General features: G+C 46.0%; 10 protein-coding genes, 1 long non-coding RNA gene and 1 other non-coding gene across 18 annotated transcripts; 4 read left to right on the top strand and 8 right to left on the bottom strand.

Moving 5' to 3' along the window:
- Positions 1–10,860: 10,860 nt before the first annotated feature.
- On the bottom strand, positions 10,861–10,934 carry TRNAV-CAC (transfer RNA valine (anticodon CAC)). The gene has a single exon. It is a non-coding gene; the product is annotated as a tRNA-Val (tRNA).
- Positions 10,935–11,399: 465 nt separating this feature from the next.
- On the bottom strand, positions 11,400–12,907 carry LOC133913231 (uncharacterized). The gene is made up of 3 exons (XM_062356318.1): positions 12,610–12,907; positions 12,452–12,498; positions 11,400–11,721 (listed from the first exon to the last, which is right to left on the bottom strand). The coding sequence occupies exons 1-3, from the start codon at positions 12,815–12,817 to the stop codon at positions 11,587–11,589; spliced, it is 390 nt and encodes a 129-aa protein (XP_062212302.1). The 5' UTR covers positions 12,818–12,907; the 3' UTR covers positions 11,400–11,586.
- A 1,471-nt stretch (positions 12,908–14,378) lies between these two features.
- LOC133913230 (glycosyltransferase BC10-like) lies at positions 14,379–17,810 on the bottom strand. Its single transcript, XM_062356317.1, has 2 exons — positions 16,981–17,810; positions 14,379–15,314 (listed from the first exon to the last, which is right to left on the bottom strand). Exons 1-2 carry the CDS (start codon positions 17,503–17,505, stop codon positions 14,673–14,675), a joined length of 1,167 nt encoding a protein of 388 aa, XP_062212301.1. The 5' UTR covers positions 17,506–17,810; the 3' UTR covers positions 14,379–14,672.
- Positions 17,811–24,652: 6,842 nt separating this feature from the next.
- Positions 24,653–33,081, top strand: LOC133913229 (calcium-transporting ATPase 3, endoplasmic reticulum-type-like). The gene is made up of 4 exons (XM_062356316.1): positions 24,653–24,694; positions 24,812–24,862; positions 24,977–25,010; positions 32,706–33,081. Exons 1-4 carry the CDS (start codon positions 24,662–24,664, stop codon positions 32,840–32,842), a joined length of 255 nt encoding a protein of 84 aa, XP_062212300.1. The 5' UTR covers positions 24,653–24,661; the 3' UTR covers positions 32,843–33,081.
- On the top strand, positions 25,624–27,162 carry LOC133911229 (uncharacterized). The gene is made up of 2 exons (XR_009908627.1): positions 25,624–26,916; positions 27,005–27,162. It is a non-coding gene; the product is annotated as an uncharacterized LOC133911229 (long non-coding RNA).
- On the bottom strand, positions 27,931–31,416 carry LOC133913228 (serine carboxypeptidase-like 7). Of its 3 annotated transcripts, none has more exons than XM_062356312.1 (14): positions 31,137–31,415; positions 30,901–31,046; positions 30,429–30,505; positions 30,221–30,343; positions 30,014–30,116; positions 29,827–29,864; positions 29,634–29,735; positions 29,417–29,497; positions 29,206–29,337; positions 29,026–29,097; positions 28,749–28,873; positions 28,531–28,644; positions 28,216–28,261; positions 27,931–28,091 (listed from the first exon to the last, which is right to left on the bottom strand). In XM_062356312.1, exons 1-14 carry the CDS (start codon positions 31,322–31,324, stop codon positions 28,008–28,010), a joined length of 1,431 nt encoding a protein of 476 aa, XP_062212296.1. In that variant the 5' UTR covers positions 31,325–31,415; the 3' UTR covers positions 27,931–28,007. The 3 variants fall into 3 exon arrangements, with proteins under 3 accessions (XP_062212296.1, XP_062212299.1, XP_062212297.1); XM_062356315.1 differs by having other exon boundaries at positions 28,076–28,091; positions 28,505–28,644; XM_062356313.1 differs by lacking the exon at positions 27,931–28,091 and having other exon boundaries at positions 28,499–28,644; positions 31,137–31,416.
- A 25,260-nt stretch (positions 33,082–58,341) lies between the features above and the next one.
- Positions 58,342–59,260, bottom strand: LOC133911228 (uncharacterized). The gene has a single exon (XM_062353435.1). It carries the CDS (start codon positions 59,187–59,189, stop codon positions 58,755–58,757), a length of 435 nt encoding a protein of 144 aa, XP_062209419.1. The 5' UTR covers positions 59,190–59,260; the 3' UTR covers positions 58,342–58,754.
- Positions 59,261–63,108: 3,848 nt separating this feature from the next.
- LOC133913227 (lecithin-cholesterol acyltransferase-like 1) lies at positions 63,109–64,863 on the top strand. The gene is made up of 2 exons (XM_062356311.1): positions 63,109–63,662; positions 63,758–64,863. Exons 1-2 carry the CDS (start codon positions 63,244–63,246, stop codon positions 64,668–64,670), a joined length of 1,332 nt encoding a protein of 443 aa, XP_062212295.1. The 5' UTR covers positions 63,109–63,243; the 3' UTR covers positions 64,671–64,863.
- Positions 64,864–77,578: 12,715 nt separating this feature from the next.
- LOC133913224 (uncharacterized) lies at positions 77,579–88,031 on the top strand. The gene is made up of 3 exons (XM_062356307.1): positions 77,579–78,632; positions 85,183–85,370; positions 87,254–88,031. Exons 1-3 carry the CDS (start codon positions 77,726–77,728, stop codon positions 87,671–87,673), a joined length of 1,515 nt encoding a protein of 504 aa, XP_062212291.1. The 5' UTR covers positions 77,579–77,725; the 3' UTR covers positions 87,674–88,031.
- A 23-nt stretch (positions 88,032–88,054) lies between these two features.
- LOC133913225 (ACT domain-containing protein ACR3-like) lies at positions 88,055–90,795 on the bottom strand. 3 transcript variants are annotated; one of them, XM_062356309.1, is made up of 7 exons: positions 90,587–90,795; positions 90,144–90,318; positions 90,018–90,063; positions 89,813–89,927; positions 88,934–89,676; positions 88,718–88,822; positions 88,055–88,625 (listed from the first exon to the last, which is right to left on the bottom strand). In XM_062356309.1, the coding sequence occupies exons 2-7, from the start codon at positions 90,212–90,214 to the stop codon at positions 88,242–88,244; spliced, it is 1,464 nt and encodes a 487-aa protein (XP_062212293.1). In that variant the 5' UTR covers positions 90,215–90,318; positions 90,587–90,795; the 3' UTR covers positions 88,055–88,241. The 3 variants fall into 3 exon arrangements, with proteins under 3 accessions (XP_062212293.1, XP_062212292.1, XP_062212294.1); XM_062356308.1 differs by lacking the exon at positions 90,587–90,795 and adding an exon at positions 90,418–90,570; XM_062356310.1 differs by lacking the exon at positions 90,587–90,795 and adding an exon at positions 90,440–90,559.
- Positions 90,796–97,456: 6,661 nt separating this feature from the next.
- LOC133913223 (uncharacterized) lies at positions 97,457–100,474 on the bottom strand. 2 transcript variants are annotated; one of them, XM_062356305.1, is made up of 8 exons: positions 100,173–100,474; positions 99,891–99,964; positions 99,278–99,420; positions 99,145–99,191; positions 98,963–99,071; positions 98,707–98,768; positions 98,177–98,291; positions 97,457–97,753 (listed from the first exon to the last, which is right to left on the bottom strand). In XM_062356305.1, the coding sequence occupies exons 1-8, from the start codon at positions 100,440–100,442 to the stop codon at positions 97,593–97,595; spliced, it is 981 nt and encodes a 326-aa protein (XP_062212289.1). In that variant the 5' UTR covers positions 100,443–100,474; the 3' UTR covers positions 97,457–97,592. The 2 variants fall into 2 exon arrangements, with proteins under 2 accessions (XP_062212289.1, XP_062212290.1); XM_062356306.1 differs by having other exon boundaries at positions 100,266–100,474.
- A 13,236-nt stretch (positions 100,475–113,710) lies between these two features.
- Positions 113,711–117,562, bottom strand: LOC133913222 (growth-regulating factor 6-like). Of its 2 annotated transcripts, none has more exons than XM_062356303.1 (4): positions 116,992–117,562; positions 115,831–116,046; positions 115,323–115,692; positions 113,711–114,858 (listed from the first exon to the last, which is right to left on the bottom strand). In XM_062356303.1, the coding sequence occupies exons 1-4, from the start codon at positions 117,332–117,334 to the stop codon at positions 114,039–114,041; spliced, it is 1,749 nt and encodes a 582-aa protein (XP_062212287.1). In that variant the 5' UTR covers positions 117,335–117,562; the 3' UTR covers positions 113,711–114,038. The 2 variants fall into 2 exon arrangements, with proteins under 2 accessions (XP_062212287.1, XP_062212288.1); XM_062356304.1 differs by lacking the exon at positions 116,992–117,562 and adding an exon at positions 116,245–116,979.
- Between the last annotated feature and the right edge of the window lie 13,229 nt (positions 117,563–130,791).

Raw genomic sequence — 130,791 nt, 5'->3', positions numbered from 1 at the left:
ATTTTTTTAAGACCACAAAATATTTATTTTGAGTTTTTCTCCCTCATTCTTCTTCCTCTCGTTGTCCGTTGGGCATCGCGGCCGTAGCTTTGGTACCGCGGAATGGGGACGTGAGAGAGGCTGCGGGGTGGGTGGTATTTACGAGTGCGTGCCATCGGTCCGGCCAGCCTGGCAGTTGGGGTAGTCGTGCGACGGGGCTTCGGGCGGAGACGCGGAGCTCCCCACGTCACGTTTTTTTACTGTTGCAGCGGCGGCGATGGCTTAAACTCGTTCGATTTGAAGTTCTGCAATCGCTTTGACAGCTTCTGTTGGACAATTGGTGCTCAAAACTTCGTGTCTTTTCAAAGTTCAAAACAGCACGAGTGCTCCTGACGACGAAGTCATTGTTTCTTGCAAACATCTTCTGTGATTCCAGCAATCCAGCACTTAAAATGATGTTAGACCATCCAGCCATTTCCTTCACTTCCCAATCCAAAATCTTTTTCTAAAAGAATTTTCTTTCTAGATTCGTTTCTTTCAGTTTTTTCACTCTAACAATTTTTTTTTCTCATTCCCTTTCTCGACTGACTTTCAATATTCTATTATTTTCTCATAACTACAATAACACATACAATACAACTTTAATATATACTACGTATATATTGTACATATATTTTTTTACGGACAGAAGAACGATCGTGGCGCCTCCAACCTAAACTTTTTCCACCATCACTCTATGTACCACTATCTTCTCTATTTCGTTGTTTTCCTAAATCCAAAGAGCAGAGCTGCACACACGCTACCCATTTCATAGCGGCAACCAATAATAAACCAGCAATGTGTACATGTGTTTTGTACATAAACGATCTTATTTTCGAACTCATTTCGCAAATCAATGCACAGGTACAATGTCTTTGAAAATTATTACACATAGGTAGGCACTACAAAGAGTTCTTGCAAACTCCGCAAAAGCACCTTGCAAAGATGTAATCAACGAGCATCTATGGATTCTATTATACAGCACTCCATGACGCTAGGATCTCTTTCTGTAGTACTCTCTTAGGGGACCACTAACACTATCCAAGTCGACCTTCATTATACGTTTGTTCTAATCATTTACTCGGACGGATGCCTACAGATGCATGACCGAAATCTGCTCCTTCTTCAACTACACCATAACCTACTTTGTTTCACTGATCTAAGCAAGGTGAGTCGCATACATCCCACCCTACACGGTAGGTAAAAATGTATTGGAAGCTGATTTTCAAGCACGGGCCACTTTAGCTGCCTCCTTTCTAATGGGCCTAGGAAGCTCAATAGATGTGTTCGATGATGCGTCGTTCGGCACTTCATTGCACGCTGCAGGGCTCGATTGTGCATTGACTCCCTCTTGCATCTTGTGCGACTTCACGGACTCATGCGAGTGCCACTTGGGGCAGTTTGCAAGCATGACCCAGCAGTGTGCGTAAGTAAACGGCTTCCCCTCAATCCCCTTATGCGTTGTGCAAGCCCACGCCATATGTGAATCAAGAAAACCATGAGAGAGCTATGTACCGAGGAGTTAAGAAAACTATTTGCAACATTTGTATCTACCATACTCATGCAAAGAAACACAAATGACACCCATGTACCAATTTTTAGGTACAATTTCAACATCTATAGAACAAAATTATCATGAAGATAATGGGCAGGTTCAGTTAACGCAAGGTCATGCTTCTAATGGCATTCATTCTTAAAGGTGTTAGGGTGATGATCTACAGTATGAGTCTAGGAGAAAGAATTCTACTGTGAAGGGCTCTCGTATACAAAAGGTTATAACCGTTTGTATTCTGGTGACAAAAATAGCTATCATACAGACGGCTCTCCAATGCAACCTGGAAAGGCTACTCTTGATCCAAAGACAATAGTCTTGGGTACTAAAGGTGATTCGATTATTTATGAAAATAAGAAAAGCACATCTTCCCTATAAGATAGAAATGGATCAACTCATTACCCTCCGTATGAAAATCCTCAACTAGTTTAGCCATGTGCAAAAGAGAAATCATATAGCAAGAGTAACATGCAAGATATGTAGAAGGCTAAAGCCCAGATGGCCTCACCTCCAAAAAGAAAGTAAAGTGGAGTTCCATTCCACTCCATTAAAATGTAATGTGATAAAATTGACACCATAGTTAAGGCGGGGCAACGTTGAAAATGGAGGGCAACACAACATTACAAAACAAGCAAATTCTAATCCTGCTGATACTTCTAGTACAGCTAGGAAGAATGGTACTTAAGTTGCATATGTTCTGAAAGAAGCCTGAGATTTAAAGCACAAGGTCGATACTTCAGTTGCTTACCTTAGTTTATCTCTACACCCAATATCTACAGGACAAAATTTCCTTAAGAAAGCACAATTTCAATCCTAGTTGTCTATGGTAGAAGGAGCAGGTAAGCAGCAAGTCACGCCAGATTTAAGAGCAGATAAGTATTTGTGAGTTTCATGTATTAGTTACCTTGAGACAAGCAAAGTTTAATTGAAAAATATATACCTTGTCACGCTCGTTGGTCCCGTTAGGATTGAGCTGATCCACTTTCCTCACCTACACCGCAAGCTTACTAATTGCGTCTGTGATGAGCTTCATGTGGTTGATCAAAGCCTTGTCGACCTAAGCATCATAATCAGCTTCCTATGTTGAAGTACTTGGCAATCATGTCCCAGTAAGCCTCCTTGGTTTGATCAGTTCCAAGATCATATCTCAAGTTTAACCGTGCAGATACAAGCAACTCATCCTCCTCGTTTGTCCACTTTGTTTGCCCCGCCTTCGGGTCCACCTTCTTCTTCCTCTTTGATGTGGTCACCTTCTTCGTTCTTGTGCCCTCGCTACCAAAGCTGAACTGGCCGAGCTCCTAATCGGTTGCGAGGTGCAATCCTGGAGTGTCTGCAAGCAGGAAGTGGCCCATCTCCACTGTTGGTTGAACAGTAGAGGTTCCCCACTGCATCAGCAGCCCCAACCATGACATCTGTTGCACTCCGTCCTAAAGAAAACTCTCGTGAAACGGATCCATAGAGCAACTGCACATCACAAGAAAAGAAACATGAGCATGCATACTATTGCTCTCAAGGTATGTACTCATAATAGATTTTTTGCATACTGCTACATCACAAGTTATAGTTCAACTATCAGGCTCCAACCAAATTAGAAGAATCCAACTGAAAAGTAACACAATTTGCTCCTAATTGCATTGCAAATCCATTTCAATCAGCACCCAAGTGCATTGTATAGGCATCATGAAGCAAGCAGCTCTACAAAATTATACTTCAACGATCACACATCAACCTATCATACCAAATAAAAGTAACACACCTTCAAGCCAGTTCTGATTCTCAGAGTTCAATAGGCATAGTAAGCTGAAATAGTAAGCCAAATAAGCCAGCAAGCGTTGACGTTTGACACTCACATATCTAGCAAAACAGATCTCTAAGAGTAACTTAAAAAGAAGAATAAACGCAAGCTAAGGCAAGAAAACAAATTTGTCAATACCACATTTGCTAAGCCCCACAACTTGGGCCCTCTTTAGTTATGCACCGCATTTACTATGACATACTACATTATGCGCATAAGATTTATTATTTATTCCACACATTCCTGACAAAATGAGCCCTTCTTTTTAATGTCAGTTCACCAGAACTTACAATGTAGTAAGGTGGCAACAACAACAAAAAGCATTTAGTCCTAAAATGTGAGGTAGAGATGAACAAGAGCCACAAGAACCAAAACAAGATCTAAAATGTGAGGATCTGTCTCTTTCTTTTTTTCTCCTTTATACAACAATTCTAGTTCAATTTTGTGACATTTCCAGTCGTTTACTTGTGTTTAAATTTGCATAACCAACTATGACATAGGGAAATTATTGGCATCGTTAAAAGGAATATGAATATCTTACCATATGCAAATGGGTAGTTACACACACAAATAAACAAAGAATAGCGTATGAAAGTGCAAATACCCAAGACATATCAATGATAGTGATCTTTCTTTATCCAGGGAGGAGGATTACCAGCTTCCACACAATATATGAATAAAGAATAATACGGTTCAAAGCAAACTACAGAGGCACCTACGGCCAAGTCTTGTAAACTCACATTTGTTTTTTTGCCTCCCTCCCCTTTAGGTCCTATGATTTAACCATTAAGTATATTATGAGCATATTGCAATGATTCTAGCTAGGATCAGATACATCCTTTTCTCACAATTTTGACAAATAATGAAGTGAATGAGTTCTTGTGCATCTATATCTATTTGAGAAATTATTCATCACCGCAAACATGCCAAATAACCACAAACTGGTAACTTGATATATAGCACCATGCTTCATAGTTCATACATTGTAATCCTAATTCCTTGCAATCTAAAACTTGTCTTCCCTACATAAACTAAAATAGCATACAACTATCTCAACCATGGCATTGATACATTGAACATCCGGAGGCCTTGCAGGGTTCAAATTATAGCTGAACTCCCAAATTATCAAAAGGCATGTTGTCCAATATTCAACATCATATCACACTACTAATTAACAAACACCCGACCCGACTATAGCCTCCACGAACGATCGGATTGAATGGACAAGCCTTCATCCATATTAGCACACAGTTCATCATCCGAATTCTAATCAATGGGAAGGACGTCGTCGTCATTAATATCCTTCGATCAAGCTTCCTCTTCAATGGCTACGTTGCTATTGTCGACCAAACCAACTTGGTTGGGCACGACACCGTCGCGCATAGCATCCTCAACTTGGAATACTAGCTACTCTAAGTCCGCTACAATGGAGTCGACCTCAAGAGGGGTTCTGTTGAACTCCACAATAGCAGGGGTGCTATCCGAACTCATGTTGTCGTTGGCCACCTTCTTTAACGCGGATGCCGCCTCCTGCACATGGTCCTACAGGTTTGACACAAGAGTGGTAAGCGCGGCAGCGTCCATCTACAACCACGGAGGAGGGAGTCCATAAGCACGCAAGTCGCTGAAAGCCCTGTAGAAGCCGACATTGCACTGCGATGATGCAGATCCAGGCGCGCGGGCCACCCTACCATCCTTACCCGAGACGACCGACCAAACTGAGACGACGCCTGAGGTCAGCGGTCCCCTCCCCTCGCCCACCCCCACCCACTAGTGGCGCCGTCCGACGCAACGGTAGAACACCTCCACAATCCGAACCTATGTTCCTCCCCTTACTCCGCACGACAACCCACCGCCCCTTCTTCAACCCATTAACGATTTAACTCGCAAAAATCTCATATTCGAATGAGTTTTGAGACAAATTTGTACCTCCCGTCGCCGCTCGTCGTCGCCGCAGCGCCGCATCTAGTCAAGTCGCCCCTTCCCTCCACTCCAACATGTGGATTTATCCTCTGGGAGCTCGTCACCATCGCCACCAACATTTCACCGCCCTCCTCACGCGCGCTGCCGTCACCGCCTCTCGCTTCTGCCTCTTCTACTCGAGCGCAACCTCCACCCACTTCCCCGCTCGATATCTCCGTGAAAGGATAGGAGAGAGGTTCCCTGGGGTGTTGGAGCTCGACGGCTCGTGACGGGAGGCCATTGGAGCTCGCGTGCGGTCCCCATCACGTTATTTTTTCCATTGTGAGGAAAATAGGAACCGTGACGGAAATGGATTGAAGATGATCTTAAATATTATTCTGAGAAAAGCAACTAGCCTACACAAAATATCGAGGCAGTCGTAAACTTGTAAGGAGTTCTCCATTAACAACTACTCTTGCCAATGCTAGTGTACCAGCGTGCTTTGCTTGAGGATTTTCTCTGCCCTCAATTGCACGTCCCATTAAGCAGCCGAAGCGGCAACAATGCCATGCCACGCCACGCCTTTCCCCACCGTCGGCTGATCGGTGTGCGTGACGCCCACGAGGCAACGACTCGGCCGTTGGCTTAAGAGTGTGTTTGGTTGATTGCACGTCTGCCCGTCCTGGATCAGTTAGTCTAGCTTCGAAGCATGCGTCTGTTTTATTTGCTGAACCGGACCAGATCGTCCTACATGGATTCATCCAGATTCTTGGAATATTCAACCGTTTTGCTGGATGGGCCAATGCAGCGAAATCTGCCGCACGGCTTCGTCCAAGACGGAACAACACCCAAGTGAACAATTGCCGAAATTTCCTAAATCAAAATAATGGTCTTCTATTGCTCTAAAAATTCTAAATTTTTTACGTGTTCCATAATGTGATGGACTAATTTTTAAAATCATTTCTAGCACTAGATTATATGGTGAAAAAAAATCCTTTATAATAATTCCTTTATATGTTTTTTATTATTTCATGTGATAATAACAAATAAAAATATATTATTTCTATAAAAATAATTAATTATACAATGGCTTTTAACAACTAAATATGTTCTTGTACCATATCATATATCTATGAGAAATTGACCAAATAATATCCTAATTAATCACTAAGTTAATTATTTACATAATCACGACTTCAACGATTAACCAGAATATCATCCCGATAATCCTGATACGTGTTTTGTGCTGAAGATCGGAATACATGTCTTACCAATATTTAACATCACAATATGACTTAATAAAGAGCGAGTAATTAAGCTTATATTACAAGTTCTTAAGCATTTACAAATTCTTACAATTTACAGCAAAAGAGCTACAATGATACTAAAACTAATCAACCCCTAGATAAATAAAACTATGTAGCGAAAGCTAAAGCTATAAACAACAAAATGAGAATGAAGTCATATGTACTTAGGCTCCATCACAAAAGCACGATCTCCGATTAGTTACCTACTCATGCCCGCCACTCACATCGACGGGCGTGACATAGCCAAAGACCAACTACTTCACGCCGATATCACCTGAAAGAGCAGCGTGAGTACAAAGATACTCGCAAGACTTAATTCGTAATGAGTACTTATAGATAACTTGACTCTAAGGATTATGCATTTAGATGTTAGCAAGAAATCGGCCACATAGTTAAGTAGATTTATATACGAAAGCAGTTTGACATAAATATGTGAGCAACTATACTATACTAAAAGTATCATTCTACCATGTAACCAACATCATGAACATGTAAGTAATTGGAATCATATTAGCATAATTAAATAGAACCATCTTAACCATACCAATCCATAATTGTGACTCTACGGCTGACGTGGATGGACAAAAATATGCTCATGACTGAGAGCATGATAATTCGAATTGATTTTACACCTTGCAGGGGATACTCCTTTACCCACACGCCCTGGGTCCATCCTCTTAGCCTCCAAGGTAACTTTTCTCGTACCCAAAATTACCCACTCGCATATGTCTCTATGGCACTGGGGTTACCACGAGTGTATCTTGGATACCTCCGGCTCCCCGTCACATTGCTTCTCCTCGTTCTTTTTTCATACGCGTCATAGGGCCGTAAGACAAGCATCAACATGGTGTATGATACTAGGCTTACCTTACCATTAGATCAGCATGTTGTGAGTACAGAAAGTGCTAAAGCCAACGACACTGATGGATGATGCTTAACCGATGCAAACGGTCTATGGCATTTGGGTTCCTTTTCCGACATAACTCTAGCACCGTCCACATCTCATCTTATCCTCACACTCAATCATCCCGACATCTTAGTCATGTCCTTTGTGAATAAGTAAGTAAGCCCTAAGCTCGTGAACGGGGATTGAACCATCGCTCGACTTCTACCAAAAGAACTATACATTTCTAAGCATTTCGAGCTACTCTTAAGTTAGATACCGATAATATTATCAAGGCTATAAATATATAGATTACCAACAATACAAGGAAAAGATAATGCATCAATATAGTTTCTACCCGTATCAACACGGCACTCGACTCATTCCCATGCAAATATACATAAAATATAGTTTATCACAATAGACACATATTGATCTAAAATACTAAGAAGAGTATGCTTATATGCTTGCATTACTGCTCTAGCTCTAGTGACTGCTTAATGCTACCCACACAACACTCGCAGAATTCTAGTAGATTAGCGTCACCTTCGCCCATGTTCATGTCACTCTCTGGTTATTTGTTTACTAAAGAAGCATGCAATGATGAGCATGAATGATGTGTAATAATATATACTACAATATGCATAACAACATGTTAAGAGTGTGAGAAATGTGAAAGAATAACAAACTTTGCGACCTAAACCACATCGTAAAACTAACAGGAGGTCAGAGATTCCGAGTTAAAATCGGAACATCCGGGTTCTGGAACCTCTAGGGTGTACTCCGAACAGAGGTTCTCGGTTAGCTTTTTTTGGATTAACTCGAAAGTTCTGGCTAAGTTCAGAACCTCCGGGTTAGACCGGAATGTCTGGGTGAGGCTCCAAGCAAGTGTGCTTGGTTAAAAGCACCACGAAATACCCGGACCCTCCGGGTTTAACCCGGAATATCCGGGTTGGACAGACTTGAACTTCTCAATGACTTTACTCTATCGATTTGATTGGCATGCTAAATCTATCCTACATAGACATACATACATACTATACAAAGGTTTCTAGACCCAAAATGCACCCTAAACCTTAACGAATTTCGAGTAAAAAAAATGGGGTTTTTCCTGGTCTACCTGGAACCTCCGAGTTTAACCTGGACTATCCGGGTTATTGCAAAGAAATCTTTTCGTGGGAAAAAATGGTCGATCCTATTTGCGAGCTTTCTTGATCCAAAGAGAGAAGGTTTTGCAGTAGTTCATAGGGTATAGACCTCACTCACTAACTAGCAACTCGATTTCCTAGCTCAAAACTTATCCAAAATCCTCAAATTCATCCAAGGTTCAAGAACATGAGGCGCTTCACAACTTTGCAACCGAAGCTACAAACTCGGATTTCAACCAATCAAATTGCGTATCTTACAATGAGAGCCTAGAAGACTCCCCTAGTATGCTTTGCCGAGGTCGGTGACCGTTGGTGGAAGGTGAAAAGGCTCAGAAAGAGGAAGAACGCTGGTACTCCTGATGCTTCAATCAAAAACACCAAATGATATCAAAACCAGTTCGAATCCTTCGGAAAAATGAAAATGAATTAGATGGATGAGGAGCTTAGGAGCTAAGAAACACATGAGTACCACATGCATAGCTCGATTTGGCTTCTAGAAGGCGGATTCGAGAAAGAAAGAGAGAGAGCGCTTGAGGGGAGGGAGAGGTGAGCTGCTCCCTTGCCTTGGCCGGTTGGAGAGAGTGTGAGGGAGAGAGAGGGAGCAGGTGGGGCTGTTGTCCAAGGAAGAGAGGGAGTGGTTGTCCACCAATGGCCACCTCATATGCTAGAGAAAGAAGTCTGTTTTAACTATTAATTCTATTCTTTTCTCTTCCAAATTATTTTCTCTTAACCGATTCACTCTAAACGAAATGCTCTAGTGTTCCAAAACAAAAAAATACACAAAATTAAACATAATGGTTATGAAGTATGGTTATGCTTAATTATGTGATTACAGTTTTAGGACGTGACCATATCCAACCAAACACATTCTCATACCATTCCATATATATAACCAAATAACATATATGTACCACTTTATTCAACTTCATTCAACCAACCAAATACTACCTTACTCCCTTCCACCCTCCCACAAACGAATCGAGCCAATGATGCAAACAACTAGTGCTGAATGGTTGTTCGTATAGGAGGAACCTGATCCATGGAAGACACATAACTTTAAATAAAAGCGTGTTTGCTTGTCCATATATATTATTATAGTCTGATTCAGTGGATGTAAATGTACGCATATAATATGGCTCGGGAGGAAAGCCCAATCTAAGTTTCCCTCCACAGTCTCATGCAGACGATCCTATTTATCACTGTCACGAAATCATCTTAATATAAGCTTTAGATTCGATCAATCTCAACTTTTACATCAACTCATACAGATTCAGATTCGATCAATCAAATAGAAATTCGATTTTATCTATCTAGACAAATACAACTAATAAAATATTTTTTTTATAAATATTAGTTCCCTTAGATTGTTTTTTCCTCATCCACGATATAAAATTTATGATAACCAATTACTCCGAGATGATGGATGACCTGATCAGAAAGAATGACAGATAATTAAAAAGAAATTTTATGAGATTTGATCTTTCATATAGATCCGCGCATAGACATGCACGCACGCGCCGTGTAATTGCACCTGCACGGAGCGGATAAGTATCTCACCGAGATCCTACGCACGCACGTGGCCTTATAAAATTTCTTTCACAGATGACTGGGTTGGTTGCATCACGGAGCAAGGCACAAACGCAGTTGCGGGCCACCTAACCTAACCAGGCCTAATCTAATGCAACAACTGCCCCCCTTTTGCGTGGTCAAATCCACTGCTGCCAGGTGACGCAGGGACCTACGCCGGCCGCCGTCGCAGCCGTCACCAGCAAGCGCCGAGCAATAGGAGCCCGAGGCGGGGGCTCGCTCCAAGTTGCAAGCGTTTTTCTACAGTCCGCGGGGTGATCTCTGCGCGTGGCAACTGGCAAGTAAAAAACGGCAGTGGGGGTCTGGATCGGTGCTCGGCTCACGTGGCCCACTGGAGTACACGAGAGAGCGAAAGTCAAAGTGTTAGGCGCCCTAGATTGGCCAACCGGTGGATACCGTGGTCTGACGGGTGACGTGTGGTTGAAGATGAAGGTTGGGGTCTGAGGCAGGATGCTTGTTCAATGTTGTGGATTTTTTTGGGTTTTGATCAAGTAACCAGCTACCATATGCTGCTGCTGTTGTAATGGGTAGTGACATCGCAGGCATTTGTTTAAGCCAGACGGGAAAGGATACATTTTTCACCAGAAGAGAAATTGTACTTTGGAAATGGCAGATCTGATCAAGCAAGCAACGTTTGCTTATAGCCAAAAAAAAAAGAAAAAATGTCATGTCTGAGCCCAGGTTCGAACTGGGGACCTTTAGTGTGTGAGACTAACGTGATAACCAACTACACCACCCAGACGTTTTGCTTCAACGATTTGCCGAAAGTATTAAAACATATATTAGTACACTAATTAACTATTTCCACCTGTTTTACGTCTATCACACCTCGTATGGGTGATGCTTGCGCTCTAATCAGCATGGAAAACAGCTTTCGGGCAGAACATCAAAAAAGGCTTCGATGGACGGGTTTCCTCGAGACAATGTTCTGTTTGGTAGTTGTGGGTAGTGGGTTAAATTTTTTTTACTATTAAAAAAATATGTAGGGATTCTCGTACTAAATGGAACGTCATGCTTTTAGTCATGTAGACTATCTTTAAACTTCGCAGAAATTATTCACCTTATATCATTTAATCTATACTATTTCACTCGTATGTGTTTCGCTCTTATTCTGCTCCCATGTTTCGTCGCTGGCTTGCGCGCTCGCTTGTCCAACGCGTTACATGTAATGCACGTCGGCCGTCTCTCGCAGATTGACACCCGCACATAGCAAGCCCAATAACTATAAAAGAAAAAAGACGCTAATTTTTAAGAAAGCATGCATCCTTAATTGGGAACAAACATACAACTTTCGAACCAGACGTGCTTCTTACAAAGCGCCATAGCTAAAGCAAGAACTGGAACAAGCGAAAAACCCTGACAGAATTTTGGCACACATTTCTCCAGATCATGAACTACTTGTTCTTGTCAAGCCACTCGAGGATTCTTTTCTCCGACTCCGTGCGCTCGTCCTCTTTCTTCTCTCTGGCGGGGCCTTCTATGAGCCCGAAGTAGTCCCTGTAATTTCTCTTGTAGTAATCATCCAGCCTCTAGAACATGAGAAAACAGAAGAATATGATCAGTAGCAGTGTTACATACCGACACCATTCGCAGTTGATTTTTCTAATGGCAGCTCGCCTTTATAATTACCAACTTCTGAATTATTATGGGAGGGCGTGGTTCGAAAAAAATACTGTGGGTGTGACTTTGGAACCTCGACTTGTTTGAGAATTGTAAAGGAGCTGCATATGAAACTTCATTTCTAGAACGAGGATTTAGCTAAAGTTAGCAAGTTAAGGCCCCTTTGGAACACAGGAATTTCATAGGAATTTCACATGAATCAGTTCAATTGCTGCATTCCCGCAGGAATTGGGGAAAAAATCTGCATTCCAAAGGGGGCCTAATAGTCATTCTAATATGTAAGGTACTATACAACTGTAGCTTCGACCTGCAACTAGCACAAAGGTTCCCTTCCTTTTTAAGTCATGAGACATTTACTTCAGAACCAATGAACTACCATTCAGTATTCAGTAGGAAATATAAAACGAGCCTAAATTACAGTATAAGCCTAACTTTCCCCGAAGCTCATCATTTGGACTACTTTACTTCAGCACTCATGTTCCTAGACTAAAAATTTATGCTAATATTTCTGGTTTTCATCGGTCACCCTCGAAAAGTCTCCTTGGTTACTCGGGACCTGTGGAATGATTTAGCCATTTTTCTCAATCAATTGGCAATGTTGGCATACTAAGGAAAAAGAATTGAAAGAAGGCCGCACACCTCCTTGTCATTCTTTTCTTTGTTCTCCTTTGATTTCTTCCGATACTCTGCGTACACGAAGGAAGAAGCTAAATTATCGATATGTCCAAGACAGATAACAGATCATCCGTTAATGTCACTAGCTCGAACCCAGAAAGTCTGATCAAATTCGCACTCACCTTGCAGTAGAGCCTTTCTTGATTCACTGCCGTCTGGTATGGCTGCAGTGGATATCAGCAGAGTGAGAAGGCACCTCCTGTTAACTCCATTCCTCTGGGCCAAGGTGACCACTTGCTGGAGATGCGTTGCCGCCGACTGATGAAAGGATGAAGCTGCAGAGATCGGCCTCCTGATCGGATTCATCAGTTTCCCTTGGGGCTGAGCCATTGGACAGTGTTACTCAATGCTAAGCTGCGATCCTTGATATGTGGAAGTCCTGAGAGGGACGAAGGCCACAGGTTTTTCTGGATGGAAACAGACAGGGAGAACATCTCTAGTACAGTTTGGGTTATGGGCCAAGTTCAGGTTCAGGCTGCCTGGCACATCATTAGTCGTTCCATTTACATCATCTGCAATTTATTTTTGGCTCAGCCTTTGAAAGAGCACGTTAAGCTTTGCCCTTTGCTCAGTTTCTTTTTTAGTAAAAAAGTTCTCAGTAAGACCTTCCAATAATCTAAAAAAATACAGGGTACTAATCCAAGAGAAAAGTTCTCCTGTGATCCATTGTCGGTTCAGTGTACAAAACAATACAAGTCCGTGTAAAATAATCAAGTGGAGGTGGGCCGCGTTCATGTCGTCCCTCAGGATAAGCCCATAGTTCCACACATGTAATCCAACAATGATCTAATTTAGATTTTTTTTAACAAAAAATATTTAGATTTCAGGTTGGATGAAGTCGTGAACAGCTGAGAAGGATGGATGCTTGCCCTGGTTCATTGATTAGCAGAATTTAATTATTGAGAGCATCGTTGACTAAAGTAGTTGACTAACTATAATAGCGTTTCTAACCATTCAAGTCACCTAGTTATAAGGGATGTCATATTAGATTTTGATCTACGTAAAAGAGAAAACGAATGAAGAGAGAAACTAGCTATTAACTAATAGTCAGTCTATAACACTCTCTAAAGACGTATGCAGACTTTAATACACCATATTACATGTGAATTCTAATAAATTTAAAGATTCATGTGTTATCTATATGCGACATGGACAACTTTCGTACTTAGTAGTTGACTATATTATCGAAGATGCTCTAAAGTGAGATTTAAGTCTTCTTTTACCTTTGGTGGAAAAGTCCGATAGAAAGTGTCATTTAAGAAGTTTTACAGCTGTCTTGTCACTTCCACTCCTATTACTCTAGGTGTTTGCATGCGTTCACTTACCCTCAAACCTAGAAAGTCGGATTAAATTCGTGCATATCTTGCTCCGATTTCTTAATCCACTGTTGTCAGGTATGGATGCAGTGGAGGTCATCATACCGAGAAGTCACCTCCATCTAACTCCATTCCTCTGCTCAAAGACGAGTAGTGGACCACTTGCTGGAGATGATCTGTTGTTGACTAGTAATACAAGTGAATACTTAATAGATGATTTTGAAGTATTATTTAATTTATTTTTAAAATTTAAGTAGGTGGAAGTGAATCTGTAGTTTAATTGAGTTTTGGATCGAGCTAATAAAAAAAATACTATCCCTACCGCTGACAGGGATCAGCCTTCTGATTGGATCCATTGGTTTCCCCTGGGATTGAGACACGGGGCTAGGTTGCCATACTTGAGAAGTCCCGAGAGGGATGCAGGCCACGGGTTCTTTTCCGGATGGAAACGGAGAGACCATCTCTGGTACAGGCGTGCAGCTTGGGTTTTGGCCCAGGTTCAGGTTCAAACACGTCATAGTATCATACGTCGTTCCATTTACATCATCTGCGCTCTATTTTTGGTTCAGACTTGCTTGTGGCACGCCAATTTGTTTGTTGCTCATTATCTTTTTGTTCAAAATTTCACAATAATACCTTCCAATAAAGTAAAGAGAAAATACAGCTTAGTAATCCAAGAGAAAAGTTCTCTTGTGATCCATTGTCAGTTTACTGTACAAAGCAATACAAGTTTGCGAATAATAATCAAGCGGAGGTGGGTCGTCGTGCATGTTTTCATCCATCAAGATAAGCCCATACCTCCACGCATGTATGCCTACCTACAATGATCTAATATCAAAACTACAGGTGGCACCTGTTAAAGCATTACATCAATCAAAACCGAGCACAGTGGGCGCTAGCTCTAACAATGGCTCCAATGCACTTGGAGAAAACTTCCGCGCAAACAAGAAGCACATTGTCGCGTTCTGGTTATTGTATAGACAAGTTCGTCCCTCTCGAACTCTCCTTAGGAATTCCTCCGTGATATCGCCCCTGCCAAAAGTGGCTGGATGTGCACCGCCTCTTGACCAATCCACCCAGGTAACACTCCTGTTCGCCAGGCTGTGCGGAGCTTCGATCGTGAGCATTGTAGGGAAATAGTGCTCATCAACATAACAATGAGGTCTGCAAAACTCCTTGAATTTTGGGTAATAGACTATGTCCTTGACAATTGCAATGGCAAGTTCTCTGTCTACTTCAAACCATTGTGAGCCTTTGCGCCATTGTTCAAGTTCAACCTCAGGGGTCATGTTCCAGTTGTACCGCCCGCGTCCATATGGGCCAGGATCATCAAACACCATGACAAAGCTTTGGCTCGAATTTTGGAAGTACTGGTATGTTGTGTTGAAGTCAAATATAGGAATGCAGGACTCAGACACAAGCACAAACCATTCGTTGGATATATCCAGCAAAGCGTTGGCAAGTAGACGTCTCTCAGCATCACACATGGTCATTTGACCCCATTCTGCAACCTGTGATCAGCACACAAATCAAGCAAATATGTCAGGGCATCTCAATACCAGAGACAAGCAACAGAAATTACTCATCCAATTGACCAAACAATACTACGCACCACTATGTTGTATATATTGGTTTACATCATCTACCATCATAGTACTCGGATAACAATCAGTCAATATGTCATGGATCAGGGCCCGTTGGGCCCATTTGGCTGGCCCAACCCAGAGGCGATGGCAGCCAGGGCTAGGGCCACCGCCAGGGAGGGAGCGCATGCCCTAGGGCAGGCCACCACCTTCCTTTCGTCGTCAAGCCGGAGTTGTCGGCAAGATATCTTATTAAAGGAATTAGAGATAAGGTTGTTTAGAAAATTTTAGTTTGTTTAGGTAGGGTGGATCATATCTATAAGATTCCATCCTTACGAATTACTTGGGTTTGAAGTAACTTGTTACTTGTCTCTCCATATGACGAGAGGAGCTGTACCCTTTGGATCAATTAAGAAAAGGAGATTTTCCTCTCCCTCCCTCCAGTGCACTGTTGCCACCTCTCTCTACCCTAGCCGCCACCCTGCTGCCCAGCAGCCGCCACCACCATCTCCAAGCCGGTGACCAAGACGAGTCACTGGCATCGTCCCCGTCTTCCCACCCGGTCCTCCCACCTGATTCCACTACGAGCTTCGCCATCCCCTTCCCACTAATCAATGCCCATCACACAATAACTGTGAAGCCTGCAAGAAACATCTATAGGCATGGTTTTCACACAGTTCAATTAAGGTATGTGCTCCCAATTGTTCATCTGAAAAACCTCCAGAATATGACCGCCATGAGTCCATGACCAAACCCTATAGTCACAACAATGGTCGGTCTTCCCAAAAAACCAAAACCATAACCTTATCAACGGTAAACAAATGATCACTGTAGTCAATGTTTCAGCATGAGTTCTTGTTCATCTTACTTTGATCAATTTCAACTTCAACACAAATGTGCTGTGAAATAGAAAAGGCAATAAAAATTTTGGACTACTTGAGCTTTTGTAAGTTGTAAATGCATACTAAGCTGGAAACAGTTGTCGCTTGATAGTAGGTCTGGTAATATGAGAGGCAGTGCTGCGGATCAGATTTATATCACGTCTCAATGGAGGGTAACTGGCAGTGATATTACAGACACACAGCATAAAATTCAACCTTGTGGGATCGAGAACAGGTTCATAAAAGGCATGTACCAGGAACTTCACTTGTCACAACATACGTGTGAATTTGATCATCTTCTTTCAGTTCAATTCGATTATCTAAACCAGCACCCAACATTTGCAGTGACCCGGGGCTTGGTTAACACACAAGGATGAAACTACAACTCTACGGGATTCCTAGGTGCATTACTCACGGCTTCCTTACTTGCAGTAAGTACCACCACGTTCAGTATATTAAAGCTATTTCTCAAAATAACTGTTCCTTATGATTTCATTAAAGCTACTGATACTTAGGTATTCAGTTACCAACTTGTAAGATCACGTGCAAAATCGTTGAGGAACAGTACAGCAAAGCTCAGTGTACAATTTTAGCACTAAATTGGAGTTTCTTTTTGCTGCCAATCCGTCTAGATCAGCATAAGTTACCAAAGCTACCTACCACGGTTCTACGAACTGGCTGAGCGAAGCAAAGCAAGAGGGAGGCGAGCTAACCTTACTGGGGATTTGGCGTTTGTAGAAGACGGATTCGGAGGTGAAGTTGGCGCGGTAGGATGGAAGCGCGTGCACGTAGATGGAGTAGCGCCCCTCGTGCCCACGGAAGAAACGCTCCCACAGCGGCGCCAGCGGCAACGGGCCGCGCGTGAGGAACATGAAGGCCAATTTGGGCACGCGCCGGAACGGGTACCCACGCACCCGCGGCGCGAAGGACGCACGCCAGAGCAGCTCCTCGTCCGTCATCGGGTGCTCCACGCGTGTTGGAGGCCGCGTCCACCGCTCCAGCCCCTCGGGCTCCTCCTCCGCGGCGGAGGCCCCCAGGCACGGCCGGAACAGCGAGGGCGCGACCGCCGCCACTGCGTGCCGCGCCATGTACATGCCGGCCGCGGACAGCCCCACGCCCAGCAGCAGGAACCCCAGGAACACCTTGAGCATCCCCGTCGGGAACACCCTGCCCTGCCCCTGCGCCCCCGCCTGCCTCGCCTCCTTCACGTCCTCCATGGACGCGACCCGCGCCTGCATCGTGGCGGCTGCGATTTGCGACTAGGATCTCGCCTTGGTGGAATCTCCCAGATGTGAGCTCGAGCCTAGCATATCTCCAGCACGAGGCCGGATCGAGCGCGCCAAGTCGAGGGGCGGCACGTACCAGATCTGGGGGTCGGGCCGGGCTGGCCGGCGGTGGTTGGGGTGGTGCGAACCGGAAGCGGGCGGTTGCGGTGGTGGTGGGTGGGGTTGGAGTGGGACGGGTAGCGTCACGGGCTCGTGCTCCCCAGCAGCAGAGGAGGCGCAGTCGGATGGACAGCTGGACCCGGTTTGCAAAAGGCGTGAAGGGGCTACAGGTTGTCAGGCTCGCGTGTGGGGGGCGGTGTCTGTGGATCAAGTTCGTGGAGGCCTCGTGGCACGGCGATTTCGGTAGACTTCAGGTTCGGTGAAGAGCTGACATTGATGCTTTGCCCTCGATCTTTGCCTCCCGCGGATGTGGGCCGTGGTTTGCGGCTCCGGTGGTGCTGGCTCGTACGGCGAGCCTAATATGTCCCAACCGAATACATCTATTGCAGAAGTCCAATTTTTCAATCTCGAGTTTGATCTTGGTTTAAGCAACCAAGTACAGTTGCAAAAGTCTACAATTTTGAACTACAAAACATTTAAAGTACAGCCCGTCAAACTCCAATGTTTCAGTCTCGAGTATGATCTCGGTTTAAGTTGGTCAACTGAGTACATCTATTGCAAAGTCTAATCTCTCGATCTCGTTTATTTTTATCACAGTTCAATTTTTAATCCGAAACTATGAATCCGTCCCCCTACAATTTTGAACTTACAAAATATTCTGAAGTGGCCAAACATATAGTGGCTTTCGATGACAATTGGTGTTGAAATAAGCTCAAAACTGCCCTTTCTGGTGACAAATCATCATGGAACTCAACCAAATTCACTCTAATTTGTATAAATGTGTAAAGTGGGCATACTACTGGATAGTATATAATGTTGCAAATTGGAAGGTTTTCACGATTCAAGTTGGAAAACAAACCAAGATAACAACTCAAGCTTGAAAAATGATTTTTTATGTCATTTCTTATTTCTAAATTTCAAGGTTAATTAGATTCATGCCATTAATATTTTGCTCGTTTTAAAAAAAATACTATCGGAGGGTTAACTCCTGTCGCAGGGATCCTGAGGGACCCCTTTTTAGAGATTCGGTCAGAGGATGATTCTGAATAAGTTTCCTGGAGAAATAAATAGATATGAATGCGATGGCTGGTGGGGTGGAATGATCTAATGCAGAAAAGAGTAAATGCACTAGAGGTTTAGATAGGTTCGGACCCCACGGAGGCGTAACACCCTACTCTTGTGTGGATGCTATAAATGTCTTGAGAATGTCTCTCAGGAATGTGCTAGTTACAAGAATATCTGTCTATCCTAGAGCCTGGGGCTCCTTGTTCTTCGGCTTCTATGCTCGTACAAAGGTGTTCTTCGATCTGTGTGTATCTGTTGGCTTTGGGTGCTCTTGGACTTCTCGATCTTCTCTACTTCCTTAACTTCTTCAACTGTACAAAGTTTGCCGGGCTTTTTTAGCTTGTCTTTGTCCGTGCTACCGGGCGCTTTAAATACCCGTCGGCAGTGGCGTACCTCGAATGGGAGGGCACGAGTTTCAAGGCACCATAAATGGAAAGGGCGTCATCATAGCCTCTATGCGAAGTGACGGGGGGATTGAAAAAGCGCCTGCGCCTGGTCATCAGTCGTCATGATGGCACTGGCAACGGGCGCCGTGGAGAGGGCCCACCGGGCAGCCGCAGAGCGGCCCGGCGTGCCCGTCTTGTCTTGTTCTCCTGCCACAGCAGCGCAGCAGACGGAACGCCTCGGGCCTTGCGACGTTATCCCGATGCGCGCCGGATGGCACGGGATGTGACCCGTGCATTTAATGTCCCCACGCCCTTCTGCCAGAACATGGCAGGAACTGACACCGAGCGTGGCGGGAGCAGTTGGAGGTGACAGGCCACGCGCGCTCTTAAATGCGACCTCGGGCCTTTCACCGGCTGACACCTCATCGCTGGACCCCTGTGGAGGCCACTGACGGAGGAGGGGCTTCCTGGCTCGTCGGGGAACCGAGTGCTCGGGGGTCACTATTCACCTCCCCGAGCACTCTCTCCCGAGAACGCCCTTCCTTGGTCCTCGGGGAACCGAGTGTTCGAGGGCCACTGTTCATCTCCCCGAGCACTCTCTCACGGTCATGCTTGTATGGATCCTTGGGGAACCGAGTGCTCGGGGGCCGCGGCTCGCAGCCCCGAGCACTCTCTCCCGGAACTTTCTTCAGTGGGTCCTCGGGGTACTCGAGTGCCCGGGGGGCTACTGCTCGCAGCCCCGAGCACACCCCTCCCGGTACTTGGTTCTCCTGGTCGTCGGGGGACTTGGGTGCTCGGGGGTCACCGTTTACCTCCCCGAGCACTTTCTTCCTGGTCACCTTAGTCTTCGCAGATCATCGGGGAACCCGAGCACTCGGGGACTACTGACTGTGGCCCCGAACGCCCTCTCCCGGGACTTAGTCTTTTTTACCTTGCAAAGGTGACCCCGCGGGATGGTGCCACGTGGCGGGTTGCTGGCCTGACCTCGGGATTTGGAGATCCCTGGTTCCTGATTCACCGACAAATACCACTACAAATATTGAAATCAGGACGATGTCATTGTATTAGGTTCAAAACATGCCATTATATAAAAATTTAGACAACATTACTCTCATCTTCTTCTCGAGCACACCATCTCCCCAATCCTTTTCCCATCCTCCATGGTCACCACCAGCTGTGCTCCTTCTCCGGCAACCCCATTCACTCCACTCCTTTGGTCGAACGCTTGTCAACCAGATCCGGTAAGGGATCGACAAATCTATAGAGGTGCAGGGCAAGGGAGTCATCGAGGGACTTGAATAAATCGGTCATGTCCGGGAGCCGCGAGGCGTTGTCGGTGCGAGCCTTGAAGGCAGTTGTGCCCGTGAGTAGCGAGACCTCATCAGCGTTACACCAGAGCTTCTTGGCGGTAGCGTGGTCCCTATTGCGGTCGTTGAGGGACAGGGAGGTTGGCGCCACAGCTACGGCCGATGCCATGGTCATGATGGGAGGGGCATGACTAAGCCATGCTCTTGGACAACAAATGACGACGGTAGCGGGTTCATCCATGGTATGTGGGGACGGTGGAGGCAGAGCAAGAGCGCAAGCGGTCAGATGAGTCAAAGCTGAGCTTCTATGGCTCGTCTGCAGCTAGGTTAGCGTTGGAGTCACCGTTGTGAAGCATTGTTGTTGTTACGCGCGACGTGGTGGGTGGATTGATGTGGGCTACCGCGGCAACTGCGGGAGACATGGGATGAGGAGTTGAAAAGAAAAGGAGAACAAGAAAGATGGATATGTTGAAGATGATGGCATTTATGTCCAATACGTGCAAAATAGTAAACCGGTGGCATGTTTTGAACCATATGCAAATTATAACGGCACATGTCAGATTTCAATCTTTGTAGTAGCATTTTTCAAAACTGGAAAAATTGTAATGGCATGAGTATAGTTAACTCAAATTTCAAGAGGTAAATCCTAGGAGTCGTATTTTGCATACAAAAATAGTTCATATCCAGTTTTGTTTTATGAAGCGCATGAAAGTGAAGTCAAAGTTTGTCGTGCTAAGATAGAGCTTAACAAAATTAGCTACCCATGTTTTAGTTAAGAAACTTGGTGACTAAATAACACAACTGATTTTTTCAAGAGAAACATTTTTGAGGAGGAGAGTGGATGAACACAAGGGAAGATTTAACTACCTTAGTCTCACAATTAACAATTGTAATAACTTTGTTTGGGAGGAGAGCTGACGAGCATCCAGATAGATTCAACTACCCAAATCTTAGGATAATGGACAATGAAGCATTGGTTATTTGCATGTGTTGATCAAAGGATTTAGGTGAGAAGAGATGAAGGGACATTTGCAAATATGTAGGGAGGGTTATACTGGTAGAAGGAGATGACATGGTTTTTGTGGGAGGTGAAAGAAACTTCGCATCAAGACATGTTGTAATTTTTGGAAGAGGCACACTTACCTAAATCTCAATTATGGTGTTGTTAACCTAAAGAACTAGAGTGAAAATAACGCATATAATGAAATTGTTTTTACTGACATCCTTTGGCATTGATATAGGAGAAGACACACACACACACACACACACACACACACACACACACACACACACACACACACACACACATATATATATATAAGTATCTAGGCATCTCTTACCATGGTAACTTGCAAACACTATAAGTATCTAGGCCTCTAATTCGAGTTTTGATGGTTAATGGCAACACGATCATCGTGGCTAACGTATTTGACATATGATTATTGAAAGTTAGGTCATGATGATGATTCTTGGGTATTCTTAACCTCCAGTCAAAAGATATGCACGAAGATTAATGACTATTTAGTCCTAAATGTCATAATGAGTTGGGTTGACACTTAGAGTAGATAAGTTTATTGTTTTTCCTTTAGCCGTACTATTAAGAGGTTTAAGAATAGTAGTTTGAGCTAAAAAGATAGATGTGATGCACACTAGTTAAATCTAACGCTAGATAGCTCAGATGAAGCCTAAGAAAGCAAAGATAGAGGATGAAACAAAGTTTGTATTGAATTGAAGAAGACCAATTTTTTATGCATCAGATAATTACATCGGAGTGAATTTACATAGAGGTATTTTTTAGTGAATTTTTGAAGTTGTAAACACTGGATAGTCCGATTGGTTCATCAGAGTATTGTACACTAGATGATCTCTCTGGTGATCATCAGAGATTCACCAAAGTAAGTTTGTAGAAGAGGGCTTCAAAGGCTATGCACACCAGATATTTCAATATTGGCACTCAAATCTCACTTGATCAATCGGTGAGTGTTGTCATAAAGTAACATCTAGTTTATGAAGGTCCAATGCTTCTAAACACGTGATCATCCAATGAAGGCAATTTTTCTGGCTCGAGGGGCAACGACTAGTTTATGGTGGTTGACTATAAATACACCCCCATTGTGTCATGAAGACTCTTTTAGCTGATGGTTGAGCTCATTTACATCCTTAGAGAGTCCAAAGAAAGGAAAACACTTGAGTAATTTACAAGTTTCTTAATTGTAAGATTAATGACATCATTAGTGTTACGAGAGTAGATTTAGTGTGCACCCACCTATCTTTTTGGCTTAGATTAGGTCAAGTGACGTTCTTAGCTTGTTACCATTGGTAATTGGCATTATCTAGATAGCTTGGTAGCAATTGGTCTTAGTGAGCTTTATGGTGAACCGATTGTTGAAGCCTTAAGATGAAGATGTGCCAGTTTGGAATCCACCGATCCAGAGTAGAAAACTACTACTACTAGACATCACTTTTCCCCTTATGCGGGATCAAGAGGGAGGTATACCTTTACGCGGATGCTCCAACGAGTACTAAAGAGAGTGTCAACTACTCGATACCTCAAGAAAAAAAATCGAGTCTCCCTATCCCTCGCTCTCTTTACAATTTGAGCAATTTGCTTCTAGCATTTTATTTTCACAATTTACATTCTTGCAATTTTCTTTAGTAGGATTATCATGCCGAGTAGAGATAGAACTTGGTTGAGTTTCTCTGTGCATAGGATAGTTCACCTATAAACTAGTACATATCTAGGTTAAGGTTGTTTAATTTCATTGCAATAGTCTCTATAATAGAAAAAGTTTTAGAATCTAATTCACTCCTCTTTGGTATCTTGATCCTTTAGAAGACATAACATTGTTAAGCCATGTTAGCGCCCATCCTAGCTCTCGGTCTTATCCACTGCTACAGTAGTTCCTAGGTGACTCTGAAATCTGGCATCATTCTCGTCCAACCCCTACCTCTGGCTTGCCTCTCCGGCATCGGATGTGTGGGGATATCAACGGATCGACGCCGGATGTAGTTTGTAGGGTAGTTTACTAGTTGGTTTCGGTGTAGTTTTGGTAGCTTTGGTTTGCCTCGGTGGTACCGTCAGCGATGACTCCATGCGAGCTTTTGTTTCTGTTGGCTTTTTCCGGTGATGTTGCCCTCTCCGTCGTAATCCCTAGGGAGAGCCATGGCAGGTTGGTTCGCTTTTGTGTTTGTGTATGTGTGATATGTATTCCGTGTCTCATCGGTATCTTTGGCGACACCATCTCTAGTGATGTCGAGGTGAGGTTAGTCTTGCTGTTTCTTGCGATTGGGATGGAACTTCACATTTCCCCATATTCGTGTTTTGTTTTCTAGGTCGGCGATTTGGTCATCGGTGCTAGCATTTGCTTCTGGGTGGCCCGCTTTTGTGTTTCCATGGCGTGCTACTGCAGATCATTGTCTTCCATGCTGCACCTGGTAAGATGGTGTCCGAGGCACATTCAGTGGTTCATATGTGTCATGGAGTGTCCATGGCGTTGGATCATGCGGCTTCTACCAATGTTTGGAGCCCTTGTTAGCTCAACAGTGGAGCTGGTTCGGTCCGGTGATCTTGTTCGGCAGCGCCAAGCAGAGAAGTCCTCATTCGGGATGGAGGAGACCTAGAAGGACTTCAATATTATTTTATTTTTCCTCAGGGTCTTTGTTATAGTATAAGGATATAATGTGCTTCCTTTTTAATGTAGTTTCATCTTTCCAAAAAAAATGAACACATAACATTGTTTGAATTTTACTCTGCGGAAAACTAGAAACAGGAAACGTCATATACCACCAAAAGTACAAGAGTTTTAAGTTTGCACGATCTTAATTAAAATTCAGACCAACTTCTGCGATGCAAAACAATCATCCAGGCACGTAAATTTTTACAAGGTTTTACATTTGCTCGAGATGATCTGTTGTGATTAAACACAAAAGTCATCATGATTTGCTGAAGCCCGGAAGGTGGGCAGTAATTTGCACCCCGGTAAATCCACTTGCCTCTCACTTCGCCTGCGGTCGCGCCGCACCAGCTGCGCCCGATCCGCACCAAAAGGTTAACGAGAGCAAACGCGACCGCTACCGCCGAGCAAAACCCCACCGGTCTAGGGACCCCGGTGCGGGCGTGACCGTTGCTAGACACCGCACCCAAACGGCTCAAACCCGATCACTTATCCTCCCTCCATCGCACCGCCTCTCCCGCTCGCCCCGGCCTTCTCTCTGACAGGGCTCTTCACTCCTCGACGTCCCCGGAGGCCCATGGAGGACGCCTACGCCAAGTCCGTCGCCGAGGTAACGAGCGCCACCCGACTCTGCCTCCTTCCTCCCCTCGCGTAGTCGCGTGTCCATTTGATCCCTACGCGCCGCCGCCGCCGCCGCTCACGGATCCGGTCGCCTCGCCTCTCGCAGGTGCTTCAGGCGTTCGGCGTGGATCGCACCAAGGGCCTCTCGGACTCGCAGGTACTGATCTGAAGTGTTTTGCTATGTGAATTTCGGTTCGGTTCGTGTACGGGTAATGGGGTTGGGTTGGGTTGGGTTAGGTTGGGCTGATTTGGTTTTGGTTTCTGTGCTCAGGTGGAGCAGCACACGAGGCTCTACGGCAAAAACGGTGAGGCATTTCGGCTTTTTCTATGCGTATAGATTATTCGTTTTCTTCTTGTAGGATTGACTGGTTGCAGCATCAGACATAAAAAATTGTACAGTATGGCCATACTTGTACAGCCTGAGTGTCAATATGTTTACAGTTTCACGATTTTGGTGAAGTCATGTCTCATAGAAAATTTGAAATGTTATACATTGTATTTAGGAACTGATTTGGGAGAGACTTTTTTAGGCGAAAGAGTGTTTGTTCTCGATAAACTGCTTTGCATGAACCGAAATGCAACCTCCCCGTGTTCATCCAAATGATGAGTTTTGTAATTTCCGCAAAGCAACCAGTTATAAACTTTGTTTTTTGTAGCAGCTGTGGTTCATTGCTAGCTAGTACTGTAGTAACTAGTGTCTAACATCATCTAAACTCAGATAATTTTAGATAAGAAAAACTAGTTCCCTGAACCTTGCTCAGCGAAGGATCCTTTTGTAATTAAACTGTTCTACCATTTCACACCTTATCAAATGTTTGGATAAGTTTGTCATTAAAAAATTATTTGGGAAGTAGTGTCCCAGCTCACAAGCATTAGTGTTCTAATAGCTGAGACATGACTTCACCAGCTGAGACAATAATAAAGGCTTTGCTGTTGTATCCCCACTGCAAAAAGCACCAAAGTAACATGAAGAAACTTAATTAAACAAGTCTCTAGGAGGGGCAGAGGGCGAATCTTCCACCTAATTTGTATCCATACTCATCCAAAAAGTCTTATGTCTTTTAAGAAATTTTAGTTGGGATGGGACACGGTCCACCCTGGCCTTGAGGAATCTCTGCTGGCTGTTTGATTATCATGCGTAATTTGAAATGTGCTTGTCGGTGCTGTTTGCAGTGGGGATACAGCAACAATAATAAAGGCTTTGCTGTTGTATCTCCACTGCAAAAAGCACCAAAGTAACATGAAGAAACTTAATTAAACAAGTCTCTAGGAGGGGCAGAGGGCGAATCTTCCACCTAATTTGTATCCATACTCACTCAAGAAGTATTATGTCTTTAAGAAGTTTTATTTGGGACAGGACACGGTCCACCCTGGCCTTGAGGAATCTCTGCTGGCTGTTTGATTATCATGCGTAATTTGAAATGTTTCATGCTGTGTCTGCGTATCATTTGGCAACTCCAATCCAGAAAAATGTACCTTAGCTGATGACTTGCTGTAGCTAGCTTTTTGCATCTGGCATGGAGATCTTCTGGAAGTTCACTAGATATTCTACGATTGCGGCCTTTGTCCTTTTCTTTGCCTCGTGGGCAGCTCTGAAGTTCACAATACTAATAAGATTTCGCTTTAGGAGGATTCTATGGCCAAATTAAAAATCATTGGAAAAGAAAGGTAGAAAACAAGATATAACCATCTGTTTACACTCTTTATGTCACAATCGTGTGACTTCCGCTGTTTTTTTTTTTGCCTTTTATTTTTTAAAAAATTTCCCATACATTATGCAATGGTTGCATGGTTGCATACATGTACAAGTACCTTCCTGCTTTTGTCATCTTTTAATCACATGCCTGTATATGTACAAGGCACGTCTATCAGTTGTGGGAAACATGTCTTCTGAACTTGATTTTAATTAAGACTAACTTTTGTTTGGACCTCGAAGGTCACCCTTATTATTGTACAGCTTACATCTTTCATCTTTGATTCTCTCAAATTTTTTTCTCTTTTCTATTTGCTCTTTGAACTAACAATTTTGTATACCCTTCAGTATTCATCTTTTGACATGGAACTTCTTACCCAGGTGCTCCCTTTTGGAAGTTAGTTTTGAAGCAGTTTGACGATTTGCTTGTCAAAATATTGATAGCAGCTGCTGTGATCTCCTTCCTTTTGGCTCGGATGAATGGTGAAACTGGATTATCAGCATTTTTGGAACCATCTGTAAGTTGTCAAGTTTGGTGGATATATACCACTGGTTGAGAATGACTTGCAGGTAATAAATGATTTGGTGCTTCGATTTTCACTGTAGGTCATATTTATGATACTGGCAGCAAATGCAGCTGTGGGTGTGATCACTGAAACAAATGCTGAAAAAGCTCCTGAGGTATTCGCACTGCGTACATCCCCTGTTACAACCCGAAACGCCATGAGTTATAACTTGTTAGGTACAAATACATAATTGCAACACGAGAAGCTGACACTGTGAGTTACAACTTGTTATTCGCACTACGCACATTCCTCAGTTACAACCCGAAACACTTAAGTTACAACTTGTTAGATAGACCAGTTACAACTTCACGTTCAGAAATACTTAAAGTTACAACTTGTTATTCGCACTGCGCACATCCCCTAGTTACAACCCGAAACACTGTGAGTTACAACTTATGAGGTGTATGCAGACATGAACTACAGTAAATATACATGCAGAATATACATACAGTATATATATATATATGTATGTATATATGTATATATATATATATGTGTGTGCGTGCGTGCGGGCGCGTGTGTATATATATATATATATATATATATATATATATATATATATATATATATATATATATATATAGGACACCTATTCTATACTCCTAGGAGTATGTACTCCCACATGCAATATACCACCTAAACAAACACTTTATACTCTTTTATCATTTTTAGTATACTCTAATACTAATTCTAAGATACTCCAATATGAGTTGTATGAAAAAAAATTCAATGTTAGCCTTTCATTTTTGCTATATACTCTTTTTTATACATAAAAGAAGTATATACGCAAATTAAGATAAAAATCATGGAATTTCATAAAAAATTTCGTGGGATTTATATTGTAGTATCTTATAATTACTAATGAAGTATATTTAAAGTGATAAAGAAGTATAACTCATGTGTAAAAATGGTATATGAGAGGTGGGAGTACATACACCCAGGAGTACATACTAGTTTTCCTATATATATATATATATATATATATATATAATCTCTTGCGTTCTGAACTCGAATTCCACGATCCACGTTCTGAGTGAGGCACATCAGAGGGGCATATTGTCCAGCCACCTTTTAGCCATAGCAAAGCATTGTTCAGGCCGGTTTTCTGGAGCAGCATGCCAACCACCCTGCATAGGCAACCAACGAGGGCCTTGTTACCAATGCCAAGTTCATATGATTCATCCATCCGGATCTATAAATCAACAAGGCGGACGACAGACCCAAGAAAAGTGAGATGAAAACGAGACAAACCTTTATTGTCGCGAAGGTCAGGTTGTTGGTGTACGTGATCGTGAATCTGCGGAAAAGACATCGTGCATTGTTCATCAGATCAAGCAAAACTGCGACGAAAAACTGCGAAGTGCAAGATCTATTCCCATTCTTTTTTTTTCTTGTTTCCATTATTTCTTTCCATCTCCATATTTGGTCTAAAAAGATTTGGCAACACGCATATAATTTCACCCATATTAAAAATTGATTAATAGATGATGATGCAAACGATTGATTGAGAGAGAAATAGAGAGAGAGAGAAGACCATAACACTAGAAAAAAAGGAGACGACTTAACCCTGCAGCCTGGCCATCAAGGTGCCACGCCCTCCAATCATCAACTATGGACAAGTTGAAGGATCTTATCCATGCATGTGTGCCAGAAAATGGTATGATAAGATCATGGTCTCCACTGCACTCAGAGGAATTAATTTTAACTAAGGACGGTCACGGAGGAAAAGATTCAAACAACATAAAAATAAGGAATGATCATACTGAGCTGATGATGATTTTCACCTGTATACAAGAGCGCGGTAACCCCTGGAGGTAAGGTTGAAATGGTATTTTATGCTGCTTGGAAGATCAAACGCGTAAGGAAGATCTGCATAACGTTTGCACCTGATCCATTCTGTCACCGTTCCCTGTTAATGCTATCCCTTTGTCATTAGAAATTTAATCCAAAGCAATTCAGAAACTATTTAGCAGCTAAAAGCGAACTAGATTCCTTAGTATTGCAGCATATATTCATGCATAATTTGTGGAGGCCCAAAACCAAAAGGTAAAGAAGTTGTACCTCCTTGATCCCAAGAGCAGCTTGAGTGGCATTGTTGTTTGCCCAAAAGTAAGACAGGTAAAGGCGGTATGTCTATGTCGGTAGTCATTGGTAATGAACAACTGAAATGTTAGGAACTTTTGTCGCATTTGATTTAAATTTGCGTGAAATTGGTCATCCAAAGGATAAAGGATGACTTACAAAACAACTAAAAGGAGGTTCCTCAGGCGGGTCACCCAGCCAATAGTGCTCCTCTGGTCGAGACTTTCTTCTTATATCATCACCAGGGCATATTGCTCCCAATATGTTTGAACTAGAAACTTCTGACGTGAGCTGTGAAAATGTAAGGAATGATGTTGCAGTCAAATGATAGCAGCAAGTCTAGACAATTAGGACAGTAGATGAAACTTACATTGTTAATAGTTCGCACCACGTCAGCACAGAGTTTGTTCGTCGGGGACGCGTAATCTCCTTTACAGTTTTTCACGGCAGCCTTTGGCAAATAAAAGGGGAGAAAAAAGAGTAAGTGTTGCATAAGTGTAATAATAAGTGTTGCGTAAGTGTTGTTACAGAATTAAGCTACTAGTGTGCTATACTTTTCCAAACAATATAAGAAGGAATAAGAGTACCTCGTACAACTGATTCGATATTATTCCAAATGAATGAGCGTAAGGAATTCTAGAATTGTCATCAATTTTGTCTCCTGTCAATGGGTTGCCAACCAGATAACCCTGCATGAAGAAACAAAGAACAGAGGAACATGACTTCACATGGCGTATACTCACTTTTTGTCGGTTTATTCGTACGATAGAAATTACATGCCTTGAGATTAATAAGTGGATGTTGCATTCCTTCAGTTCCTGGAGTATAGCACAATCAGCATTAACGAATCACAAGGGTAATTAGGACCGAGAGTTCTCTTCAGGAAATGGATGTCTCAAAGAAGAAAAAAAACAATAATAATACACAATTAAGTGAGTCCTCCAAGGTCACAATACTCAAGAATTACCTTCGGAAATGTATTGCGCAATAAGAGGAACCACCTTTCCAGCATAGGAATCTCCACCAATGTAGAAAGGATTTAAAAGATATCGTGGGTGATCGTCAAACCACTGTATAAACAGAAACAGCAGAAAGACGATGATCAACTAATCACTCGATAGGCACATTTTTCTTCAATAGAAGTGTACTCTATGTTCGTTGCGCGTGTCTCAACCTTTCTCAGAAATGTCACGACTTGCATAGACGATGAGATATCTCCAATATCATAACCTTTTGGATCGGGCGCGTATGAAAAACCGGAACCAACAGGCGAGTCCACGAAGAGAATGCTTGCCATCTGATAATTCACGGTCGATCAGAGATTCACCAAATAGCATCGAGAAAGAGTGTAAGGTCGATGGTACAAAGTATCTCATCCTCACCTGTGTCCAAGAATTCGGACTACAGACCAACTGCGGCAATGTGCCGTCATAAGGTTTGACAACGAACTGCACAGGACCTACAAATATGTATGGAAAATTTAGGTTCATGTCCTCCCTTCAATTACCATTACAACTTTTGCCACCGTTTTTGTAATTATTCGATCCATGTTACTGGTTTCGAAAACTTGTTCGATCCCCTACTACTAATTGACATGATTAGATAAAAAACTTGTTCAGTTCTTACCATCAATTCGGTCCAACTAGTGACATGAGTCTTCTAAGTTTTAAAATCAGTAGTACGATTCTAAATATTACAAAAGTGATGATAAGTGTTGAAACGGTAATTGATGCGATGGCAAAAACCTAAACTTTCCAATATGAATACATGAGCACCATCCATACTAACATTAGTTTCGTTCTAACCTCTCGCGATTCCAAACTACAAAGTCAGCGTGGCAGAGTCCATACGAACCTATTTCATAGACGAGGCCGTTGAAGGCCGAGCACCGGGGCCCGCCGGAGAGCCAGAGGATCACAGCGTCCGTGCGCGGGCTCCGCTCCGACTCGACGAAGTAGTAGAACAGCTCCGTCCCGGTCTCCTCCTCCACGCCCACGTACCTGCACGGCTGCACGTGAGCATAGCGTCATCGAAGCAAGGGCCTGCATGCACCGAAGCTGCAGAGCATGAGCATGCTGGTTCTTGGTTACCCGGTCTCCATGTAGAAGGGCAGAGGGCCATCGAATCCCGGCAGGTGGGTGACCACCGTCGACGACGCCGAGCGGGAGAGCGGCAGCGGCAGCAGGAGGAGGAGAAGGAGAAGGCAAGCAACGATCAGGTGCAGCGGCAGAGGGAGGTGGCAGTGTCCAGCATGGATCCAAAGAAGCTTGAAGGCCATTTTTTCCCCTCTCTACCCGATCCTCTTCTTCACTTTCGATGCCGAAGATTCGCTCCGCTATGCAGCCTAGTGGGAGAAAGACCTGTTCGCGTTTCGGCTTTTCTATGCGTATAGATTATTCGTTTTCTTCTGGTAGGATTGACCGGTTGCAGCATCAGACATAAAATATTGTACACTATGGCCATACTTGTACAGCCTGAGTGTCAATATGTTTACAGTTTCACGATTTTGTCATGTCTAATAGAAAATTTGAAATGTTATACATTGTATTTAGGAACTGATTTGGGGGAGACTTTTTTAGGCGAAAGAGTGTTTGTTCTCGATAAACTGCTTTGCATGAACCGAAATGCAACCTCCCCGTGTTCATCCAAATGATGAGTTTTGTAATTCCCGCAAAGCAACCAGTTATAAACTTTGTTTTTTGTAGCAGCTGTGGTTCATTGCTAGCTAGTACTATAGTAACTAGTGTCTAACATCATCTAAACTCAGATAATTTTAGATAAGACAAACTAGTTCCCTGAACCTTGCTCAGCGAAGGATCCTTTTGTAATTAAGCTGTTCTACCATTTCACACCTTATCAAATGTTTGGATAAGTTTGTCATTAAAAAATTATTTGGGAAGTAGTGTCCCAGCTCACAAGCATTAGTGTTCTAATAGCTGAATCAAACAAGGATATAATTGTTAAGGGGCATTAGGAAATATTAGGAAATAAGCCATCAGCGGAAGCAACGGATGAATCTATCGAGATGATACGCACAATCACAGACGATAACAGAGGCACGATATTTGTTAACGAGGTTCAACCGAAGCCTACATCCACAGGGTATGACTACGGACGCTCCTCCCCAATTAGCAACACCGGCCGCTTCCTGGGGTCCCCGCAAACTTGCTGCCCCCTGCGAACCTGTCGCTATATCGTCATCATGGTTACAAACAGTGGCTCTCCTCTCATATTTATAAGAAGGCCTGGAGACAGGAGTCCTACTAGGATTTCACTAGAATCCTACTAGAATTCCACCATATACCGCTAATACAACTCTAAACACTATACGTAACTAACTCCGTATAATTATTCAACACATATCCAACAGAAAAACACCTTGGAATGGGTCAAAATTTTATGCCATGGGTCACTCTAGAATGCTGATGTAACTAAATTATAGCTTTTGCTTTCAATCTAGCTGGAGTCCCCTGCTAGTTTATCAGTTCAAAGTTTCAATTGGAGTGATTATTCCTCCACAGAAAGCATCCATGTTTTGGGCCGTGGTGTGTTTATGTATATTTATTTTTGCACTGCATTATTCAAAGTTGTGATTCTTAACATCTTTCTGATGCCTATCTGATTTGTCTTCATTGTTTTCATGCATGGATTATCTCCAGTGCTCCCCCAAGAAGAAAGTAAGCTATCACTCCAAGTTCCCTTGCAGCACATTACATATTACCTGTGTGCTTCATTTTCAATAGTGTTCATCATAAGATCAAGTTGGTATCGCGTATTCCCATATTTTGTTTTTTAGGACCCAATGGTGGGTTTGACTCCATCTGAATTTTTACTCTCAATCAATATTCCCATATTTTTGTTGCCATCAGAACACAGAACTGCTAATGAGCTTCTCTACCAAGAATCCAAATATGTACCATTTTCTATCATCTGTGAAAGCATGACATTAACTCTAATTTTGCACTGCAGTTGTGTAGTCCACACACATTGTATTCTGCAAAATTACTTAAATAAATAAGTTCCTTTCTGTCGCTTGTCGGTTGTTGTATCCCCACTGCAAACAGCACCAAAGTAACATGAAGAAACTTAATTAAACAAGTCTCTAGGAGGGGCAGAGGGCGAATCTTCCACCTAATTTGTATCCATACTCACTCAAGAAGTATTATGTCTTTAAGAAATTTTAGTTGGGATGGGACACGGTCCACCCTGGCCTTGAGGAATCTCTGCTGGCTGTTTGATTATCATGCGTAATTTGAAATGTTTCATGCTGTGTCTGCGTATCATTTGGGAGCTAAAAACTGAAAGTTGCTGTTTGACATAATTCTGCTGATTCTAGCTGGAAAGCTGCTCTGGTAGCTCTGCCAAACAGAGACTTATTATCCAGCCACCTTTTCGCCATGGCAAAGCATTTTTCAGGCCGGTTTTCTGGAGCAGTATGCTGACCACCCTACATTCATAGGCAACCAATCAGGGTCTTGTTACCAATGGCACGTAAATTTGATTCATCTATCCCAATATATAAATGAACAAGGTGGGTAGATCCAAGGAACGGGAGATGAAAACGAGACAAACCTTTACTGTCGCAAAGGTCAGATTGTTCGCATACGTGATCGTGAATCTGGAGAAAGAACAATGTGCATTGTCCATCAGATCAGTAGAACTACGACAACGCTGGAAAGCAATGGACTAAGCTCTATTAAAGCCGAACCATTTACAAGAGAATCCGCGGCGAAGCTAAGGCAGCGCATCCAGTGACCGTTGCACGGCCAGCAAAACCAAATCGAAGAACGACACAAAGTGAAAGTGAACTAGCAGCAGATAGCACTGGCTCCGGAACGCAAGTTTCTTTGTTCGATTTCTTCTATGATTTTTTAGAGACTTTTATGTGAAGTGTATGATTAGTCCAGCCCGGCACGGCGACACTCCACATTTGTCATAACTGGATCCTACCTACACGATGGTCCTTGCACAGTAGGAGTTATCACCAGCAGTGTCAGCGAATCCAACTTCTAGTGGTCCGGACAGAGTCTAGCGGGTTGGAGGCCATGGATAATGTCAGCGATCCAGTTTTTAGTTGGGCCGGGCGTCACGCTAGGCCGAATCGTGTTGAAACCATATCAACCGAAGCAAACATGCCTACAGAAGCTTAACGAACCCAGTTGCGAGTCGCCTGTCTCGGCAGCTTTGATCCCTTGCGAGACGTGGCACTTGATCGCTTGCTTATTTGGTACCGTGCTCCGGCTGTTTTCCGGCACGTCAAACGCAGCTACGCAGACATCCCATTGCCGAGCGTGTACAGAAACGGATGGTCTCGCGTACCGAGTCAAAGGATAAGTCGGCGAGGGTGGCCGCAGGTTTCTGCCGCCCATTATTCAACGAGGACGGTCAAGAAAGACGTGATTTTTTCTTCAAGATGGCGTCGACATGCTCGCGGCTAAAGAACGACGGCTCCCGTATCTGCGTTCTCCGTATCCTCAACTGCCATCGCAGTCGGTACAGCGTGTTGTATGTTCGCCGCCGATGGCGGTTGTATGTTCTTGATTCGTATGTTTTATAATTCTTTTAAATATATGATATATTTTTTGTCACCAATGTGCTATCGGAAGCATAAACAACGTAAGAGAGAAAGATTTAGTGCACTGTGACTCCACGAATGAAATACGACCTATTGTTTCTATTCAAAATCATTACATATGTTTTTGTGCAAAAAATTCGTAACTTTGAAAAAAACAAGACTAAAGAAGATCATCTAGCAGTGGAAACTCTCCACATTGATGATCTAGATGCAAGTGAATTTAAGATTATCATATATGTACGTATATGTGAATTTTATGTATCTACAAATAAGAAGAATACCTTACAAAAATTCAGCTCAAGATCGGAAACGAAAATCACCATCGAAAAAGTAAAACCGGCAACTAAAACAATTGAACCAATAGGGAGACTAGAAGAAGATGAAAATAACACTTGCAAGAAAATAAATTTCATTAAGCTCATAGATCAACCCTATTTTAGACAGAATACAAAGTATTTTCTCTCATAAGAGCTCTAGCTTATTACAAAGGCTAAGCCTATCATTTTCTCTCTTTCAAAACCTATCACTAGGCTCTCAAATAGCTGATTCAAGACTTCTCTATAGTTATATCCCTTTATTTATAGACATAGAGAGGTACCTTAGCTTTTAAGTTTCTTTGTTCCCAAAATATCCTTAGCTTTAAATGACCTCCTACCTACCTTGGGGATTTTTTATCCAAATTTTTCTTCATCCATCGAATAGCCACAACTTCTTTACAACTTAGCTTTGCCTCGACGCAAGCTTCGCGGTAATGCCACGTGACCCTCCAGACCTCCCGCGGTTTTAAGGCCAAACTGCGAAACCCTAGCACACTTCTCAAAGTATGACTTACCGTCTTGCTTACACATTAAGCAAGCGCTCCGATATTGACGTGTGTACTCCGCCTTGCGATTCGGACTGTCGGCAAATCTCTCCCACTTCCGATCCTTTGGCTCGCCTTGTCACTTGCACCGACATCCCCTTCGCTTGACTTGGTCAATACACCGTCTTTATCCATCTTCCATGCTCTGCTTGACCTCCACGTATACCGCTAGGAGCACCTTTGACTCCGCTCGACCTCCTTGATCATTTGGCACCAAGCACCTCGCTTGACCCTAATCACCCGCCGTCGACCACAAAGTTGCATCCGTCACATACATACCATAAGACAAACAAACATATTTCTCCAAACTATCTTCAGATCATCTTATGTTAGCTCAATATCAAAATCTTCAATTGAAATCTAATTCAATTCAGAGCACATCACAACAATTTTCTGAACACCGTATGTTTTGGTGTTCAGACCACCGACAACTCGAGTTGGTCATGAACAAGAACAAGTATCCAAAAAAACATTCTAACCAAGTTAAAGACAAATCAACCATTGTCAATGCTTCATTACATAAAAACCAAAGCACTTCTCTACTTGGTTTCTTAATCTCCCCTTTGATGAGTCTGCATCCAAAAAGCCACGAAGAGAAAGCGAAGATTTTACACAAAACCAAAGGCTATACTCGAGAGTATATTTGAGATACCTCATAATGCGTTTTACCGCTTGGCGGTGAGATGTCCTCGGTGAAGCCTGAAAGCGAGCGCACAAGCAGACAGCGAAGTGGATATTAGGTCTCGGCGCCGTCAGGTACAGGAGGGAGCCAATCATGCTCATGTACTCTCTCTGGTCCACCTCCTCGCCATCTTCATCCGGATCAAGTATGGTTGAGGTAGCCATCGGTGTCATCAAGAGCTTCACGTCGCTCATGTTGAACTTCTTTAGCAAATTCTTAGTGTACTTCGCCTGGTGAACGAAAGTACCTTGCTTGCATTGCTTGATTTGCAGTCTAAGGAAGAAGTTAAGCTCGCCCATTATCGACATCTCAAACTCCTTACTCATAATTTCTGCAAATTTGACTATAAGAGCATGAGAAGAGCCACCAAATATGATATCATCCACATAAATCTGAATAAGTAGAAAATCATTGTCATGTCTGAGAGTAAATAAATTTTTATCAACAGACCCCATCACATACCCATGCCCTAGCTAGAAAGACTTAAGCCTATCATACCAAGTTCTATATGCTTACTTAAGTCCATACAAAGCTTTCTAAAGTTTGTATACTCTATGAGAGTATTTGGGGTGTTCAAATTCTAAGGGTTGCTTGATATAGACCTCTTCCTCTATGAAACTATTAAGGAAAGCACTTTTGACATCCATTTGTTACAACTTAAAACCGTGGTATGCCGCAAATGCTAGGAGGATCCTAATGGCTTCTAGTCTAGCTATCGGAGAAAAGGTCTCTCCAAAGTCTATCCCCTCAACATGAGTGAAACCCTGAGCCACTAGTCTACCTTTATTTCTCACTACATATCCATCCCCCTGTTTGCTTTTGAAAACCCATTTGGTTCCTATGGTGTTGACATTTGGAGGTGGCTCTACTAGGACCAAAACTTGTTTCCTCTCAAAGTTTTCAAGCTCTTTATGTATGATATTGACCCAACTCAAATTAAATAAAGTATGCCCAACATTATGGAGCTCAAAAGAAGCAACGAATACAGAATCAGTAAAGTGAGCATGAGAAGCAGTTTTGGACTTTGTTATCCTCTCACCAAGGTCACCAATTATCAACTGTAGGGGATGTCACCGCTAAATGTGTTGAGGAGCCTCACGCTGTGAGATGATCTCCCCCTCAAACACTGTTGGTGTAGGTTCGAAAGCAGCTGAAGTGAAAGTAGAGGTTGTAGGACCCTCTGCCGGTGTAGAAGAGGCAAAGAACAGCTCAGAAGCGAGTGCAATAGTAGAAAGTAGTGGATCATTCTCGTCATCCCAAAGAGCTGAAATATCACCATCTGCAAAGATGCTTTCTCTCATCTCTTGATCACCTACACATTCAAAGACAGGACTTAGATAAAAGGTTGATTCATCAAAGATCACATCACATGACTCTATGATGGTGTTAGTGTAAAGATTAAAAATCCTGTAAGAATGACCATAAAGAGAATACCCCTAGAAAATATCATCGAAAGAATAATACTCGAACTTGTCAAGATTGCCACGCTTTATGATGAAGCACCGACAACCGAAAACTCTTAAATCTGAAACTTTTGGCTTTCTCCTAAAATGCAACTCATAAGAAGTCAAATTCAAGATCGAGCGTAAGAAAATCCGATTAGAGATGTAGCACGTTGTGCTAATGTCTTTAGCCCAAAACTTCCTAGGAGTCCTATGCTCATCAAGCATCGTCCTAGCCAGCTCCACCAAAGTGCGATTCCTCCTCTCAACCACGCCATTCTACTGAGGAACATGTGGGGCAGAAAATTGATGCTCAATACCATGCTCAAGACAGAAAGCATCAAAGAGATAATTCTTGAACTCAGTGCCATTATCACTATAAATTGCTTTCAATGCACCAGTGAGTTTCTTGAACAATCTCAAAGCCAAGCTATGAAAGTGTAACAACACTTCATCTTTGCTCATAAGAAAGAAGACCCAAGAGTAGCGAGAGAAATCATCAACAATGATAAGAACATCCAACAATGTCTATATAGAGAAGTTCTCCCGGTCGTTCAATCATCACTGGATTGACTAGTGGGTGAGGAGTGACAACCATCTTGCCATGCCACAATGAGCACAAACAAGATTCTTCTCAAACTTGAGCTTGAGCAATCCTTGAATCAAGCCTAGGGCACTTAAACGAGTAAGCAGATCAAAGCTCATGTGCCATAGTCTCCTATGCCACATCCAAAGCTCAGAAGAAGGTTAAACAAGTAAACACCGAGAAGAACTGAGAGACTCAGAAAAATCAGCTCCAAAAATCCTCCCAGCTCTGGAAATCTTGCAAATCAAAGCGCCAGAAGAATCAAGAACACAAGAAGTATCATGTTTGAAACGCACTTCCAAGTCCTCATCTAACAACTAAGATACAGAGAGAAGATTGTATCCCAGATGCTCCACCAAGGCCACATCCTTGAGAGTAAAACTCTCATTCACTCTTACCATACATTTGGCCTTCACTCTTCCTATCCGATCACCCCCGAATGTGATGTACTTGTTCTACTTCATCAAGGTAAGGCTGGAGAATCATGATGCATCTCCGGTCATATAGTGCGAATAACCAAAGTCAATGAGCCACTTATTCTCCAGGCCTCGACCTGCACCTACATCAAGTAAGACAAGCTCAAGTACTCAGTGCTGGGGTGAGTAAGAAACTTTATGTGAATCCAGCACCGAGACACTTGAGGAGCAGAGGTAAAAGCGAATATATTTAGATCAACACTAGCACGTTGGGGGCGAGAACCACGATGAGGAAAACGTGGTCCGCCAAAGTTCTAGGACTCAAAGCCTCTTACACGTGGACCAAAATCATATGAGTCATGATAAAATCCACGTCGGGCAATACCTCTAGGAGAAAACCGAGGAGCGTCAAAGACTAATTAGTGAGAGCGAAGAAAAGGCTCATGTATAACAACATAAGGGAGGTACATGTCCCAGTGCTATACTCCCACTCACGCCGATTATCTCTCCTATAGCGAAAGCAAAACCCAACTAAGTAACCCTATCTCTGGCAGTGGTGCAGTGGTAGCGTATCTCGAGAACTCGACTGCCGGCCACTCTAGCCTCTCACAGGGCCTATCATCTTACGGTGTGGAGCTCTCTTGGATTGTGGTGTTGACTTTTTCTTTGTGGATTGAGGAATGAGTTTCTTGATGAGTCGTGGTATAGTATTGATTTTGGACTTCTCAGCTTCTAGGATAGTAGGTGTGGTGAAAATAGTCTTATTATCCCCATTGTAAGTAACCCTCTCAAAAGTCAAACCAAGAGTCAAATCCGCCTTATCGGCACACATCTTGATCTTGGCCAAGATCAAATTCATTTTGCCCTTGCCTTTTGAGTATTTCTTCACTAGAGAAAGGAGATACTCATTCTCGGCTAAAAGCTTCTCAACTTGGCCTCTAACCCAACTAAGTTTATCTTGAAAGATGATACAGATGGAACAATTTAGCTGCACATCCTTCAAACTCCCAACACTTTTCAATCTAGATTCCAACTCCTTGATGCACACTGCTTTTAGTTCAACATCCTTTGCAAGCAAAAAGCAATTCATGCAGGCACCTAAAATAGTGAATCTAGACTCCTCCTCACAGAGCTTCTTCTTAGCAGTCTCAAACCGACTAGCAACTTGAGCATTCAAAACTTGAAACTCGACAAGTTCTGTCATAACCCCCAAACAGCTCTCACATTCCTCATCATCACGCCTAGACCTAAGGAATGCAAGCTCAGAAGAAACTAACTCATACTTAGACCTAAGCTCCTTTAACTCACGCACAACTTTCTTGATTAACCTATCCTGGCTAACAAGAGTATCATTCAATGTATCAACTTGGATAGAAAGCTGGTCGTAGGAAGGTAATACCTCGGAGGGATCAAGCTCAAAGTCGCTGTCGTCCGCCATGAAGTAAAAGCCAGTGAAGTCTTTGTTCTTGCCCTTGTTCTTCACACACAGTTCATCCTCCTCCGAGATCTCCTCCTCGCTAGATGAGGTGTCGATGTCACTAAGAGCCGCCACGAATGCCCTATAAACTGCCTTAACTGCCTTCTTGGCTATCTTATCGAGGTTCTTCTTGAAGAAGGACATCTTGTTCTTCTTCTTGTGATTGTCGTACTCGTGGTCGTTATGTTCATTATTCTTGAGTTTGGGACAACCCGTCTTGAAGTGAGTGGTGTCATCACACTCAAAGTAGGCACGGGAACCATCCCTCCTCCGATCTCGACAGTTGTTGTAGAAGTGGGTGAACTTTTTCACAATCAGTGTAAGATCTTCATCATCAAGCACATCCATCTGCTCCTCTGTGATAGAGACCAAAGAAGACAGCACAAAACCACTAGATAAAGAGTTAGCATAAAGAACACCAGCTCCAGTTTGATTGCCACCACTAGATCTGAAAACCAACGTTATATTCTAAGACATGAGGTTTTTGAGACTAATCCAAGCTACCATGGCTATCTCAGTGGATTTGAGCTTGCTGAAGAGTTCATCATAAATTAACATGTCGTAACTTAATAACTTTTTAATACTCGAGGTCTTCACTTCTCATATGCTATGATCCAGAGCATAGAGAAGCTTGATCGCCCTCTCGTGATCAGAATAGGGCAGAACACTAGTTGTTCAAATATTGCTAACAATCCCATCAAAACGAGTAAACATCACATCCAAAGACTCTTCGGGGCCTTACACAAACGTTTGATATTCTTAATTGTATGTGCTCTAGCATCTGACCTTAATTTAATTAGTGACTTTATTAAAGACACTCAAAGTAGTCTAGATCTTCTGGGCAGTACGGATGTGCTGAACCTAGTCAAACTCATTCTGACATAGGCTTATGAACAAAATATTTCTGACCTTGTTGTTAACCTCATATTGTTCGATTTGAACATGAGTCGTGCGAGCAGCAGAGATCTCGTAGTTGGAATCAACTATCACCTAAATTGCACTTTCTTGACTTAAGAGACAAGCCTGCATACGCACCTTCTAGTACGAAAAATCATAACTACAAATAACAAAATCTTCCCAATTCTCTATATGTCGTCTAAGAATCACAAAGCCGATTAAAGTCAATAAGTGATCAAACCTCGCACTGATACTAATTGTAGGACTAAGAACGGTGACTAGAGGGGGGGGGGGTGAATAAGTGCCTTATAAATTTCTTGCGAAATAGATAGCATACTTCTTGTTCATCTAACGCACCTAAAAAATGCACTAACGGAAGCATAAACAACACAAGAGAGAAAGATTTAGTGCACCATGACTCCACAGATGAAATACAAACCATTGGTTCCATTCATGATCATTCCATGTGTCTTTGTGCACAAAAGCTCGTAACTTTGAAAAGAAACAAGACCAAAGAAGATCATTGACAATGGGAACTCTTCACGTTGATGATCTAGAGGTAAGTTAATTCAAGACCTATCACATATATATATGTACATGTGAATTTTATGCTTCTAGTAACAAGAAGAATACCTTGCCAAGGTGAAATTTTTTTACCTCAAGATCGAAAACGAAAATCACCATAAAAAAGTAGAACCTGCAACCAAAACAACTGAACCAATAGAGAGACTAGAAGGAGATGAACAAGGACACTTGCGGGAAAATAAACTTCATTAAGCTCAGAGGTCAGCCCTATTTTAGGTAGAATATAAAGTATTTTATCTCAAAAAAACTCTAACCTATTACAAAGACTAAGCCTATCCTCTCCTCTCCTCCAAAAGCTATCACTAGACTCTTAAATGGCTGGCTCAAAGCTCCTGTATAGCTCTACCCCTCTATTTATAGACCTAGAGAGATGCCTTAGTCTTTAAATTTCCTTATTCCCAAAATACTCCTAGCTTTTAATGGCATCCTACCTACCATCGGAGCATTTTGGTCCAAAATTTTCTCGATCCATCAAATGGTCACGGCTTCTTCACGATTTAGCTTCATCTCGATGCAAGCTTCGCGATGATCCCACGTGACCCTCCAGACCTCCCGTGGTTTTGAGGCCAAACCGCGAAACTCTAGCACACTTCTCAAAGTGTGACTCACCGTCTTGCTTACACCTTAAGCAACCGCTCTGATGTTGATGTGTGTACTTTGTCTTGCGATCCTGATCGTTGGCAAGTCTCTTCCGCTCCCGATCCCTCAGACCGCCTTATCACTTGCAGCGGCGTTCCCTTCACTTGACTTGATCAACACACCGTCTCCATCTTTCTTCCATACTTTGCTTGACCTCCACGTGTATCGCTAGGATCACTCTTGATTCTGCTTGGCCTCCTTGATCGTCTGGCACTAAGCACCCACTTGGCCCTGATCACCTGTCATCGATCGCCAAGTTGTATCCGTCACCTACACACCATAAGACAAGCAAACATATTTCTCCAAACCATCTCCAAATCATCTTATGTTAGCTCAATATCAAAATCTTCAATTAAAATCCAATTCAATTCAGAGCACATCGCAACACTTTTCTGAACACCGGATGTTCCGGTCTGAACACCAGAACATTCAGTGTGTTCACTGTTCTCAACCCGAAGCACCACTCACCGGAACATTCGGTCTAGTTCACAGACAACACACTAAAACTTCCGGTGTGAAAGTTTCCAATTTTTCTCCAAAATATTTCTTCTCTACAAGAAAAACTCCGGTAATCCCCTCCAGTGTAGCCATCACACTCACCAGACCTTCCGGTGTATTAACCTCCAATTTTGCTTAAAAAATTGCTCTCTCTATGAAATAATCTGGCGAGTATGCACTGCCCACACCAGAACTTCTGATGAACACTGGAATACACTAGAACTTCCGATGTGTGTAATTTTTCTACGAACAGAGAAGAATTTGCTAATTCCCAATACCACCAACTCGAGTTAGTCATGAACAAGAACAAGCATCCATAAAAACATGCTAACCAAGTTCAAGGCAAATCAACCTTTGTCAATGCCTCTTCACATTAAAACCAAGGCACTTCTCCACTTAGTTTCTCATGATCAAATTTAAGTGACCGCCGATTGCGGCTGTATATCTGTATCCGTTGGGGAGGGGCTCCCCCCCTCCACAACATCTATGCATCATTTAGATCATCTCTAAGAGATACCCTAAATGACTCACTATAGCTAAATATAGGGATTTTGATCCTAAAACACATCTCCAACAGCTTCTCAATATCACTTTTAATATTTATCAAACTCCAAAATCACCCATCCTGCTATCTATTTCTAGGCAGTGTCCCCTGGCTCTCAAAAAGCTCGAGCGCTCTCGGGCCCACCCCTCGTCCATCGTGAACCGCTGTTTCTTCCCGACGACGTGCTTCTGCCTGTCGCGTTTCTAGTCAGCCCGGCCTGATGGGGCTCCTTTCTCGCGCCTCTGCTTTGGATCCGTCTCCGGCTCTGTCGGTGTATCAGGAACCGGGGGTCCCTGAGTCCCGAGGCCCGGTCAGCCATCCGCCACATGGCGCCATTCCACGAGGTCCCTCCTGAGGGACGAGAAAAGCTCAAGTTCCGGGAGAAGGTGCTCGAGGTCACAGTCAGTGGTTCCCGAGCATCCCAGTTCCCCGATGATCCACGGAGTCTAAGTACCGGGAAGAAAGTGCTCGGGGAGGTATCTGGTCACCCCCGAGCACCCTAGTCCCCTGATGATCAGGAAAGTTGAGTTCCGGGAGAGAGTGCTCGGGGCTGCGGGCAGTGGCCCCCGAGCACTCAGTTCCCCGAGGATCCATACAAAGAGTGCTCGGGAGAAAGTGCTCGGGGCTGTGGCATCCCCCGAGCACCCGATTCCCCGAAGGTCTATGTAAGAATGCTCGGGAGAGAGTGCTCGGGGCTGCACGTGGCAGCCCCCAAGCACCCGGTTCCCCGAAGGTCCATGCAAGAGCACCCGGTGCCCCGAGGACAAGGATAGACATTCTCGGGAGAGAGTGCTCGGGGATGTGAACAGTACCCCCCGAGCACTCGGTACCCCGACGACTCAGAAAGGCCCCTGAGGGGCCTGTCGATGAGGTGTCCACCTGTCAGAGGTCCGAGGCCGCATTTAATGAGCGTGCGTGACCTGACACATCCAACTGCTCCCGTCGCAGCGTCAGTTCCTGCCATGTTTTGGCAGAGAGGCGTGGGGTCATTAATTGCACGGGTCCCGTCCCGTATCATCTGGCTTGTCTCGGGATAACATCGCGAGAACCAAGGCGTTCCGTCTGCCGCCCTGCTGTGGCAGAGGAACAAGACAGGGCGGGCACGCAGGGCTGCTCTGAGGCTGCCCGGTGGGCCCTCTCCACGGCGCCCGTTGCCAGGGCGTTTACGGTGACAGGTGACCGGGCGTGCGGCGTTTTTTCCACCCCCGGTCACTTCACTCAGAAGAAATGATGACGCCTTTTCCAGTCATGGCGTCTTGGAACTTGTGCCCCCCTTCTTCCCGTTCGGGGCATGACTCGGCCGGCAGGTACTAAAAAGAGCCGGCGGCACAGAAGAGAAGCAAGGAGGATAGACGAAGAATAGGACCAATCCAAGCAATCGAATAGACGAACAAGAGATCGCAAGCACCCAAGAACCAAGAACCGACGCAAGGCACAGTCGCTGCTGAAGAAGAAGGAGCCTGAAGCTCTTAGTTAGGCCAGTGTTCTTGTAACCAGCAACATCCTTGAGGGACTTCCTCAGGACAGTTATTGCATCCATACAGGAGTAGGGTATTACGCCCTCGCGCGGCCCGAACCTGTCTAAATTCCGGTGCATTTACTTCTTCTTGCACTAGGTCATCATCCCCCACCACCGGTCGTTGCATTTACATTCACTTCCATTTATTTCTCCGACGAACTTATTCAGGATCATCCCCCCGGCCGAATCTCTAAAAAGGGGTCTCTCGGGATCCTTGCGACAGGAGTTAATCCTCCGATAGCTAGCGCGCCAGGTAGGGGGAACATCCCTGAATCTGTTTGTTTGTTTTCTTCCAAAGAAAAAATGGCCGGTGGACACCGCCCCCAGCGTTCTGGCTCCAGTTCCAGTGAGGAAATGCAGCCCCTCGCACAGGAGACCCCAGCCGCTGCTGCGTCCCAACAGCAGCCGCGTTCTGCACGTGCGGCGTTCCCCTCCCAAGGGGACCAAGGCGCTGGGCCCATCAAGGCCACCGCCGCCGGTGCACCATCCGACCCCCAGCTGGTGGTCGAAACTCCGGCCGCCAGGTCCACCTCTAGACAGCGCCGGGTGCCTCTCCGGCGTAGGCTCGCTTTCAGCGAGGCTGGCCCCGAGAGCGCGCTGCTTGCGGCGCACGCTCTCCTCAGGCATCCGCCTGTTCAGGCTACGCCGGAAACCCCGGAGGGCCGCTGGATCCAAGAAGTCGCTGCCCTGGTCGGCACTGCTCACCGCTAGGTGCTGGCTGAGAGTTCTCGCGCCACCACCCAGCGTGGTGCCGCCAGAACCGGCCCATCAACGGGCAACGTTCGCATAGGCCGGGGGGCCTCCAGGCGGAGCGCCACCCCCCTGGCCGCGTCCGAAGCCCAGGACCTCCGCCGTCTCAACGAGCGGAGGGGCCACGAAGATGCACGTGTCACTCTCGAGCGCCAGCGGGAGACCCGGTAGGAGGCCGAGGCTGAGGACCAGGCTTCCTCTTTTCCGGCCCACGATCGCCAGGACTCCCCGGCTCGCCGGCGTTCGCCGCCAAGGAACGCCATCCGCGCCACAGGGTACGGCACCGGCTGCCGTGCCTTCACCAACGAGCTTTGTCGGGTCAAATGGCCCTCCAAGTTCCACCCTGAGCTGCCGAAGAAGTACGACGGGTCCATCGACCCCGTTGAGTTCCTCCAAATATACACTACGGCCGTCCAGGCGGCCGGTGGCAGAGAAAAGGTGATGGCAAATTATTTCCATGTTGCCTTGAGGGGCTCTGCCTGTTCTTGGCTCATGAACTTACCCCCAGGATCTATTAGCTCCTGGGATGACCTCTGCCACCAGTTTGTGGCTAATTTTCAGGGCACGTTCACGCGCCCCAGCTTGGAGTGCGACCTCCATGCCGTCAAGCAGCAGGAGGGGGAGACGCTGCGGCGCTTCATTCAACGTTTCGGCCAGGTCCGCAACACCATCCCGTGGATAGCCCCCCACACTGTCATCGTCGCCTTCCGGCAGGGTGTCCGCGACGAGCGGATGCTCGAGAAGCTAGGTACGCACGAAATCAAAACCACTGCAGAACTCTTCGCACTGGCCGACAAGTGCGCCAAGGCGGCGGAGGCCCGGGCTTGGCATGCTCCGCGCCCCGAGTGCCCCGCCGCCGACCAACCAAGTTCTTCCCGCTCTGACAGGCGGGAAAAGAAAAAGAGAAGAAAGCGCGAAGCCGCTCCTGTCAAACCGGCCCAGGGCCCCGCCCACAGGCCGGCCCAAGAGCCTGACCGCCGGCAAGAACGCCGGGCGGCCGCTGACAAACGGCTTGCGCCCGCGAGGGCCCCGACCAGGGCCCCTCCTAGGGCTCTGGCTCCCGCAAGGGCCCCGGCACCTGCAAGGGCACCAGCTCCCGCAAGAGCCCCGGCACCCGCCCGGGCTCCTGCTCCAGCGAGGGCTCCCGCTGCCGCGGGGCCCGAGCCAGGCAAATGGTGCCCCATACACCAGACCAGATGGCATGATCTCACGGAGTGTCGTACGGTCAAAGGCCTCGTCGAGCAGCGCCAGAGGGAGCGCGATGAGTCCCGCGGGGGAGGCGATACTGAGGCCGCCCCCGGCGACGCCGAGCTCGGCTTCCAGGAACCCGAGCATACCGTCACCTTCATCGACGGATGCGCTTACACGCCTTCCTCGCGGCATGGAATCAAGACTATGCGGCACGAGGTGTGCTCGGCAACCCAGGGCGAGGAGGCCGCCAGGCCCCTGAGGTGGTCGGACGCTCCGATCACGTTCAGTATAGCCGATCACCCCTCTAGTACTGCAGGCATGGCGCGACTACCCTTGGTGGTGTCCCTCACCATCTGCAATATCAAGGTCGGCAGAATGCTGATTGATGGGGGTGCAGGCCTCAACCTCCTATCCAAGGAGGCCTTCGAGAAGCTGCAGGTGCCTTCCCGGCGCCTAAAGCCGTCGCTTCCATTCTGCGGAGTGACACCAGGGCACTCCCTGCTCCTCGGGCAGGTCGAGCTACCCGTAACCTTCGGGAGTCGGGACAACTTCCACACGCCAAATTCATGATGGCTGTGCACTATGCGTATCTCACGGTCAAGATGCCGGGCCTAGCCGATCCCATCTCCGTGACTGCCGACTCTGGCGGCGACGTCTCCTGCGCCGAGCAGTCGTACATGGCTTTGGTCTCAGCCCAGGCCGAGGTCGAAGGCTGCCCAGGGGGCCCGGGACCCTCTTCATCCAAACCCCGACTCGCCGCCGACGCCTCTGTTCCTACGAAGGAGGTCGTGGTGGGTGAAGACGCTTCCCAGGTCGTCCGAATCAGCGGTGACCTGGGCGGCAAATAGGAAAGCGCGCTCGTCACCTTCCTCCGGGCTAACGCCGACGTGTTTGCATGGAAACCATCAGACATGCCCAGGATCCCTAGGGAGGTGATTGAGCACCACTTGGCTGTGACTCCGGACGCACGCCCGGTGAAGCAAAAAGTCTGGCGGCAGGCGCCTGAGCGCCAGGAATTCATCCGGGAGCAGGTCAGCAAGCTCCTCGATGCCGGGTTTATCCGAGAAGTCCTCCACCCCGAGTGGCTGGCGAATCCAGTTATCGTCCCGAAGGCCAACGTCAAGCTCCGCATGTGCGTGGACTACACCGACCTAAACAAGGCTTGCCCCAAAGATCCTTTTCCCTTGCCCCGCATAGATCAGATTGTAGATGCAACCGCGGGATGTGATCTTCTGTGTTTTTAGATGCAAACTCTGGGTATCACCAGATTCGCATGGCCGTAGAGGATGAAGAAAAAACTGCTTTTACCACCCCGGTGGGGACTTATTGTTATATGTCAATGCCTTTTGTTTTGCGCAACGCTGGGTCTTCTTTCCAGCGCGCTATTCGCATCACCCTTGATTCGCAGGTTGGCCGCAACGTCGAGGCCTACATCGACGATCTCGTGGTCAAGTCCCGAGACCACGCCTCCCTGCTCGATGACCTTGCCGAGACTTTCAATAGTTTCCACACTACCCACCTAAAGCTCAACCCCGAGAAGTGTGTCTTCGGGGTACCCGTGGGCAAGCTCCTCGGTTTCTTGGTTTCAAGCCGAGGAATCGAGGCCAATCCAGAGAAGATCCGGGCCATCGAGCAGATGCGACCCTCGGCTCGACTCAAAGAGGTCCAGTGTCTCGCCGGCTGCATGGCGGCCATCGGGCGCTTCATCTCCAAACTTGGAGAGCGGGGGTTCCCCCTCTTCAAGCTCCTGAAGAAGACCGGTCATTTCGACTGGACGCCAGAGGCCGAGCAGGCCTTCCGCGATCTGAAGAAGTACCTCACCTCACCACCCGTGCTGGTGGCTCCATCCGAAGGCGAGCTGCTACTACTCTACGTATCGGCCACTCCTCAGGTCGTAAGCATGGTGCTAGTGGTGGAGCACGACGAGTGCGTGGGGCCAGGTGCTGGGTCCCAGCTCCCGGCCGCCCCCGGGCACTCCCCCGTCCTCGCGGCTCCCCCCGAGCAGGGGGTCGAACCCGAGCACTCGGCTCCCCCCGAACAGGGGGTCAAGCCCGAGCTCTCGGTTCCTCCCGGCCAGAGAGTAGAGCCCGAGCACCCGGTCAGCCCCGACCACGCCGTCGAGCCTGGGGCTGCGACAGCCCCTCGGGTGAGGACGCGATCCGGGCCCGCCGGGTACAGTGACCGGTGTACTTCGTCAGTGAAGTCCTCCGGGAGGCCAAAACAAGGTACCCCCGGCTCAGAAGCTGCTCTACGTCGTGCTCATCGCTTCCCGGAAGCTGCGCCACTACTTCCAGGCGCACAAGGTCTCGGTGGTTACCACGTATCCACTGGAACCCATCCTCCGGAACCGAGAAGGCATCGGGCGTGTTGTCAAGTGGGCAGTGGAGCTGGCGAAATTTGACCTGCACTTTGTCAGTCGCCAGGCGATCAAAAGCCAGGCACTCTCTGACTTTGTGGCAGAGTGGACGCCCGTCCCCGAGGTCGTCCCAGAAGAGTTTTCTGCATATCCCGGGCACGATGCGCCCGGGTACTGGATCATGCACTTCGACGGTTCCCTCTCGCTGAAAGGCGCGGGGGCCGGAGTGGTTCTCACCTCCCCAACGGGTGAAGAACTCCAGTACGTCGTGCAGCTGCAGTTCCGCGCGTCCAACAACATGGCGGAATATGAGGGCCTCATCGCCGGCCTCCGAGCCGCGGTGGGCCTCGGGATTCATCGCCTCCTGGTCAAGGGAGATTCCCAGCTGGTGATCAACCAAGTATCCAAAGAGTACCAGTGCACAAATCCTCAAATGGCGGCGTACGTGGCGGTAGTCAGGAAGCTGGAGAGGCGCTTCGACGGCCTGGAGTTGCGGTACATCCCTCGTCGCGACAATGCTCTGGTCGACGACCTCTCCCACCTGGCCTCCTCCCATGCGCGCATCCCTGCCGGAGTCTTTGAAGAAAGACTCACACGGCCTTCCGTCCTGCCTGCAGAACAGGACAAAGGGGAAACCTTGAACTCAATTCATGGGACCCCGGCAGCGCCCTCAGTGGGAAGCCCCATCAGGGTGCCGCCATCCGGCGAGTGTGCTGCACTTGCTGAATGTTCTCAAGATGCCTCGTGGATGGATGACATCCGAAGGTACTTGAAAGAAAAGTTCCTCTCCGGGGATGAGGCGTCTGCCGAAAGAGTTGCTCGACAGTCCAAACGCTATGTCATAGTAGATGTGGATCTCTACCGGCGTAGCGCGGGCGGTATTCTTCTGAAATACATCTCCCGGGAAGAAGGCGGCGAGCTTCTCGCTGAGATCCACGAGGGCGAGTGCGGTGGCCATGCATCGTTCCACACACTGGTCGGGAAGGCCTTCCGGCAAGATTTCTACTGGCCTACAGCCCTCCAGGATGCTTCCGAGCTAGTTCGGCTACAGAGCGTGCCAGTTCCACGCAAAGCAGATTCACCAGCCAGCTCAGGCTCTTCACACCATCCCCCTGTCATGGCCTTTCGCGGTCTGGGGGCTGGACATTTTGGGTCCATTCCCCGAGCAATCGGGGGCTATGAGTACCTCTACGTCGCCATCGACAAATTCACCAAGTGGCCGGAGGTGGTCCCAGTCATCAAGGTGACCAAGAACATGGCGCTCCAGTTTATCCGCGGCATCACCAGTCGCTTTGGTGTCCCGAACCGGATCATCACCGACAACGGCTCCCAGTTCACAAGTGCCCTGTTCCGGGACTACTGCAAAGATCTCGGTATCAAGCTCTGCTTTGCCTCTGTCGCTCATCCTCGGAGTAACGGGCAAGTTGAGCGCGCCAACACGGAGTTACTGAAGGGCCTCAAAACCCGAACCTATGATGTGCTCGCGAAGCATGGGAAGGGATGGGTCGACGAGCTGCCCGCCATGCTATGGGCCAATCGGACCATGCCAAGCCGCGCTACCGGGGAGACTCCTTTCTTCCTCGTGTATGGCGCCGAGGCAGTCCTCCCCTCCGAGCTCACTCTAGGCTCCCCTCGGGTGCATGCATACTCTGAGGGTGAGCAAGAGCAGCAGAGGCGCGACGACGTCGACTACCTGGAAGAGCGTCGGTGGCGCACCGTCGTCCGAGCAGCCCGCTACCAGCAAAGCCTGCGGCGCTATCACCGGCTCCACATCCGGGCACGGTCTTTTGAGGTGTGGGATCTAGTTCTCCGACGCGTCCAGTCTCGCGAAGGAAAGAATAAGCTGTCCCCTATGTGGGAAGGTCCCTTCACCGTGATCGGGGTCCCGCGAGAAGGTTCCTTCAGGTTGGCAGCAGAAGATGGGCAGCCACTTCCCAACCCGTGGAACATCGAGCACCTGCGCAATTTCTACCCGTAGATGGGCATGCTCGCGGCTCAGCTCAACCAGGCTGGGGGCTCCCCCCCCCCCCCCCGCCCAAGTTGATCGGGGGCTACCACTAGCTGGGTAAGTCACCCAACCTTGTAAAAAAATTGTTAATTCAGTACGAATATTAATGTGTAATCGTGTGTCAATTTCATTTTTTCTGGATTTCATATGTTTAATCTGTCTGGTGAGATGCTCGATTGTGCGAGAAAAGTTCGCTCTCTCATTTTCCCCGCTGATAAAAGAATCACGATCGGTATGCGTGCGGGCAGCTGCCGCTAACTTACGTATGATGTGGTAGGCTGTGGTGTTCGGTGTCGTGGCAGGCCCCCGGGCACTATCGAGTCCCTGGGCGCCCTGGGTAATCCTATCGCTCGAGCTGCTCGAGTAGTCCGGAGCCTAGGCCCCAGGGATGGGCTGTCGGTGCTCGGTCTGGTCTGTCATACTCAGGCGCCACTGAACCATAGGACCTCTGGGTTATGCCTCGGCCTACTCTTGTCCACCGGTCTGGGTATTCGAGAGGTCACGGGTCGAAAACGAGAGCAGTTTATAACAAGTACCGCACTAACAAAGAGCACCAAACAAGGATTTTCTCCATTCTCTCTTAAGTCACAGATCGACAATCAAAACAAAGGCAGCTCGACTGCGAGGGCCTTGATGCCTAGGTCGCTGCTCGGCCCCAAGGGTCCTCAGGTGGTCCTACTACTCAAGCATGAGTGGTCGAGATTACCTGACCCCAGGCTCCTCGCGCGCCCCTTGATGCTCGGGCGCCCCGGCTGAGGGAACCAAGTCCCCGGGCACCCCGAGCTCGGAGCGCACGCCCCTCCTGGATCGGTTGGCCGAAAGGCCGAAAGTTGTCCGGTGAGTGGTTAAATTCAGACGAATTTACGTTCAATAATATTTTATTCCCGAGTCGTCCTCGGGGGGCCCTCGTATTCTAATCTACCCGGTGAGATGGTCTCCTCGCGCACAAAACCCTACCGTGTGTCCACTTTTTCCTAGAACGACAGAACGGTCCGTAGAAAGGTGTACCGTACGTGCGATAATGTTTGACCGAAGTCTTTCATGGTGGTCGCGGTGTTCGGTCCGCTTTTAAGGGCCCCGAGCACTACCGAGTCCCTGGGCGCCCTGGGTAATCCTATCGCTTGAGCCGCTCGAGTAGTCCGGAGCCTAGGCCTCAGGGGCGGGCTGTCGGTGCTCGGTTCGGTCCGTCCTAAGCCCGGGCACCACCGAACCATGGGGACTCTTGGTCACATTTCTGCCCGCGCGTGTCTCCGGTCTGCTGACTGAGTGGTCGCAAGGTGGAAAAGTGTTCAGCGGTCATGGCGTGCTCCGTGCTGGATCGACCTATCTCCCGAGCAAGGAAGTTCGTGTCTTTGTCTTTTGACTTAGCCGGTGTGGACTCGCGAGGGCTCAGGGGCTGAACGCACCGAGAAGGACGGTCGGGACGACATCGTTCTTGGGGAAGGAAAGGTCGGATCAAACCGACTAAGTACTCCTCGGGGCATCAAGGCAAAACATCAGAAAAAAGCGCTAAGTACTCGAGAATACCGGAGTTGCGAGCCCAAAGAAAAGCTTCCATTATATTTACAAAGGGAATACAAGCATTTCTAAGGGATCACTCCCATATTTACATCAAGTCAAAGAAAAATGAAAGAAGAAAAAACTACAAAAAGCCTAATCGGTGGCGGAGTCGGCGTCGGAGTCGGAATCGTCACGGCCACCCCCGGGGGCTGGCGGCGGCGGCACTTCCCGCCTGAAGCCGGCCGCCACCTCGGCAGCGGTGCTCCGAACAGCTTCCCGGGCGGCCTCTCCCTTGGCTTCAACTATTCCTTCCCGAGCTGGCTCCAGCGGGAAGTTCGAGTCTCTGCTCCGGTAGCAGGCCAGGACATGCTCGGCAGACCTCGAGGCGCTGGCAGACCTGCTGGAATCCCAGGACGAATCGGCCGGGACCGTCGCCCTTCGACACCACGACGAGTCGCCCAAGGCCGGCCCTCGCCACGGACCGTCGCATCCGCCGGAGTGTGTCCTCCAGCATATGCTGCAGGCTGGCCCGTGCGACAAAGGTGGCCTCGAGTTTCTCCTTCGCGATCCACAGCTGCTCCTCGAGCCCCTAGCCCCCGGCCGCGCCAGAAGAGCCGGTGTCGGGTGCATGGCCGGCGGCCTGCTTCACCTGCGCCGCCAGCTCGGACAGAGCCCGCTCGCGGGCAGTCAGCTCTGCCTCATGCTTGGCAATCTGGCCGCCGCCTCGGCAGCCTCAGACTCCCGGCGGGTCAACAAATCCTCCCGGGCACCCAAGTCAGCCGCCGTGATCTCGGTGTCGACCTCCCGGATGGAGACATCCTCCTCCCAGCGTCGGAGATCCCCTTCGGCGTTCTGGAGCTCCTCTGCCCAACGCTGGAAATCGGCGCGCGTCCGGTCGGCCTCACCTTCTCGACGGGTTAGGTTAGCCTGGAGGGCCTCCGCCGCCCTCTCGCGGCTCGCGACCGCCTCCTCCCGCTCCTGCACCTGCCTCTCCCTAGCAAGGGCCTCGCAGCCTGCTGCCACGACGCCTCAGCCAGGCGGGCGGCGTCTTCTTGCTCCCGCGCAACTTCTGCGCGGGCGTTCTCCAAAACTTCATGCTCCCGCGCGACTTCCGCGCGAGTATCCTCCAAAAACTTCCGCTCCGTGAGGCAGGACTCGAAGGAGCACCAGGCAGTCGTGAGCTGCGCCCTCTCCGTGTCCAGCCTGGCGCGCTCCACCTCGAGCTGCGCCACCTCCACGTCCACCACCGTGCCCAGCCGCTCGACCGCCACCCAGACGCTCTCGATCGCGACCGGGAGGGGGTCGGCAGGCTGGCCGGGCGCTAGGTTCCCCGCGAGCCTCCTCCGGGGGGTTCGGGGTCCCCGAAGGTTGCAACGCCATCATCCGCCCCCGGGCTCGGCACGCCCGGGGTAGGTTCGACCGGCGCCGGGCGCTCGGGCGACGGCTGCGTCCCTGCCTCAGCCGCCGCGTCCGCTGGCCCCGACACGACCGCCGCTTCCGCCGTCCCCACCTCGACCGCCGCGTCTGCTGGCCCCATCACGGCCACCGCTTCCGCTGTCCCCGCCTCGGTCGTCGCGTCCGCTGGTCCCGTCACGGCCGCCGCTTCCGCCATCCCCGCCTCCATCGCCGCGTCTGCCTGCCCTGGCTCCGCCGGCCGGCTTGGCTCGAGTGCTGGCGCCGGCGCCGGCGCTTCTTGAACCTCGGCGGCGCCCATAGGCGGCCTGCATGAGAAAGAAGAAGATCAAAACCGAAGCTTGATTCGGGCGAAGCGCGCCCAAGAAAGAACGAACGATGAAACTTACGCGGTCGTAGTCCCCCGGTACTGCCATTTAGCCACCGGGATCCTGAACTCCGGGCCCGATGGCACCGATTCGGAGTTCTCCCTCCTCCTCTTCCGCTGGGGGCTCGGCGGGACCGCCGCGTGGTCTCCGGGCGCTAGGTCAGGCCCCATCCGAACGAGGCGCGGTTCCAGAACCGGAAACGCCGCCGCTGCCGATGGCGACGGCGGGGACTCCGCCACGAGAATGTAAAGCCGGGGGCGCTTCCCCCGGTCCTCCGGCGCCACCGCCGCTTCGCTGTTGGCGGTGCCTCCTCCTCCAGTGCGATGGCTGCTGCCCGCAACGGCCCCGCTGCTGCCCTACGGCTCGCCGCTCGTGGCGCCCGGGCCACCGTCCCGCACCGGACTGCTCGCGGCCCCCCCGCTGGCCGCCTCATCCAGCCCGGGGAGCTCGGGGGCCTCAGGGCTCTGGCTCCTCGGCCGGTCGACGAGCCCCTGGGCGTCGAATTCTGGCAGCTCCGCCTGGATCGCCGCGCGCTCGGGGTTGACGCAGAGTGCCATTTCTCGCCACGGGAGCTCCGCCCGGCTCATGTCCTCCACGCCGGTCACCACCCGGAGCATGGCCTTCAGCTCCGCCGGGCCCAGGTCCCAGCTTGCGCCGATTTGGGTCCGAGTGATGTCTTCAGGCCCGGTGTAGAGCCAGCAGGGCCGGGCCCGCTCCCGCAGGGGCGCCAGGCGGCGGCGCAGGAAGTCCGCTACCACCATCACCGAGGTCAGCCCGGCATCGCGCAGGAACCTGATGCGCTCGAAGACCAGTTCCAACCTCGCGTCCTCCGACGGCGGCACCTCCCATGTCGATTTCTGGGGCTCCGCCGCCACCTCCGGCAAGGCGAGACGGTCATGGGGGTCGACGTCGATGAAGAACCAGTCCCGCCGCCACTCCTCCCATTTTCTTCGTAGCACCTGGGGGATGTACCGCTCCCCCATGCCGTCCCGCAGTCGAAGATTGCAGCAGCCCGCGACGTCTGCCGTGGAGTACCCTCTCTTCTTCCCGGCCGGTCGCAGGACGAAGAAATGTCAAAGAAGCGTCACTGACGGCGCTACTCCCACGAACATCTCGCAGAAGTGCGCAAACACCACCAAGACGACGACCGAGTTGGGGCTCAGGTGCACCAACTGGACGCCGTAGGTGTCGAGGACTTGGAGAAAGAATGTCAAAAACGGCGGCACCAGTCCCGCCGCCACGAAGGATGTGAACAATACTATGCGCCCGGGGTGGGTCATCGCCGGCGGGAAGCTCGCCAGCGTCACCACCGAGGCCCCCTGCTGGCCCTCGGGGACCAACAGCTTCCTGACCTTCTCCGCCGCCTCCTCATTCCTCAAGCGAGACTCCGGCAGTACGCTGTCCGGAGTCCTGTCGCGGCGGCTTCCCCTAGCTCTCGGCATCTCGTCGGAGGGGGAGGTTGTCTGGGTGGTGGAGAGAAAGAAGAGCTCTGATCGCCTAAGGGATTCTAAGGGCTCAGGAGCGCGAAGGAAGCAAGAGCAGGATCGCAAGACGGCATAAAGAGGGGGGCGGATCGCTCCCCTCCCCCTTTTATACCTCAGAGAGTTCAAACGGCTCCTGCCACGGTGCACTCGTCGGGACGGTTTCCTCGATCGACGCAACTGCCAGGCGAATCTCCTACTGGTCATGCGGTGTCAGCGGCTGCCAGGCGTATTTCCCTCGATCTGCGCAGCAATCGCGCGTGCCGCTCATCCCGTTGGCATGCCCGTCAGGAGTTGTGTGGACGCGCGTCCATTCGTCTCCCCGTTGGGCCGTACCAAAGGCCTGAATCGAGGTGACTACCATCTGGAAGCTTGCCAAGTGGCGTCCGCGCCGGCTTCGGCATCGTTCGCGACGAAGGGCCCATCCGCAGTCTCCGTGCCATCGCCTGCCAATGGGCCCGGGGGCTAGTGTCGGTGTATCAGGAACCGGAGGTCCCTGAGTCCCGAGGCCCGGCCAGCCATCCGCCACATGGCGCCATTTCACGAGGTCCCTCCTGAGGGATGAGAAAAGCTCAAGTCCCGGGAGAAGGTGCTCGGGGTCACAGTCAGTGGTTCCCAAGCACCCCAGTTCTCCGATGATCCACGGAGTCTAAGTACCGGGAAGAAAGTGCTCGAGGAGGTATCTGGTCACCCCCGAGCACCCTAGTCCCCCGATGATCAGGAAAGTTGAGTTCCGGGAGAGAGTGCTCGGGGCTGTGGGCGGCGGCCCCCGAGCACTCGGTTCCCCGAGGATCCATACAAAGAGTGCTCGGGAGAAAGTGCTCGGGGCTGCACGTGGCAGCCCCCGAGCACTCGGTTCCCCGAAGGTCTATGTAAGAATGCTCGGGGCTACACGTGGCAGCCCCCAAGCACCCGGTTCCCCGAAGGTCCATGCAAGAGCACCCGGTGCCCCGAGGATAAGGATAGGCATTCTCGGGAGAGAGCGCTCGGGGATGTGAACAATACCCCCGAGCACTCGGTACCCCGACGACTCAGAAAGGCCCCCGAGGGGCCTGTTGATGAGGTATCCACCTGTCAGAGGTCCGAGGCCGCATTTAATGAGCGTGCGTGACCTGACACATCCAACTGCTCCCGCCGCAGCGTCAGTTCCTGCCATGTTTTGGCAGAGAGGCGTGGGGTCATTAATTGCACGGGTCCTGTCCCGTATCATCTGGCTTGTCTCGGGATAACATCGCGAGAACCAAGGCGTTCCGTCTGCCGCCCTGCTGTAGCAGAGGAACAAGACAGGGCGGGCACGCAGGGCTGCTCTGAGGCTGCCCGGTGGGCCCTCTCCACGGCGCCCGTTGCCAGGGCGTTTACGGTGACAGGTGACCGGGCGTGCGGCGTTTTTTCCACCCCCGGTCACTTCACCCAGAAGAAATGATGACGCCTTTTCCAGTCATGGCGTCTTGGAACTTATGCCCCCCCTCCTTCCCGTTCGGGGCATGACTCGGTCGGCAGGTACTAAAAAGAGCCGGCGGCACAGAAGAGAAGCAAGGAGGATAGACGAAGAATAGGACCAATCCAAGCAATCGAATAGACGAACAAGAGATCGCAAGCACCCAAGAACCAAGAACCGACGCAAGGCACAGTCCCTGCCGAAGAATAAGGAGCCTGAAGCTCTTAGTTATGCCAGTGTCCTTGTAACCAGCAACATCCTTGAGGGACTTCCTCAGGACAGTTATTGTATCCATACAGGAGTAGAGTATTACGCCCCCGCGCGGCCCAAACCTGTCTAAATTCCGGTGCATTTACTTCTTCTTGCACTAGGTTATCATCCCCCACCATCGGCCATTGCATTTACATTCACTTCCATTTATTTCTCCAACGAACTTATTCAGGATCATCCCCCCGGCCGAATCTCTAAAAAGGGGTCTCTCGGGATCCCTGCGACAGGAGTTAATCCTCCGACAGGCTCAGTCCATCTATAGTCGCGATTCTAGATCGATCTATTGGTCTTTCATCGGATTCCACGTTGTTGGTTCTCAGAGCCGGCCTACACTCTGTCGGCCTCACCTTCATTTGTCTCAGGCAACGCCGAATGCCGCCTCCATCTTGGTTTACTGGCCCGCCTAAGCTCCTGAGCACATTGACTCGTACCTCCGCAATATCGTCGCGTCACCGCTCGCTATCGTGCTTCAGCGCAACGCCGTGAGCTTGCCGCCTGCCAACTCGTGTCGTTGTTGGGTTCTCTGTCACGCATTGCGTGAGTTGTGGGCTGTAGCTGCTTGTCATCCTCGCCGCACACGAGCGGGGCTGCATCGCCATCCTCACCGGCTGCAGCGACCTACATGTATGGTCCATACAGGTAAAATACATATAGGCAACCAATCACACCTATAATCACCCCTAATCAATGAAATAGATACAAGATTTTCAATCTATTCTCAAGTTCTATTGTCTCTACTCACTTATAGTCAAACACAACGAAATGTTCAACCCTTCTCCAACTTAGGAGTGGATCCACCTAGGGTACACAGGACATCAATAATTTTTTTATTTTTCAATATATATCTTGACTTATATAACACATTATAGTCCAATAAATAAGACACTCGGACATCTAATCTAATGAATAAAATATTCAATATTTTTATTCAGTATCTGCCACTGCTCCAACTCACGGGGACATGCACGGGGCGGCGGGACAGAATTTTGCCCGACGACGTGCTTTCACAGTCCGCAGCGAGACGCTGAGACGGAAAGTATTAGTACGTGTTACTTTTGGTCAGCAAACAGCAGATTCGTGGTACACCATGGAGAAACGAAGAGGCCTGCTGCTCGGCCTCGCTGCCGGAAACTCGTATTTTTCAGTGCAAGTCACATGTACGTTGGTGCTCATACATACTGCCGTCAGCCCTTCACCGTGCCGGCGTTGAGCTAAGCGGCGACGCCAACTCTGCGAGCCGTCCTGGCCGATGGCCCCACGTCGCAGCTCTTGCTCCTGGGCCCGAGCGCCTCCAGCCCGAACTCGCACGGCCGGTCCTCGTCGATACTCCCGATGGCCACGCTCCGGCTCCGCGGCCCGACGCCGGCCGGCCTGGGCGGACCCGCGCGCGAGGCGGCACGGATGAGCTCCCGCACGTCGTCCTCGCTTGAACCCCCGGCCGACCGGTAGAACCCGTGGCTCTGGCACCGCGGCATCGCGACCAGCCCCACCGGCCCAAGGCCTCCCCGCCCGCCGCCCCCTGCGCAGGCCGCCATCCGGCTCACGTACAGGTCCCGCGCGCGGACGAGCACCCGGAACGGCGCGCGCACGCACCGCCCCAGCACGGCCAGAGCGCGCATCCCCCTGCTCGCCGTCGCCACCGACATGCCGGCCGGGCGCGAGGAACCAAGTGGGTTATTGCTGTTTTGCACCAGCTCCTGCACGTAGTTCCGCTCGATCTGGGGGGTGGCGCTTGGAAGCGGTACACGTTTCAGCTGGGACGTTATATAGGGAAGAGGACGCGCGAGTCGTTCTTGGCGAGGTGACGTGGTTGGAATTTGGATGGGTACGGATTACGGAGCCCGTGAGTTCTGACCCGATACTGGTCTCGTCAGTCGTGCGTGACCGGACTAGCGGGGGACGCGCGGGAAAGGTTGGTTCGGTTCGCCCTTCGAGCACGGCATGTCGGGGAAAGCCTATGGCCCTGTCTTAGGTACTAATGCCATGGATCATAATGTGACATATATTAAAAATTATTATAAAATTTATAGTAGAGTTAGAAAAAATTATATATGTGAAAAAAATAAAATAAATTGACATGTATCATATTATAAATTAGGTTTAAACCATAAATACATGAGATTATATCTTATAATATTATTTTTCGCATGATAGGGTGTTGGTTCTGGTTCACTGTTGGGGTTTGACCCGTTCCAGTCAGTCGTGCTCTGCTTGTCTGCGCCGTAGAAGTCGCACCGTTGGGTTGGGTCATCACTCATCAGGAAATTTAGCGCGGGTTTTCAGCTACCTTGAGTTGACAAACAGCTGACACGGATTTGAATATTATTTTTCCCACTGAGTTCCCACCAGACGTGTTCTATATCTACAGTTGTAAATGTACTATACGGGTCAAAATATAAAATTAGACAACATACATAACAGTGTTTATTGAAATAGACAACATATCATCGTATTTATAATTTTAGCATTCGTATTTGGCAACTCATTTACCAAAAATTGACTTTCGGTACACCATACCCGAAAATACTATATTCAGCACACGGTGTGACGAATACGACGTATTTCGCACCATGCGCCGAATATGAAAAGGATATAAACAATATCACGCATGAACAGTAACAGCATTACGTTTGAATTTTACTTTCCCTCTTCTTTAAAACGGTGGTCTTCTGTTACTCCAAATATTTTAATTTTTTTTTACGTGTTCCATAATCTATGTGCAACTTATTTTAATTGGATTAAAAAATCCTTTATATATTTTAAACTAAAATTCTTCAAAAAAGACTACTTTATAATTTATAACAATTGTTAGTGTCTCAAATAAATTCTCAAAAATCTAGAAAAATTCACTAATATTTTTCTTATGTGATGGACTAATTTATAAAATTATTCTTAGCCCTAGGTTATATGGTGAAAAAGTGAGTTCCTTTGTAATGCTCCATTTATATGCATTTTTATTATTTTATGTCATATTCTTATTTTTAATTTGAATTCGAACAAAATTCAACTATCTAGAGTAGTCTAGATCAAGTCGCCCCGCACCAGGAGGATGCAAGCGACCGAGGAAAAATAGTCAGCGGGTGAAAACCCACGGAATTGAAGATGGAGTCAATGAAATTTAGAGGAGAGGCTCTAATGCCATATTAGGAAGCGTTGTCACCTCTCCCGAGGCTGTGTGGATATATATATATATATATATATATATATAGAGGAAAACTAGTATGTACTCCTGGGTGTATGTACTCCCACCTCTCATATACCACTTTTACACATGAGTTATACTTCTTTATCACTTTAAATATACTTCATTAGAGTTACAAACGGATTACACCTCATACAGATGATTTCGATCATATGAAATAATGCATGGATACAAAACCGAGTTTATCTCTAAGTTTTATCTCTAAACCTATCAAAAAAAAAAAAAACAATATGTCCGTCGCGGAGTACGCCAGAAAGATGCTGAGTTGGTTATGATGATTTTTTTTAAACTTATCCCTTGATTGTAGGTTTTGTGCATGTTTAAATTTATTTTTATTCAAATTGAATTAAAAAGAGAATATCACATAAAATGATAAAAATGCATATAAACGCACACCGTGTGCCGAATACTATGCTACATAGTATTTTCGGGGTACGATGTACCGAAAGTCAATTTTTAGTAAATGAGGTGTCGAATACGAATGCTAAAATTATAAATACGATGATATATTGTCTATTTCGTTAAATACAATCGCGTATATTATCTAATTTTAAATTTTACACGTACTATATGAATACATATATAAGTATAAGACTATATAAAATATGAGTTGGTTCCTTGTCATCTATTCTCTCATTCTTTCCTCTTATTTAATAAAAAAAATCTAAATTTTAAATAATTTACTAATTTTTGTCACCCACTATCGTTCTCTCACCTCTCCGTCTTGTTATCGTCTACAAATATAAAACATGTTTTGTTAATGAAAAATAAATGAAAAAATTAAAGGGAAATTTAGCGAATAATTTCCTTATTTTTTAATCCTATATAAAATCAAATTATGACATCGCTCTTGACGTATTTATTCGCCGGCGTTCCTATAGCATATCAATATCTTTACATCTTAAATATATGTTTAATATTACTGTATCTAATATTTATATATTTTTTTACAATGTACCGAAACTTAGATAGTAAAATATTAAAATGCAGCCATCCATTTGGAGCAAGTGGCTGACTACTAGATAAAAAAAATACTAGCTCTCAGGGAAAACGTAGCAATCACGCCAAACATTTCACGTTTCAGCCAGCAAAATACCGTGCTAGCCGGCTCTTAGACCATCTTCAACAGCTACCTTAAATTTTTATCCTCAAAATACTATTACAGCATCCCCTATCACTATTACAACATCCCCTATCCCTAACACTGTAGCAGTACTGTATCACTGGATACAGACTCTGTTGGAGACGAATTTTTAATACTACAGTACTCGCAAAGTACTGTAGCATTAGAATCCTCAAATTTGCAGATCCTGCTGGAGAGGGCCTTAAAGTCACGTTAATCAAGATCTACTACATAAAAACCGTACGTATAATGCCTATATATCAACTAATACCAATACAGTCTTTCAGAAAAAAATAAAACATTTTCTTCAAAAAAAAGAAAAAATGGAAAAATATCCAGGTTGCCAGGTTCCAGCTAGGCCCCAACGGAAGCCCACCTTATGTAATACCCAGATGAGGCCCATATCTAGCGCACACGTTTTTTTTCTGGGCCAAATGCCAATCCAGTTTGACAAAGCCTGATCCATGGAATCAAATCTAGCATGGATTCCTGTTTGCTTTAACATCTCCAACAATTTCCTTCATGGTCTAGAATCCCTTCATAACGTGATTTTTTTTCCTTCAGCGTTCAACGACTTCCATTCACAGTTCCCATTATGAAAGGATTTTCAAATCATTTCCCTTTAAAATGGGATTATATCTTCTTTTCCTTTACAATTTTTTTAAAGAGAAGTTATTGGAGATAAGAGAAAATAAAAAAAATAAGAATGTAGAAAGAAATTAGAAAGAAAATAAAATGAAGAGAATATAGTTAGAGATAATCTTAGGGAAGCAGCAACATTCCTCCAATAATGCCGCAGTTGCCATGTCCCCATCAGCTTAGCTGCTGCGAGCCTGTGATCACTCACCGTACCGGACACATCAGTGCTGGCTGGCCAACGGCAAACACATCACATGGCATCTCCTTGCCGTACGCGCCCCTGGCCCGATCGTGTCCGGTGAGAAAAAGGCACGCTTCTCAACCGCCGGATCACGTGATCGACACAGCCTAGAACCCCAGACCCAGCGACAGCAGGGCCCTTCAAGTCTACACACAGAATGTACAGATAAAGAAAGGTACAGGGCAGGTGCTTTGGTCGCTGCCCGGAGACTTAACCACAGGTTACCAGAGAAAGCTACGCTGACCCAGGCGTGATTAGACGTTGCATGTTGGTTAGACGGTACCTACCCAATGCTGCAAGGACGACGTAGCTACCTCCGTTACCGTTCCCCCGTAAGGCCCGTGGCGTTTGCCTTTTTGAGCGGCTCCAAGAGATCCAGGTAGCATCACTGATCAGGAGGCCTTGGAAAGCACCAACACCACACAAAGTGGGAGCACCAAATCCCAAAACAAGGAGACAAACAAGCAAGAAACAAAAAACTCCAAGCGTAGCAGCATGGAGAGGCGCCCTCCACTGGCCCTCGTACCGGCTCTGGTGATGGTCATACTGTCGCTGGCCTCGTGCGGCGCGTCGGCGGCGAGGCCGGCCTCGCGGGGCGCTGAGAAGCAGCTGCACCCGGTGGTACTGATCCCGGGCGCCGGCGGCAACCAGCTGGAGGCGCGGCTGACGGAGGAGTACAAGCCATCGAGCCTGGTGTGCCGGGTGTGGCCGCCCGTGCGGGGGCGCGGCGGCTGGTTCCGCCTCTGGTTCGACCCGTCCGTGCTGGTCGCGCCGCTAACCAGGTGCTTCGCCGAGCGGATGATGCTCTTCTACGACTCTGCCGCCGATGACTACCGCAACGCGCCCGGCGTCGAGACCAGGGTCTCCGACTTCGGCTCCACCTCCACCCTCCGCTACCTCGACCCCAACCTCAAGTAAGCATTTGCACACCAAGGTGTTCTACCAGTTTGTCGTAAGGTGGAAGTGTTGAAGATGTCAATGACGTGACGTGACAAATTGACGTGTGCAGGTTCGTGACGGGTTACATGAACACTCTGGCGAGCACGCTGGAGAAGGCCGGGTACGAGGAGGGCCGCAACCTGTTCGGCGCTCCGTACGACTTCCGGTATGGGCTGGCCGGGCCGGGGCACTCGTCCCAGGTGGGCAGCGCATACCTGCAGCGCCTGAAGCTTCTTGTGGAGTCCGCGTGCGAGGCCAACGGCGGGAAGCCGGTGATCCTCCTGGCGCACAGCCTGGGCGGGCTGTTCGCGCTGCAGCTGCTGGCACGCAACCCGCTCCCCTGGCGCACGGCACACGTGAAGCGGCTGGTGACGCTGTCGACGCCGTGGGGCGGGTCGGTGCAAGAGATGCTCACCTTCGCGTCGGGTAACACGCTGGGGGTGCCGTTCGTGGACGCGTCCATCATCCGCGGCGAGCAGCGGAGTGCCGAGAGCAACCTGTGGCTGCTGCCCACGCCCAAGGTGTTTGGCAACACCACGTTAGTGGTGTCGCGGCACCACAACCGGTCCTACTCCGCTAAGAACATGACGCAGTTCCTACGAGACATCGGGTTCGAGGAAGGGGTGGAGCCGTACCGCACACGGATACGACCGCTGGTCGAGGCCCTGCCGGAGCCTGGCGTGCCCGTGACGTGCCTGGTGGGCACCGGCGTGGACACGGTGGAGAGCCTCGTGTTCGGGGACGGCGGCTTCGACGAGGACCCCGAGACGGTGGTGTACAGCGACGGGGACGGGACGGTGAACCTGTCCAGCCTCATGGGACCGATCAAGGCGTGGAACGACTCGCCTGCGCAGGTGGTCGAGGTGGTGGAGCTGCCCAAGGTGTCGCACTCGGGCATCCTCAACGATAAGAGCGCGCTCGAGCAGATCATCAGGATCGTTGATTCTATCAATCTGAACGCCACGAGCCATCTGCCGTCTTAAGATGTTTTAATTCGGTAGCCAACTGACTTTAAAATGTCACTTTAATAGTTGATTTGGTAACTTTTTAATTTTTGAGAGGATTGAGGTTTTCTAGCTTGTAATCGAGACTTGGCAGGGGTGCATGTTTTTGTGCACATTGACAAGTCGTCTTGTTAGAGGCAAAAATAAGAGAAACTACCGCTTCGTTATGAAATTGAGCTCTCTGAAATGTTGCAGTTTAAATGTCGTAGCCAAAGGTTCAATATAAATTTAAAGCAATTTAATTCATCTGCAGTGTAGAGTTATAGACTTATGCAGTACTAAGTACATTGGAAAGTTTCTTAACATAGAAGAAAGTATTGTTTGCATTCAGCTCTTGCTTGTGCGATATGACAGTACGACACCAAAATCATAAAGTCCATTGCTACGGCAGAATTTGCTAATTAAGAAAGACATTATCTGTTACATCATCACGAATCTGATCGCCTTGAGTACGTACAAAGTGCAATGCCTTTACTGGTACATTTAGTTGACCATACGGATCAATTAAATAGATTTAGCGGTTACTGCAAGCTTGCGATTAGAGCGTGAAAGTCAAACAAATTTGAATTTAACTAACATATATACTTAATACTCATTCTATTCTTTTTTATTTATCTTTTTAGATCTGTGCGGTCAAATTTATAAATGTTTGACCATTAATATGTTTAAAGTTGTCAAGATTTAGTATATGAAAATTATATCACTAAATTTGTTCTTACAGATGCTTCAATAAAAGTACAGATTTATTAGTGTATATTGATATAAAGTTATAAAATATTATAGTCAAAGTTGCGTTTCGAAGACTGTAAAAAATTAATAGAGATAACTAAAAAAGAAATAAGGTAGTATAAAAAATACGAGTTTCGTAGGAAAATTAGATATCAACCCTCCATCACATTTGATCAGACAACTGAGATGCAAAGTTGTTCCACCCCTAAATCATGATATTTTATCAATATTGCAGTTAATTACTGGATTCCTTCCATATTTTTATTGGGATGAGATGCAATGTCCGCCCTCCTCTCAACAACAAAAAAAAAATCTAAGGAAATTAATTAACATTTTAGTTAACCATCATATTGTTCCATATTCTTAGCATTTTGTTGGCACAAAAATATGGATCCTCGCGCAAATACATGAGTACTTTATGTGCAATCCGCAACATCACACGCAGGGCATGCGGTAACGAAGATAACTATTGCGTTTTCGCGGTAATGAGCGACCGATTTACGAGAAAACTGGCAAATGATAATTAACTTGACGAGCAACACCTGAGAAGCCTAGTCTGGCACTACAATGACAGATATTTGTCAGCAAATTGCACCCGGGAGGGACCCCATCAGGGCACGATCAGCCGACGGCTTGTCCTTGGTCGTTAAGATCAAGAACGAGTAGCAGCAGGAGGAGGAAGAAGGAAAGACGAGACTACATGAGCTAAGTAAAAAAGATAGATGCGATTATATTTTTGATCGATTGATGATGATTTCAATTGATCATAACTCGCTCATATTTAAAGGGCGGTAGGTCTTAGCCATATACAATCAGAACTTCTAATACAAACCAAATAAAACTTACAGATATGATTCGGCTATATTTTTCAATCTCCGAACTTTCTATAACTAATATATCTTTCCTATTCAACTACGTAAATTCCTATATATCTACCCGAGTGTCATTTATTGCAGTTCGACCTTCTTCGATTCGACTACATTCTTGATCCGAACATCTATCCGTGTCGCCTAGCCACTGGTCGGGGGTACTGTTCACCAGTCGGAGATACTGTTCACCAGTCGTAGGTATTGTTCATGGTCGGAGGTACTGACCACTGATCAAAGGTACTGTTCATGGCCGTAGGTACTGACCACTGGTCACTAGCCGCTGGTCGCTGGTCATTGGTCACTGGTCACTAGTCGTGGTCACTTGGTGTCAATTTTTTGTTATCAACATATGTCCTCATGTTTTTTTACAAAGCTTGCATGCCAAAAAATAAACCTGACTCTCAAGCACGATTACAAGGCCAGAATGATTACTACTTGAACATCGACTCTTATTCTCTCGGGCAATAGAAACAATTCATATTTCTAGTTTAGATATCCCTTTGAGCATACTAATATAACTTTGGCTTTGCGTCAGACAGCATAGACACTTCTGGTTCTTTTTTATGCACATCCAACTTTCTTTTAAATGCAACCAAATTTGGTGCTTTTGCATTGCTCTTGACCGAACTCACAGTATCATTGCCTCTTCGTTTAGTTCGTATACCAGTTCTAACATCATTAGCTTTTTGTGAGTAGCTCCCTCCATTGTTTTGTTATTATTGCTAGCAACCACGACAATAACAGTAATCGTATGTTCACATTCTTTTAAATCAGCTGACTCCTTCTTAGCATAAGTAGCCATTGTATTTCCTTCAACCCCTTTGCCTTGTATAATAATCGACATTGCAGCAACTTCAATATGCCTTTCCTTCTCTCCAACTAAATTCGATTGCCCATTAGAATTGCCACTATCCTTGACGCAATACACTTTCTTGACGACTTTATTCTCTCATTAATTATTGGACCAATTTCTTCGATCAAAATGGTCATTGTCGAACACGGGTCTTCTTGGTGATGCCCCATCCCGAATGAAAAGAAGTTAAATGCATTTGAGGCGGTGACATCTACATACCGTTGAAATCCCATGTCGGGCGAGCAAGAAACACGGTTGGATGATATCCCCAAGGCATGGGCATTGCCGGCTTGTACAGTGGAAATAGAACCTCTTCATTGGCACCCTTCTGTTGATAATGATGACCACCGAATTCTTGCTTTGATGATGACCTCAATCGCTTGAAATTATTAAACCGACTAGTACTTACTTTGTTGGTCTTTTCCTTCTCATACTTAGCAAGAAGTTCCTTGAATGTTACCTTTGGCTTTGTATTTGGTGTAGCTATAACAGTTGGTGCTTAAATATTATCCTTAACCTTAACTTGTTTACTGCCTTTAGGGACCCAAGCCATATTCTTTTTTTACCCAAAAAATTGATGGCTTTTTTAATTCTATGATCAATGAACTTGTTATCTATCCCTACTTACTTTTCTTTAGTTGCATCAACCCTTTCTGGCCGAATCAACACTTCCTTGTTCCCACCATCAATCACATTTACAGGGGAAAATCTTTCATCTAACTTATGCCCCCTGCCCTTGGACAGTCTGCAGATTTCAATCGACCTTCATTAATAGCCGATTGTATTTGCCGACGAAGCACACTGCAATCATTAATACCATGAGTAAATAAAAATTATGCATTTTTAATATGAGCATCCTTTCAACTTTTCATGAGATGGTATAACATGATGATCAAGTAATATAATATGTTTCTCTTGCAATAAAATATCAAAAAACCCAATCACACTTTGTAAAATCAAATGTATACTTTTCTCCTTTTTTCTGACTCTTTTGTGGAAACGGCTTTAGAGCTAAGCAAACGAATGGTTCAGACTCCACATCTACCCATTTTGCTACACATTTACTTGTACTTATCTTATTTGATATTTTAGAATTATTTTTTTACTACATAATATTGGTCTCTTCAAGCCCCTTCAGCCACAGCCTTGTATCTCCAAATTCAAAATAATCACAAAACTTATGCCTCATTATGACCAAATGTAGACTGAGTTTAGAATAAGTAAAGTAATCCATATAAATACATTGTCTGGCAAAGATGATGAGAATAATTCTAACTTTAATAGAACACTATTGACAGCCTTCCCATTGGTACAATAACTTGCCCGACAAGTTCCACAATGATTCTATTGTCCTTACTCGTGAATTTTGCAAGCTCTAACACTTCTAAACCCTGCGGGTATGGGACCGCATTACTATGATCAGAGTACAGTATTTTGCATGTGGATATTGTCTTATCAAGTTCTATTTCAAATTCCCCTTGCAACACACTATCAATTGGTTTATTAACATCTCTGCGTAGCTTGACTTTAAGCAACAAGGATATTTCTTTTTTACTTTAGAAACATCTGAACTATTCCTCTATTCGCCTATAGCTGTTGTTATGACTTTGTTGAAGCTAGCATCCAAACTGTTATCATGTTCAGCTATTATGTCTTGTTGCGTAACGCTAGGGTTTGAAACCGAACCAAACTCTTGTTCGATTATTATAGTCGACAACCCACTTTTACTATGCTTAGCAACTAACAACTCTTCTGTTTCCTTAGTACTGACATCTTCCCTTTTTGCTAACCGACTACTTGTGTATGCGATAGAAGTCAACTTTTCGATATTTGTACTCGAATCTTATTGTCTACTTACATTACCTCCTTTACCCAATCTTTTGGAATCATCAAGCATAATATCACCAATAGATCTATCTATTGAAACTATAGAATCAGATTGGAAAAATAGATAACGAACTTATATGTTGTACCTCTTTTAGCACGGTATCAATGAAAACTCCTTTATCTTAACGATGTCTTGCTTTATTTTCTAATAGCATGAAAGCAGCTTCTTCCGCCGTTCTTGCAATTCTGCTTCAATCGCGCTATGATCTCCTTCAGATAATTCATCAAACACGGACATGTTGCCATTATCGATGTCAACTATACTCATGGATACTAACGAAACACCTTCATCCGTAACCGACAAATTAGAAACAATAGTTGGCCTCTGTTCTTTTGAGCTTGAATTTTGGCTCTTCATATGATGAATCCCAAACCCCTTTTCTCATATCAAATTGCCCCCAGTTGAATTTACTATTCTAGGTGTTCGGTTGTATGCATTGATCCCTTAACACTATTGCAGCCAAAATTTCCTTCATATTGCTCTAGCCTAATAGCCGGATAAGGTATGCATGAAGGTGAACTATATGTCATAGTGTTGCATGCAGGTCCATACATGTTTGCTGATTTTTCATTTATTCGGATATAATCCAAAACCGAAGTGGAAGCATTAAGTTCAGCACATAACCATGGTGTTTAATAACTTTGGGACTGCATATATGTAGTATCTTGCAGAGGAGCCCTAAAATTTGCCTTTGGCAATGACCTATATGGAATACCGGAATCCTTTGGTAATGTATAAGGCACGTCATAGGTTGCAGCATGGTATGAAGGTGTATGTACACTTGCCGAATTCTCAGTAACTCGGCTATAACTCGTAACTAAGGCATATGTATTAGGCACTTATGTATTTACTGACTCAACTACTTGGCCATCACTAGCCGAATATGTGGCCAAGCTAAGTGAATATCGTGATGTAACCTTTGCTCTAGATGGCCCACCATAAGTATTTGAATTGCTAATATTATTCTGGCCATATATATTGTCCATCGGCGTAACTCGTTGAATAACCACATTAGAAGAAAACATTACCAATAAATTAATATGTAAACTTCCTTGCTGCATAGTACCAATATTACCAGCAAATGGCTGCTTGAAATGACTTGCCGAATTCATCATCTCAATTCAGCCATATTGTTCATTCATCGACACTCTAGTTTGTGATGTCCTAAGTGGTGTAAGCATTGCTGATGAACTAAGAATCACATAATCATGTTGCATGTTGCCAACAGAATTAATATCTGGAGTACTAATATCATGTAATAGGAGTTGTCTCTGACGCTGCTCATCTGGTACTTGAAACATTAAAGCCCTAACATGGCTAGATAAATCTAAACCCTCAACCATTCTTTCGCAATGTTTAGCCATAACAGTATCAACTAATTGATCAATCACAACTCTGGTAAGTGTGCTACTTACATTGGGTTGTATCTCAGACTTGGTGTAGATAGATGGCAATACCGTCACCATAAGCGCAGATGTAACAATGTTCAATTGATTAATTTTCGGCAAGATTGATTATAGCTGAAGCTTTGATTTCCCAGCGGAGTCGCCAAAATGTTTTGGCACAAAAATATGGATCCTCGTGCCAACACATGAGCACTTCATGTGCAATCCGCAGCACCAGACGTAGGGCATGCAACAATGGAGACAACTATTACGCTTTCACGGCAATGAGCGATCGATTTATGAGCAAAGTGGTAAAGGATAACTAACCTGGTGAGCAGCCCCTGGGAAACTCAGTCTGGCACTGCAACAATGGATATTCGTCAGCAAATTGCACCAGGGAGGGACCCTGTAAGGGCATGGTCAGCCAGTGGCTTGTCCTTGGCCATCGAGATCAAGAGCAACAGGAGGAGGAGGAAGGAGATACGGAGCTACAGGGGCTAAGTAAAAAGATAGATACAATTGTATATTCGATCGATTGATGATGAGACAGGACTACAGGAGCTAAGTAAAAAAGATAGATGCGATTTTTTTTTTTCATCTATTGATGATGATTTCAATCGGCTATGATCCTCTCATATTTAATGGGTGGCAAATCTTAGACATATAAGACCAGGACTCCTAATACAAATCAAATAAAACTTACATATATGATTCGGCTATGCTTTCTGATCTTCAAACTTTCTGTAACTAATATATATTTCCTATTCAACTACGTAAATTCCCATATATCTACATGAGTGTCTTTTATTGCAGTTTGGTCTTCTTAGATTCGACTACATTCTCGATCCGAACATCTGTCTGTGTCGCCTGGCCGCTGGTCAGGGGTATTATTCATCGGTTCGAGGTACTGTCATGATCACAGGTACTCGTCATTAGTCAATGGCCATGGTCACTTGGTGTCAATTTCTATCATCAACACATTCCCATCTCGCTGAAATCTCTCTCACTCCCTAAACATCCAGCATTACTGCAGCTACTCCTATTATCATCCCCGTGATTTTCTAGAGACTCAATCGCTCCATCCCCTCCTTATGGTGCAACAACTCCTCGGATCAAGAGATTTTTTAATATTACTTTTTTTTACAGATATTACAGAAATAATACCAAAAATGAAGAAATTCCAAAAATAATACCTACTGTAAGGTGAAAACACTATTTTTGCCAAATCGTATGGTAAAAATAGGTGACGAGTCCCCGGCGGTAGTTTAGGTGTCCCCGCTGGCAACTTTGAGGCTATTTTCACAAAACCGTTGGACGAAAACTAATCGTCGCCAAACAGAACATGGACAATTAATTTTTGCCAAATCGTTGACGATAAACTTGTTTTCGCCAAACGGTTGAACGAAAAATCCCTATGAGCTCAACGTGAACCCTATCTCACGCGTTGGCCCGTGAGCTCAGTGTGAATCCTATCTCCTGCGTCAGAATGGGCGAAAATTTTTCTTCTGTCGACAAAATATTATACCATATTTTTATTTTGTGATTGAACTTATTTCTTATACGGAATGAAAAGATGTAAAATAAATCATAGAAACACTTGTCCGACATTGGGACGTAGCTGATAAAAATTACATAGGAGGCTACAATAGTAGTTGTAAAGTATAAGTAGCATAGAATCCGGTATAGAGATTACATACGCTGATGAACATTACATGTGACATGAGGTTTTTCATCGTAGCGCGAATAGATCATAACCATAAAGAGCTGACGACAACAAATATTTGCATGCACGATACGCCTAAAGAGTAACCTAATAGCGTGTCGCTGCTAAACCTAACATGCTTTAGGAAAAGAAAATATGTCAGGTTACAATAGATGCTCTAGTGACTGTACCTAGGATATTTTCCCTTTCTTAGGGTATCGGTGCCCGCCGTCCTAGCACGACAGGCCCTCTCTCACATCCTTTCCCTCTCTGCTTCACGTGCTTTAGTCATGGCGCGCTCAGCCCCTGCCTTCCTCATGCGCTCCTCCTCCTGACGCTTCAGCCGTAGTTACTCCTGCTGTTTTTAGTACTCCTGGTGTTTGTATGGTTCCCTCCTCCACCACATACTTATGTCGACCCACCACTTCTGGTGCTTATTTTGCTCCATGTCGAGCCATTCTATAAAGTTACAAATAGGTGGAGCAGATTGGACAAATGGAACAAGAGGGGAGATTAGTAAGATAGTGTATGAAATCATATGGAAAGTGCCACATGAGTGATCTATATCGCAATACCGGTGGGTACTCATACAGTCCATATCGAGGCTTATCATACTGATAGTTGGCACATATAAAGAAGCGTAGGTCATATGTGTAGGATATGTCCAGGGATACGCAAAGCCTACAAGAGTCATCACAGAAGTACATCAGCAATTCGACCTCCTGGGGGATGAAAATCTCCCAATATTTCTTGGATGGGTATGGTGGAGTTGAGGAAGATATTGCAGTTGAAAAAGTTGTGGAAGGAGTGATCTATCTATGGATGAGGGTGAAGTTATTTATAATGGATGGAGGCTGGTGCATGGACTGAGTGCACAGGATTGGCTGGAGGATGGAGCATAGGATTCTCTATGAAAGTTGAAAAAGTTGTGGCATTGATGCTTGATAGAGATTTTTTGCGAAAGCTGTTGTTTGGTGTGGTCATTTCATTCTACAAAAGTTCAGTAAGTAGTTATTATTGCCTTTGCATATAAGGTAGAGAATCTAATTAAATCATTGGGCTTAGAAAAATGTACTGGTAGAATGATAAATCCTGGTCATTTTATTGAAGAAAGTATAATACATCACATATAAGGGTCATCGTAAGCATTTATTACATGTCTGTGGCTACAATACGTAAGGCAATATGCATCTACTCGTACACAATCTTCGATAAGATACAATGGCATGTAATACTCCATCGCTAAATGAAGCATGACTTATGGAAAGACAGATTGTCGGGTGTAAGAAAATATCTACTGAGTTAGTGGAAAATATGGAGGTTTCTCATCCAGATATTCCCAGCGGATCTCTTAAAAGTTGCATCCATAGGGTAGGGCTTCCTGCACATGTACCCTTCTGCCAGTCCATGTGCCATAGGCCCAACATAGTCAGAAGGCCACACATGAATTGTGGAGGAACCTGCATGTTACCGTATGTAGTGAGGTACTTATCCCACCACTCTTCATTGAGTTTCTGTAGCCTCATCTTTAACCCTTCAATATATGTTCTACTGGCTTCATGTTCTTCTTTTGCAGGTACTCCATCATTCATTGGGCATGCGGCGTACGCATTGTTGTACAATGATTGACAACAGTAGCATGCCTCTTCTGGTAGTAACCAATAATATCGTACAACATTCCCTCAACGATTGCAACAATAGAGAGTCCATGCAGCCCTTTGTGACCCAATTGTAAGTCTCTGCTATATTGGTAGTCATGACGCCATACTTACCAAAAAAATATCAAAACAAATAGGTATAAACTTTCAAATATACTAGTTCATACTACACATATTCGATAAAGACGTAGCCCAGTACACGAACCTAGCACCTCCGGTGTCATAGAGTAAGGACCACTTCTCCTTTGGCTCTGCCTCAATCCAGTGTGAGAAACATTTGATGTTTCTTGCCGACCTTCTTCTCATATTAGGAGGATCAATGTCTTCTCCAAAAGGCGGCAGCGCCTCCAGTACAGTGTCATCATCAGTAGCTGGTTCCTTATTTCTCTCATGCACGTGTGTCCTTGTTTTCTTATCAAACTCCTTCCACAAAGTATCAAACTTGCGACTTTGGTTCTGCCTGTACAACCTCTTGAACATGTCTATTAGTGCTTTCTTGAATTGCTTGTAAAAAATTTCTCCCATGTGACGCATGCACCACCTATTCTGCAGGTCATTCCAAGAGAACGGCTCACTTGAATTCTCTTGCAGTGTCTTTATAGCAGATAAGATCCCAGTATATCGATCATGTATAATGCAAACGTTAGCTCGATCATGGACAACCCCAACCTTAAGATGCCTAAAAAACCAGAGCCCGCTCAACCTGCTCTCACCCTCCACAAACGTAAATGCCAAAGGAAGTATATAGTTATTTGCATCAACACCAATTGCAGTGAGAATCTAGCCTTTGTACTTCTCAGTCAAGAATGTACCATTCACGCAAACAAAATGACGACAATGCTGGAAGGATTGAATACACTGACTAAAAAAAGCACATCAAAAAATCCTATGCTGATTTTCATCAAGTTCAGTCTCCTTGAAAGCAGTGTATGTGCCAAGGTTCCTGACCTTCAAAATTTTGCACACGGGGTAGGTTGCAATAAGAAGCCTCATATATACCCCACCGCTTCTCCAAGGCTTTCTGCTTCACATGCCAAGCTTTTTGATAAATAATCTCATATTTGAACTGTTGTAACATTGATCGTTGGATGAACGAGCATTCCATGTCGCGCTTCTGAATAATCTCAATGAACAATTCATTTAAAACTAGTGCAGCAGTGAGGTTGTGGTGCTTTTAACCAACATTTTCCAGTATACAATTGTGCTGAACCACTCTAGAGGCTATCCAATGCGTCGAATGCTTCGGCTTATATGCATGAACATAAAAGCTGCATCCGTAAGTTCTGCACTTGACACTGTACTTTTCTGGGCTTGAGACAGCAACAAATACATCTGTGTGTGATGTCACTGTCCACCGTACCACTGCATCCTTCATTTCAGACTGAATGGGAAACACCTAATTTAGGTGAACCATACTTGAACTATATTCCTAAAGGGAGTTATGGTTCTCATTGCATCATCGCTTTGTTCAGCAAGTTCAATTCTTCTGGGATGATAGTATTAGAGCAGTCATCATCCTCCTCCTCCTCATCATCATCACAATCATCTTTATCTACATTTACATATTCCAATAAAATTTCTTCCTCATGAATTACATTACAATCCACGTTTTCGAGCACAACAATAATTTCTTCAATTTCCTCCCCTGCATCAGCTTGACCCTCCTCAACCTCTGCTGCCTGCCTATGCACAACAACCTCTGCCTCAGTCGTATGCCTTTGTTCAACTTCCTCCATTGACACTGCATGTCCACGTATATCCTCTTCTTCTACTAGTGTTGCTGCACTACTACTATCATCCACTTGTCTTGGACATGGATGCACCAGGATATTGAACTCAGCCCGACGCCGCCTGCATCACTCCAACCATTTCAACCACTTGTTTGTCCGATACACCAGCTTTAACTATCAAAAAACTGGATTTAACGTACGAGTCTACATGCATTGCATCATAACAGAAGAAATCTAGGGGTCAAGCTGAAAGTATTAGGTGAACCACATTTTCATCTCTTTCATCCTTGTACCCTCAGGGTTTGGGTGCTCAAGGATGGTAAATGAAAAATTGCTCAAATCAACACCAGATGAACCGTTACGGATTTGACCATTTCCATAGAATACTTTAAGATTTATAGAGTTTGACATAACTCTCACCTAAAAAATATATCAATTAGATTACTAACTTATTGTCCCAATTAATTAAAAAATAAAAATAAATTATATTCATACAATACGACTAACTTAAAACTGACTAACACAATGGCCATGCCGACCCACCATTTATGGTCATAAAATGTGAAGTATTGTAGTCTGTGTTGCCTAAAATCTAGTCAATATTACAATCTTAAATCTAAAATGGGGATAACATTGTTAAATAAATATATTACTTGCAACAACAAATTTAATATATTTAATTCTCAAGAACTTATTAATTAATACCATATGATGTTAGGAGTCTTACGAATTTTCAAATACATAATATTCATTGAATTTTAAATTTTAACATAAATACTTCGATGTTGTATTGCTTTTTAGATGCTCTTTTTGTTTTGTTATTTTCTATTGCAAACCACTAGTCCTAAGTCAAAATAATCCAATAAATATTGTATTTTAGTGTAAAGCACATATTATCACAATTCAATAATATAATCCTACATACATCATCTTAATTAGAATACCAAGATCTAATATTTGTACGTATATATATTTTATTTTCTTTACCTAAAACTCAAAATAATCTAATACAAAGATTTGGACTAAAAACAACATTTACAAAAGAAAAAATATTTTTCTAATATCTAATTAAATCTACATACAAATAAAACAATAGATATACATTGAAAACAAAATTAATTTTTTTAACTTCCTCTTCTTCTTCCTACCCTTCTCCTCCCTCCTCCTTCTTCTCCCTCCTCCCTTCTTCCTCTTTTCTTCTCTCTTCTCCTCTCTACTCGCACCGTCGCGCCTAAGCAGCGAAATGAGATAGAGTTCACGGGTGAGGACGTAAGAGTGAGGGGTCACGAGGGGCACAGAGTTTTCGATCACCTATTTGGTGAAAATTAATTTTCCATCTACAGTTTAATGACAATTAGTTTTCATCTAATAGTTTGACGAAAATAGCCTCGAAATTACCACCGGGACCCGTAACTTCGTCACCGGGGACACGTTACCTATTTTCACCATAAGGTTTGATGAAATCAGTATTTTCGCCGTACGGTAGGACAAAAACTTATTTTCACCAAACCGTTAAACGGATATGTATTATTTTTAGAATTTCTTCATTTTCAGTATTATTTCTATAATATCAATAAAAAATAATATAAAAAAAATTCCGGATCAGGAGGCCCCTCCTCGTGCCACACCCCGTCCCTCCTCGTGGCCACTGTCTCATCATCTTCTTGATTGGAAAGGCAACCATCATTCTCCTCTACCGCTAACGTCACCACTGGTTGAAAAATCTAGCTGTGCAATTGCGGGAGCTACTCTACTAGTATATCTCCTAGAAATGAGTAGATATGTCTTGAAAAGCAATTTACACTCTTGTATTTCCTTGAATGACAAAATTTGAAAGTTTGTAGCATTTTGTTTCGTTAATGAAATCAGGATAGCATACTTTTCGAAGAAAAGAACTAAAAAAAAGCCTTGCCATGAAAAAATAGTTTCCTAACATTATTACTTTCACAATTTACCCCATCAAAAAAAACTTTCACAATTTACAAGGTCCGTTTACATCCTGGTCCTACCTATTTCAGATGAACGATCCAGATCTAATAACCGCAAGAGCTACGGTACTCGAGCAAAGCCACGAGGGCCGAGCCCAGTTCCAACTCAGCAAACCATCCGTCTCTGTCTCTTCTCCCGGTTCAGTCCATTTCAAACACGAACCCGAAAAGGAGCGGCCGATTGAGCCAACCCAACCCAACCCACCCGCCTCGCCGCCGGCGGTCGCCGGAGATGTCATGGCTCGCCCGCTCCCTCGCTACCTCCCTCAACATCCCTGACGGCTCCAGCGCCGACGACGACCCCGACGCCGCCGTTGCCACCCCATTTCCCTCTTCCTCCGCGCTCATCCCGCCGCCGCCGCCGCTTCCTCCCCATCCGCTGCATTCGGCCGCGGCGGAGGGCGTCAAGGAGGACCTTACTGAGCTATCCAAAACCCTGACGCGCCAGTTTTGGGGCGTCGCCAACTTCCTCGCGCCACCGCCGGGGGAGGCCTCGACCTCCTCCTCGCCTCCGTCGGCGGGGGACCAATCCGGCGCTGCGGAGACGCCGCCTGAGATTGCCGGGATCCGGAGCGACTTATCGGAGATCGGCGGGAGGTTCAGGAGCGGGATCTCCCGGATCTCAAGTCAAAAGGCCGTGTCTGGGTTTTCTAGGATGGCCTCCAATTTCTTCGCTCCTGAAGACGACGAGGAGAACGAGTGGGAGGAAGAGCAGAGACGAGAGATTAGGTATGAGATGGGGGAGGAGGGGGTAAGACATGAGGTGCAGGGCGACGAGGTGTGGCATGAGTGGGAGGAGAGGGCAAGACTTGAGGTCGACGACGGCGAGGTAAGGCACGAGTTGGTCCATGGCCACGAGTTGGAGGTGGAGAGGGTAAGGCATGAAGAGGACGGCGAATTGGTGGAGCATATAGTAAGGCATGGGGAGAATGGCAAATTGGAGTTTAGAGTAAGGCATCAGGAGGGTGGTGAATTGGAGGAGAGAGTAAGGCATGAAGAAGAGGAAGTGGAGGACTGGGATGTGATTGGTATCACCGAGGAGGTGCTTGCATTCGCCCAAAACATTGCCAGGCACCCAGAGACCTGGCTCGACTTCCCGCTGCTCCCTGACGATGACGAGTCTGATGGACCATTCTCATGTAATTTCTTCACCTCTCACTCCAAGTTATTGCTTCTGAATGATATAAAATGTAAAGTTTCAAGTTTATCATCATTGGGAAGATGTGTTGCTAGGTTTTGTTTTTGTCCAAGACATATGGAATTAATTTTTGTCCACTATCACACTCATAAATTCATCTTCCATGCCTATGACGAAACTGTAACAACATGACAACCCTGTTTGCTGGAAGTAGATTCATAGTACATGTGTGTAGGAGTTGGGATAATTGGGTCATTAGACATTGTCGGGGATAATCCTTAACAGTGAATCCGGCGTATACCTATCGATGAACGCGCTGATCAACGTTTCTTAGGGTTGGATCTAATGAACTCAAAAACACGATAATTTTATCCAGATTCAGGCCTCCCGTGGGATAATAGCCCTACATCCTGTGTATTTTCTTATAGATTGGATGAACTTGTTACATAATGTGTTTTACAAGTTGAGTCATCCCCTCGTTATATACCAGGGAAAAGTTGTACATACAAACGGATTGTAGCAAACTCTGTGGTAGACCTATACTTGACGAAGCCAACTACACCTAGCCCGTCCACATGATAGGCACGTCCATCCTGCTCTAGTCGTCCTGCACGCCTTGTCCCATCCATTGGACGCTGTCACGCTCGCTTGCGAGGCCATCCCGTAGCATTTCACTGCACACCACACCTGCCCACGACCTTGCTCATCGAAAGGGGTGCCTGGGGAAGGAAAACACTCGAGTGAATGACATTAAATGTGATTCAACTAGTTAGTGAGTACCTGTCCTGCGCTGGTCGCAGGGTTTTGCTCCGCGACCAGGGGACTGGTCGCATGATATCTGTCCATTGGCTGACACTTGGCAGCATGGGGCCCGCCTGGTCGTAGGGTTTTGCTCCGCGACCAGGGAACTGGTCGCATGATATCTATCCACCGGCTGACACTTGGCAGCATGGGGCCCGCCTAGTCGCAGGATTTTGCTCCGCGACCAGGGGACTGGTCGCATGATACCTATCCTCCGATTAACACTTGGCAGCGTGGGTCTCTTCTGTTAGGGCACCCCTTACCTATTACACCGACAATAGTCCTCAAGCTTCATTGCGGTTGTGGTGGACCGAGTGGTTTGCTGTAGTATCTCATGGTCGTTGTGCGACGAGTGGTCGTGGTCGCTGTGTTACGTGTGGTCGTAGTTAGGTCCGGTCACGCCACTTGGGACCTAGGTGAGCGCATGTCTGCCCTAGGGAGTGGTTGTTGATGCGGCACGCCTTGGTGGTCGACTCAGGAAACCGCATCCCAGGGGGAGGTTAAATGTTCAGAGAGAGAGAGAAGGTGGGAGGGAAAAAACAAAACGGCGTTGGACTCGAGGAATTTTGATTCCCCAAGCATGGTTTTTTGAAATTTGAAAGGACCGGGCCCCACGACGGTTGAGATATCGCGGCGATCCTTTATGTTGGAGTGATGAGGTCCTTTACGAACCTTTCCATCGCCTCTGTTAGCCCCCAAACTTCCGTGCCCGCAGCCCTTCATCTCCAAGCACTGTTCTTGACACCGAATCAGCCTCCGCCAACATCCGATGGCGCGCGCCAGCAGCGAACCCGCTTTTCCTAAGTCCAAGTGCGATGCGGCAAGACTGAAGCAAATGCATGACGTCAGTTGATGAGAATATACAACGCTACTTAGTCTGTCATGTTCATGAAGTTGTGCGCATGTGTTCAGAGGATTTCAAGGGCAACAATATTGATATTTGGAAAGCAAATCAAGTCTTCTTTCCAACAGATCAAACGGTACAAGATTTGGAGGTTCCTACCAAGAGTTATGACTGTTTCGTTGGATGTTGTGCAGGCTGTCATGGCAACATGTGGGGATTGCTAAGCATGGAAAGTTCGAGGTTTACAAGGCATTATTTGAAGATATGTAGTAGTTCTACGGACTTCTAAATATTTAGCAGACTTCCTTTTCGTGATTGACATGGATTCAAGTCATTCCTAACATGGAGTTTGAATATTAGGAAGGTTTGAATTCAATTCGGATTGATCTCGTCACAGGCAGCAGACCTGGATTAAAAGTTCATATCTCTCATGTACGGAGTCCGTTTCGAACGTATGAGTAACTGTTGGAAAGCTTATTTGATGGCCCACACAATGGATCTAGTACCAACCTCTGTTTCCTTTCGGTTGCACTGAAATATCAAAGAGAAACCAACGGCGGAAGTTTAGTCTTTAATTATTCGAGTCTAAGTCATGTAATGAGTTTGTTTCCTATTTTAGGTGTCTTAGGAGTCTATATAAGTTGGGGGTATGTGTTCATGTAACTCAGACTCGAAATTATGAATATATTTTAGCTATAAGCTTCTCGCATGATGAGGGTCTTATGCTCATTCTTCCTATGATTAGGCATAGCCAACAAAGAGGGGAATAGGGCATTCCAATCAAAATCATGCTTACTTTTTCACTGGAAATTTAGGGTTCGATAGTTATCTTTGAGAGTGAGATTTGATGAATCCATAGAGGTGCAAGTCCCTGCAATGGCAGCGGGTGAACACCTACGATTCATCCTTGTTCATCTTCGGTGATCCTACATCGAGAAGATCGGGCCATTCCTTCTTACATCATACGGTTCCTTCCGTATCATCGACTTACTCACCCGCCGCTTGACCTCGAAGTACCGCTCTGGGGAGAGCGCGTCTGCTCCTCGCTAGGGGGAGGTCGTGATGTTTGTTTCCTTCTTCTTGGTTGGCCTCGTGCCGTCCTTCTCCAAATTCTTCACCACCGTCATTTCCTTCTACGACATCTGTCATCTTCACCTCAACAATAATTCGATTCTCATGCTGAGCATTTTTGCTCATCTGTGTGAGAACTTCGTCGGGGCCGAACCGTGCCTCAACCTTTTCCGGTTCTTCTACACATGCCGGTCAGTGATCGGGTCGGCCACCGGAAGCTGCGGGTTCCGTCTCCGCGACGGTGCCGCGGACTCCTCTATCGAGGTGGGCCTCAAGTCGTCGCGATCGAGCTGGAGGGAGGATTGGTTCTACCTCGCGATAGACAGCTCCTTGGACAACCTCCACGTGCAGAGCGCGCCGGTGCAGGTCAACGGATCAGCCAGCTTGAAGAGGCCAGAGTGACTGCATTGGACATTGTCCATGATTTCATCAAGCGCCGGTTGTGCCCCTTGCAAAGGAGGGCATATCCGGCATTTCAGTACGTTGGGCTTGACGATGTCTCTCGGGAGAGCTCTGCAAGTAATACCGCAGCCGTTTCCTTGGCGTTTTTGTTAGGTGTGCGACCTCTCAAGTTTCCATATTACGCATATCTTACTGACGAAGTTGCCGACTCATGGGTCCGAATCCTAATGTCGGGTGCCCTGAGGAAAGATGCCCCTTTGTCCAGTGCTCTTCCGCTGTGCGATATCTCTTTGTCTGAGAGGGCACGGCTTAGGAGGGTAAGTTTGGCATTTTCCTAAAATTCCCGCCTCTAAGCCTTCTTCTGGGTTAGAGTTTCATGGTTTGTGCTGCTGTAGGGTCTTCCTGAGGTTGATATTTTGCATCCGATAGTCGATGAGGTCATGGGGGTCGCCTAAGACATCAATATTGGCGCCCAAACGATCCCTCCATCGTCTAGTACCGCCTCGGCCGGCAACCAATCTCGGCGCGGCGACGATTAGGCCGTTCAGAGTCGGCTATTGACCACGGGTGGAGGCTCTGCGAGCAGTGCCGGTCAGCAAAGGGACGACCAGCCTCGCCCCAAACCAGCCAGGGACGACCTGGCTACTGCTCGGAGTCGACTATCGACCACAAGTAGAGGCTCTGCGAGCAGTGCTGGTCGGCATAGGGATGACCAGCCTTGCCCCGATCCAATCGGGGACGACTAGGCTGCTGCTCTTCAAGCCTCAGGGCAAGGGGGGAAGAGATCGGCGGTGGATTCGGCCTCCCCAGAAGCGTCCGAACGCGCCCATGGGACGTCGACCACCGGCGGCTCTCTGGCGGTTACGATCTCCCCCCTCCCCCCCACCCCGCGCACACGCGCGCCTACTCTTAGTGGCTTCACAAGGACGAGAGTTGTGCTCACCGCTTCGACCACGCGGTAAACTCTCCGGCTAGTCGTAGACACATCGAGTTCTTTTCTTGACTCCGTAATTCATGGTCGCTGCAGGTCTTCGACCCCATCAAAAACTCCGGTCTTCCTGTTTCTGGGTGACTCTCTGGCCCCAGATTACGTCGTGGAGGTTGCGGTGGTGAAGCGAGTTGCGCATGTCTGCGGGTGGATTGTCTCGATACGGTGGAGGTCTCCTTGTACTCCCTGTTACTGAGGGAGCATGGGTTCCCTCCAGCTGCGGAGTCCACTGCGAACCCTGCCGACCACCACCTTGACCACACCTTGTGGTGGATGGGGTGCCGGCTACCACGGTCTGGCGCTTGACGGTCTCTACCAAAAAGGCGAGATCGCGCAGCCATGATGCTACTGGTGAACTCTCTTATACCGCCACTGGTGGGTGTCTAAGAAGTACTCGCGCAGTCTACAGGTTCTGTACGGGGGTCATGGCCCCGTAGTCAAGTCGCTGATCGCGGAGCGGTGAGTCATCGTGACGCCACCGCCAAGGTCTCAACCTCGGGCGGGCGCTCCTCCAGGTTGCGCTGCAGTTGCTGGGGCAATATAGGACCATCTCCATGCTTGGTGCTGGGCTGGTTTCCCTCTTGGCCTACGACCTGGGGCTCACCTTCGATTCTCGTGACATGAGCGTCTCTGTTGCCCCTGGTTGCATGGGCCGCCATGCAAACTTCATGTTTGGTCTCGGAATCCTTTAACTCCATCTCGGTGTCCCATGCTTAGAGCACACCAGGCTCGTCTGGGTCGTACCCTATGATGAAAACCTCGCGACGGTCAGGGTACTCGAAACGGGACTCTGTGGCCATCATAGATCCAGACAAGGGTAACCCAACCATAGTCTCCAAATCTGAGAAAATGCGAAAGGCACGACTCTACTTGGCATGCCAACTATCAGGGGATAATCACTGACAATGAATCCGGGGTATACCGGTCGATGGACGCGTTGATCAATGTTTCTTGGGGTTGGATCTAATGGACTCAAGAACATGAGGCTTTTATCTAAGTTCAGGCCTCCCATGGGATAATAGCCTTACGTAATGTGCATTTTCTTATGGATTGGATGAACTTGTTACATAATATGTTTTACAAGTCGAGTCCTCCCCCTTTATATAACAGGGGAAAATGTGTACATACAAACAAACCATGCCGAACTCTGTGACAAACCTATACCTGACGAAGCTAACTACACCTAGCCCATCATGACGATGGATAGGCACGCCCGTCTTGCTCTGGTCGTTCTGCACGCCTTGTCCCATCCACTGAATGTCGTTATGCTCGCCTGCGAGGCCATCTCTCAACATTAAATTTTGTGAGACAGGTCACTGCACACCACGCCTGCCCACGACCTTGCTCACCGAAAAGTGGTGCCTGTGGAAGGAAAACACTCGAATGGATGACATTAAATGTGATTCGACTGGTTAGGTAAGTAACTGCCCTGCAACTAGCAGGGGGCTAGTCACAAGCTGCTGGCCACAGGGTTTTGCTCTGCGATTAGGGGATTGGTCACAGGAGCTCTGTCCTGGTCACAAGGTGAGGCCGTGGTTTTGAGGATATCTGTCCGCTGGCTAACACTTGGCAGCTTAGGGCCCGCCTAGTGGGGCATCCCTTTACCTATTACACCGACATACATGATGACTTTGAACATTACAATGGATTTCTTATGCATTCTTTGTACTAACATGTATGGGTATAAAATTATCTTTGCTTAGCATCCATAACAAAATATTGTGAACTTTTGTCCATGGGAGCTTGAAAATCTTCTATAACTATCTTTGCAAAAGATCTTTCTTTTTGTGTGAGCAATAGCTTGGGCAATGAACCTGTGCTTGCTTGACACCAGCATCCTATCTTGCATCAATGTTTGATGGTAATTTTCCTGTTATTTCCAAATTGAAGCTCCCACATCCAGGATTCCAGTGCCACAGAGTGTTGCATGATCATTTTCCTGTGAGATCCCATTTTTCATTGGTATTTCTGATAATCAATTCTTCAGTCTGCACCAAGTCCTTGATGCCCAAGAATGTGTTGGTGGCTTAGTGCTATGCTCAGTAGCCCTGAGGCGTTGTGCGTCATTCCTTAATGAATGAACAGAATCCTAATAGATTGGTACCTAAAGTAAGATTTCCTAATGTGTAGCAATAGCACAGGAAAAAATGCTTGTCTGTAACAAGTTGAGTGTGGGGGCTATGATCAAAGTTCGTGAAACCCTGTATATGCAGGTAGTAATATTCGTTGCAATTATATGATTTGAATAGTATACGTTCGTGATACTATTTTATTTAAGATTTCACGTTGATTTATGTTTTGAAGTGTCTTCTGCATTGTTGACTCTACTGTAACTGCCAAACTATGAATGCCTTGGTTGCTCCGCATTTTCATTGTTTTTTCCACCAGTTCTGTACATGTGTAAGTGCTTTCTTAACTTTTTCAATAATCTTTTTATTCCTTCAGATTTTGACATGTCTGATGCTCAACAAGAACATGCCTTGGCTATTGAGAACCTTGCTCCCAGATTAGCAGCTTTGCGGATTGAATTATGTCCAATCCATATGCGCGAAGAATGCTTTTGGAAAATTTACTTTGTTCTTCTACATCCTAGACTGAATAAGCATGACGCTGAACTTCTGTCAACACCACAGGTAAAATGCTCCGCACTCTAGATATTACATGTTCCAGACATGGGGTAGATAGTAGTAAAGCTATAAGGGGCTATTGGTGCGTGCAAGGAAAAAAGGAAAGAAAAGTTAATAACCCCTGACAGGCTGCTCTATCATAACAAGTTAGGTCAGAATATATTGGAATTTAATTGCTAAAAATAACAATGCTATTCTTATCTGTATATCTTGCGAATTCTGGTTTGATATTCTTCATTAGGTCAGTGGATTTATTAAGATAGCTCTTTTGTGATGTTCTGGTGTTCTTTTTTTGAGCCACTGGCACAACTGTGTTTTACAATTGGGTTGTTCTTCACTTTTAAAACTAACGCAATCACACCGGCATGCTTTAGATCTAGGTAGTCTGTATGTATAGATTAGGTCTCTGTAGCTAGATTTTTATTCTCCAGTATGTATCCACGGTTCGGATTTATTGGTGCAGCATTTGTTTGATATTTCTTGTTCCGTACTAACTCAATGTTGAGAAATCGAAGTGCTTGCCCTTCGAGTGCAAATTCAAGCAAGATGCCTATTGTAACAGTTACCAGTTACATCCAATGATTGGACTCAAAAGTCTCACTAGATGTCAAACAAGTATGTTATGGTAGGGTTTTTAAGAGATGTCCTAATTGGACAAAATAAATGCAGAAAATTGTGCCTGTCTGATTATCAGAGCTCTTCTGGTAGTAGAGTTCAGTGGCCTTCTGTAGATTCTGCTGCCTAACAGCGTAGGACGCCTGTCTGTTTATGTGTATTGTGCCATACCAAGAACCTTTTTTATGAGAAACAGTTTAACAAAATGCCAATTAAGCACTTGCAAAATTCGCAGAAAGAGAACTAGAAGTATGTATTTTATCTTCAAGCTGCTGTTGCCCTTTCCAGTTTTCCCTTTGCAACCTTCTCCAGTTGAGAAGCAATAATGTAATTTGGCTGCTTGTGCTGATGTAATCTTGAGGTTGCTTAGAATATATAATCTAGCTAATCCCTTGTCTTCTTTTTCCATTTGGTTGATATGGGTCATTTGCAGCACATCTCCTTAATGCTCCCATGCACCCTAGTGTCAATGGCCTCCAGAAGAATTAAAGCTAGTCTCAAAGCTCTCATGCACCATAGTCAATAACCTCCAAATGAATTAAAATTAGTTTAGGTATACAATGAGTTGTCTTACTAGGTACTACACACAAAATAGATGTCGTTTTAGAATGTGTGCAGTCAAACTTCAAAAACTTTGATCATTAATAATTTAATACACACCAAATTGCTAGGATTCGATACATGTAAATGATATGAGTGGATTCGCCATGAAAAGTGCTTTGATATGATTATATAATTAATAAAGTTCACTAAGAAATAATTATGAAAAATAATGTTAAAATATGTGTATTGGAGACCGTGTCGATGTCCTAAATGACAAGTAAAAAAGAACGGATGTAGTATTAAAATTTGAAACTCCAACTCAATCAACAGAGGAAGTCATGTAGAAAAGTTAAAATTTAAAGTGGAAACTCAATCAGGATGTAAAGTGCTTACTATATTGAGTTACATTCTCAATATTTGTAGTTCTTTATAATTGCTTTTATAAACTAGATTTGCGGTTGAAATTCGCAATGTGGTGGAACTTCTTTCCCTCCAACTGACTTGATTGCTGGAAAACTTTTTGAGGTCCATTTAAGGCATGGGTGCACTAAAAGGAGGGATGCACGTTAGCATATTAGATGTCCTGGTTGGTGCAATCATAACTAGGTGTAGCATACTAAAAAAAATGCTCGTTTGCCATTTGTGCTGGCACCATAGTTTGTATCAGGATGATGCAAGGCAAAACTGCCCCAGCCGGTCACCTAAGTTCAATTCTTGTTTTTTTTTTGCAGATCGTGGAAGCTAGAGCAATGCTTATGCAACGTTTGCAGTGCCAGTCAAAGCTCGAAACAGAACAGCTATGTCATAATAAGGATGATCTTGGAGTTCAGTCAGGAGAGGACACCTTAAAAGCTCGTACAGAGGCATTCCCATCTGCGCGACAGGAAGCTGCTTCTGTCGTACCCATAACAGAATTTGAGATTGAAAAGCATCCTATCCATGTAACTGAAGTTGCAGTAGTGGACAAATCGGTCATCAAAGAGCAGCTCACCAAGGTTCATACCGAGACCTCAAATGTCTTGCAAGAGACATTCGATGACGACATAGACGATTGGTTTGATGAGGCCGATCTTGCTGGGCACACCACTATCCACATAGGTGATGAGGAAGATGTGTCTTTTAGTGACTTGGAGGATGATGATGTGAAATGATTTAGTTCCAAGCGAACTTCAACCTGTGTAATGAAAAACTGGACTTTCTACTGTACAAGAAAATGGAGAGGTGTAAGTTGTTTGTCAAAGGAATAGGCTGTACAATGGGAACAGAGAGCTGCTTTATTGTGCTTCCAAGCTGCCGGGGTGAACACACTGTAATCGTTCGCTCAAGAATAAGTCTGCTTCCAAGTTGTTCGTCAAAGGAATAGGCTGTACAGTGGGAACAGAGAGCGGGGCTTCTACGTTCCACCAGCATTACGGTTTGTAATTTTGTTCATACTCTTGTAGTCTTGTGTACATAAGCATTCGTGATGTTACAACTTTACAATAATTAAGTTTCATTCTTTGGTTGGTTGTTCAAAGAATTGCACATAAGAGGAGCAGAATGATCTTTAATATCTCCTGAATTTATGTGCAGTGACAACATGCTATACTTTATATACAAAATTGTTCTGCTTCCTGACATTGTGACACTTGATACCTCAGATCCAGGGAATTACTGGATTTGAGGTACCATTGCAAGCGGCTATGCAGAACAACAGGTGGATTGTTCTGACTAACAGTCTTAAGACCCGATGTAGCTAAAGTTTGTTGAGAGCTTTCCTAGGTGTGACCACAGAAGGCTCCCCAGGGAAGGTCTCGGCCTTTCCTGGGCCTGCCCGGCGACGGGCGGAGCCGGCACGCTGGTCTTCCTCACCGGCGGCCAGCCAGGGGCCTCCTTGACCACGTCGAGCGAGATGTCCATCTCCTGTACCCTGCCTTGCACGGCGCGCACTGCCTCAGCTCGCACCTCGCCGCCAGTGTCCGTGACAAGGTAAAAGATCCCAATGGCCTCGTCCTTGTTCTTGAGCTCAATCCTCAGCAACGACAGGCCGTGCTCCCGCAGTACCCTGGTGAAGTCCGACAGCAACCCCGACCGGTCAGCGGCGCGCACCTCCACCCTCACGCCCTGCAGGACATGCCAATGTACAACGCCCTGTTAGTGAATCGCGGCAGTGCGCGCTCGACGAAGTACCACGGCGAGGAATGGCTAGAGCTGACATGAGAGGTCCTCCGCTCCACTGCGGCGACGAGGCACCGGGAGACCTTCTGCCGTTCGACGTTGCTGTCGACCGTGCGCCCGTCCTTGTGCCTGATGTAATATTCCTCCGTCCATTACGCCAAGGATGACAATGTCAGTCAGGCCCGTATAGTATTCTAGTCAAAATGATGGTGTAGCATGGGCGCATGATCACCCTGACAGAGACCTGTATCTACCTGAATGGCAAGGGGCCCCTGGGATCCAACGGTGGCATGGAAGACGACGTACTGCATGTCGGTGAGCGCGCACACCGTGTCGAACAGCAGCCTGGGGCGATCCCTGCTCGTCATCTTGACGACGGCGTAACCCCTCTCATCCCAGCTGTCGATGGACACCCGCGTCTCCGTGCGCCGGGCCGTCCGCGCGGTGGCTGCCTTTTCGCCCATGCTGAAAAGATCCTCGTCGACGGGCGTCGGGGCCGGGCCGGACTCGTAGTCCCGATCATCGTGCATTAGCTGGTGCAGCCGGCGCTCCGTGTGGACGCGGCCCTGCACGGGCTCCGACATGCACACCCAGTGCCGCTCCCCGGTCACGTTCACCACGGAGTTCACCAGCCGCTCAATGCGCGCCCAGCGGCTCGGGTGCAGTGTCGCGCCGTCCGCGGTGGCCGTCACGTAGAGCACGCCCGCGGCGCGGTCGTTGTGCGTCCACGCCTGACCGGACGCGACGTGGCAGCCGTTGTCGACCAGCGCCGAGATGATGGACGACAGGAGCCCCGGCCGGTAGTGCACCGTGAACTCGAGGGCGGCGCAGTCCGACACGTCCGGCCCGCCCGGCCCGACCACGTTGCCGAGGCACGTGGTGAACTTGGGCGACGGGCCATTGCCGGGCCGGTGGAACGGCACGAGGGCTCGCTGGATGAACTCCGGGAGCGACGGGTCGGTCAGCTTGCGCCCAATCTGGTCCGTCACATGGAACACTGCATTGCGCAACATGACACCAACCAAGAATCAATGGGGAGGCAATGATTGATGTATCTTTCCGTGAATAAACAAGAGTCGAATTTGATGGGCTATGGCATCAAATTGATCAAAAGCGAGAGGAGCCGTTCTTGCCATCCATGAGCCAGCCGCCGTCGGAGGAGATGTAGGACTTGGAGATGACGAGGTCGAGATCGGTGAGCAGCTGCACCATCTCCAGCAGCACGCCATCGCGGTTCACGCTATCAACCTAGAACATAAACCAACCACGCAAAATCAAACAAAAAGAACTTGACTTGACCCAATTCTGTCCATGCTCGACCATGTTCTGAGAACAAACCTTCACGAGCGTGCAGTCCTCGCGCGTCTCATTGTCGACGACAACCCTGCAGCCACACCCAGCTCGTCAAGAACCGATTCAGAGGAAGATGACCTAGAATCTCGCAGGAACGAAGCGGATGCGTACCCGGGGGTGCCGAAGCGGTCGAGGAGCGGATCGAAGTCCGGTTCGAAGTACGGCCCGGAGACGTACTTCATCGCCGAGAACGCAGCGAGCGGCCGCTGGCTTTCTTCGCCGCAATCGCCTCAAGAACAGGGCCTCTCCTTTTCCTGGTTCTATCTATCTCCTTCTTGGAGGAAATCTACAGGGATTAAGATATGTATGGTAAGAAATTAGATCCAATCTGAAGCAGAGCAAGCCAAGAAGAGAAAGAAAAAAAGGAAGGGAAAGAAAACAACACGAGGAACGCGCCCCATGCTCACACGCGAGGCAGCTCATCGTCGGCGCGTCGGCGGAGCGCAGCAAGAACCGCATGCCCTGCACGGAATCGCCAAAAAAGATTTCTCTTATGGCGACGAACAGAGCAGCCGATTATATAATTGGATGAGGATGAAGGAGGTGGCGATTACCTGATTTCTAGAGGAGGCGAGGCGAGGCGAGGCGAGGCGAGGGAAGACTGGAGAGGTCACGTGTGGTGCGGGGGGCGCCCGGCTTCGGGCTTCGATTTGATCTGCGCTCCTCGTTTGTTTCTCTCTGTGCAACTCTGCGAATCGGCGGCGTCTTAGGATTTGAGCAGAGAGCGCGAACGGCCGTCGCGCCACGTCGGACGGACGGACGGACGGACGGACGAGCGGGCACGTGGCGGAGGCAGAAAAATAATTCTTTGGCGTATGGTCTAATGCATTTGGACCCGTATCTAATTTATAGAGCATGCGATCCATGATTATTAGAATGAAGAATTATCTAGTTCTTCAACATATGCCCATATAAATTATTAATAAATTTTCACATTATTACTTATCTGGGATAGCCTAACCGGTCGTGCCAAATAATAAAGTTGTCATGGTTGGTGAACTTTTGTTCTACCATTGTATATGATTCATTCTTGTTGAGATTTGTGTAGTACAAATCAAAAGATAATACTAATAATTTTTTCAACATATACTTTTTCCCAATAACATCTTTGCAATGTTGAGGTACTCCAAATTATCTTCACATATTGTCTCAATGTGATATCTATTTTGTCGGATTAAAGCTGAATATAGTGCTTCGTGTATGTTTACCTTTGTCCCACAAGGTAATATAATTATGTCTCTTTCATAGCCCCATATCAATTTAGCACTTCCAGATATAATATGAATAGTTGCATCTTATGTCAAGATAAGAAAAATACACTTTGCTCTTTAATATGATATGTGTTGTTCCACTGTCTATAAGACCTATCTTCTTCATCTACAGGCTCTTGAGCCAATAACTCGTCCATTCACTGCAAAAGAAAATATACTAATAAATACTAATACGTTTAAAATGAATTATAAGTAGTGAAATAATATAGCCATGAATGCTAAATACAAATATAAGAGAAATTATGCATTCATAATTAAGGTGTAACATGTATTATTCTTACTATTATTACAATATATTATTCATGTATGAAGAAATAAGTAACAACTAGATGATCTATTTTTGTGTGAAGAAATCAACAACATCTAAGTGAGTTGCATCATCGTGGTTGTATTCTCCATAATCTGTTGCACCAATAAGATCATCTTTGAAAATATCATTACCACTACCGCTTAAAAAGTTTGTCTCTGTTTTTTTTCCTTTTCTTCTCAAGTGATTCTTGATATAGATCGATAAAGTATTTTGGTGTACAATAGTTACGTGCCCAAAGAGTTCTTCCTCCATAACGGCGATATGCATTTTCAGTTATTTCACCTTTCTCTTTATCTCTTTTTTCTTATCTTTTATAAGGATTGACTAGGTTCTTGATTGAACACCATAATTTTCTCTACCACGACCATACCAAAATCCATAAACACAACCATGGCCACACGTCCACATCCGTGACCTTGTCCACGTACTCTATTTTAATTATCATATCTAGTTGCATTTGCTTCTAGGAGTGGACTTGAACTACTTGGACGAGACTCGTGGTTTTTCATCAAAAATTTATTATTTTTTTCAGCCACTAGTAAACAAGAAATAAGTTCAAAATATTTCTTGAATCATTTCTCATGGTATTGATGCTGAAGCAGCACATTTGAAATATAAAATGTAGAGTATGTTTTCTCTAACATTTCCTCATCAGTAACCTTATCTCCACATAAAAATAATTGTGAAGTGATTCTAAACATAACTGAATTGTATTCAGAAACACTCTTATAATCTTGCAACCTCAGGTGCAACCAGTCATAACGAGTTTTGGAGAGAATTATTGTTTCCTAGTGATTGTACCTTTCTTCAATTTGTTTCAAAGAACAAATGGATCTTTATCAGTAAGGTATTCGGTCTTTAAACCTGCATGGAGGTGGCAACGAATAAAGATCATAGCCTTAGCTTTGTCTTTATTTTCTGCTTTGATTGTTTCACCAAGTTCATTGGCATTTAAGTGAATTTCAGCATCTAGCACCCAAGACAAATAGTTCTTGCGAGTAATATCCAAAGCCATGAAATCAAGTTTGGTAAGATTCGAAATAGCAAACTACAATATACGGATGCAAAGCATATAAATATAGAACAGAGACAATATATAAATTAAATAGATTAGAAATAATATCTTACCATAGAAAAGGATACGACGATCAGCGAAATATTTTTTTAAAAACGTAATTTATAGTAGCTTATAGAGTACAGATAACGTGTTATATACTAACTACTTATTGACTATCAAAAATTGATATACAAGAATGTAGAGAACGAAGAGGGTGAGAGATAAAATTATATTATATTCTTATTGTTTTCTATCAGATACATGCAAACTCATATATATATATATATATATATATATATATATATATAACATTGTTTCAAGAATTTATGTTAGGAGATTTACATCACTAATGCTATAAAAATTAAAGATTTGATACTATAAAAGTTATGGATATTCACATAAATAAAGATTTCATAATAAGATCAGGTATTATTTTATGGGGAGGCAGCCTGTTGCTAGCGTAGCCTTTGTCCGGTTCATTTCTGAGGACTTCCCTTGTATTTTTTTTTTCTTCTTTGGTTACTCGGCGGAGATTCAATCACTGCTAGCAGTAATTCAGATCTGTTCGTACGATGGTATCTTTGTGCGATTACCTGAGGATTTTTTATGAGAATTCACAAGAAATATTTTGTTTCCTGTGATTACAAGGAAACATATCATGTGCAAAACATACACGTACCACAAATATGCAAACATTCCATGCGGGTCAGCACGCAAGAGATGGAAACTTCGAATTTACTTTCCCGTCATCTACTCGCATTTGGAACACTATCATGCATAAACCATCTGTTAGTTTACACACGTAGGTGTTTACCGACAGCTGACAAGTGGATGTTTTGATTCTTCCTCTCGCAAATTTTGGTTGTTTCAAATGAAATCAATATAAATTCCTCTCAACAGCGAAGAAAAATCGGTTCGCGGCGGCTGGAGGTACGTACTTTGGTCAGTACTTGATAGACGGAACAGGCAGGGCCGATACGTTCGTCTCATCAACTACAGAAAAATCCCAAGTGTGTCGTGTCCGTGGTGGCTAAGATATACTCTGCTGGAAGCAATGTCGCTAGCGCTACTTGCAACAGTCAAGAAGAAGGCCCTGGCCTATGCAAGTTTTAAAAAAACTTCGCGATCTCATTGACGGTTGACGCGATGCGCACAGATCAAACAATGCCGGATCATCCATGGTTTGTCTTGAACACGGGGGAACAAAAATGGGAGCGTCGGCCTGTTCAGCAGCCGGTAGCCAGCGTCCGCCTCGTTAGATTAGGCTCTAAGAAAACGTTTGGTTTGTTTGTCATGGTATGTTTTGCTGAAACTATATAATAATATATGATTATGTGTATGTCTTTTGCTGAGGTCAAAATAACAAAACATTTCTTATTAAAAAATAGAGTGTCCCTTATCGACGAACTTGTTATGGACGGATTTGCTTAGAAGTTGTAGCCGATGATTGGGCTGTACGGATGCACTTCTTGAACAAGAAGACATTGCCATACCGTGCTGTAAGCAATATCAATCTAGATTGTTTAGGTGACTAGTTTCTTCTTAGGGAGAATTCCCTTAATACTATTGAAAAAACTTATTGTTTCCTCCATACCACTGGAAAATTTGATATTCCTTTGTTACCATCGATTTTAACCTTCTTTTCTACTCTGCCACTCCGTCAGCTTCTCCCGTCAAAAAACACTTTTCGCGCGGTTACTGTTCATGGGTGGTGCAGTGACTTCTGTTCCTCCAAAAACAGTTGTCTTTTATTTCTTAAAAAATTCTAAAATTTTTTTACGTGTTTTATAATCCATATGCAACTTATTTTAATTGGATTCACTCGAATATCCTATGTATAATTTAAACTAAAATTCTTCAAAAAAATCTACTTTTACAAATTCTAACAATTGTTAGGCCCTTAAATAAAATCCAAAAAATCTGATAAATTCATTATATTCTTCTTATATTATGGACTAATTTTTAAAATTATTTACATCCCTAGATTATATGGTAAAAAAGTGAGTTTATTTGTAATACTCTTTTAAGTTTAAATTCTCAAATAAGATCACTTTTATAACTTCTAACCATTGTTAGGGTCCAAATAAAATAAAAAATGATAAAATTCACTAATATTCTTGTTATATGATGGAACAATTTTTAAAATTATTTCTAGCCCTATATATAGTGAAAAAGTGAGTTTATTTGTAATCAACTTACACTAACTAATCAAATTCCTATAATCAAACTAAGCAAATAATCTACTTCCGAAGAGCCTAAGCAAATCTATTTCTGAATGGACTAAACGAATAATCTAAGTACTCTAATCTAAATACTCTAGTTACTATAATGTAGGTATTAATTAACTACGTAATCTAAGTATTTACCTGATGGTGTTGCTCCTCTGCTGCTACTTCTTGTGTTGCTCCTCTGCTGCTACTCCTCGCGTTGCACTTCTGCTGCTGCTCCCTTCTCTTCTCGCACTGATGCTTCTCAACTCTGCTACTGTTACCTTCTTTTCTCGTGCTGATGCTTCTCAACTAAAACCAGTGGACTCATTTATTCAACACCAAAACCAGCACGAGACCCTGCATATGTCACAGCCGCACCGAAAGCAATGACAAGACGCGACGTGAGACACCGAAAGCAGCACACGGGTCGGCACATAAGGTGCCGAATATAGGTCGTTTTGACAACTCAAGTGTCCAATATGGTGCACAGTGTCATATTCGACACCTCAGGTGCCGAAAACGATCGAACCCACCATTTTTGGTGCCTCACCGAAACCAAATTTTCAGTAAACAAGGTGCCGAATACAATTACTAAGTTTATAAATACATCACCATATTATTTATTATGCCGTCCATTGTATATTTTTGGATTTTTGCCAATACTCATTGGATGGCGGCGAGCCAGCAAGGCAATTTTGGCAAGAGCAGGCACAAGAGACCACCTATGAGACGTACCAACCCGAAATGCCGTGCCGCTGCGGTGTCCTGGGCACTGACGGCAGCTACGGTTGCAGGCTTGCAGCAGCCGTATATGCACAGTACCATGCTGGCGTGTAGGTGCGCCTAGTGCACAAGCTACGCAACCCAGGGCGCCGGGCGATGCGATGCAGCCGCCAGCCAGATTAAAGGGCGGAACGCCCGCCGTCTCGTGCTACGGCAGCAGCCAAGGGCGACACGGCACAGCGTGGTGGGTGGACGGCGGCCGGGTGGCTGGGCTCGGCCCGGCGCGCGTGAGCGGCCCGCAACCGGCGACGTGCGGTCGCAGCAAAAGACGGCGACGCGCGCCCGTTGCCGCGTCGGTACTCGGTGGCTCCATCATCCTCGCAGCAGCCGTGGCTTCATCACGAGGTTCGCAACGGCCTGGCGACTACGCGCGTACCGGTGAGGCGGCGACGTGAGCGGTGCCCCGGTCGCAACCGGCGGTCACGCATGTGCCGGCCGCATGCGTTCGCTCGGCGGCTTCCGCTACGTGGCCGGGTCGGGCGATAGCCGGTAAGTAGAGCGCCCCATATGGGCCGATACCTGGACCTGAGGTTTCCGTTCCTCAATTTTTTATTTTTTAAATATTTATAAAAAATATATATCTATTTTAAAATATTGCATATCTAGATTATCATCGTCCTTCTTTTTTTTAAGGGCGATAGCAAAGATATCACTCATCTAACGGGTGATGCCTTATAGATCTCACAACGTAACTGTCAAAAATTAAATACCGTAGCCAACGTAACATCCACGTCAACGTATCGTTCAATCAATAGATGTGTTTTCACCTGTTCGCAAGACGACAACTGCACTGGACCCATTGAAAAAATGTGGTCTGTTGAATAGGCAACACCTTTTGCCTGTACACAAATAATGTTGCATGAATGTGATGGATGTGGGCCTCATTGATTAACAAAGACGCTAGTTTTCAGCTTTTGAAAAGCATGCATGCATGCATGTGATTAACAAAAGCATGGTGAGAGCACATTGTGTATGGAAAATGTGTCCCCTGTTTCACTGGTCTCTAAAGGCACAAAGGTATTGTCAGTTGGTTGAATGATATGTCGACGTGTATGTCATGTCGATCATGATATTTAATTTTTAACCGTTGCGTCGTGTACCTCATAAGTTATCACCTGTTGGATATGCGATAATTTATTATCATCCTTCCAACGAGCGATGATAGCATGTACAATATTTTGAAATAGATAAATTTTTTTACCAATATTGAAAGATAAAAATATATAAATAAAAAAGTTCTCCGTTCCTCCGTCCGCTTCACCTCCCGCCTCTCACGTGGCCGCGCCTCCGCCCGACCTCCATACCGAACTACCGAAGTGCGCCGCCACCGTCGCTACGGCAATGGAAAAATTCTTGAGATTTTTGGTTCGTAGTTTGTGTTCGAGAGCTCTCGTGTAAACTTCGTTTGCGGATTAGCATCTTCGACGGCACAGTACTGGTAATGAATCTGCATCCCGACGGTCCTAAGTTGCAAGGAATTGAAGGCACATTCCATGCTATCCGGCGGAGTCGAGTCATAAAGCCATCTGATCTTGATAGGCCTGATCCCGCAGGCAGTATAGGTTTTCGTTTCTCCAAGTGGATTATATACTTTTCAACAGGCAATTTGGAAGACGCGCAACAAGATGATAAAAGGAAAACGATTCCCAGGCAAACCAATTGATGCATTGTTTTCTGGCTTATCGTTCACACGGAAACGGAGGGTTCTACTCAAGAATCAAGATAAACTGAAGCTGGAGCAGAGCACTTCCGTGCTGATGCAGTGGAATTATTCTCCATGATCCTGCTTCGTAAGTCCAACTATATCTTGAATAACATTTCATGGCAGTAGTCACCCAAAAGTTTTCTTTGAGGAGGATATCACCTCGAAAGTTATGGACAAGTTTAGAACACAAAGAAGAACATGACTGCCAACTGTACATTGATCGACTACCTGCATTCCTGTGTTTCCTGGTGTTTAGCATCTGACCATAGCATGAGAGCAGATAGGAGCGAAATTGTGGCCGTCTCAACTCGTAGCCTGCATGGACCAAGACCGACAGGGGCTGCACCTGCTGATTTCAATGCACCTACCTCCTCTTCTGTGAAATCTGAGGAATATGGATGACAAACAGTGCATATTAAATCAGTGACCTAATAATATAACATCGGGTGATTTGGGGCATAGATTATTTTGTGTCGAAGTTAAAGGTACTCCAATCATCTAAGTAGCCTTTGATGCTATAAAATTTAGCACGGCCGAAATTTAATGTAATCCCATATGCGTTTAACAACTCTGCTTAAGATACATGTCTGAATCTACTTTACTACTGTTTTGTTTAACATTTATATATTTAATTTGCATTTATATAATCACATGCTCATAAGTGCGAGCAACAATAACAAATGATCATGACAAACATATTTGGAATAAGCAAGTAATAAGCATCTGGGTGAAAAATTCCAGTTTCAACTGATCAGTGTCACTCTTATTTAAATAATTGGATATGAATCAAACTCTAGATTTCGGTTACCTCCTTCAGGTCCAATAATCAAAAGTCCGCTTTGTTCACTGCTAGATTTTGGCAGAACGCTTAAAAGAGGAGGCGCTTCTGCTGATGCTAAGAAAGCAAGCTTTGACTGTGACACCTGATAGGAAAAAAAGGTCAACATTAGATAAAAAAAAATTGAATAAAACAAAAAGGATTCAGATAATTTTGTGAAGTCACACACAGTGGAGAAATCAAAGATGCAACAGTAGTTCTGGTGGTTCTACATGCGGATGTAGACATAACTACATACCCAGTTTCCATCTATGGTTAGTAAGAAAGTTTTCATTCAACCCATGATCTATCGTGGCACTTTTCTTGTCCCACTAAGAATGACTGTAGTTTGAACTAATGCATTCTGTTAAAGAAAGTACCATAGTCTGCAGAGCATCAAGGTTGCTCTGAAAAGAATGTTACTTGACCACAACAGAAAATAACTCTTAGTATTGAGCGCATGAATTTGAGATTGCTCAAAATATTTCATATATAGATGGCAAAACATAGGCGATACTTACAACAGGAATAAGGTTGCCTATCTGAATTGGGGGCTTCAGCGACATTTCATGTATTCTCTGACCTAAAGAAGACAAGAGCAGTGCAATTAGTTTATTTTAGGTCTCTAAGAAAACAAGAGCAACACAATGTGTTAGTTTAGATCCTTTTGCACAGAATTCTGTGTCGCAACTGCATATGGACACCATGCTAATAACGTATATCAATTGAGCATAAACTAACAGACCATGAAATACAAGAGAGACTCAAACCTCATACATTGTTTAACTGCAGCCAACACAAGACGTTGCAACCTGTCCACCCTATTTTCCGCTATCGTGTGACATCGTTCGGTCAGAAGAGGCGTAACAGTACAAGCTCCAAGTTCCTGAATAGGAAAAGGAAACAGACTTAGAAATGGACAATGAAGAAGCAGAACACCCAAAATGTAAGTAACATACAGTACATTTCTCTATAAGCCAATCCGAACGTCCACCTTTCAGTGTCCCTGGGGATTAGAATTATAAAATGGTTACAGGATGGAATTAAAAAAATCTCTGGGTTTACATACTAAATATACTTCAGTAGACTCACCAAATGCAGCAAAGACATGCCATTGGATGCCTTGAGGAGCAATGAGCATAGCATCCTCTAATAACTCAACATCTGAGCCACTCTTGTCAATTTTCTGTATAGATCCTTCAACTAAACCGCCCGCCCCATCAAATAGTTCAACCCTTTGGTGCAAAGTTACATAATAAATCAGAACGACATTTTGCCAGAAGTACAAGAGTGTTTTTTCTACTATGCTCTATCAACAGTAAGCTCTCCTAGAAAATGTGATATTATAGTTATAGAGGTAACAATGTACTACATCCTAACGTGCACGGGCTGACCAGTTAAAGCACTTCTTGGATGATCATTAACTCATTTCCATGGATGTAAATGTTAAAATTGAAATGTTACACAATCAAATAGGCTTGTCATATCAAAGTATCAAACTTATCAAGGTGAGTTGTTTATGCAGCCACCAACTCATTTGCAAGCCATTGTAATTTCAGGACCAACAGTATGCAAAGAATGAAATGCTCACAAATATATAAACAGAAAAAAAAAACACTGGAGTTCAATAGCAAACATTTTCTCTTGTTGATGCCAGTAACTAATTGCATTTTCACGTAGAAGTCACATGAGCAACGATATAGACCTGTCATTGATGCCAAGGCGCAAAACCCGCGTCATGTGCCAGAACTCGTCTCCTTGGATGCGAACCACCTCACCCTGGAAAGCAATATCAATATCAGTTACAGCCGGAATGAAGCCACGGAACTAAACGTGAATAACCCAATGCCCACCAGTTGTTTGACAAAATGCCAGGATATAAAAGGAAAGGAAAGAATGCTTCATGCAGGCCACGTCTTCTCAACAACCCAATAGCCGAAGTGAGAATGTTTATGTAGCAAGCGCATAAAGTACTAATGAAGCTCACTACGCGCCCAGAAGAAACGAGCACACGGCGTTCGACAGAATGCCTATGCGGCGGGCGATGCGCGGCTGTCGCAGGGGCAACAAGCATGCTTACTTTCGAGGAGGGGAGAGTCGGGGTGTGGAACCGCGGCAGGGTACCGCGAGCGCGGCTCGCGCCTGCGGCGCCGCTGTGCGCGCGCGTCGCGGCGACGAGGAGGAGGCGCCGGGCCCGCGGCAGGGGCCCGCGGAACAGCGCCCAGAAAGGGGAGGAGAAGGCGGCCACGGACGGCATCGCGCGGCACGGCCTGGTCTCGCGCGGCAGGGGTGGGCGAGATGAGAGTTAAAGATGAGAGAAAAAATAAAATTTACTTGCGAATATCGGAGAAGCGCCCAACCTAGCACAGGAGAGAAGCAGGGTACACGGGGAGTTTCGCGGTTTGGACGGCCCGTCGGGCCCACGACGCCGGGGCAGCCTGCCCCGATCGGATGGGCTTGATCCAGAAAAGAGAAGAGGCTTGCTTTCCCTTCTCCTTTTCTTTTAGTCCCATCCGGCGAGCTGCGTTCCCGTGCCGTCGTCGTCTCCTTCCCGGGTGCGTTTTCCGCCATCTGATCGGACCGGCGCCTGCAGAGCCCCATCCCCCTCGCCCGCCTCCGCTGGCACCGCGCGTCAGCCATGCCAGCGGGCCTGCGGCCCCGGTCTTTCCTACCTGGGTCGTGATGGACTATCTGCGTGGATCTGGACGAGCTCCGCGTCGAGCGGGATTGGGAGTGGGCGACGGTCAGGTTCGCGAGCAGGAAGGCCTACGGATGCGCGGAGCACGGCCAGGAGCTCTTGGACGGCCTCACGCTCCTGGCGCGCCTCGTCGAGTACCCCGATCTCACCTCCGCCCTGTACATCCACGCGAACGACCAAGCGCTTCAAAGCATTCAAGAGGAATTCGGCGCGGGCAACGAACCTCACAGGATTAGCGATCCAGCAACCACAAGAACGCGAAATTTTGGGGATTTTTCGGCGGATATATTGATAATTTTGGATACAGAGTACAACAACTAGAGCCGCTAGCTCTAGGGTTTAGTTCTTTTTCTCCTAATAATTCATTACAGCCACTAGCTCGGGCCTTGTAGTGTAGGCTAACCAAAAGGCGGCTGATTGGTTTTTCGTATAGGAAGATATTAGATTAGTGGATATATATAATTTTAGATAGGAACATGTTTAGTTATAAATATATTATTTTAGTTTGACTTACTTATCAGTATTATAAAATTACAGAATAATCCATCATAATTTTAATTCTTGTATCTACTCATATGATATCAGATTCGATCAATTAAATAGAAACTCAACTTATTATCTCTAGATAGATATAACTAATCAAATACTCTTCTTTTCAACAAATATAATTCTGTTCAATCTGTTTCTCCTCAGCCCAGTCTATATGAGTAAGACCTGTGCGGGCAACCAATCACACCTTAATTAACCAGAAAGTAAAGTATTGTTCTTAATCCAAAACACTACAACAAAGAGAAATTAAGTGCTAAACATGTGCACTAATGAAGATAGCTGTTGATCAATAGATCGACGCTTCATGTGAACTCAGCTCTGAAATGACCCTTGGGCGACGACTTCTTAGGGTGTGTTTGTTTACTCTTATGGTATTCTGACTTTGTCCGTGCGTATATTACTATGAAGAAGTTCATTTGCTTGCCTACATACATTATTCCTCCCTGCATCCACAGATACGGGAAACCAAATACTCTTCTTTTTAGAGTCACTACACCCACTTAACCTGTGTTGAGGGTTAATTTCTGACAATGTATCTAGGGTATGCTGGACGATGGGTGTGTGATCAACGTTTCCGATGGTTGGTAGTGAGTGTGTCGAAGGAACTCAAGAACATTAGGATTTATCCAAATTCAGGCCTCTCTTGGGATAATAACCTTACGTCCTGTTTATTTTCTTATAAATTGGATGAACTTGTCCAGAATATTTTTTTACAAGCCCGATCCTCCCCATTTATATAGCAGGATGTGAAGTGTACCGTGTACATACAAGCAGACCATGCCACAAACCAAGACCAAGAACAACCACTACAAGCTAAATAAAAAAGACAATGGTAAAGTGGTTGCACAAATGGTTGGGAGAAAGAAACGGAGGTAGAACCAACTCATTTGGGTGCCAAGAAAGTTAGCACCAAGATGAAGGGGCTCTAATCGGTTTGGGTTCCAAAGAAGACTTGAAGCCCTAGGCGGGTATAGGGATTTATAGACTTGGCTTACAAAATAAAGTGAAGGTTCAAGCAAAAAAGCTAAGTGTATAAGATTGGACGCTATGATGAAGATCGTGATCATCATATACCTAAATCCCTATCCAAAGGTAAAAAAAAAGTAATAGAGCTAGATACAAAATCTTTCAATTATTGTAGCTCATTTGTCTTGTCTAGGATTGTATGTGTATATTTCAATTTATTGCAATACCTAGTGTAAGTTTTTATATGGTAAGTTGCTTGTACTTGTCTCTAACTTATGAGTAACCTGTATGGTTTATTAGTTGTATGTTTTTTTCATGGTATTAGTTTCATAATTGGTATCTTTTATGTGCTATAAACCAATCTATAGGGTACTCTTCCTCATTGTTATTAATAACAACTGCATATATCTCGCAAGTATTCAAAACTTGTATGCACACATTTTGGGGGAGTATATCCTATAGGTTATGATTTTGAGACTAACATGTGTTTCAAGTAATATCTTATGTAATTTCATGAAGTAATCAACAAGTCTCAAGAGGTATGCAATGCTTAAATGCTTCAATTGGTATCGTTGTCAATTCCTTCCTATATTTAAGCTACCTACATGCATGATATGACTTAAACTTACTACTCTACTTATTGTCTAGATGTGCATATATTACTAAATTCCTACAAATAGTATTCACAAGTGGGTTTTATTATATGTATGCACAGATAAATGGGAGTTTATATTATATCATGTGAGTTTCATGAATTATGATCCTTGTTTGTTTTTTTCAATTGATATTAATGTCTCATGTCCTCATAATTAGTATCATGAATTAAGTTCTTACAATTGGTATATCTTTCCAATTGGTATCATTTCATTGGATCATAATTTATGAAGTTCTCTCTCATGTGCTATAACGCTCTCTCTCAAGTTCAACATATGTTTGTAGCACTTTTTGAGATAGTTGACAAAGGAGGATAAGTTTCATGACCAAAGCAAGAAACAACGATACAAGATGTCTAGGAATACTGAAGTTGACAAGTGAAGAGAAGAACAAGATTCAAGAAGTAACATAAGGCACCTAGTTTGACAAAGAGGGAAAAGCTCTTACCTAGAAGTGGTGTCTGAGTTTGCGAGAGACCATTAGTATAGCATATAGCAGCTTTTGAGCCTCTGGGTATTGAGCCTTCACGTCTTGTAGGACCTTACTGATGTAGTACACTGGTCGCTGAAGACCTTTCAATGACCAGGACCGCGCTCGTGACCTGGGGTTAGCTGCAACATATAGCAAGAGCTCCTCACTTGGTCGAGGAGTGGTCAGTACATGAGGTCATGAGAGGTACCTTTTGAGATCTTAGAAAGCGGCCTCTGCCCCGGCATCCACAGGAAGTGGTCATTTTTCTTCAGAAGCTTGAAGAGTGGTAACCCCTTTTTCTCCCACCCTCGATATGAACATGCTCAAAGCTGCCACACACCCTGTTAGTTTCTGAACTTCCTTTAACATAGTTTGGGATCTCATCTGGTCGATGGCCATGACCTTGTCAGGTTTCACTTCTATTCCTCGGCTATATACAAGGAAGCCGAGCAACTTCCCTGATGATACTCTAGATGTGCATTTCTGTGGGTTCAGCTTCATGCGGTACATCCAAAGGTTGTTGAATGTTTCCTTGAAGTTCGCGACCAGGACATCCTTGGTCCTACTTTTCACGACCATATCATCAACATATGCCTTGACATTTCTACAGAGTGTGGTCGTAGAACGAGCTGCATACAATGCTGGTAAGTGTTACCTCCGCTTTTCAAACTAAAAGGCATTTTTACATAGCAAAAAGCCCAAAGGGTGTTACAAAAGTCATCTTCTCCCCATTTTCTCTATACATACTAATATGATGGTACCCCGAGCGGGCATCTAGGAAGCTTAGTAGATCATTGTCGGCAGTTGAGTCAACTAGTTGGTCGATCTGAGCTAGAGGAAAGAGATCTTTCTAGCACACCTTGCTAAGGTCGATGAAGTCGACGCACATCCTCCACTTACCATTGGGCTTTCATACCATGACTGGGTTAGCCAACCACTCTAGGTAATACTCCTCTCGGATGAAGCATTCTTCCAAGAGGTTGTCAATCTCTCATGAAGTGCTTCTTTTCGATCGAGTGTGAATCGATATGCCTTTTGCTTTACTGGTCGCACCAATAACTTGTGCTCGATCACGTCCCTAGAGACTCTGGACATATCATATGGACTCCATGAAAAGACGTTCACGTTCGCCCGAAGGAAATTGATGAATGTGAGTTCCTATTCAGGGTCTAGGGTAGCCCATATCTGGACTGTCCTGGATGGGTCGGAGTTGTCTAGGCAAACTGCCTTGAACCGATCATCTAGATTGTCGATGACGTGGACCTTAACCAGACGATCACTAGACCCAAGGTTCTCAGGCTGCGACACGAGAGTCAATTCAACCATGTCAAGACTCCTCCTATCGTAGTGCAGGGCTGTCTTTGTGTTGCAAAAGACGGTGATGGCCCTTGTTAGACTAGGGATCTTGATGGCCTGGTATGTGTAGTGGGTGATGGCCATGGATTAGGCTATCGTTGGTCATCACAAGATTGCATTGTAAGCGGTCCCAAAGTCTGCCACATCGAACATGACCCTTTTGGTCCTAAAGTTACTCGACGATTCGAAGGTGATGGGTAGCTCGATTTGCTCTAATGGCTTAGCCGAGGAGCTGGAGGCAATTCCGAAGAAGGAAGGAGATGGCTTCAACGTGCTCCTCAAAATCTGCAGGGCATCCAGCACATCGGCGAAGAGTAGGTTGATGGAACTCCCTCCATCGACCAGTACGCGACCCAGTCGGATGTTGTGAACCGTGGGTTCGACCACGATGAGATAGTGACCAGGGCATCTGACACACGCAGGGTGATCTGTTTGGCTAAAGGTGGGAGTACCTCTGATCACTTTATATGCGAGCTTGGGCCCGACGTGGTCGTCCACACCTCACGGACCACCGACTTGCATTCTCTGTTCGAGGAATACATTGTTGCACCCCCCCAAAGATATGGTAGATCATATGATCGGCCTGCTGAAAATTTAGAGCTGACTGGTCAGGATTGGCCCCATCCTCACCATCATCATCACACCTGGATTTACCCTCACCAAGCTACTTGTCGATGATGCCCCTCACGACCTTGCATTCGATCAAGTCGTGGATGTCTGTGCGGTGGATAGGGTAGTAGCCTCGGCCAAATCCTTTTTCTCGAAGCGCCGGTGTGGTTGGCTGGTCTGCTCGACCATCGTGGCATCATATGGTGTTGTCTTGCATTTGCTCTTTTTCTCCTTCCGTCTGATCCCTTTGAAAGAGGCACACTGGTCGAAGGTCAGCTGTGGCTTTAGGCCGCTCTGGCACTCTTGAGCCTCAGTGCGGCCTGCATGCACTTATCCGCGAGCTCGAAAAGCTCGATGGTACTCCATACCTCCTTGGTGGCTAGCTTTTCGATAATCTTTTGGTCTTTATCCTCCCTCCAGAATGCTATGACCACATACTCACTTGAGATCCTTGGAATAGTATCCTGGCATTTAGTGAAACGTCGAATGTAGTCTTGCAATGACTCGCCCTGTTGTTACCTAACCTGGTACAGGTCGTCCTCGACCCCTTGTTAGGCGTAGGTCCCGTGAAAATTGGCGACTAACAGGTCGCACAAGTCCTCTCAGGAGTGAAATGACTTGTGGGGGAAATTCATAAGCCAGGACCATGCTAAATCAGCCAAGGCGGTCGGAAAATAGTTGGCCATGACTTTCCTGTGGCATTTCATGGTATGTACCATGGTGTTGTAAATCAGCAGGAACTCCTTGGGATTGGTCAAGCTGTCATATCTTATAGGTATTACCGGCTGGAACTTGTCCGGCCAGCGCACCTCACACAGCCAGACGGACAAAGCGTTGCTCCTCATATCATAATAGGGAGTCGCTCGCTGATGGGCGGCGACACGTGCTCTAGGAGAGAGACGACAGTCCCGCGGCCCTGGTGATTGGGTGGAGAAGTCCGATGTCTTCTTGCAATTGGGAGGTGAGTTGTAGGGCTGCTTGCCCTTTTCCCGCTCCCACCAAGAACGATCTTTCGGCTCCTGGTCGACCCTCTGGCCCTGGATCATGCCGCGGAGATCGTGTTGATGAAGAGAGTCGCGTATGTCAGTGGGTTGGCTATCTAGATGTGATGGGGGTCGCCGAGTACTTCCTGTCACTGAGGGAACACATGATCTTTCCTGTCATGGGGTCTGCTATGATTCTTGGCGATCGAGACCTTCACTGGTCCTACCAACGAACTCAGTGTTTGCCACCACAGTTTGGCATCTGGCGGTCTCAACTAAAAGGGCGAGATCGCATGTCACGTCCCAAATTCCTAATCGCATGATTAAGTCTAATTTTGCGTCATTAGCATCGTGAATAGTTATGAGGAAATTTATTTTGGAATGCTAGTGCAATTCGTATAAAGTCAATCGGGCGAGAGAAAAAATTTCGAGAGAGAAGAATAGAATTCGCAGTTAAAATGGACACTTTTCTCTCACACGTGGGCCCCACATATGGCCCCACCACCCATCTCTCCCTCTCTATGGGTAGCATCCCAACCACTCCCTCAGCTCTCTCACTCCACTCCCATGCTCCCTCTCTCCTCAACCGGCCAAGCAAGGAGCTCCCTCTCTCCCTCCCTCTCAAGCTCCCTCTCTCTTTCTCCCCCAAAATCTCACCTCAAGAGGAGGAATCAAGGTATGCATGTGGAACTCACGTAATCGTGAGCGCATGAGCTATCCATCCATCCAGTTCATTTTCATTTTCTCGAAGGATTCGAGCCAGTTTTGATATCTTTTGGTGTTCTTGGTTGAAGCACAAGGATTATCAGCGTTCTTCCTCTTTCCGAGCCTTTCCTCCTTCAACCAATGGTCCTCATATTAGCAAAACATTTTGGGTGAGTCTCCTAGGCTCCTATGGCATAGATGCACATTTTGGTTGGATGAATCCCGAGTTTGAAGCTTCAGTTGCAAAGTTCTTGAGTTCTTAAGCTTTGGAGCTAAAACAAGGATTTGGGTAATTTTTGAGTTAGGAATCATGTTACTAGATTGGTGAGTGAGTTCTAGACTCTATAAACTCTCTCAAATATATTTCCCTTTGGTTTGGAGAAGCTCGCAAATCAATCAGCTGAGATTTCCCCATTGAAGTAGCCTCTCTAGACAACTCGGATAATTCGGATTGACCCAGATACTCTGGGTAAATTTGGAGAAATCCCGTTGAATTTTCCTTATGAACTATGGCGATTTAGGGTGCAAATCGAGTCTAGAATCCTTTGTATAGTGTATATCCATGTTTTGGTAGAATAGATTTAGCATGCGAGTTGAATCGGCCGGAGAAAACACTTTGGAACTCAATTTGGCCAAAACACGGATAGTCCGGATCAAGCCAGAGTGTCCGGCACAATCCGGAGTATCCGGACTCGACCCGAAGGGTCCAGGTAAATAGCCGAGAGCCCCACTCAAAGCCTCACCCGGAATGTCCGACCCAATCCGGAGTATCCGGACTCACCCGAAGGTTCTGGATTATGTAAAAAATGGCTTACTGAGAGCCCTCACCCGGAGGTTCTGAAACCTGGATACTCCAAGTTCAACCCGAAGTCTCCGGCCTCCTGTTACTTTTTCATTTCGTTTAGATCGCAAGTTTCGTTATTCCTCAGTATGTCTTACACCTTTGTCTTGTCGTTACGCATCTTGTAGCATACATTGTATATTTCATTAATGCTCATCATTGAACCCGTTCTTCTTTAGTGAATGAAGAACTGGAGCGTGTCGCGACCGTAGTTGAAGGCAATGCCAGTCCCCCGGAGTTTTGTGAGTGTTGCGAGGGTAGGACAAGGCAAAATCTGAGCAGCAAAATATGCATCTGAGCAGCATATTTCTCCCAATACTTTGGATCTCGTATGATATGATGTGATAAATATGCTTTATGTATGTTATGCATGAGTTCGAGTCGATGTAGGGTGTATGATGAGTAGAACCAATATTGATACACTAATTCTACTATCTTGAATAATTGTCGATCTGTATCCTTGTAGCCTAGGTTTAATATGGTATCATTTAACTTAAAATGTTATCCGCGATGCTTAGCAATTGCTTAGGTCATCAGTAGAAGTCGAGCGGTGAAATATTTAATCGTTCGCATGCATAGGTTGATGGTGTCGGTTGGATGAGTGGGGTGGATAAGACGAGATATTGGCGGTGTTAGGGGTGTTCGTACCGTTTTAACGTGGAGTTCCCCTAGGTATGTCAGAAGAGGGACCTAAAGATCGTAGACCGTTTGTATCATTTAAGCACCGATCATTATTGTAGTTAGCTTTAGCATTTTATCGATAACAAGTCAACCATAGCCTTGATGAAGAACCCCATGTTTCATGGACCCAGTAAGCACATAGATACTCGATATCACTTCATTCCGGAATATATTGAAGGTGATCAAATCATTGTTAAGTCTGTGAGCACAGAAGAACAGCGTGCCGATGCCCTGACAAAAGCATTACCAGGGGTGAAGCTTGCAACCATGCGGCTGTTGCTGGGGGTTTGTGAACTGCAACCATGCCAGGATTAGGGGGAGTTCTGTTGGAATAATCCTGACTGGTCACAGCTGCCGCGAGCATCGCAGAGGAGGCGCGTCTAGCGGAAGTACGTGGGCGTGAATACGTGGCTGAGGATTCAGTCCTCAGCTTCATCAGAAGCTTAGGTTAGAATTTAGCTTTCAGTTAGCATTTCCGGTTAGCGTCTAGTCAAAGTAGTTAGTGGCGGGAGCAAGGAACGGATGGTGGGATGGCACGTTCTGCGGCTCACTCGCATGTTTTAAATACCTGTGCACTCATTCATTTTAAGATGCAAATGAAAAACGCAATCAAGGTCTGATTGCCCAAAAACATCCACTCTCTTTTATGCTGTGGTTGCTATCTCGTACAGCCATCCACCTTCAGGAGCGTTTAGGTCCAGGTTGCGTCGTGAGATTGATTCAGTTGTGAGGAAGAGTGATCTCTCGCAAGGCGTCGTGCACTGTGACCTGCGCACCGCCGGAGGCGGATCTCACGTGGACTTCGACATCATCAACCTGCCTCCCGGATGCCGGCCTGACTTCGAGGTACCGGACCATGGGCCGCGTCGGAGATTCCGTCAGGTTCGTCTACATCGACCACACCGGGGACCGTGGTAGCAGGATGGTGACGGTGTGGACTCTGCACCTGGATCACCAGCGGTGGACTCGAGACGAGGAGTTCAGTGTGAGCAGCCTCTGGGAGATGGAGGACTTCAAGAGGGTGCGGTTGCCGGAGACGGTGCCGAAGTGCCCCGTCCTGATGCCGGATGGTGCCCTCTGCTTCCTGCTGACTAACAATCGCAAGAGAAGGGAGGATTCCTCGGATGATTACATCTGCAGCCTTGACATGCGCAGCAAGAGCATCCTTCCAATTTCTTCAAAATACTCTGTCCTCTTGTTCCGGGCAAGCCGCAAGCGCAAGTTGTCGGGCATCGTCATGCAAGGCTGACTGGCCGGAAGTGCATTTGCCTGCCCTGCAGTTGTTTTACTACTACTGCACTGTTTCTTTTGTCTTGCTTAGAACACTATAACCAGCATGGCATATCATAGGCTTTTGGCATACAAATTCATTGTCGTGTATTGCCGAATCACCAACCGAATTTGTATTTTTGTGTTTACTAAAGTTCATATTAATGGCATAATTTTACACGCTGTAAGTATCCCACAATATCAACACGCATGCACAGTACTACAAACACGGCGAGGCATACAAGCGCGCATCGTCCTCAGCGCTGCTCCCGCCTCCGCTCCAGGGCCCTTGCCGAGAGCACCGCAGGCGCCCACGACAGGTCTAGCGTGGGCACCGCGGGCGCCTTCTCCTCCACCTTCTCCATGGCGGCAGGAGCGTCTCCGGCCTGCGCGGCGACGGCGCAGCCGTACCTGCAGGACATCGCTCCGGCGTACTTGGCGCCCGCGGCCCATCCGTTCCAGATGCCGCAGCCCCGGACGATGGCACCTTCCTTGCGTTTCCTCGCCTTCTTCTCTTGCTGCCGCTTCACTTGGGCGCCGTTCTTGCCGGCGCTCTTGCTGCACGCCATGTAGGCGGCCAGGAACGGGTCCTGTGGCGCCCTCCTCAGCACCCTGCCGTGCGGGCCGCTCACCACAAGCGCGGGCCCGACGCGAGCAGCTGCCTTGTGGGACCCGGATGCTGGCACCGCGCGGTGGGCCCTGCACGGAGGCAGGGGCAGCGGCTTGCCAATGCCACTCCCCGCGGCGGCAGTGGCCGGGTCGTGGTCGTGCACGAGCGCGCGGACTGAGCCAGGGCCGTAGACGCACCGCAGCTCGTCGCCCGGTGGTTTGGGCTGGCTCGGGCCGCTTTCGCAGTAAAAGATGGGGTTCGACACGATTCTTGGGGTCTCGGCGAAGGCGAACGCCGCCGCCGGGGGCTGTGGCTGCTCGGCACGCCTGGTCCGGCGGCTCGTCGCCGGCTGCGGCTGCTCGGCACGCCTGGACCGGCGGCTCGTCGCCGGCTGTTTGGTTCTACGGCTCATCCCTCCTTGTTCACTGCGACGTCCGAACACGGTGAGGCGTTTATATAGGAGTTTTTTCTTGTGAGCTCGTGATCGATCGATGGTATCTTGGTTAATCGGTGCAAGTAATCTCTACCTTGGCATGTGAACAAGAAGGCGTGGCGACGTGGTTGGTGTTCCTTTGGGATCTCACGCATGGTTCCCGGCTCGTACCACTATTCTGCCTGCGGCCTTGCGTACGTGCTGCCCGAGACTGACGTTGATCGAATCAGGCCACGCAGCGTTGCGTTTGCATCGCGCTCCCGCGAGCACGGGTCTTGGAGAACGCTGTGGTCAGGACTCAGGAGCCAGGCAAACCTCTCGGTTTTGCTCGGCTAAGATGGAGTGGGAAACAGCGAACTGATCTGTCGAGCTGTGTACTGAGAGATCGATTGGATGGACACCCAAGCGACCCGACCGGACTGCGTGCTCTGCTCTCAAGACAGCGTCCAGAGCGAGTCACGTACTCACGTACCGTGTGTATGCACTGCACGCACCCTCACAAGCTGAGCGCCGTTGCGTGATCAACCGGCCAGTTCGGCATCGGTGTGTCCGTGTGTGATGCTCACTTGCTGATATAAAGATGCGCGATGCAGGTTTTCTCGGAAGCAAAACAATATTGAATGGAACACGGTGTGTACTTCCAGGAGTCCAGGACGCCCCTGCTGCAAAGGAGGCTGGAGAGCTTTACCAGTACACGAGTGCTTTTTATGCTTTCCAGTATTTACACACACAACCTTATCCTCCCCACTACGACACACGTGATTGCAGCTTTGCAGGCATCAACACTTCGACCCATCACCCATTCAAAATTTCCCCTTCCGTGCCTCCAAACAAAACCAGCAATCAGGCAGCGTTTCTTCAAACCATCCAAGACCAGCAATCAGAGTTTCTTCACGTCCATGCCAAGAAAACAGAAGGGAAGAACTATACAGGAACGAGCGCATAGATAGATCGTCATCTTGGAGGACGAACGTCTCATCGCAATCGCAATCTCGGTGGCGCTATGCACTTTCCGGTGTCTATGACCGTAAAGCCGGCGGCAACATCAGCAGTGGCTCACGGAGTCACACTGTGACACTAGTGCACATCACTCGCTCTACAGTAGGGTTCCTGTACAGCGAATCATCAAAAGGGTGACGGCACGCAGAGATGTTTGTAGGCTGGTCATGGGTGCTGGATGGAGGCATGCATGCAATGCAATGAACAATGGAGCAGTTGCTGCATGCACATGTTAATTGGGGAGGGAATAGGGATTGCTCTTTTTTGCAGGCAGGGTGGCAGCGATGAAAGGGAGAGAAAGGCTGGTGGCTGGTCCTGGAATTGTATCATTGTATTCTGCTGCTACTGTTGTCGTGATGAACACTGGAATACAACAGCACCGAGAGTAGAAAACGATCAATGATTGTTGAAGCAGGGTGCGATGAAGTTTCTGCCTACAACGAACATCGAAGTTAGAATTGTTTGGTACCAGAGGTTGTTAAAACTTATTAGTACAAGTTTTTTAGGGTTTTCTTTTCTGCATGAGAATGTGTTGCTTCTTAAATACTTTATTTAGATACAAATCAGAGAATTTGTTGATGATAAGATTTGATATCTATATTGTCATTGCAGTGATGATCAGTTTAATAGGATATTGTTGGACTTTGTCGAATACGTGTAAGTGGTCAAACCGAACAAGTGGTCTCTGACCGAGTGATCTTCGAACAGGTAATCTTCAGTTATAGTTATCCTCGATCAGGTGATCTCCGGCTATGGTTGTTCCTGACTAGGTGATTTTCAAGAAAGTGGTAGGTGGTATCTAGCTAAGGTAGTCTCTGGTTAAGGTGGTCTCTAACTAGGTGATCTTTGAGCAGGCAGGTGCGTGTTTCCGATTGGTCGCATTTGAGCACATGGTCTTCGAGCAGGTGACGGACCGAACATTGACTGATCAAATTCGAGCACATGGTCTTCGAGGAATGGGCGGATTGAGCAGCTGATCTCCGAGCAGGTGGAAGGATTGATCGGATTCAAGAATATGGACACATAGAGCAATCGGTCTCTAAGCAGGTGATCAGACCGAGCAGGCAGTACATGAATAGATGTTGGGATCGAACATGTAGTCGAATTCAAGAAGGCCAAACTGTAACAAAGGATACTTGGATAGATATATGAGAGTTTACATGATCGGGTAGAAAAGATATATTAGTTACAGAAAGTTTAAGGATCAGATAGTATAGCCGAATCATATATATAAGTCTTGTTCGATTTAAATTAGAAGTTATGATATTTTACAGCAAGATATACCGCCCTTTAAATATAAAAAATCATAGCCGATTGAGAAATAATCCAATCGAGCAAACACGATTTATATTACCTTTCATTTTTTTCTCTTTGAAATAACTCTTATAGTCTCTTTCTCTTTTTCAATCTATATTACTATATGTTTTTGATCTTGACGATAAAAAACAAACCACCGATCATCCACGCTTTAACGAGATCCCTCTCTAGCGTGGACGATGACAAAATTCTGATAACATATCCTGAGTGTTGCTCACTTGCTCACAGCTAGAACCTGGGCCAACCAGTGAGTGCACCGGATAAGACAGCAAACAGCATTCAATAAAAAGTCCAGGTAAATTTTGAATCAAAATATGCAGCCTCGCAACAAGATGGATATATGACCGAACAGGGCAACAGTCAGCACACAAACCATTGAACATATGAAGAATCAAAGCAAGAATCGCATTAATCCACGACTGACGACTATGATCACATACTGAGTATTATCAGATGATGTGCAACAACGGTGCACCAAATCCATCCACACCACACATCACAGCCCTTAACCATCCAAGGAAGACGAAAGTTACAAAACCAAGTTAAAAAGGAAAAAAAGAACTGAAATGGCAAAACAACAGATCAGTCTCAAATGACAAACTACAAGGTAAATGCTCGCTCGCGCTTATGGATATATGTAACAAGCTGAAGACTGGCCGATTTGCTTTGGTTATGCCTGCCGTCTTGTTGCATTTTTTTGTTCTCAGGAAACTCACAGTAGGTGGATGTTCGGGTGACTTACAACAATTGAGCCGAGATCATCCCGCACGTTGCTGATGCCATCATAACCACTGTGATTCTCCATCCTAGGGCTGCTCCCGGTGCTACTGGAAACTGATCCAAAGGTGGTCTTCTGCAGAACTCCTACAGGGGATGACCCCATCCCTGGGTTTGAATCCCAGCAATCGGTTAGAAGGTTCAGAGGCGACAGGCAATTTCTTGATTCCGTGTTGCCATTCTTGGTCAAAACCTCCCCTAATGGCCCACCCATAGAAGAATCACGGAACATTGATGTCCAGTTTGCTTCTACCTGGCTAACTTCATCTCTGTTTGCTGCAATGCTGAGACCAATAGGACTATACTCGCGGCTCAGCTTAAGAGGTGATAGCATTAGCTTCTCGTGGATGGGAGATGTGGAGGCCGATGATAACTCAGAGGATGCCATTGGAGCAGATACTGAGAGCTGTGTTCTCTGAGCTTGCATGTCTTCAGTGTCAGGCCATGCAAGACCTCCCTGTGCAGGAGTCCTGGGCCAGTCCACGAAGTGTTGCAGGGAAGCTGAACTCTGGTGTTCATTCAGACTCTGTGAGGTGAGCAGATTGACATTCTCCAAGGAGCTATGAGGAGAGCTCATCAGCGAATCCGATGAAACAAGGCCAAAATCTGGTCTTGAGCTGGTCACTTCAAAAGGATTATTTTGTTTTGAGAATGGAAAGAGGCTGCCGGTTGTGTTTCTTGTATTCGTGGAAGTCAGCATCGAGAGATTGTCAGAGTCCTGAATGTTTTCGGTCTTATGTTTGTTCACTAGTTCCCTGCAGAAATTGTTCGAGAAGGGGATTAGTTAGCAGATGCCATAGAATGACTGAACTGTATTCGTCTTTGCAAATTCATTGAAACACTTCTGTAGTAAGACTGAGAAGGGACTAGATGGTGTAAATCTCACTAACACCACTTGGTGGCACCTATCTAAAGAATGCTTGGTTCTAATCGAAAATAGGATTTGTGATCTGCAATATGAAACAGATTAACCACCAAAACCCTAATGCACAAGTGCACTATCAGACTATCACAAGTGAAGGTGAAGTGCCATGGCATGAGGAATGTAGTAGCAAAAGCAAAGTCACATTAGATTTATATTATTTTGGCAAATGCATAAACTCCCTGCATAAGCAAACTAGCAAGAGAAAAACTGAACATTTTTTATGCGTGTTAAAGCGTTGTGAGCATACATTACAGAAGACTTTCTTGGAGCTGCTGAAATGCTACCAGATTCTACCTGTTATATTGCAGAGAGCAAGGATCACTCGCACCCGCGGCGTAGCTCTTCACTGGCTGCTGGTGCTGATTGACAATGAGGCCAGCAGCAGTAGCTCCGGCGCCAGAGGCGGCCAGAGCACTAGGCTGGGTAGCAGCAGAGGCGGCGGCGGCCGCCACCGCCGCGGACATCGCTTTCGCGGCATGGCCAGGCTGGCCTTCCACATGCTTTCTTGAACGATGGCGTCCCCGGTTCATGTGTCGCTCGCAGTACTTCTGGTCGGCGACCGCGTCCCTCGAGCACCGCCATTTCTTGCCGTCGGTCCGGCGGCACCGCCCGGGCTCCAGATCCGCGCTACTGGAGTAGCCCAGCTGGAAAGATCCCCACCCCACTGCGAACACGCAATGATGCCAATCAATATTCAGAAAAGAAGGAATCAACACAACTTCTATCATATCAATGTGCCAGAACCGAAGCTAGCCCAAAAAGCACTTGGTTCCTATGCTTCTCTCTCTCTTTCTTGGCTTACATGTGCTTGTGCCGAAGTAGGCAGGTGAGTAGGGCGATGATGCGAGGCTCCTCCTGATTGGGACGAGGAGACTGTGAGGTATGGGGCTATTGGCAGCCAGGTACTTGTAGATCAGGGCCTGGTGCTCCAGCTCTATCCACTGAGACGGTGTGAAGGGGCCCCTCAACCTGGCCATTGCCCCCGGCATGCTGCTGCTCAAGCACACGGAGCTCAATCCTGGGAGGAACAGGCAGGCAAAGTTATACCACAGAGATGAGCAACAGAGCAGTGAAAGCCAACAAGGCACAGCCAAAAACATGTACTACTTCATAGAGATGACCACCAAGATGCGTGCGTTTCCTAGTGTAAGTAAGATAAAGGCAAGCAAAGGACACAAAAATCTGGAACAGAGTGCTAGGTGCAAGGATCAGAAACCTGAGAAGCAGCACAGATTCATAGGTGTCCATAATAAGTCGCCCGAAAATCACACGTTTGATGCGCTACAGTAAGCTTGATTCGCGATACTTCGTTATTCCTTTCTTGCATGCGTTTGTACTTGAGCTGTTCTTTGTGTTTTTGAATGAGAAGTGGAGATCGCACCTTTTTTCCTATTTTCTTTTCTTTTTTAGTATTATTATTAGCAAATGTCATGACAAAAAGGAATCCGCACGATCATGCCGTTGGGGACAAGAAAACGTTGGTGGATGTCAGCAAAAAGAACCGCAAAGTTATCTTGATAAATATCAAGAATGGTCCAATAAAGCTTACTAAAATAGTGATAAAAATGAGCTCTTTTTCTAGAGCAAGAACTCGTCTTTACAGTCACTGATCTAATCAAGGTAAGGCACGAACGAAAAGAAAGCAAAACCCAAGAAACTTATTGGCGGTTTGAAAGTGACAACTTATCATGGTAAGGCTCCGAATCTATGCAAAAAAGAGAGAGCACAAATCAGCTCCATTTCCGGTATCAGCAAAGGATAAAGCAAGGAAGAAGCATACACAGCTAAAAAATAAATCTATAACTACCATTCCAAAGTGCAAAGAAAGAAAGCAAGGTGAATCGAAAAGCAATAATACTTGGAAAAGGAATAGATAGCAAGCTTTTCAATCACCAAATCCAATCAACAAGCAACAGAAAAAGATAGCTTTGCATCACCACCACCACCGTCCTCACGGCCTCACCTGAGCAAGAAGCAGGGGTGCCGTAGTACAGCGGCATCACCCCATCAGAAGCCACCGCAGCAGCGGCGGCGCCGGTGGAGGCGCACGAGGACGCGGCCGACGAGAAGCTGAGCATCTGCTCCCCGCCGTGCCCGGGGCTGCAGGAGCCGAGCAAGTACGGCGCCGCCGCCGCCTTGGCCGCCTCCGAGGCGTCCACCCTAGCCTGCTTCGCCCTGCTCCACCCGTGCTCCTCGTTCACCCCCGCCGCATTGCCCCGCCCGTGCTTGAGCAGCCTAGATCCGCCACCAAGCAGGCCCAACTCCGACGAGCCGCCCGCGTCCATCACCACCCCGCCCAGGTCCATGGCACCGCGCCCGCTCGTCGTGCTCTCGCGCTAATGCTGGCGTTCATGGGGCGCAAGAGGAGCGGAGTGGAAGGGGAGGAGACATTTTTCTTGCCGTGGTGCGGTAAGCCGCTGATGCGCGTGTTGGCTGCTCGGTTTCGGCTTCGCTTGCCTTGGCTTGGGTTTTACGGGGGTGGTGGTGGTTGCGGCTCGCGCTCCGGAAACCAGGCTGGTTTTTCTTTTGGAGGCAGGCACGAGAGAGAGAGAGAGAGAAAGACACCAGGGATGACGATAAATAGGGTAAAAATTTTAGGTTTCACCCTACCAACAAAATTGATGGTAGCCAGAGGAGATGGTAATGCATCGGTAGGAGCCTACTGCTAGGCTGAGAGATCTTAGGGTCATGTTTGATATTAGTCTAATCTTCTCACATTTAAATTTAGTTACGCTATATTTTTTTAATAACTTTTCAATTGTTTGTTATAATCCTGACAATCCATATTTTGTTATACTCTTGATTCACACGTTATATACTCAGTTTTTTAACTAAATTTGTCACACCAAAAACTAAGACTAACTTTAACGTGGCAAATATAATTGCAATTCAAACATGCCTTACTGTAGGCTTTGTTACCGTGGTATTTGGTCTTCCTATTCTCCGTTTCAGCAAGGGGTGTCTTTGCAATGTAAAGTTGCGTGAGGTGACCGGAAGATTCAAGGCGATACTTGAAAGATAGTAGGATCTGATATCTGGAAGTTTGATAGGAGTTATTGCATGTTTCTATCTTGGGACAGTGAACCGAAAAAAGATGCACCAAGCGAAACCATGCGAGTTTCTCCTGTCATTCATGCGAGTTTTATTGGTTTTTCAAAGTTTGTGATTCATACATTATTAGGATTTAGGACTGTAAAAGAAAATAGTAGAAGGAAAAAGTCCAGGATAGTGCTCCATGGTTGAGGCCTTTCAGTACGGTGAACCTGCCTACAGAGAGATCAAGTAACAGCAGTTAGGCAGTGACATGATCTAAGATCTAATTATTGGTGTTAGATTCAGGTTGTGATAGGTGAGTTCGGCCCTATCCGCTTATTGGAAAATTAGGTAGAGTCGAGTTGTAGGCCCCCGGAATTGCAACCGATCTACATTGTGCAACATGCGCTTTTAAATCCTAGCTGAAAAGTATGCAATTCATCCTAGGCTATGTTTTTTTTAAAGTCCCTTTATGCTATTCACATATCCGTCGTGAAGAAACGCGGAGAGTCACATAATATTGAGATCAGCTCCATCAATAGATGACAAAAGCAATGTGAATATGCTTAATATGTATTGATTTTTTTCGTTACAACATGCATACTATTACACACATTTATAGATAATATCGTTAAAAATACTCATACATATGTTAAAAACGTAAACACCAAAATTTAAATCTGATAAATAGAATCGTACCCTTACATCTCAAAAAAAAAAAAAGTTTCCGTGCCCGACCTGCATTAATATATCTAATGCAAGCCTAACATGCCTAGTAGTAAGTCGTAACACACGGTTTATTTGCCCGGCCGGTCTTCTTCCGCGTGGCCACTGGGATCGTGGTAGCCCAGGACGGCATGTGCGTCGCACGTGGCAACAATGAAGTGCTGGCACCCGAACAGACTACGAGTTCTAGCTTAGCTTAGCTTTGCCTTTGCTAGAGTAGCTTCCTTCTGTTAGGAAGCCCAGGACGGTCGGAAACAAAGGTGTGAAGACGTCCCCCGGCCGCTTTTCATCGCCGGTTGCGTGTGGTTTCTGCATGCATGCTAATCTTTAGGTCCTGCTAGTGCGGAGTAGAAAATTGTATAAAATATTTTATCGAAAGATTTTTACAAGATTTTATTCTATATCATTTTTTTTATCCAACGATTAATATATGTAATTTAAAAAATATATATATGTGGTATAAAAAAATATCTTTATGTGAAATCGAGTCTCGTAAAATTTTCTTCGCTCGTGCGGTGGCAACCAGTGTTTTTACTCGAAGTGGCCACGGTAACTTGCCATTTGCCGTGAGGGAATGTCTCTGCCTAACCAATAAGCGATGTTCTTTACGGGTGAACTCTGGATCAAATCAATCAAGCCGTGGTAATCCAATCACTCTCGCAAAAGGTTTGGATGGATTAACTCGTCATCCAAACTTTTTTAGAGGTCCCGACAGTTTCACTCCGGTACTTTTTTTTTTTTGACTCTTCGCCACTGAATACAGCTGTAATATCTGAACATGAACGCGCGCGCACTCACCCCTCACACACGCACCCACTCCACGCACACCTAACGTACGCACATGCTAGCCCTACAACTACACACAGCTTGAAGACAGCTTCAAATCACTGCTGCATCCGTTTTCAACTGCCGGATAATCAGGTACTAGCAGTTTGCTCCTCTCTGGGGGCTTTTCTCCTCAGTAATGTTTGCTTAATTAGCTACAAAAGTTACTGCGGGTTAAAAAACCAAAAACTAAAAATCTTACCACATGGCATAATCATAGCACTTGGTGTTAACAATGCTGCAGATGGGCGCTGTGATCCAAAAGAAATGCTCGTGCAAACATATGCCGGTTGCTCGAAGTGTTCCCTTTCACGCTTTGTTTACGCCTCCTGGACGCACTTGAAAAGCCGTCGAGTAGCGGAACGGATGGTCCAAGGGCACGACCGCCTCGCGTGACCTCGCCGAACCACCACGAGCGCCGGGATTTCTTAATGCTACAAAAAATAACTTGTGAATTGAGCTGGGCCTAATCGAGCTTTGTCTCGGAGCCCTTTTTTTGGGGCGGTCGTGATCTCGGTCAAAGAAACGCTGAGATTCTAGCGAGGGGCCGAGCCTAAGACTATTTAACGGATTACTTTTGCGGATGAGAATACCTTCAGTGTTTAAATAGTTTTTATCACAAAGAGATTCTTAATATAATTTCTTTCAAGACGTTATTCTCTATCTTTCATTTCACAAATCTTTTTGAAACTATTGAATATGAGAGAAAATAAATAAAATAAAAACGAGTAGAGAAATTAGGAAAAAAAACGAAATGAAAGGAATACGGTGAGGGTGGTCTAATACCCATAGTGATCAGATGGGTGGGGTTGTACTATTTTACAGTTAACTTTAAGGTTAGGTATAAATAAATGTAAGATTGTAGAGAATAAACTAGTGGGCTTGTTTGATACAACTTTAACCAAAAAAAATTAGAGCTTGGTATCATTAGCTCTAAAAATTTGTGAAGCATGCAGTTGTAAGGTTTTCATATTTGATTTCCATCATAAACTATTTTAAAGTTAGCTCATGCATTTTAATAGACTCTATTTTTCTGTAGTGAATTGACTCTATTTTCCTGCAGTGAATTGCAGGAACTTTATGTTATTTTAAAAGGTTCTTGAAAAAAAAAATCATGAAGCTGTAATTGTAGGTATACGAGAGGTGTTTGGATGAATCATTTTATTTTTATTTTAAACTAAAAATTGATGTTTAAACTATTTATTATATAAACTCCAGATATGAGAGGGTGCTAAGAGCTAGAGCTCTGGAAAAAAAACTAAGTAACCACGTATCCTTTGACACTGGAAGGAGAATTGGCAAAGAAATTACAGGGCATTTGCTTTGTTTTCTGCAACATTTCAGTGTGCCCGGGCCTTCAACCTTCGGGACATGTTTGACTACTAATTTCTGTTTGATGTATTGTAGAGCCCGGTAAAAGTACAATGTTGCGAAGATGCTTTATAAGGCAAGTGTAAACGTATGATCTTCATGCTTCAAATTTAAGCTGAGTCGATGCTGATAGTCAAAACTTTGATAGGTCTACTACATATATGCCAAAAATACATGTACTATGAATTATGAACAAAGAGTGCAACGACTTTCACAACCAGGGTGTGATGAGACCAAGTAGACCATGCGCAATTTGTTTTAGTTTATAGTACTATTAGGTCCGGGTCAAACCTTTCGGGTGGTAGCGCTAGCATCTCTCTCCAGAGATCTCGATCGCTTGACGCAACACGCTTACAAAAAGGAAATCTAGACATCGCAAAGGTCTTCGAAGGTGCATCCGAGACAACGAGGCGCGAGCGAGATCCATCCAGGCTCCAGCAGCATAGTATCACTGTGCCGTTCTCACGCGCGGCATGAGCGAGGCCGGCCCCTGGTCCTGCAGCCCTGCACAAGTATGTGTGTCCATGGACCCCTACATCACCCTTTGCCCCCCTTTGCGTCAAGACGATGCGCAGATGAACAGGTCTCACTGTTCTTTTGGGGTCGCCGGCCGGCCGGCCACCCAATTATGCACTCTTCGTCCATCCAAAGCCCTTTTCGTTGCGGTCCCTCTAAACCTTTTTGCATCGAACAACACCTCGCTCACTTTCTCTCGTTGAATAATACAGTACTTAGGTCGTATGCTCGTGGTAGGAGTTGCAAACATTGGACTATCATAACCAATTTTTTTTCATTTTATTCTCTTTCTGGTTCTCTTTCTTTTATTTTTATTTATCTTCAATAGCGAATCGTGAAGAGAAAGGAGAGAATCTTATTTTAAAGAGAATAACTTTAGAAAGTGACGGGAATCGTGAATAGAAATCGTTAAAACACTGAAAAAAATGAAAATCCTATCGTGAAGTAATTCTGACTCTTAAGTAAACCTTGAAGATAGATTGTGTGCCACGCCCGCGTACTACTCGAGCAGTAGTGCTGTGTAGCGGTGAAAAGCAGGTGGCCCTTTCTTGTTGGCAAAATGAGTGCACGCAGCAGAGCTACCGCTGGTGAATGTAAAACGTTTGATAAGCACGCGTAAATGAAGAGCGCTGCGAGGGCCACGAATCATGATGTGCCGAGCAAGCAAACGGGGAAGGGGCTTCAGAGATTCGAATTGAAGGCAAGCGATGGACGCGCTTCAAGTCTCTTTGAGTCGCTCTCATGTCATGGGACGCACGGCCTCCATGGCCTGACCCTCCCGTCCGTTTCACCTGCTCCACTTCTTGGTGAAACTTTGGGACTGTCGCACGCGCTGCTGTCATGCCTATACATCCCGCTGGGGTCAAACTAGTACTACAATAACTGTAAAAAAACAGCAAAGCTAGTACTAATAACAGTCTTACCACTTCCGTGAAAATTCCGGCCGCGGTGATTGAGCACGTCGTACCATATTTGCGAACTCGTAGCAATCACTATGCCCTGCTCTTGTGTACGTGAACTTATTTTCTCTTTTGTTGCAAGGAGAGGTGGGAATATGTGGGTATGGTCCTTGCGAGTTGCGACCTTGTTTGCTTACCGTACGCCATGGACTCATGTGGATGAACACAGCTAGTGCATACTGTAACTGCTGGCCAACATGAGGCAGTAGAGGCCTAGAGGGTCCTTGCTCTCGATCGATGCTGCATTAATAAGGGTCGAAGCTTTGGGCCAGGTTAGCTCGTCAATGGTTGTTGGTGATTACTCCAACGTACTCGTACATTGGTCACCCTCTGTTGTTTCTACTCGGGGTCACGGCCTCACAGGGTGCTAGCCGCTTCCTTGCCTGCCTGCACGATGCACGCATGCCGCCTACGTACCGTGTCGAAGTGGCAAGAGGATGGTTGTTGGCTTGTTGCTGGTAAATTCATTCATGCGCGTGTCCCCGATCCGGCAGCAAGCATGTTAACTAGCCTCTCATAACTACCCGCAACGACCTGGTGGACCGGCCGATCGATCTGCTGTGCAGGCTCCGTCCATCGTCCATTACGGACTTACGGTAAACCAATTTGGGGTTTTTCCGTGAATCCGCCACGATGCTACTAGCAAAATGACATAAGTGGTGGTGAAAGTTTGAATCAAGTGAGGTCATGTGGCAATTCATCGTCAAGAGAAAATATTTTGTTAATACATCAGTTTTCTTAATGAAACATAAGCTCGATGATTACACATGTTGGGCTGATTTGTTAAAAGTAAAACATATTTATCTCTAAAGGAGAGAATTCTTAGTTGGGATAGAAAGGAAACCAGATTTTGGGAGGATTCTTGATTCAGAAAGAATCTTTAGCTTACTCTTTTCCCCACTTTATACACTATCTATATTCATAAGAATATTTCTGCTGTTGAGGCTTGTGAAAATCAGTAGAATTTCTTTTTAGAATATGGTTGTTTGGGGATCTTCAGGAACAAGGGGAGAATATTTGGTTATGTTCCTATTACATGCTTGTTCTTTCTCTCTCGACTTAAGTGGCTAAGCTAGGTTGACGAAAAGGTTCCATCTAACTCTTGCATATTGTGAGAATCCACCACCTACAAGAATTCTGAAGTATGCTGGCCTTTACTTACCCTTAAACGAGTCCAAGAAACTTTTATACTCTTCCTTAGGATGGCAGGTGGTCGCCCCAGGAATCAGACAACGACCTACGTACGGGCCAAATATGGTGGCCGGCGTGAAGGCCCTACTGGAGCTATCGACCGACGTCGATGTTCTCGGTTGACCCTCCTTCTACACCTCCTCCGCCTTCACCTCTCTGTCGATCTCCTCCTTTAGAAGGCCCCAGTCAATCTCCCCCTCATCGTCAGAGATATCAATAATCCCAACCAGGGAAACCGCACGGGCCAGAGATCGGGCGAGAGCGATAGGGAGAGACCCTCTCTGTAATGAGGGAAGCACGATGGCCACTGGCTCTAACCCCTCAGGAAGGACTAGGAGATTGTCTACCCCCTGGGGACACCACAGCGAGCGAGCCGGCATCAGAGGCTACTCGGCCCTTGCCAAATCCTCTAAGATTATCGACCTTCCCGGTGAGAAATGGGAGGAGGACGACATGATCTACAAGAAGAGTTATCTTATCGGCTTGCAAAAACTTCGGCGGGTGGTTGCTTGGGTGAACTCCTGCTTTTATAGTCCAACTAGCCATTGATTCACGCGCTAGGGTGGAGGGTGGAACTACCACGGGGGATGTCCCCGATCCTATCATTTACTACCCTAGAGGGCTTATAGCTGCTTCCCAGTCAAAATCGGGCATGTGTGGCTGCGTCTGAACACCAACACCTTAGCCTCTTATACCTATCTTGCCTTAAAAACCTCACTATTAGAAGTACTAAGAAATCTCAATCGGCGCGGCATTTGAACCGTTTGAAATCATGGGGGCATACATGGGGAACCGAAAAATCCCTCGAGCCTAGCGGCAATCAATATTTCTCTCTCTCTCTCTTTTTCTTTTATCAGTATGCTTAACCTCTCCACGTGACATGATGTTCAGAGTCAAAATATGAAAGTTAAACAGCGTCGACGATCACTCTCTAGCCGATTATGTTCCCATGGGACCTAAGTGGTGCGACCAGACATGACCACGACTATGGAGAAGCTTGGGAGCTATTGTAGGAGTATTGAGTAAAAAGCATTCTGGCTAACAGACCCCATGAGGGATGTGGTTATCGATGGAGGATATTTCTCGAACCCTGACCTATCGAGCAACTAGCCCTTTGCTCACGCCACCAGCGCAAGACTTGCTCGACCAGCCTCATTGTGATATAATATGGTCTCATGACCAGCACTTGCTGGTCGCGAGACGTCCATACCTAACATATCTAATCGTATTTATTGATGTATACTCAAGTGAATTTTCTTCCCTAAGCACCTGCTCTAGCGAACAACATCGTGGCCGGTGTAGATGGGCAGTTCTCCGTCCCATAGCATTAATTGCTATGGAGTGGAGTGTTACAAACCGGCTTGTGCCACGCGACGAATGAGACATGATATGTAGAACGACTAGATAAATGGATGATTTTGCAGATAGACTCGTAAGGCGTAGGGATAGGATGGCTTGGCAGATGATCCTGAGGCGCACGGCGATGGGACAAGCTGGGCGGCTAGGGGAGGCAGGTATGGTGACATGCCACGGATGGGACGGGCGTGCAGAGCTCTCATATCAAGTTAGGTTCATCAGGTTCTTCATGATGATGATCTAAAAGTAGAATATCTAGTCATGTGTGGATCTGCTAAACATGACCCACTTGTAAGTTCTGTTTTTCCTTAGTATATAAAGGGAGGAGGACCTAATTTGTAGTGAGGAAGGGGGAAGAGCCAGAAAAACTCATCCGTAACCAGTTCATAAACTCTGATAATAAAATACACAGGACGTAATAATGTTATCCTTCGGGAGGACTGAACCTAGATACCCCTTCGTATTTTTTAGTCCGTCAATAGCACACGAATGCCGTAAGCGTTGTTAACGCGTCCACCGACCGTTACACGCTGAAATTATTATCAAGGATTAATCGTTGATATAACAAAATACTCTTCTTTTCAACTAATATAACTCCACTCAACCTATATATACTGTACATGCGAACAAAACTCATGATAATCAATCACATCCTTATCGTCTTTAAACTTGTGTTTGTTCTTATGCCTTAACTGCTAGTGATGTAACACACGTTATAGTTCTATTATTCTCGAAATAGAAATAGAGTATTCCGCTTTCAAAAAGCAAAGTCAGAGGATATGAATCCGGGTAAGGAGAGAGTCACTGGATAAATAGTGCCATGACATTAGCCCTCTTGAACCGTTAAATCCGAAACAGAGGACCAGATGATCTACTACAGTAGCTCTATGAATATATTACTGTTCACCAAACTCGGAGTACCAAATAGTATGATAATGTTCACCAAACTCAGATTACTATGCATTCTAATGATTCTATGAATAGATTACTGTTCACCAAACTCAGAGTACCAAATAGTATGATAATGTTCACCAAACTCAGATTACTATACATTCTAATGATTTTGTTTCACAACGTCAGACGATACGCGTCCCCGATGTAACGAAACGCGCTCCGGTGCACGGGTGGCTTGGTGATCCTTGGCGCGGCTGCCATTCGCGCGCCCCCTCCCGCCCTTGCGAAAACGTGGAATCCCTCGTCCCCGTTCGCGCGCACGGGCCACTCGGGACGGGCGGAAAGATCGGTCGGGCCTCGGGCGTATCGCGCTGCGCCTCCGCCTGTTTTTGTTCGTGGGGAGGCGTGGCGTTGGCGCACGGCGCGGATCACGAGGCAGCGCCCCGGCGTGAATTGGCTTGGCTCGCCTCACCGGCTACGCGCGCGCGGTGGCGGCAGGTGCCAGGCGGCTCCTGCAGGTACAGGACGTCGTCAAGTCACACGTCGTCGCGGGACGCACCTCCTGCTGCACGCATCTCTCTCCGGACGCAACTTCTTCAGCACAGTACGTTTTCATAAGTAGTAGCTCTATATAGGCTGCTAGCCTGCTACTCCGTATCTATCTATCCATCCATCCATCTAGTCGTGTAGTACTAGTAGTATAGTCCTGCCTACGGAGGTGATGACCGTAGCTGCTAGCTACCTACGTGCTGCTTCTATTCTATGATCTAGAGTATCTGCTGTGATCACGTACGTCGGGGCCGGTCTCGTATGTCTTGTCGTGTTGGTGGCATATGGTCCCAGGTGGCAGTCCGTTAGACTAGGCCAGCTTGGCGTGCTGCGCTTGCACGGGGCATATGCCTCCCTTTGTAGCCATCTGTCTTCGGGTTAATTATTATTTTGAGTAAACTTCGTAAAATTATAACTATATTTATTATTGTAACACAGAATTATAATTTTTAAAGTCTATTTCATAAAATTATAACTGTTTTGAATCTTGTTAACAAGAAATTACAACTTTTATCATATAGATATCTAACAGGTGAGACCTGGCCATAAAGCATATATGTGGCTGACAAGTAGAATCAGATTAAAAAGTTTTGTGTTACAACGATATAAATAGTTGTAGTTTTATGAAATTTACTACATTATTTTTGAATGACAACTTCCAAAATAGCACAAATTCTGGTCCCCGCAAAAATATTCTCGCTTGTCACTCTTAGCCCTTTCTACCGCCACATGTTTTCTTTCTTTTTCTTTATGCCATTTTTGACGTGGCACGAGTTATGTAATGACCTAGTTGCCCTTGGATTCATCCATATACTCTATCGTGTTCATCTCCTATCGCAATATTAAGTAAGGGGACGTCCTGGCTAACAGGTCTCATGAGGGATATTGCGATTGATAGGGGATATTTCTTGACCCTGGCCCATCGCACATCAAGTCAAGGCTCACTTGACCAGCGCGAGGCTTGCACGACCAATCTCCTTACAATATTGTGATCCCGTGATCATCCCTTGCTGGGCGCAGAGCGTTAATACCTAACATATCTAATCGTATTTATTGATTTCTACTCAAATATTTTCTTTCCCGAGGCATCTCCTTCAGCGAACAAAGTCATGACCGGCGTAGATGGTCAGTGCCTCATCTTGTAGCATTAAATGCTACAAAGTGGGGTTTTACGGATTGACTTGGCGCCACACGACAGATGGGACAAAGTCTGCAGAACAAACATGCAAGTGAATGAGTTCGCAGGTGGGCTCACAAAAGGCTAGGACGAAACTGCTTGGCAGATAAACTTGTGGCTCACGGTGAGAGGACAGGTAGGACTAACGAGGTGAAGTGAAAGTGGATGCGTCCGAGATGATGGGATGGGCCTTGTAGAACCTTCAGCGCAAGGTGCAGCGCGTATGCTCCACGTGGTGATGGCATGAGAAAAAAATATCTAGTTAGATATGGGTCTACTGAAAGGGATATACTTGTAAGTTCTCCTTCTCTTGTATTTACAGGGGGGAACATGTCTATATTGGGAGGATAAACTCATCTGTAACCCGTTCACAAACACTTATAACAAAATACACAGGACATAGGGTTGCTATACTTCAGAAGGCCTAAACCTGGATGTCCCCGGGTGTTCTTGAGTTCATTTACCGTAAGCGTTGTTCACGCGCCCACTGACCGTACACTCCAGAATCATTGTCTGGGATTAACCCACGATAGTTGGCATGCTAGGTTGGGGGCACGTTTCTAAGTTTTGGTAAGTCATGGAGATTAGATTGGGTTACGCATGGTCAGATCCACGGCAACCGCTGAGTCCCGTTCCGAGGACCCCGGTCACCGCGAGTTATTCATCATGGGATACGACCCAGATGAGCCTGGTGTGGTCTAGGTATGAGACACCGAATTGGAGTCCGAAGGCTCCGAGGCTCAACGGGAAGTTTGCATGACAGTTTATGCAACGGGGGGGGGGGGGGCAATAAAGACTCATGTTTCAGGTGCTGGCGATGATCCCCAGGCCACGCGCCCAGAGGGGAAACAGCATGATGCTAGGCAAGATCCCCAAACAGGGAAGAGGGTGCTGCGAAATTAATCGGGTGTGTTGCCTTTTGGGCAAGGTCATTTCGTGGACAGGAAAAAGTGTCTTCTGCTCTTCAAGTTTCTAATAGAAAGAATGACCACTTCTGGCGGATACCAGAAATGGGGGCAACCTTCCAGGATCTCAACAGGTAACCCTTTTCTCTTCCTGTACTAACCACTCCTCGACCAGATGAGGAGTCATTGCCCTATTTTGCAGCTACACCCATAGGTCGCGAGAGCGGTACTAGTCGTCAAGCGGTGAGGGTTTCTGCGATCATAGACGAACAGGCACAGGAACACACATGTCAATAGGCCATTCAAGTTTAATGGACTGGGGTTGGAGCAATCTCAACCTCACAAACCAGCAACACCTTCACGTACACATTTCAATTATATTTTCAGGACACCAAATAATGTTGCAGAGTATAATGGACTCTTATCTGGAATATGATAAGCATCTGCACGAGGGGTAAAATGCCCACTAGCGATGAGGAACTTGCTACTAGTCGTAAGCCAAGTGCGAAGGGTTTCTTGTGCTCGGACCAGATGATGGCGACATACCTCTCCGAAGTGAGAAATCTAGAGTAACGCTTCATCGGTTTTAAAGTCAGGCACATCCCTCGTACGGACAAATTTCTAGCCGATGAGCTAGACCATCTATCCTCTTCTTGTGCACCTGTCCTAGACAGAGTCTTTGAAAAAAATTCACACGACCACCCACCACGGTCTCGGGCCAACGTAGAAGGGATGTTCTGCTTGAAAATAGAGCACCAGTGGCAACACCTTTGGAGGCAATTTATCTTTTGATGTCGTAGACCTCGAGTAGCCATCATATGGTCACCCTGCTCGATTCGGGTACAGCCTAGATAGATCAGATCTTGGACTGCCTTCAGAATCAAGCAGCCTCTGATGATGATGTGTCAGCTCAAAGGGTCACATGCTAGAACCACAAATATTCCTGTGTAGAGGGATACCTCTACCGCCAAAGGAGCAATAACTTTACTGAAATACATCACTCAAGAAGGGGGGCACAACGTTCCCCAGCATCCTCAAAGGAATATGTGGTAGCCGCGCTTCGTACCGCACTCTATTTCAAAAAGCGTTCCGGTAAGAATACTATTGGTCCACGGCCCTCCAGAATGCTTGCGAGTTGGTGAAACAGTGCGGGTCATGTCAGAACCATGGCTCACACAACAAACTACCGGTCCAAGCACAACAAACCATACCACTCTCTTGTATTTTCACTGTCTAGGGGCTTCTTATCATGGGACCGTTCTCTGAAATTCCTAGACGGTCTTGAATTCTTGTTCGTGGCAGTCGGCAAATTTACTAAGAGGAACGAGGTCAAGCCTGTCAAGAAATTCGCCACCACAACACTAATTAAGTTCACATGAGCGGTGGTAGTGCGATTTGGCCATCCAAACTAGCTAATTACAAACAAACAGGACTCAATTTGTCGGTCAGAGAACGCACGTCGGTCGCCCTAAATGACCAACTACTTGCGCGACGACCAGGAATTACGACGAGAGGACAATACAAAGTCGAGCGAAGAGTCTCGCAAACATGCTCAAAATTTGGGCAGCACGATACCAACAAGACCTCAGACGCTACCGCGACCATATGGTGCGGGAGCAGACACTGGTAGTAGACGACCTAGACCTCAGCCGAGTCCAAGATTAGGGAAGGTCATAATAGGATCTTCCCCAAGGGGGAGGGGTGCTACAAAGTGGTATGAATTTCCTAACTTGACTCAGTCGACTTAGCCACAGAGGCTGACCACAAATTACACAAACACGTAGAACACGAGTTCTATATGTAAGGCTGCTAGAAGACGAGTCTGTTTTTCTATTTTGCAGGATCTTCCAGACGAGCGTGGAACATGGTTTGTAAGTTTTTTCAAATTCAAAAACCATACTCTATTTTGCAGGATAACCTAGGTATGAACGGTCTCACAAAATTGTAAGTTTTTCTGATTCAATAAGATCAAGGTAGAAATAATACAGCAACATAGGTTCTACCCATATAACCTGACATTGGAATGCTAACATGCAAAACTTACATAAGTAATAATTTATCATTTTAGACTCCATATGATCTAAATTATAAGTTGAAATATGTTTAGATGCTTGCCTTGCTGCTCTGACGCCTCCCTGACACTTTCTGCACAACACTCACAAAACTCTAGTGGTTCGGTGTAGCCTTCGATCACTTGGATAGTCGGCACGTCACTCTCTAAATAATCCAAGAATGTATCACATAAACAAATAAATAATGGA

Source organism: Phragmites australis, chromosome 3 (genome assembly GCF_958298935.1).
Source record: "Phragmites australis chromosome 3, lpPhrAust1.1, whole genome shotgun sequence".
NCBI classification, from domain to species: domain Eukaryota; kingdom Viridiplantae; phylum Streptophyta; class Magnoliopsida; order Poales; family Poaceae; genus Phragmites; species Phragmites australis.
This window is presented reverse-complemented; position numbering and strand designations above follow the sequence as displayed.

What these genes read in the sequence shown, in the direction of transcription:
- LOC133913231 (XM_062356318.1), bottom strand. Translation starts at nt 12,817, where the DNA reads ATGGCTCAGCCCCAAGGGAAACTGATGAATCCGATCAGGAGGCCGATC. An exon ending in AAGAAAGGCTCTACTGCAAG is followed by an intron (nt 12,499 to 12,609) that starts GTGAGTGCGAAT and finishes TCGTGTACGCAG; the next exon opens with AGTATCGGAAGAAATCAAAG. An exon ending in AAGAAAAGAATGACAAGGAG is followed by an intron (nt 11,722 to 12,451) that starts GTGTGCGGCCTT and finishes CTCATGTTCTAG; the next exon opens with AGGCTGGATGATTACTACAA.
- LOC133913230 (XM_062356317.1), bottom strand. Translation starts at nt 17,505, where the DNA reads ATGCAGGCGCGGGTCGCGTCCATGGAGGACGTGAAGGAGGCGAGGCAG. An exon ending in AACGCCAAATCCCCAGTAAG is followed by an intron (nt 15,315 to 16,980) that starts GTTAGCTCGCCT and finishes TGCTGATCACAG; the next exon opens with GTTGCAGAATGGGGTCAAAT.
- LOC133913229 (XM_062356316.1), top strand. Translation starts at nt 24,662, where the DNA reads ATGGAGGACGCCTACGCCAAGTCCGTCGCCGAG. An exon ending in AGGGCCTCTCGGACTCGCAG is followed by an intron (nt 24,863 to 24,976) that starts GTACTGATCTGA and finishes TTCTGTGCTCAG; the next exon opens with GTGGAGCAGCACACGAGGCT. An exon ending in GAGGCTCTACGGCAAAAACG is followed by an intron (nt 25,011 to 32,705) that starts GTGAGGCATTTC and finishes GATTATCTCCAG; the next exon opens with TGCTCCCCCAAGAAGAAAGT.
- LOC133913228 (XM_062356312.1), bottom strand. Translation starts at nt 31,324, where the DNA reads ATGGCCTTCAAGCTTCTTTGGATCCATGCTGGACACTGCCACCTCCCT. An exon ending in CGGCCTCGTCTATGAAATAG is followed by an intron (nt 30,506 to 30,900) that starts GTTCGTATGGAC and finishes ACATATTTGTAG; the next exon opens with GTCCTGTGCAGTTCGTTGTC. An exon ending in GTCCGAATTCTTGGACACAG is followed by an intron (nt 30,344 to 30,428) that starts GTGAGGATGAGA and finishes GTGAATTATCAG; the next exon opens with ATGGCAAGCATTCTCTTCGT.
- LOC133911228 (XM_062353435.1), bottom strand. Translation starts at nt 59,189, where the DNA reads ATGTCGGTGGCGACGGCGAGCAGGGGGATGCGCGCTCTGGCCGTGCTG.
- LOC133913227 (XM_062356311.1), top strand. Translation starts at nt 63,244, where the DNA reads ATGGAGAGGCGCCCTCCACTGGCCCTCGTACCGGCTCTGGTGATGGTC. An exon ending in TACCTCGACCCCAACCTCAA is followed by an intron (nt 63,663 to 63,757) that starts GTAAGCATTTGC and finishes TGACGTGTGCAG; the next exon opens with GTTCGTGACGGGTTACATGA.
- LOC133913224 (XM_062356307.1), top strand. Translation starts at nt 77,726, where the DNA reads ATGTCATGGCTCGCCCGCTCCCTCGCTACCTCCCTCAACATCCCTGAC. An exon ending in GTCTGATGGACCATTCTCAT is followed by an intron (nt 78,633 to 85,182) that starts GTAATTTCTTCA and finishes TTATTCCTTCAG; the next exon opens with ATTTTGACATGTCTGATGCT. An exon ending in AACTTCTGTCAACACCACAG is followed by an intron (nt 85,371 to 87,253) that starts GTAAAATGCTCC and finishes TTTTTTTTGCAG; the next exon opens with ATCGTGGAAGCTAGAGCAAT.
- LOC133913225 (XM_062356309.1), bottom strand. Translation starts at nt 90,214, where the DNA reads ATGAAGTACGTCTCCGGGCCGTACTTCGAACCGGACTTCGATCCGCTC. An exon ending in GACCGCTTCGGCACCCCCGG is followed by an intron (nt 90,064 to 90,143) that starts GTACGCATCCGC and finishes GTGTGGCTGCAG; the next exon opens with GGTTGTCGTCGACAATGAGA. An exon ending in AGGGGCCCCTTGCCATTCAG is followed by an intron (nt 88,823 to 88,933) that starts GTAGATACAGGT and finishes TAATGGACGGAG; the next exon opens with GAATATTACATCAGGCACAA.
- LOC133913223 (XM_062356305.1), bottom strand. Translation starts at nt 100,442, where the DNA reads ATGCCGTCCGTGGCCGCCTTCTCCTCCCCTTTCTGGGCGCTGTTCCGC. An exon ending in TCGTTTCTTCTGGGCGCGTA is followed by an intron (nt 99,965 to 100,172) that starts GTGAGCTTCATT and finishes ATTGCTTTCCAG; the next exon opens with GGTGAGGTGGTTCGCATCCA. An exon ending in GGCTTATAGAGAAATGTACT is followed by an intron (nt 99,072 to 99,144) that starts GTATGTTACTTA and finishes TTTCCTATTCAG; the next exon opens with GAACTTGGAGCTTGTACTGT.
- LOC133913222 (XM_062356303.1), bottom strand. Translation starts at nt 117,334, where the DNA reads ATGGACCTGGGCGGGGTGGTGATGGACGCGGGCGGCTCGTCGGAGTTG. An exon ending in CACCCCTGCTTCTTGCTCAG is followed by an intron (nt 116,047 to 116,991) that starts GTGAGGCCGTGA and finishes TGTTCCTCCCAG; the next exon opens with GATTGAGCTCCGTGTGCTTG. An exon ending in CTACTTCGGCACAAGCACAT is followed by an intron (nt 115,693 to 115,830) that starts GTAAGCCAAGAA and finishes GCGTGTTCGCAG; the next exon opens with TGGGGTGGGGATCTTTCCAG.